The sequence below is a fragment of the Gymnoscopelus microlampas genome (assembly GCF_963454915.1).
Source record: "Gymnoscopelus microlampas genome assembly, chromosome: 19".
NCBI lineage: Eukaryota > Metazoa > Chordata > Actinopteri > Myctophiformes > Myctophidae > Gymnoscopelus > Gymnoscopelus microlampas.
In genome coordinates, this window is record NC_139956.1 from 17,626,452 (window position 1) to 17,770,630 (window position 144,179).

The 144,179-nt window shown below is 42.3% G+C and overlaps 5 protein-coding genes across 5 annotated transcripts in view; 3 read left to right on the plus strand and 2 right to left on the minus strand.

The window, feature by feature from the left end:
- Positions 1-15,430: 15,430 nt before the first annotated feature.
- LOC311034396 (cullin-2-like) lies at positions 15,431-17,662 on the plus strand (the record flags this gene model as incomplete). Its single annotated transcript, XM_084042277.1, has 1 exon — positions 15,431-17,662. The coding sequence occupies one exon, from the start codon at positions 15,431-15,433 to the stop codon at positions 17,660-17,662; it is 2,232 nt and encodes a 743-aa protein (XP_083898403.1).
- A 5,040-nt stretch (positions 17,663-22,702) lies between these two features.
- LOC311034397 (cullin-2-like) lies at positions 22,703-24,928 on the plus strand (the record flags this gene model as incomplete). Its single annotated transcript, XM_084042278.1, has 1 exon — positions 22,703-24,928. One exon carries the CDS (start codon positions 22,703-22,705, stop codon positions 24,926-24,928), a length of 2,226 nt encoding a protein of 741 aa, XP_083898404.1.
- A 6,959-nt stretch (positions 24,929-31,887) lies between these two features.
- rell1 (RELT like 1) lies at positions 31,888-73,100 on the plus strand. Its single transcript, XM_084043816.1, has 8 exons — positions 31,888-32,033; positions 40,137-40,337; positions 53,406-53,480; positions 56,625-56,679; positions 64,874-65,119; positions 67,587-67,725; positions 69,258-69,298; positions 69,386-73,100. Exons 1-7 carry the CDS (start codon positions 32,000-32,002, stop codon positions 69,285-69,287), a joined length of 780 nt encoding a protein of 259 aa, XP_083899942.1. The 5' UTR covers positions 31,888-31,999; the 3' UTR covers positions 69,288-69,298; positions 69,386-73,100.
- Positions 73,101-80,777: 7,677 nt separating this feature from the next.
- On the minus strand, positions 80,778-119,028 carry LOC311035348 (uncharacterized protein). Its single transcript, XM_084043498.1, has 3 exons — positions 118,797-119,028; positions 94,157-94,209; positions 80,778-83,515 (listed from the first exon to the last, which is right to left on the minus strand). Exons 2-3 carry the CDS (start codon positions 94,186-94,188, stop codon positions 82,693-82,695), a joined length of 855 nt encoding a protein of 284 aa, XP_083899624.1. The 5' UTR covers positions 94,189-94,209; positions 118,797-119,028; the 3' UTR covers positions 80,778-82,692.
- An 11,746-nt stretch (positions 119,029-130,774) lies between these two features.
- nwd2 (NACHT and WD repeat domain containing 2) overlaps positions 130,775-144,179 on the minus strand; it is a gene marked incomplete at its 3' end in the record, with an annotated part of 71,542 nt that continues 58,137 nt past the window's right edge. Inside the window, exons 5-8 of the mRNA XM_084043341.1 lie at positions 142,283-142,433; positions 139,602-139,891; positions 138,710-139,009; positions 130,775-134,671 (exon numbers count right to left, since the gene is read on the minus strand). Coding sequence (XP_083899467.1) covers positions 130,775-134,671; positions 138,710-139,009; positions 139,602-139,891; positions 142,283-142,433 — 4,638 coding nt within the window. The remainder of the gene's footprint in view (positions 134,672-138,709; positions 139,010-139,601; positions 139,892-142,282; positions 142,434-144,179) is intronic.

Below are 144,179 nucleotides of genomic sequence, written 5' to 3' on the forward strand. Positions count from 1 at the left end.
TGCAGTGGCAGGACAGTATGTGCCAGTTGACTTTAATATGGTTGGGCCAATAACCTGATTATATTCATTCAACAACATAAAAGAATCTGCAGTGATGAGACCATGGAAACGGATACAGGAGCAACAGGTAGCCTACAGCAAAGTTCAACAAAGGAAGTTAAGGAACCAAACATCCGAAAATAATGCATTACGCATAAGTTATCAGACCAGAACTGGTGTGTTGAACTGAGCTATTTCTTTTAGCTATAAACCTTTATTGCTCCCTGGAGGAAAATGCAGGTATCATATCATAGCAGGAACAGCAGTGAGAATTATGAACACAAGAGAACAGCTAAGAGTGAGAGGAGTCAAGAAACAAACCAAGATAAATACAATTAATAAATACTAATGCTTCGTGAATCGTGATGCAACAAATTGTGAGCTTATAGATTTTTTTAGCTATTCTTGAAAATATGAAATGTTTTGCCTATAATGACATGCCCAAAACAGGAACGCCAGGGTTAAGGTGGCTAAACAGTCTATCAACACTGAATTCGCCTGCACAGAGGAGGCCAGTGTGCCACACTGTTATCATGATAATATTATATCGTGAGTTCTGGTATCGTTACATGCCTAACGGTGAAAATGAGAAGACTCAAGAAAACCAACATTTGTCATGGATATTAATCAAGAGGATTATTGTGTTATTGTGCAATTGTAAAATGTGCATAATATGGAGTACGGACTTACAAGTATCTGCTATCTGTGACCAAAAATTACTAGGGGGTATTTAAAGATTGAATGCAGTGTTTGTAAGAGTTGGCCGGGTGGTCAAGGCTCCAAGAACAGACAGAATCCAGGAATGCAGATTTTGCACATTTATCTATCCTCCAAACATCACCAATCTGTGTATGATAATATGTATTGTACAGTGTAGCCCGGGCAAAATTAATACTTCAAAAAGCACCTGCACTTCAACTTCTTCCCTTCTTAACCCACCTTATTAACACCTCTCTGACATCTGGCTACTTTCCTTCTGCTTTCAAGACTGCCAGAGTCACCCCCCTCCTGAAGAAACCGACACTTGACCCCTCTGAGATCAAGAACTACAGACCGGTTTCCTTTCTATCCTTCCTATCTAAAACTCTCGAACGTGCTGCCTTTAAACAACTGTCCTCTTACCTCCACCAGAACAACCTCCTGGACTCCCACCAGTCTGGGTTCAAAGTGGGTCACTCGACCGAGACTGCCCTCCTGGCAGTGACGGAGTCGCTCCATACCGCTAGAGCGAACTCTCTCTCCTCCGTCCTGATACTCCTGGACCTGTCTGCAGCGTTCGACACAGTGAACCATCAGATCCTCCTCTCCACCCTTAAGGGGATGGGTGTCTCAGGCTCTGCACTCTCCCTGTTTGCATCCTAACTGACGGGTCGCTCCTACCAGGTGATGCTGAGAGGGTCTGTATCAGAACCACACAGACTCACTACTGGGGTTCCCCAAGGCTCGGTTCTGGGTCCTCTTCTTTTCTCTCTCTACACTACATCTCTTGGTGCTGTCATCCTCTCCCATGGCTTTTCCTACCACTGCTATGCCGATGACACCCAGCTGATCCTCTCATTCCCCCCCTCTGACACACAAGTGGAGGCACGCATTGCTGCTTGTCTGGCTGACATCTCGGAGTGGATGTCGACGCACCACCTGAAGCTCAACCTGGACAAGACCGAGCTGATGTTCCTCCCGGGGAAGGGCTGTCCGCACCGAGACATGGCCATCACCATTGATAATGCTGTGGTGACGTCAACTCGGACTGCGAAGAATCTGGGTGTGACCCTGGACGATCAACTGTCGTTCTCGGCAAACGTCGCATCAGTGACACGGTCCTGCAGATTCCTCCTCTACAACATCAGGAGGATTCGCCCCTTCCTCACAGAGAAGGCAGCCCAGGTGCTCATCCAGGCTCTTGTCATCTCCCGCCTAGACTACTGCAACTCCCTCCTGGCTGGTGCTCCGGCATCCGCCATCGGTTCCTATGGTTGATGCCTACACCCCTGCCCGACCACTTCGGTCTGCCACCTCGGGGCGACTGATTGCCTCGTCACTCAAGGGTCCTTCTGGTCGATCGACACGGTCACGACTTTTTTCTGTTCTGGCTCCACAGTGGTGGAATGAACTTCCCACTGAAGTCAGGACAGCAGAGTCACTGCCCATCTTTCGCCGCAGGCTGAAAACCCACCTCTTCAGGAAACACTACCCTTCCTCTTTGTCTGGCCTACTTGTTGTTAACTAGTTGTACGAACTCTTGTTTTATTGCTGTACTGTTTTATTGGATCTTGTTTAGTCGATAAACTTTTTGTATTAGCTCGTGCTCATTTGATTTTGCTATTTTGTCTCATCTGTTTAAGAAAGTAGGTAGCTGATATATAGCACTTTTACCTTAGCGCTAGGTATACTCTTGGTTGCTTGTTTTTGCAGGAAATGCACTTAAGACTTCTGGTGATTAGTAGTTTCGTTCCCTACCTATGCTGAATACACTTATTGTAAGTCGCTTTGGATAAAAGCGTCTGCTAAATGACTGTGATGTAATGTAGGATAGCAGGTACAGTGACTATCCTTTGGAATATTAAATATGACCCACTGGTGAAGGTGGTAAGTCTTAATGTTGACTGGGCCATTGGGTTACATGGGTACAGTTTTAATAACAAGAGTTAATCATTTTAAATATTTACACACCTTGTGAGTCTTATAAGTCTGAGGAAGAATTCTTGCTTTTATTCATTATTTTATTGAGGACAATGGTTCAACTTGTGTCTATGTCATTGGGGACTATAATGCTGACTTGTCTGACAGTATATTTGCAAAACATCTGATAGAGTTTTGTAATGACAACAGTTTAATTGTATCTAGTAAAGCATTACTGCCTGTTAACAGCTTTACTTAAGTCCCTGGATAATGTGGAGATCATGTACGGGCTAGCCACATCTGATCATATTCCAATTGCTATGTTGATTAATGTTGAGAATGAACCCCCGCAGCTGACTGTTACTGGTATAGTGCTGTTAACACAGGGAAGCTGGATTGGACAAAACTGACCAAAGAGGACATTGATAGATGTTCTATCTTGTCAGACAATTTATTGAATAATATACTGCTTAGGGATTCCCTAACGTGCTTAAATATGAACTGTACAGACCCATATACTGAACTGTGTGCCATGTATGATGACATTGTCACAGCTTTAATTGCCTCTAGTGAGCCCTTCTGTATAAGAACACGTTTTTTCTTTTACATCATGAGTATGTGGCTGAGCAACACTCTGAAGCCAGAGAAGCTTTTAAACTCTGGTCTGAGGCAGGAAGGCTTAGACAGGGGGTACGAAATGAGTGTAAAAAAACAAACATATGCTAAATTTAACATGCTCTTCGTTTTATTAACTATGATAAAGGGGAACACAATGAGGGCTGATTTGTTTGCTAGGAAGCTGCAAAAAAACAACAACTATGATGACTTCTGGAAAGACGTCAGGGTTATTAATAACTATAAAACCTCCTTACCATCTGATATTGAGGGTGTCTGGGGCCAAGACAAGATTGCTAAAGTGTGGCGGGAGCATCACTGTAATCTCTTAAACTGTGTTAAAAGCAATGCAGTGGTAATTGATAAGGTTGACCTTTCTGCAAACATGGTAGTCAAGGCAACTGGTGTTTCTGCTGCCATCAAGTTGCTTGACAATAACAAGGCTTGTGGCTTGGACTGTATTACTACAGAGCAGCTAAAGTTTGCCAGCTATAGGCTCTGTCCACTGCTTGCTATGTGTTTCACAGGTCTCATGGTTCATGGTGTCCTTCCTGAATCCATTATGTCTGTTCTTAAAGACAATGCTGGGAAGCTAAATAGCATGGGCAACTATAGACCTATTGCCCTTACCAATATATTGTATCCAAAATATTGGAAATAATCCTCCTAACTAGGCTAGAGATGTGTGTTCTCACTGCTGATAATCAGTTTGGGTTTAAAAGAAAACTTAGCACTGATTTATGAATTTATGCATTAAAGGAGATAGTTGCCAAATACAGAAACCAGAATTCTACTGTACGTTTGTGTTTTATTGATGCTTCTCTAGAGCATTTGATAGAGTTAATCATGCTAAGTCATTTATGTAATTGATTGATAGAGGTGTTCCAAAACACCTTAGTAAGACTAGTCTTTTGGTATGCCCATCAGACGTTTCAGGTCAAAAACAGTCGATTGGGTGCAACACTTGTGGGTGACACTGTTGTCAATCATCTCATGCTTATGATTATGATTTGGTTACAGGTATATGTAGTCCATACAGTGCTGGGCTTCAACAATTATTGAAAATCTGCATAACAGTATGGTAAAGATTTTTGACATAAAATATAATGCCAGTTGGTTGGTTGGTTGGTTTTCAACTCGACTCAACTCAACTCGAATCTAACTCCTGTCATTCTTCGTCCTTAAAAGCTTTAGTATGCAGTAAACTCCCACTGAAACCTAGGCAGCACTCTTCTAATCCTTTTGTTATTTCAACCTTAAAAATTTGGCAACAAATTTGACAACATTTTTGGCTGGACCTCTCTATCTCTAGCTACACCGTTATGCAACAACCAACAATTTCAACCGGGAAAAACTGATGGAAGATTCTCCAGCTGGGCTTTACAAGGGCTGTCTTGCCTAGGAGACTTCTATATGGACGACACATTTGCCAGTTTCACACAGCTACGCTCCACATTTAACCTTAAACACTCTGATCTATTCAGATATTTTCAATTTCGTAACTTTGCTAGACTGACCATATTCTACCAGTTACTCAATTGTCAAAAGGCCACATATCTTTTCTATATGATCTTTTATCGACACTATTATGGCATTATAAGTGCCATAATATCTTATCTCCACAAGGCAGGAAGGTGGAGATTATGTTTTTGTCCCTGTTTGTGTGTGTGTGTGTGTGTGTGTGTGTGTGTGTGTGTGTGTGTGTGTGTGTGTGTGTGTGTGAGAGTGAGTGAGTGAGTGAGTGACTGAGTGACTGAGTGACTGAGTGACTGAGTGACTGAGTGACTGAGTGACTGAGTGACTGAGTGACTGAGTGAGTGAGTGAGTGAGTGAGTGAGAGAGAGAGAGAGAGAGAGAGAGAGAGAGTACTTTAAGCTGTCTTGTTTGCAGGATGCAGAGTAGATGTGGTATGCAGTCCATAAAATGTCCTGTATTCTCAGTTTGAAAAAAGGAAGTTCAAAGTCTAGATGAAAGATTACATCAATAGGTGCATTTAGAGCTGAATTACTATAGATTGATGCAACAGTTGAAGAGCTAAGAAGACAATTTCTTTTCACTTTCAGGGTAAATGATATGGAAATGGTAGCCTACCATTGGAGACATGAGATTTTCTACTTTTGTTTATTTTTCTTTTGGCTTGACCAGTAGCACCATCTGCAGGCTCAAACTAGATATTACATCTACACGCTCCCACTATTGCTAGTTCAAACTTTGATTGATTGATTGATTGATTGATTGATTGATTGATTGATTGATTGGTTGATTGATTGATGTACTTTATTTAGTAAGACATGAGAACATCAGTACATGGAAGTACAAATTCACAATACAAGGTCTACTAAACTGGGAGACTCATTAAGCACTGAGCTTGTTTAAGATGAGATCCCCATGCACACAAATCATGATGACATATAAGAGACCCACAGATATACACACTACTATACAGAATGTCATACAATCAGCTTACAGGTTACTGGTATGAAGAGTGAAAAAAAAGTACAAGCGAAGAAAAAGAAATAGGGGGGGGGGTAGGGGGGGTAGCTTAAGACAGAGTTAGACAGGTAGTCTAGGACCTGGCTAACATATGTATGCACTTAATTTAGGAGAGATTATCTCAACTGTTCTTGGCTAATATGACCTCAAGGAACAATTTAGGAACTATGAGAAATTCTCTATCCGGGGCGAAATACTCGGAAATGACCACGCCCCTTTTAAAATGACCGCTACTTCAAACATGCATGGCTCTATCTGTGTCCACCAAATGTGTCCCAGATATAACCTAGGGCATGCTCTGATGATGTAGCAAGGGTGCCCGAGCCAACAACCTTCGGGATCATCATAGTGGCCAAATCCAATATGGCCGCCACCTGAAAAAGGTTTTGGCTATGTTTGAACCTTGAGCTACAAATGCAAACTGGGTGTCTAAACCTTTTTTTTGACCATTAGAAACATGTTGGAATGCTTATCTTAATGATTTAATCTATCTGGAGGACTCTAATGTGCATATCACAAATATGGCCACTATATGTTATGATATGAATTTTATTGAAACAATAGAATGATTTAGAGTACAACTCATTCCTAATTATACAGCTACTGTAGTACAGTATGTGCAACAATGCAGAGCATAAATGTAATCCTATCATAGGATGTATAGAATTTGAACAATATGTATTATTGTACATTGTACATAATTGTCTTATTGTTACAACAGCAACAGAACTGATACATACATTCAGCATGTCAAAAGGCCATTACATCCCAGATTTTAGTACTTTGGGCTGGTATTGGGACTCCATGACTAAGACTTGGGAACCTTACTGGACCCGTCTTGCAGATGCCAGTAAAGCTTGCGCCATCCTCCTCCACCGTGGCTTCAAAAGTCATGTAGTGGACAAATTATGCGAAGCTGGAGTCCATTGGATATCCTCGATATAGAAATCTGTGATTCTAATTTAAACATAATATTGTTAAAATTCTATACACCTTTGACTAGTATGATATTATTTAATGTATACTGAGCATTGTTCTCCATATACTGTACTGGCTGTTGCTGTATAATTTGTGTTAAACTCATATTCTATTGTTTCAACATCTGTACACAGGTTGTTTCTTTTCTTCAGTTTGATCTTAACTCATTCCATAACTCAACTCTACACTCTGGATGAAACTTTATGTTACATAACATTTTTGATATAGGCCATATTTGTAATAAGCAAATCGGAGTGCTCTAGATGGCTTCAATCAATAATATGAGCATTCTAGTGTGTTTTTAATGTTCAAAAAGTATAAAATAGACACCAAGTTTACAAAAATGAAGAAGATTAAGGGAAGTAAAACTAATTGTCGGATAGTCGCCATCTTTGAAATAGGCAAAATAGAGGTCCAGCCACACCCAGTCATGAAGATAAGCATTCCAACATGTTTCTAATTGTCAAAAAACATGATTAAGACACCAAGTTTGCATTCATAGCTCATCTGGTTCAAAAGTTATAGACAAAACCTTTTTCAGGTGGCGGCCATATTGGATTTGGCCACTATGATGACCTGTAGGGTTGCTGTCTCGGGCACGGGTTTCAAACATGAGTATTCTGAACATTTTGAGCACCTCAGAAAATCTGTAGCTCCAACAGTTTAGAAGATAGTGCCACGTTGGAAGTGTGGTCATTTTAAAAAGGGCGTGGTCATTTTCGGGTGTTTCGCCCCGGATAGAGAATTTCTCATAGTTCCTAAGTTGTTCCCTGGGGTCATATTAGCCTAAAACAGTTGAGATATTCTCTCCTAAATGAAGTGCATACATATCTTAGCCAGGTCCTCTACTAAGGGGCCATTTTCGAATTGCAGCCTCCTGAAGGTGTATCTTTAGGGCAGTTTTGAAAGTGAGTAGGGTTTTACACTCCTTTACTCCTTTTGGTAGGGCATTCCACACTTTTGATGAATAGCATGAGAACGAGTTCATTCCCTTTGTTGAGCCAAATCTGGGTTGCACATGATTTGTGGAGCTGCCTCTGGTGTTATGATCGTGGACATTAACATTTAGGAAGTATTTAGACAAATACAGGGGGATCCCAATGTTGTGGTGTATCTTGAAGACCAGGCCCATAGCAAGTTGCTGTGCTCTGTCCTCAACCCTAAGCCATCCAATCCTAGCAAAATGAGCAGGGGTTAGATGGGTTTTGTGATTGAGGCCAAGAAGTAGCCTTACTAGTTTGTTTTGGGATGTTTGGAGCCTTGTTTTTAAGGCCTTGGAGGTGTTGTGATACCATGAAGTGCATGTATAATCATAATAACTTTGGATGAGGCTGCAAGAATCTTCAGAGTATTCTTACTGACTAGACGTCCAATCCTATTCAAAAGGGTGTTCTTTGGTTAACCTTTTTGATCACTCTTTCGGCGTTTTTGTTACCGGAGAGGTTTGCCTCCAATTCAATTCAATCTTTATTTCAGACTCAGAGTCCATAAAACAATACATATGACAGTTGCTCATTGCTAAAATTCAGATAAAAGCAACGATATAAAACAAAACAAAACATAAAACATATAAAACAATAAGACAGTCCTTCTACATCTGCTCACAGTCTGTAGAGGCTGTTTCGCCAATGTTTCCATATCATGGACGAGAACCTAGTGGAGCTCATGATAGGATTAATTAAAATCTTGATAACATGATTGTCAGACTCTTCAAGACGACATATGAATTTGTACATTACGTTTCTTAGTAGGGCTTGACAGGTAGGCACCCCCAAGTTAACAAACAGCTGACTGGCACTGTGCCATCTTGGTACCCTCACCAGCAACCGTAGAGCATCATTATATGCTACTTTGAGTTTTTGCATGCTGCTAACCTTGTAATTACTCCATAGGTGAGCCGTATACAAAGGTGTACAGAAAGTTTTAAAAAGTGATACCTTGACATGTACAGAACATTTGTGAAATTTCCTCATTAGTATATTTGCCTGAGCATATAATTTGGATCTTTGTCTATTGATGTCTTTGTCATCTGTAAGATCATCAGAGATATAGTGACCAAGGTACTTAATCTCCCTGCACACAGATAGTATGTTGCTACTGAGAATAAAATAAAGATGGAACCCAGGTAGGTAATTTCCTCCTTTCTTGTGATAACATCATCACCCACTTTGATCGTGAAGCTCTCAGCCTTGCTAAGGTTAGGACTGGACCCAAAGAGGATGGATTCAGTTTTACCCAGGTGTAATGATAGTTTGTTGTCGGAGAGCCAGATGCAGATCTTGTTGAGTTCAGAGCTGAGAGTTTTCTCAACCTGCAGCCTGTTCCTGTCCGAGACCAGCAGAGCCGAGTCATCTGCGAACAGGAACAGTTTGCAGTCGCAAGCTGAAGACATATCGTTCACATATATCAGGAACAGTAAAGGTCCTAGTATACTTCCTTGCGGAACACCACAAGTCACTGGGAGGGGAGGGGACTGGGTGCAGTTTACTTCCACCACTTGCTCCCTCCCTTCCAGGTAGGATCTCATCCAGCTCACCGACGTATCATCAAAACCTATTGCTTTGAGCTTATCGATCATAATTGGGTACCTGTCCCTGTATGATGGAGAAGTTTAAAATTATGTGAGTAATGATTGGAGCAATGGAGGCGGCTGAGTCTTTTAGAAATTTGGCGGGGATATTGTCGAGTCCTGTGCCTCTGTGTTGTTGAAGTGCACTCAATTTTTTAAACACCTCATCTGTTGTCACAGGGGAGAGTTTAAAATCATCTTTGCGTACACCTTGTTTTTCGTAAAATTAGTCAACATACTCTTTACCATGGCACCCAGAGTGAGGGGGTAGTTTTTCAACCAGTTCTGAGGCCACGGTTGTAAAGAATATGTTGATGATTTTACTCACTTCCCGATTTGTTGTAGTGAGAGTCTCCTTCACCTTGAGGTTTATGTTTGTAAACCTGGTTTTACATTTTTTTGCTGCAGCCTAGTAGGTTGTTGAATAGCTTTCTGAAACTGGGACTAACATTGGTCAAGCCTCACGTGACACGTGACAATACGGTGAAATAGTGTGATCCGATTGGCTAGTGACGTATAGCGGCCTATAAAATACATGTGTCACTTTGAAAGAGTCTGTGCCTCTTTCAAAGTGAGGTAAGACAGTTCCAACAATCCTGCATGCAAAGCAGATACTTTAATTAAGCTAAAGCCTCTCTAGATGGGAAGGCCTCGATCCTACAAATGCTTAGTTAACAGCTAAGCGCCCAAGCAAGCGAGCATGATTTCGAGTTGACATGGCTGAGAAATGGACAGATAGGACACTTACACAGACAGGAGGGATAGGACACTTACATAGACAGGACGGATAGGACACTTATACAGACAAGACGGATAGGACACTTATACAGACAGGACGGATAGGACACTTATACAGACAGGACGGATCGGAGGTAAGACAGGAACAATCACGAAATGGCTGAGAAATGGCGGATACTGTAACAATTGGATAGGACACTTACACAGACAGGACAGATAGGACACTTACACAGACAGGACGGATAGGACACTTACATAGACAGGACGGATAGGACACTTATACAGACAGGAGGGATAGGACACTTATACAGACAGGACGGATAGGACACTTATACAGACAGGACGGATCGGACACTTTTACAGACAGGACGGATAGGACAGTTAGAACATAAGAATTAGAACATTCCCAACATTCCCAACACAAGTCTTCTGGTGGAGAGTTGTGCTCCGAGGAGCACTTTTTCTAGTTTGTTTTGATTTTCCTCAATTTTGTCATCGAGGTAGTTTTTTTCTGCTAACAGGAGCATGCCATTTACCTTGTTTCTTAGCTTGTTTCTCTCTTTTTCGAGTTTAGCTATGTGGGATTCGAGACCTTTGTTAAAGCATTTGGCGAGTTTGATCCTACCTTTATGAAACTCAGAACACTTTTTGTTTCTGACTTTCATGGCAGTAAGGATGTCCGAATTCATCCATGGTACCAAGCAGGTTTTGACCCTGATGGTTTTCATGGGAGCCACACTGTCCAAAATTTGAATGAATTTGGTTTTGAAGTCAAGCCAAGATTTGTCTACCGGTGTGCTGTTTAGTACGTCGGACCAGTCCTGTTCCTCTAGCCTGTGATCTAAGTCCTCACTCTTGTAGTTTTTTTTAGGTCTCTGATCGTGACTGATTTGTGGTAACTTAAAGTTTTGATCACTTAACAATCTTAGTCAAGAAAAATCAGGAAGTGGAATGCACTCACATGTTATATCTATGCACCAATTGACTTGAATTGAGACAATGACGGGTCAGATGCAATACTTGAATCCAATAACAATCAAAGGCCAAAAACAATATACACACAATTAGTTGTAACAATACTAGTCAGATTCCACTTTGCATTTTCTCCAAAGATCAATAGACACAATACTCACACAATAAATGTATATATATTTCTATATACACAGATTTACAAATAAAAGACACATTTGAGGTCAGTTCCGACTCATTAGTGAATGGCTTCACTAATAAACTCTTAATCTCTCTCTCTTTAATCTCTAGATTACATTTGTGGTTTTCAAACTTTTTCATGTCAAGGGACCCCAAATTAAGTCACATTTGGCCATGTACCCCCATCTGAAAAGATTTGGTGCCAAAACCCCTCCCCCACCCCCGCCTTGTGCAAGATTTGCGTTGTTAAAATGTAAAAAAAAATACACATTCTGATGGGGACCCCTTGGAACCGCCTTAAGCACCCCTGGGGTTCCTCGGACCCCACTTGAAGAACCACTGGACTAAGGGAACGCAGAAAACCAAGTAATGAATATGCTGTGTATGTACAGCATGTTCTCTGTACATGTTTTCTTTAGCTCATTGCTGTTGGTAATTGTGTTCTTTCTCAGGAAGCGAGTCAGTGCACTCTGGTCAGTGTACTGACAAACACAGGTTCCACACTTCATTCAGCAATTTTGTGAGGCAATTCTCAAGGTCACCCATGCTTGCAAGAAAATGCATTCCACATGATTTGTTTAAACCTATACAATGTTAGGCCCTTAAAGATACATTTTCAGAACTATGTCGCTCAACACACACAGACAGCTCTTCATAGGCTACACTTCATCCATTTACTAATTCACATCATATAACACATTTACGCACTCACACACATTAGAGGGGGACACATTGACATGGTTCCAGTGTGTCAACAATTAAAACCTAATAATGGACCTGCAAGGGTCACATTGTGTCAACTGGCTTGGCTGAACGACGGTACCGACTGTCAGACTACTCGGAGCCAGTCAATGTGTGCGTATGTCTATATACAGTACCAGAGTTTCGGGGCGCATAGCGGCCCTCACATCTAGAGTTTGGGCAGCTAATCTGAGTGATCTCTGTATCTGTCAGTCCTTGTCCCTTTTATGCCCACATATGAAGATCCCTGATGTCTCAGTATATGCCCATATATGGGCATGCCCCCTTTTGTACCCATATATGGAGCTGAGTGATTTGCGCCTGATGCCATGACCACACATTGAGGTTAGACAACACACTCCATATGCATATTTGGGCGTGTAGGTGCATTGGGAACTTGCCTATATGGTTATGGCTGAGTAATGGTGACATGTGTGTGACATCAGAGGTCGGCCGGTCGGCCGGCCAGTCCTCCCTCCCCACAAATTTTAATATAGGATATCTATCGCAGTGGTTCTCAAACTTTTTCATGTCAAGGACCCCCAAATTCACACTTATTAGCCCACGGACCCCCATTTGAAAAGATAAGCCAGGGACCCCCATAAAAGAAGATTTTTACGACTAGCAGTGATTCTCAATCATTGTAATTTAAGGACCCCCAGTTTGACATGCATTAGGGCTACGGACCACCATTTAATGGCATTTCTATCTCTGGAACCCCAATTAATATTGTAAAATCAATGTTGATTTAACTCTGAGAGTGTACAAATGGAACCAAATGGACCCGTCAGGGTCCATTTGGTTCCATTTGTACACTCTCAGAGTTACAGACCCATAAGGGTCCATTTGGTTCCTATAAATCATTTAGCTGGGGACCCCCTGGTATCCCCTCAAGTACCCCTGGGGGTCCCCGGACCCCACTTTGAGAACCATGGATCTATCGGGACCTGTTGCCTGGCAATGCTTGAGCACAAAGTACATGGAGGTCAGTACTATGACATCAGTACTATGAGGTCAGTCATCTCCATATTTGGGCAGTTTGTGGTCTTGGCACCACCAGACGGCACCTTCGATGAGGATGGGCACATGATCTCTCTGCGGCCTCTTGAAGTCCACGATCAGCTCCTTGGTCTTGTCGACGTTAAGGGAGAGGTTGTTCTCCCGGCACCAGAATGCCAGTGAGTTGATCTCATCTCTATAGTCAGACTCGTCATTGTTGACGATTCGGCCTGTCACTGTCGTGTCGTCCTTGTACTTTATGATGGTGTTGGAGTCATGTGTGGCTGTGCAGTCATACGTGTACAGGGAGTAGAGGAGAGGGCTCAGCACGCATCCCTGGGGTGCTGCAGTGTTGAGGGTCAGGGGGTCAGATGTGATGCTGCCCATTCTCAACACCTGATGGCCATGGCAATAGCGTCATTGTTTTTTTCGGTATGCAAATTGCCACGGGTCCAGAGAGGCAGGAAGCATGGAGCAAACCAGCTTCTCAAAGCAGTTGATCTGAGAGAGCGGGAGGGGTTGTAGAGTTGGATCAGTCTTTGAAGATATGTGGGTGCCATACCTTTGGTTGCTTTCTAGGCCAACGTCAGTGTTTTGTACTCTGTGGGGGCAGTAACTGGGAGCCAATGGAGGGAGCGGAGAAGGGGGAGACATGTGAAAATGTTGGCTGGTTGAAGACCAAGCGTGCTGCGGCATTCTGGATAATTTGGAGAGGCTTAAGTGCACATGCTGGGAGGCCAGTAAGGAGAGAGTTACAATAGTCAAGTTTTGATATGACTGGATAAGGAGCTGTAGCCTGGTAAACCCTCCCTCCAGAAATCTCATTTCCATTTGATTTCTGGAGTGAGTCTGGCATGAACGCCCATTCTGCAATATTGGCTGTGGGCTGGAGTTGGGCGGGAGTAATACCGTTGACTGACAACCCCTTCAGCCAATGATCGTTTTTCCCCTTCGTTTTTCCCCCCCTAAAAACGAAAGTAAGGAGTGAAGGCACTCGCAGAAACAACAATGGCTGCCGTTCGTCTTTTTTCGGCGTCACTCAGGCTGCACTCGGCTTCATTCGGGCTCACTCGAACTCGCCACCTGATTGGCCAACTGTCAATCACAGAACGATGTGCGACGACGCTGATAGGCTCGTCAGTTTGGCGTACACAGCCAATATTGCAGAATGGGCGTTCATGCCAGACTCACTCCAGAAATCAAATGGAAATGAGATTTCTGGAGGGAGACCAGGCTAAAGGAGCTGGGCTGACTCCTGGGTGAGGAAGGGTCTGATCCTTTGAATGTTATAGAGTGTAAACCTACAGGATCAGGTGACCGCTGTGATGTAGCTCTTGATTGAGAGCTGACTGTCCAGGACAACACCAAGGTTCTTGGCTGTTGGAACCAAAGTCACCAGGGCATTGTCTATGGAAATCGTTAAATCCTGCGTGGGGTATGACTTAGCTGGGAAGAAGATAAGCTCAGTCTTGTCTGGGTTCAGCTTGAGGTGGTGAGAAGACATCCACTGTGAGATGTCAGGCAGACATACAGTGATAAGCTCTTCCACCTGGGTGGCAGAGGAAGGGAAGGATAGAAACAGTTGAGTGTCATCGGCATAGCAATGATAAGATAGATTGTGAGCAGAGATGACAGCGCCAAGAGATGTGTACAGGGAGAAAAGGAGGGGGCCAAGTAGAGATCCCTGGGGGATCTGGTCCAGCAAAATGCTGGACCAATCAGCACCAAATTTGTGCACACTGTCACTAGGCTAGTGGTTCTCAAAGTGGGGTCCGAGGGACTAGGCTAACTAATGGAAGTCAATGGGGCTAGGATCCTCCAAATTTGGGCACGGATGACTTCATTGGCTAGCCTCTTTCAGAGCTAGCCGTCTATAAGAGCCTTGCCCACATATTGAGTCATACATCATATCATATAAGTCATACATCATATATACATCATAGACAACTGGGGTCATAGACTAGCCACACAAAGTCTGAGATACACCTGAAGCCACATCATTATTGGACCTACATCGGCGGTTCTAGAAAACAGCCTATCCGACTGACTCAACTGCCGGGCACAGCACTCCCTCGGGCTGTCAGTGACGTACACGGTGAGTTTGAAGTTGGTCGGTTGGACAGCTCTTGTGATAGAGATACACACACACATGCACAGGTGGACAGACGGTCGGATACTTTGACCATTTATAGTCCAATCTCCCCCCACAACAGGGCGTGGCGTTCATGATGCTGCACTGATGCAAAAGTGACGTATATGGGTCATATGTCACACTTATGTCACAGTGTAGGCCTTTATATATAATCTTGCAACAGGGAGCTCAGTTCCGATCAGCAAGTATCTAATAGTCGCAGCTCAAAGTCTTGGAGGATAGCAGAGTGAAAAGACAATTAAGATAATTTCCCATATAGCAGTAGCCCACATAGCAGGTGTGCTCTGAAAAGATAGCAGATTTCACTTCAATTAAGTAAATTCCCGTCCAGAGTCACAATGTCCGGCTTGAAGCCCCGGGCGGTCAACTTTGAAGATTCATGGAACGGCGTTCTACTACCGACAATCAATGCGGTTCTGAAGTTGGACACATCCGTGACCAAAAGAACATGGAATGACTCCATATATGATATTTATGCTATGTGTTCTGCAACCCCCCAGCCCCTGGGTTCAAAGTTATACACAGAGACCAAGGCGCATCTTGAAGAACATGTCAAGGATTTGTTCAAGGAGGCAAAGGAGGCAAATGATATGCTAGAGATGTACCACAAACACTGGGAAAACTACAGCAAGGGCGTTAAATACTTGAACTATTTATACCACTTTCTCAACACTACGAAGGTAGCGGAGGAGAATAACAACGGCAAGGGGGAAATGAAGGATATTGGAGAGCTGGGGTTAGACATATGGAAGAGTGAGTTGATGGATCCTTTGGTCAACAAAAGCAACCTGATAGAGTGTTTGCTCAATAAAATCAAAAATGACCATTGCGGCGAGGACACCAACCAGAAAGTAATTCACAGCATCGTCAACTCCTTTGTTGATGTTGAACAACACAAGAAGTACCCGCTGAGGTATTATCAGGACGAATTCGAGAAACCATTTCTGAAAACGACAGGGATTGCGACTGGGACTTACAAACAGGAAGCCTCCAATCTACTGCAAGAGTGCAACTGTTCACAGTATATGGAAAAGATTGTACAGCGGTTGAAAGAAGAGCAGGTGCGATGTCGGAAGTACCTGCACATCAGCTCCCACGACAAAGTTATGAAAGAATGCCGGCAGAAGATGGTGACCGACCACGTAGATGTCATCCTTGGGGAATGTCAGAGCATCATCCGGCAAGAAAAGACGGATGACATTGCCAACATGTACATCCTACTGACGGCTATAAATGAAGGTGGTGGTCCACCTTCCTACCTTCCCATGGTCCAGGAGCTGCAGGCCCATATCCGAGATGAAGGCCTCCGTGCCATTAGTAACCTCTCTCAGGAAAATATGCCAACCCACTTTGTCGAGTCTGTGCTGGAGGTTTACGATAAATTTGCCCAGCTCATTAACACAATTCTGGGCGGGGATCGGCTATTCTTCGGAGCACTTGATAAGGCTTTGACGCATGTGGTCAACCACAAGGAAGACAATTCTATCTGCAAAGCTCCTGAACTACTGGCCAAGTACAGTGACATTCTGCTGAAGAAGTCTGCAAAGGGAAGGTCGGAGAGTGAGGTGGATGACAAACTGAACAGCTTAATCATAGTGTTCAAGTACATTGATGACAAGGATGTCTTTCAGAAGTTTTACACCAGAATGCTAGCAAAGCGGTTAATACATGACCACTCATTGTCGATGGACTCAGAAGAATCCATGATCAACAAACTGAAGGTAGCGTGTGGCTTTGAGTTCACTAGCAAGCTCCACAGAATGTACACAGACATGACTGTGAGCGCCGACCACAACACCAGTTTCAATGACTATATGAAAAACAAACGTGCGGCAGAACAACTGGGCATCGGCTTCCAAATCTACGTATTACAGGCCGGAGCCTGGCCCCTCACAAACGTCCCCTCCAAACTCTCCGTCCCTCAAGAACTAGAGAAGAGTGTACGGATGTTTGAGATGTTCTATAATGGGAAATTCAGTGGTAGAAAGTTGACCTATCTCTACAATTTCTGCACCGGTGACGTCAAGATGAACTACCTGTCCAAGCCCTATGTGGCCACAGTGACCACATATCAAATAGCTGTGCTGCTGGCCTTCAACAACAGCAAAACGGTCGCCTACAAGGAGCTTCTGGACAACACCGAGATGAATGAGAAGGAGCTACAGAAGACCATCACGTCCCTGTTGCAAATCAAGCTGCTCAACCATCACTCACAAAAGGAGGAAATAGAGGCAGAGTCCATGTTTTCATTGAATATGGACTTCTCCAGCAAAAGGACAAAGTTCAAGATCACGATATCAATGCAGAAGGACACGCCGCAAGAGGTGGAGCAGACGAGGAGTGCCATAGACGAGGACCGCAAAATGTATTTACAAGCTGCTATAGTGAGGATCATGAAGACCCGCAAGGTGCTGCGACACAACCCCCTCATTACAGAGGTCATCAACCAGGCCAAAGCCAGATTCAACCCCAATGTCAGCATGATCAAGAAGTGCATCGAGGTACTCATCGACAAGGAGTACCTCGAGCGCAGCCAGAACTCAGCAGATGAGTACAGCTACGTAGCGTGAAAATAAGAAGGGCCATGAGCCTCCCATCCCACCCATTAATTGACTGACTGATCGACAGGGTGGCCTGCACAAGGTAAAAAAAAGTCAAAACAACAACAAACAAACATAAAGAAGAACAGGCTCCATCATGTGTTTAGTATTGGCGCGCTGCCATCAACGGACTGACCCTGGACTTGTCTCTTTCATCTCCAGATAGCAGCAAAAGGGGGAAAAGGGTTACAGAGTCACATTTAGACAGCCCAACCATGTCAACCCACCCACACCCATTCTGATGTTATACTGTTTACAACATCACTAGTGTGTCAATGAAAAAAAAAAGTAAAATGCCTATAGTTACAGATAAATGAATTAGTCTAACTTAACCGAAAGAAGACCAAAAAAAGAATAATAGAGGAGAGTGGGATGTGACCGTGATGACATGTTGGTGGACTTGATATAAAACAATATTTTCTCATGTCTTCCTGTCTCTCCAGCTCTTTAGTAAACAGAAAAGATGGCGCAGTCGTTAGCGCTGTCCCCTCACAGCAAGAAGGTCCTGGGTTCGATTCCCGCTGGGGGCGCTGGGGGGCGTGTTCTCTCCTCAGCGTCATCAGTGCCCAGTATTTTCTGTTCAGTGAACAGAAAATACATTTTCAGTTCGGGATGGGATATCATTTTGTTTCCGAGACTCATACAAGATACAGGATAAACAGGTGGAATTGGAAGCGATGAAACAAGCAAAACAAGCAAAATTGGAACCATAAAATTTAAGCTGATAAATGGTCTTTGTGGTTCTTTCTTCTGGTTGAATAAAATTGGTATCCTGACCTGAAAATGTATTTTCTGTTTATTAAAGAGCTGGCAAGACAGGGACAAACTCTGTATTGGATAGAGCTTTAACTTTTTAATAACTTTTTTAGTATATTTTTTACGTACACACACAAAAAATACTTTCATCACTTTTAACATTGATTTCCTGCTAACTAGCAAGCCATTCCATACAGTTAATTTGCATGTACATGCAAATGAAAAAAATGTATAAACACTAACTGCAATTCTGAGTGTAACCACATGAACCCTAGCGTTCCTATTACCTCTTTATTACATCTATTACCTTTTTACTTAAAAAAAACCTGGAGACTTGCATCTGAATAAGTTAAGTAAAAATGTTAGGGAAAGGTTTTGTGCACTATGAACGTTAAGAATTATTGGTTCATATATGGATATAATGTAGATTTGGCCCAGACAGATAGACTGCATGTATTGCTGGAAGAAGTGCTCAGATCTTTTACTTAGGTAAAAGTAGCAATATCACAATGTAGAAATACTCTGTTACAAAGTCCTGTATTCAAAATTGTATTTGAGAAGAATTCAAACATAAAATATAGTTAAAGTACCAAAAGTAAAAGTACTCGAGGTGTTTTGAATAGCTGAGGGCTTAATTGATTATTGTATGTTTTGTAATAATAATCTAAACCTGCAAAGTAACTAGTAACTTAAGTCTTCAAGTCATTTTAGTGTAATAAAAAGTATAATATATGCCTCAGAGATGTGGAGTAGAAGTGTAGAGTATAGAAAAATGCTCAAGTGAAGTAAAAGGACCTCAAAATTGTACTTCTTACTGTACTTAAACAGATCGAAACATAAACAGCTGAGCTGAGTTAGCTTGCAAGTTGCAGTTGTGTTTTTATAGAATTGGTCCCATTCCCCGACAAAATAGCCTACTCATTGACTGACGTGTTTTGACGTATGTCAATCCAATGCCCACACCGCCAATGACGTCTTTTGACGCATGTTGCGTGTTTTCATTTTTCACGCTACATGCCGCTCTTTGCTAACCTATGAGTCACCATCTGACTCCCAGTGAAGCAGTGAAGCAGGAAATCACGTGATCGCCAAAAAAAACCAGCCACATTCACTCCCATTCTAATGGATTTGGAAAAATGCCATTTTCTCTGCTCTCTGTTGCTTTTTGGCAAAAACAACCTACATTCAACTGCCAATAACTATGGAAGAGATTATTGCGACGGCATGCTTTTTTTCCTTTCGATTCTACGAGACTCGGTTACGTCTTTTAAAGCGATCGATGGATGGGTCGTTGTGAAGAATAATATTTTATGATTTTTCAAAGGTTGGTGAAAACGCTCGGAATCGCTGGCAAGGTCGGCTATAGACAATGTTTTACTCTGGCGGTTATTAACAATTCCCCTTTATTTCATTATAGCCAGTCACTGATTATGTAATGGACCTATTACAAACCTGGACATGAGCATTAGAGGACTATGAACAGTGGTGGAAAAAGTACTAAAATATTTGACTTAAGTAAAAGTATCAATACCGCAATGTAGAAGTACTCCGTTACAAGTAAAAGTCCGGAATTAAACATTTACTTGACTAAAAGTACAAAAGTATTGGTATCAAAATGTACTTAAAGTACCAAAAGTAAAAGTACTAACATGTTTGTAGATCTACTATTTTCAAATAGCCTATGTATAAAATAGGGCTGAAGTGGTTATGTATGTTTTATAATGTGATAATTTACATCTGCCTAAAGTAAGTAGCCTAACTAGTAACTAAAGTTTTCAAATAATTGTACTGGAGTAAAAGTACAATATTTGCCTCTGAGATGTAGTGGAGTAGAGGTAAAAGTATAGAATTGGAAATACTCCTGTAAAGTAAAAGTACCTCAAAATTGTACTTAAGTAACAGTACTTGAGTAAATGTACTTAGTTACTTTACACCAGGGGTTCTCAACCTTTTCAGGCCGCGACCCCCAAAATAATGATCTTATTTCCCGCGACCCCCGCGTGCACGCGCGCGGTCCCGTTCGCGCGTGCGAGCGGTCCCGTTCGCGCGCGCGAAGGTTATTTAATTATAATAGGTTATTTGATAATTGTTTATTATCAAAACATTTTTGCAAAAAGTGGGTAAATTGAGTAAATTAACTGATAAAACTGATTTTACTCATGGATATGAAGCATCGGCTGAAGTAGCCCTGAAACATGACTGTCATACCATGACAGTCATGGTGCCATGTCCCCCCTGTTTATAGCGGTGTTCGATTTGTTTACATTGCCAATCTCACATGTACATAAACGTTCAGATTTCAAATATAGAAAATGGCCGGCGATGGAATTAAAATGCTTTTTATTGAACAATACGGGAGATACGGGTACTTATCGCGGGTCGGATCGCCTTGTAACATCCGTGGTTCGGGGGTAAGCACTTTATATTTGAAATCTGAACGTTTATGTACATGTGAGAGTTGGCAATGTAACAAAAATCGAACACCGCTATAAACCGAGGGGACATGGCACCATGACGCTGGTATACAAGCGTCATGTGAACCATGGCTACGACTGAAGGTGTAAATGTACACATTTACCCAAAGAGTAACACAATATAAACACTAGAAACGAGTCAAACAACCCAAAGACTTTTTCCCTTGAACGCGGCTGCTGTAGGGACAGTGATTTCAGACCCGGAAGTAGTAGTTCTTAAGACTTTTAAGGCAGAATTAATTCCGTTTTTGCCAGAAACAGGCTGTATCAAATATGAATGAATATCATAAACGATGCAGAGCCACCCCCTGACAAAAACGCCAGGGTGGTGTGTTTATGTTTGGAACACAGTTCTTATATGACGTGATCTAAGATTCCCAAATGGGGATTTCAACACAAAAAATAAAGCCACGAATCCGTGAAACAGCGCCCTCTAGTGGCAGTGACGTCAGACTTCGGTGCTCTATTGTAGTTATTATTAGATTATTGGTTTACTTATGTATTACTTTATTATTATTAGATTACTATTTCTATGCATTTGATGAATTATTGATGTATTATTATGTATTATCTTGTGTCCTTGCTTACTGTAAATAGCTCTGGATTAAGAGCGTCTGTTAAATGTATTTTGGTTTTGTTCCACTGTTTATGTGACATTCATCCCTTGCAGGGACTGAAAAGTCTGTGGGGGGAGAGGGGTGTCTCGGCCGGAGCTCTTAATCGATCCCTTTGAACTTCAAAAATAATTGGGCCGCGCAACCCAGAAATTACCTTAATGATCGTAAAACTGGGGGAATTATTATTTTTTTTTTTCATTTGCGGACCACCTTAATGGTCCTGTGGGCATACTGTATGCCCGGTATGCCAGATGCCCAGTCCACCCCTGGGTCCTCTCAGAGTTATGGGAGTCCGTGGCCTAATGCATTGTAAAAATGAAATGAAAGACTTTGAGAACCACTGCACAAGGCTAAATCATGGAAGTCAATGGGACTAGGATCCTCCAAATTTGGGCACGGATGACTTCATTGGCTAGCCTCTTTCAGAGCTAGCCGTCACAAGAAGCTAAAGGTGGTCAAATCGGGCAAACGGGTGTTGCCCCAAATATTGAGTCATACGTCATAGATATATCATAGACAACTGGGGTCATAGACTAGCCACATGAAGTCTGAGATACACCTGAAGCCACACCATTATTGGACCCAAATCGGCAGTTCTAGACAACAACCAATCCGACTGACTCAACGCCGGACACAGCACTCCCACGGGCTGTCAGTGACGTGCACGCCGAGTTTGAAGTTGGTCGATGGACAGCTCTCGAGATACAGACACACACACACACACATGCACAGATGGACAGACGGTCAGAAATTTTGCCCATTTAGTCCAATCTCCCCCCACAACAGGGCGTGGTGTTCATGATGCTGCACTGGGGTGCAATACGTTAGTCTGACAGCGCATTCCTCCGACAGCGCATGCCTCCGACGTTTCCAATACTAACCCTATACCAAACCCGAACCCTAACCCTTACCCGCACGCGGATGCCACATAGTCGGAGAAATGGAATGTCGGATTAACGTATGCCTCCCGCTGCACTGATGCAAAAGTGACGTATATGGGTCATATGTCACTGCGTAGGCCTGTATATATAATCTTGCAACAGGAAGCTCGGTTGCGATCAGCAGGTATCTGATAGTCGTAGCTCAAACTCTTGGAGGATAGCAGAGTTCTGAAGAGATAGGAAATTTCACGTCAATTAAGTCAATTATCCCCCAGAGTCACAATGTCCGGCTTGAAGCCCCGGGCGGTCGATTTTGGAGAGGCATGGAACGGCCTACTACCGACAATCAAGGCGGTTCTGAAGTTGGACATACCCGTGACCAAAGAAACATGGAATAACGCCATGCATGACATTTATGCTATGTGTTGTTCATCCCCCAATCCCCTGGGTTCAAAGTTATACACAGAGACGAAGGCGCATCTGGAAAAATATGTCAAGCATTTGTCCAAGGAGGCAAAGGAGGCAAATGACATGCTAGAGATGTACCACAAGCACTGGGAAAACTACGGCAAGGGCGTAGTTTTCTTGAACTCCTTATACAACTTTCTCAACATTACGAAGGTAGCGGAGGAGGATGACCACAAGGGGGAAATGAAGGATATTGGAGAGCTGGGGTTAGACATATGGAAGAGTGAGTTGATGGATCCTTTGGTCAACAAAAACAACCTGATAGAGCATTTGCTCAGTAAAATCAAAAATGACCATTGCGGCGAGGACACCAATCAGAAAGTAATTCACAGCATCGTCAACTCCTTTGTAGATGTTGAAAAGTACAGGAAGTACCCGCTGAAGTATTATCAGGACAAATTCGAGCAACCATTTCTGACAACGACCGGGATTTCAACTGGGACTTACAAACAGGAAGCCTCCAATCTACTGCAAGAGTGCAACTGTTCACAGTATATGGAAAAGATTGTACAGCGGTTGAAAGAAGAGCAGGTGCGATGTCGGAAGTACCTGCACACCAGCTCCCACGACAAAGTTATGAAAGAATGCCGGCAGAAGATGGTGACCGACCACGTAGATGTCATCCTTGGGGAATGTCAGAGCATCATCCGGCAAGAAAAGACGGATGACATTGCCAACATGTACATCCTACTGACGGCTATAAATGAAGGTGGTGGTCCACCTTCATACCTTCCCATGGTCCAGGAGCTGCAGGCCCATATCCGAGATGAAGGCCTCCGTGCCATTAGTAACCTCTCTCAGGAAAATATGCCAACCCACTTTGTCGAGTCTGTGCTGGAGGTTTACGATAAATTTGCCCAGCTCATTAACACAATTCTGGGCGGGGATCGGCTATTCTTCGGAGCACTTGATAAGGCTTTGACGCATGTGGTCAACCACAAGGAAGACAATTCTATCTGCAAAGCTCCTGAACTACTGGCCAAGTACAGTGACATTCTGCTGAAGAAGTCTGCAAAGGGAAGGTCGGAGAGTGAGGTGGATGACAAACTGAACAGCTTAATCACAGTGTTCAAGTACATTGATGACAAGGATGTCTTTCAGAAGTTTTACACCAGAATGCTAGCAAAGCGGTTAATACATGACCTGTCATTGTCGATGGACTCAGAAGAATCCATGATCAACAAACTGAAGGTAGCGTGTGGCTTTGAGTTCACTAGCAAGCTCCACAGAATGTACACGGACATGACTGTGAGCGCCGACCACAACACCAGTTTCAATGACGAAATGAAAAAAAAACATGCGGCAGAACAACTGGGCATCAGCTTCCAAATCTACGTATTACAGGCCGGAGCCTGGCCCCTCACACACGTCCCCTCCAAACTCTCCGTCCCTCAAGAATTAGAGAAGAGTGTACGGATGTTTGAGGCGTTCTATAATGGGAAATTCAGTGGTAGAAAGTTGACCTGGCTGCACAATTTCTGCACAGGTGACGTCAAGATGAACTACTTGTCCAAGCCCTATGTGGCCTCAGTGACCACATACCAGATGGCTGTGCTGCTGGCCTTCAACAACAGCAAAACGGTCGCCTACAAAGAGCTTCTGAACAACACCGAGATGAATGAGAAGGAGCTACAGAAGACGATCACGTCCCTTTTGCAAATCAAGTTGCTCAACCATCACTCACAAAAGGAGGAAATAGAGGCAGAGTCCACGTTTTCATTGAATATGGACTTCTCCAGCAAAAGGACAAAGTTCAAGATCACGATATCAATGCAGAAGGACACGCCGCAAGAGGTGGAGCAGACGAGGAGTGCCATAGACGAGGACCGCAAAATGTATTTACAAGCTGCTATAGTGAGGATCATGAAGACCCGCAAGGTGCTGCGACACAACGCCCTCATTCAAGAGGTCATCAACCAGGCCAAAGCCAGATTCAACCCCAATGTCAGCATGATCAAGAAGTGCATCGAGGTACTCATCGACAAGGAGTACCTCGAGCGCAGCCAGAACTCAGCAGATGAGTACAGCTACGTAGCGTGAAAATATGAAGGGCCATGAGCCTCCAATCCCACCCATTAATTGACTGACTGATCGACAGGGTGGCCTGTACAAGGTAAAAAAGACAACAACAACAAACAAACATAAAGAAGAACAGGCTACATCTTATGTTTAGTATTGGCGTGCTGCCATCAACGGACTGACCCTGGACTTGTCTCTTTCATCTCCGGATAGCAGCAAAAGGGGGAAAGGGTTACAGAGTTGTGTGTTTTGTGTCAATGAAAAAAACGTAAAATGCCTATAGTTACTGAAGGGGGAAGAGCAGATAAATGCATTAGTCTAACTTAACCAAAAGAAGACCAAAAAAAGAATAAAAGAGGAGGGAGGGCTGTGAGAGTGATTTAAAATGATTTATCTTTACGGCATGGAAGCTGTTAGCTGTCCATAACGGCATTCGTCTGGTATGTCCCTTGTATGACTGACAGATGTCATTGATAATGTGAACACCCTCCGCCCAATTTGTACGATGTGGTACAGACGAGCCATCTAGAAGAGCGTTCATATGTCTGTATGGCTGTCCACATCTTTTTTTCCCCCAATATGTTTCACATTTTGTGAATTCAGAAGTCCAGACCCATCGTTTCGCCAATCCATCAATCAGTCTTGCAGTTCCAGACATCAACATAACATCAGAGATCTACAGGTAAGCCAGGCTGTTACAGTCTCTCTGCTTTTAAATATGCTGAGTTTAGACAATCTACTCTAAGCTGAAGTTGTCTCTCTGTCCTTTAATCATGCCCACACCCCAGGTCAGATTGGGCTGACACTTTACATAACAGTATGTAATCTAGGGAAGGTTATGATCAACTTTTTGAAATGTTTTATATTGTAATATTAAAAATATGTGGACTCACTGGAAGACATAATGGACAGGCTTAGCCTTTGCCAAAAATATGGGATGCCTGACATTACTATACTGATGTCACATACTGACCTCCAAGTACTTTGTGCCTTGTTCACCTGAACGAAAAATGGCGGGAACCCAGCCAGTATTCTAATACAACTAGTGTACCCTGACTGCTGTATATATCTATACTTACATTTTTTTTCAATAATTGTCAATAATTTGCTGAGACAGGTGTCTCAGAACAGATAGCAGAAGACGAGGCTAGGGGGCAAAGTGGTGAGGAAGAAGGTAGAGACATCGTAGAGCAGCGTTATGACGGTGGTCTTTTTTTTTTCCAACCAAGATACCACAACCGTGTTCAGATGCCATTGTGGCAGCTCCAGTTACACTGCATTTAGTTTTGTTACATCAAATTCACCGGTTTTATGATATACTATCCAGCTCCTTGCCGTGGCTGGTGGAGATGAGGACAATAACAACAGCGGTGCGCCTCAAGGGAGTGAAAAGGGTAAAACGGGGAGATGGGCAGGAGCCTGTAGTTGGATGATATTGTGGCCATGATTAAATTGAGCACTTGCTTTGACAGAAGAGTCAAAAGAAAACGGACAGGAAGACTGTCTTTTAACAAACAACTGGTGTAATCCACAGGAGAAAACCCTCTCGTGCTGGTGGTCGCCTGACCTGGAACATCTGACGAGCATGTGTCGTCCACTACCTTCCTTGAGAGTTTTCCTCGGATATCTTTACGACTTCCATTACACCACATGCGGCTCTGTCAAGTGTTGCACAACATGCTAAGTGTACAGACCAAGCATCCAGACGCCGCGCTCATGACCTTAAAATATATAAAGATAATAATTCCACTTTAACTTTTACTAACTTTATGTAAGATAAGAAGCGGTTCAAGAGAGTTATGTTGGCGTATAATACTGGAGGTGGTAAAAATAGTAAAAGCGAAGAGAGAGAACCCAAAATTAACTGATTGGTTCAATACCGGTATGGTTCCTTTTGGATCCCCGACTTCATGTGGCCCATCTATGCCAGTCGTCTAAGACATATCTATAATGTATGACTCCCTATTTAGGCTGATCAACATGCACTTCGTGTCTAGCCGATGATGCCATCTGTGCCCAAATATGGACTCTCCGAGCCCCATTGACTTTCATTATAAAAATTATAAAAAAGTTTTAGAACACAATGTGAAAAGAAATGAATGGGCCTTAGTGCCAATATGGTGAAATTTGGCATTGATACAGCGGTCTGCGAAGTTATAAAAATATTATTACTTCTAGACATTGGGGTTACATTTTCTGTCTGTGGTGACAACCAATTTTTTTTTTACCAAGCACATTGCATTGACAGGTCAGGTGGTACACGTTGTCTAATCAACAAGGGACAGGTGAAGGTAATTGAAATGAGTCACACCAAATCTAAAGAATGGGGGCATGCCAAACTTGGAGGCACATTTAAAAGTATATAAAGAGTTGGTACAACGTAAGTTCAGGAGGAAGACTACGCCTTCAAACAATAAGATTCTTTATTGTTATTCACCCCGCTTTCCCCTCACTCTACTCCCATGCTCCATTCTCCATTCCTGGTTAACACACCTTGATCAATCACCATGGTAACCGAAATCAACTCCTCCAACTCGCATGACAACAACTCCCTCAACTTCTCCCCTTTCACCAATAAATCAAATGAGGAGTATATATACCTGCGAGGTCTACCTGTCACTCGTGCATTGTACTTCGTATCCCTCCCCCTTTTTCTTCCCGTCTTCTCCGACCGTTTCTTTCTGTCTCCTCTCTCTCTTTCTCCTGGCACAGTCAAAGACGGCCACTCACCCTTTATTTAGGGCCTGGGTCTGCCTGACGTTGAAGTTTTTCGTCACCACTGTTGCAAAAAAATTGCTTGCTCAGGGTAGTACAATTTCTCTACAAGAGAAAGTGTATTGAGACAACTTGTTGTGTTTGACACCTTAATATAATTTAATTGAAAACTATTCTGATTTCCAGGTTCCAGATCTCGGAGTGATAGAGCACGTCTCAAATGTCACCCAAGATGGACGCCTCTCTCTTCGGACTCCAGGCCAAATACTCAAGGTGCCCTACCGCCTTGGAGCTCACGCGGTCATGCCCTCCCTCTCTTCCTCTCCCTAGGGCTACGCCCTTCTTCCTCCCCCCTCAGGGCTTCGCCCTTCATCCTCCCCCTCGGGGATACGCCCTTCATCCCCCTCACTCCTTTGCGCAATTTAAATTCTGGGAACTGTTTTACTCAATTGTGGAATAACCCCCCCCCCCCTCACCACCACCAGCACCATATCTGAGTTATGATTTTTTGGTGGGGTTGAAATCAGACCTGATGACACGCCAGTCTTACTGCAACTAAAACGTTGTCGTCAAAACATGATTTCAGCTCCACCCCACATCATATCTCTATACTGTAGCGCTGAGCAGCAATATTTGTTTTCAATTACCCACAGCTAAGCCTCATTTTAGGTATCATGCAGCTGACAATGAATGTCCTTTTCACATAGTTTTTTTTACCTCTCACTGACAGAAACAACGGACGCGTTTCAACCTAACAGGTCTTCCATAAGGGCCTTCTGCTTTGCAATCATGTCTCAGAGGTATCATCCAGCAAATTAGCTAAGCTATAGTATAAGCTCTAGACTACATGCATTATGAACTTGTAGATGAACTTCCTTCCCCAAACAAAGCAATAATGAGACATTAATCTTTATTGTGGCAAATGCATATAATCCTAACACAACTACATTCAGAGGGGGATTGTTCATAATAGAATCTAAACATCACACTAATGGTGTTAGACCAAAATACATATCCCAAATCACCAAATTAATGTCATCACACAACACTACACATAAAGTCCCACAACATAATCCCCCAACGCATTCCCATATTAAAATACCATCATAAACAATACAATAAACACACTTCCTGCCGCCAAAGTGCATCATGGGAAATCAACATAGAATGCTTCAGCTAAACTCGGTACCACTGACAACACAGCTGCTGTTACTAATCAATTTATTAAGAGTAGAACATTCTGCCAGATTGAAAATGCTTGTAGGCTTATAAGTCTCATTGTTTCAACCAATGATAAACTATTTTATTATGATCCAGTAGCACAAGTTACATCATTTAAATTCCATTAACAGATTCATGGATTGAGAAATGAGTTATTTTGCTGACTGATTTTGAAGATATTAAATCATTAATACAAAGTAGTATAGCTGTCCCACTTTTATGTCCCATATATAACTTGAAATCACCCTACCACTGGCCGCGAGGTGTAAAAGGCGATAGCCCTTGTCTAGTCTATATCTGAATCTAGACAGGCCCAGGCCCACCCTTAGATCTGCTCCGGCTGGCCCCATTCCAGGATGGACAGGCGTGCATTGGGTGTCAAGTGGGCACCTATTGCACAAAATGAAAAACAAACAACAAAACTACCATTAGGCATAATGAGGGCATTAATACATGTATAAAAAAATGTGTTAGGGTTAGGGCAGTGAGAAATAAAACATTAAGGGGTTTATGTGTTTAATTGGTTTGTGTGTGTGTGTCCATATGTGTGTGTGTACATGCTCTCTGAGCGTGTGGTTGTGTGTGTATGTGTTCCAACCATGTAGTGTGTATGTGGACGGGCAGCGCCCCTAAAGGTCAACTAAGGTCAGGTGGCATCTGGCATGAGTTTACAACCAGACAGCGGTTTGTTTGGTTAAGGTGTCCAATCTCAAGAATGTGCTGTAGACCATGCACTCAATATCGAGTCTTAAGGTTGACCATAGTAATCAATGGAATATCGTCTATAGACCATCATTGGTAATATGCATGGTTGCATTGTAATGAGTGCATTGCAATATGGGTGCTGGTATATTAGTGTGTAATGGTATATGATATTATGTGTGGATGCATGTATATAAGTACAAAGTCTATATGTTGTTCCACCACTATTCATCGTCTGCTATCAGGAAGTCCTGTGTGGCACTGTGGGGGATGGGTGTTTTTAAGTCTGCTCTAGTGAAAAGGCCCAAAAAGCCCTCTAGCTTCAAATGTGTGTTCAAGTCAAGTATATCTAAAACTATATGCTATTTTAAGATACTACAGTTTTCAACGTGGACTCAGGAGCAATCAGCAGGTACAGACATGTGATTGGAAAGACAGTAATCTATAACTGCAAATACAGAAATTATTCTACAATTATCTCCTTTTTTTCTGATTGTGATGCTTTGTTCTGACTGGGATACTCTGTAGCAACACAACGGCACCAGGGGGTATAGGGCACCTTAGATTGGACTTTGTGCCCCATTCAGATTGGCCAGTTACCCCACCAACAGTTTAATGTATTTTACAAATGTTAAATATTTACATTATTCATAAATATTAAATATGCATTTCCAAACGAATTTATTGGTTGAAAATACATGCTAATACAGGTCTACAATTAGAACAGAGTCGGGTTTGTTTTCATGCCATTCTGGTAGAGATAGAGGTTTGGCATAATGTGCTAACATGATTGGAAGGATGCTTTATTCCTTATTTATCCTTATTTTATCCTTTCATCATGCAGGTCAGAATCACCTCAGCTCTAGATTATAATGGTGAGGGAAATCAATCAATACAACATAGCAACACACAAGTCTGTTGTATTTTAGTTGACAATTATGGCCTGGCTAAATTAATTAGCCAAATTTGCTATGCCACAGTTGCCACTGAGGAACTGTCCATGGTCCTGGATTTCGTCACTCACTCATTCCTGCTGTAGTTTGCTTCCCCCCCCCCCCCCCCCCCCTCAGGCTTTGGAGGTGGCGAAAAGTTATATTAGACCCTAATGCATGCCACCACTGAGTTAGTGTGTTTTCTGTATGGATGGCAACTTTCTTTACAATTATGTCTTTAACTTAAGTATCAAGTAAGTAAGCCTACTAAAGGCAGTCCTTTGGGCCTCGACTCTGCCAGTGCTTTAATTCCATGGTTCTCAAAGTGGAGTCCGGGGACCCCCAGGGGTACTTGAGGGGATACCAGGGGGTCCCCAGCTAAATGATTTATAGGAACCAAATGGACCCTTATGGGTCTGTAACTCTGAGAGTGTACAAATGGAACCAAATGGACCCTGACGGGTCCATTTGGTTCCATTTGTACACTCTCAGAGTTAAATCAACATTGATTTTACAATATTAATTGGGGTTCCAGAGATAGAAATGCCATTAAATGGTGGTCCGTAGCCCTAATGCATGTCAAACTGGGGGTCCTTAAATTACAATGATTGAGAATCACTGCTAGAGTCGTAAAAATCTTCTTTTATGGGGGTCCCTGGCTTATCTTTTCAAATGGGGGTCCGCGGGCTAATAAGTGTGAATTTGGGGGTCCTTGACATGAAAAAGTTTGAGAACCACTGCTTTAATTGATAGCCTAATGTGTTTGTTGTGGTGTATAGTTTTACATGTTTTTGTTGCATTATTGTGTAACTTGTGTTCATGGGCTACATGAAATAAGAAATAGAATAGCCTAGCTTGGGGTGTTTAAAAATAAAGCCCCCCCCCCCCAGCCCCCAACAACACCATGAAAAAATGTATTGAACATTTTAACAACAGAAATCTTGTATGGGATTGGGCCATGGTCCATGGCACAAACTATTTTCAAATGGGGGTCCGCTGCCAAATACATATATTAATTTGGGGGGTCCATATTAAGATTATGCAAAAGTTTGAGAACCACTAGGAGGCAACAATGATGAGCAGTTCACCCCCCAAAAATACTTATTTTCTATCAATTATACGCCCCATGAAGCCTTGAATTCATAGAGATGTTTTAGTGTTTGTCGCATTCCTAAACCAATCATTTGATGACTGGTTTAGGAATGCGACAAAAACAAACAAAAAACTCCATGAAGGCTTCTGGCTTCATATGTGGTGTGTAATTGATAAACAAAATATACATGTTGTGGTGAACTACTCCTTTAAGGACAGGGCGTATCCGTTTTAGTGAGAATGAGGAAATGGGTGTGTACTGTGTAGTTTATTTTTTCCCCTTTTTTTCTCTTATTTACTTCAGTCGTAGGTGGTGACTGTACACTACAGTGTGTGTTGCGTGTTCAATGGTTCAAACTGCCACTTGTCAAAACATCAGCAGACATCAGGCAGCAGCAGAAGCAGCAGCAGGCACGTTCTGACCGTGTCAATGGGCGATTCAACGGACACACGCGTTGTAACGTGTAAGTTTAACACTTTTCCTCTTATTTCCGAGCGAAATCAAATGACCCAGATACGTTGTATCTTAGTTATTATTGTATCCACACATTTTCCCATCGGCAAAAGTTAACTGTACGGAGCAGCTGTATGATTTGATTTAAGTAGCCTAGATACAGTGGTTCCCAAAATACTGGGTCGGGACCCATTTGTGGGTCGCGGACACATTTGTATGGGTCGCGAGTAAATATTCCTTAATTTTTTGTTTCCTACATTTTCTTTTTAATTATTTTTTGAAAATCAAATATATATTTTTTTAAATCAAAGAAATTCCATTAATTAGAAAACAAATGTTTAAGAAGTAGTGTAAATAGCCGATCCACAAGCTCACAATGCAGTGAGAGCTTTTAGATCTGCTATTTTCACTAGTTTGGGTCCCCGGTAGGTCTGGTCCATAGCCTTATATTTTAGAAGGAGTTAGGTCCCCGGCATATATCTTATTTCTCTTTTGGGTCTTGAGGTCTTGAGCTAAAAAGTTCGGGAACCCCTGGCCTAGATCTTCACGATCACGCCCTCATGTCCAGAGTTTAGCTCGCCTCTTCTATTGCTATTTAGTCTACTGTATTAAATTATGTATATCAAGAAGACTTGGTCTTTAAGAAGATCTTTAAGTCAACTGTAGTGCATCTTGTCTGATTGGCAAATTAGACCATATAGTCCTCGGAAAAGCATCTTCAGTGATATAATAAATCTTGGGTTGTAACTACTCCTGCATATTAGTTAGAGCTGATTTCCAGGATTTTTTGTGAGCTAAGAATACACTACACGTGTTTGTGTGTGTTGACTGTTTACATTCCATTGTTTGAATGCATGTGCCCAAATAGGATAGACATTGCTGTGGTTCTCAAAGTGGGGCCCGGGGACTTTGAGGGGGTTCCAAGGGTTCCCCATGGCAAAATGAGTTAATAAAAAAAAAAATATATATTATATAGCATCAAAAGTAAGGGGGAATAACATTAATCGTCTATGGAGTAGCTCCAGATTTTATTTGTATACATATATACATATATACATACACACACACACACACAGACATAGCATCAGTTTAACCACTTAAACTTGCTGGTGAGCTTGTGGATCGGCTTGTGGATCGGCTATTTAAAACAAAATTGAAGATTTTTAAAAATAATTTAGAAAAATCTTAACAAGACAAAACTCTTATGGGGTTCCCTGCTGGCACAAAATATTGTCAGGTGGGGCCGGGGTCCACGGCAACACATGCAGTATCAATTTGAGGGTCCTTGATATGAAAAAGTTTGAGAACCACTCCAGGCTGACTGGAGTCGAGATGCAAATTTGTCTCACAGTAACTTTGATTTTGGAAAGGCTGATATTAATTATTATATTAATCAATATCAAGTGGTCAAAAGAAATGCAGTTCAGTACATCCAGTAATATCCATGTGTAAGTAATCTATGCCAAATCTTAACATGGCATATTATAAACTGATCCACCAAGCCAACTCTGTGTTGTGGAGTTGCGTTCAAGACGGGCTCAATCAAGTGCCATGACTGAAGAGTATCTGTTCTTGTAAAATAATAAAGACCTCTAAAATCCTCAGAGTTGATTTAACTCTTTGTGAGTGCATAAATTGACCCAAATGGGACAGAGTTAACCTCTTTAACTCTATTTTATACTTCGTCATGACAGTTTTGTGTGGTGAAATATAGATTATGCATTGTAAGCGGAGCTTGTACAGCAGATCTGCTGTCTCTGACCATTTTTGACAATGTTTGCCGATAATGACACGCCCTAAATCGGGATGCCAAGTTGAAAGTGGTTAAATTAACACTGGGAAAGAATTGCTCTGCCAGGCTGCAGGTTTTGTTTTTTTCTAGTGGTTTGTCTTTGTGGTCAAAGTAATGTTATCTCTGTGGTGAATGTAATGGGTCTAAGCAGGAGATGATTGTACTCTGCAGATTCGATAATTCGGCAGTGTTCTGGATTGTCGAAAGTTTGGTCTATACAGGACATTCGGTTTGCATCTCTGTTGTCCTGTAATGTGACACTGCCAACGTGCACTGCACTGTGAATTAGACAGTCTGCACAGTATTGTTTCAGCATAGACTGCACTACTACAAGGTTTGTATTTTTCATGACTAATCTACGTTACAGTCCATCTGATTGATATGATGACTTGGTTGGTGGTCATACACGTACTGTACATTCTGCATTCACTGGTGTGTCATGCCTGCTGAGTCAACCAGGGTATTGAACAACCTGTCTTATATCCCCCTCTAAAATCACCCTAATCATTGCTAGAATGATGGTAATATGCATTATTTCCAGAAGTTAAGCTACCTACTGTGTATGCAGATCTGCATAGTGAAATTAACTCCTGCTTTTTTATATTGCAATATATTACAAAAACAAAAACATTGCAATGTCAATTTTTCCAATATCGTTCCTACAACTGATTTAATGGTGGCCTTTTATACTGTGGCCCATGTGATGAACTGCAGGGATATACAGTATGCAAACAAAACATGTAGGCTAATTTGATAGTTGTGTTGGAGTTTTGTAGTCATGTACTTACTTAACCACTTAAGCCCTATACACTTTGTGGACCGGGATCCCCCAGGGGTCTGTACTTGGTCCCCTCCTTTTTTTTTTATACCTCTACACCAAATCTCTTCTCCAAATCCGCCATTATACGTGTTTTGAGCTTGTAGATCTGCTATTTTCGCTGAATGTTTGGCAATTTTTCCAAATGTTACATGCCCAGTATAGGGAATTAAGAAGTAGACTCAAGTTGAAGCACGCTTCTTTTTCCCTTTTTTGTTGTTGTTGTACCGTGTAGTTGCACAACAAATTGGCACTCAATACATTTCCAACTTGCCATCCCATGCCACTCCCCTCTGGGAGGGAAAGCTTGGGTTACAGAACAGTCTATGAAAGGGTTTAGTCCCTATAATTGAGTGAAAGCTTGGGCTGCAAATAGTAAGGTGAGTGAGAGGGGTCTTATCTCTGCTTACTAATTAACCAACGGAATGATCACATATCAGATGTTGACTTGGATGACTATAGATAGGTTTCCTCGGCCATGCCACCAGTTTCCGTTCTCAGACCGCCACCAACCTGGGCATAACAACAGTTACAGTTTACCTGCGTTACCTATTCACCAGGATTTCAACCTAGTAGTGTGTGTGTGTGTGTGTGTGTGTGTGTGTGTGTGTGTGTGTGTGTGTGTGTGTGTGTGTGTGTGTGTGTGTGTGTGTGTGTGTGTGTGTGTGTGTGTGTGTGTGTGTGTGTGTGTGTGTGTGTGTGTGTGTGTGTGTGTGTGTGTGTGTGTGTGTGTGTGTGTGTCTGTGTCTGTTCTATAACTATACTGTTTTTAACCAACTACAAAGTGAAATGGGAACATTCAGTAACTTTTCTGGTAAGGGAAGGTTGTGTCTATCCCAACAGCACGTGAAATAGCCCAAAAATATAATTTGGCCAAATCTGTTTGGCAATGGAAAATCTGAAAGGCACAGTGTTGAAAAACTCACTGGTATGGACACTTGGACAGGGTTATATAGGATTTGCCATCTTTCAAGTCAATTCTTGAACAAAAGGTTTGATTCAAAACAAGTTATGTCGTCAACCATATAATCAACAACCATTTAAGGATTTCATTATAAGTTGACTTCTCCTTTTGTCTAATTATTAAGTGGCAGCGTGGCTGGAAAATCCCTAAACAAAAATAAAATCTGAAAAAGAAGCTGAAAGACATAAACAGTCATATGGTTATGTAATGTCTGAAATAAATGTTCCTGCTGATATCAGCACTACAGCAGAGAGGAATGTTAACTTCCTTTTTTGTGACCTTGCAACTGGTAAAAGTGGCATCCTCCTTACGCCAATCAGCCTTAGCTTTTCACACGTTTGCTTTAACATACATTAGGGTACATGACACAAAGTGAAAACCACTGTCATTTATTATTAATCACAGCATTGGGAAGAAGAAGAAGAGAAGAGTAGATCAGAAGAAAAATTGGGGTGAGGAAAGCAAATGAAGCGAGTGGGGAATATATATTTAAGACGCATCTATATAAACCAGTGTGACAGCCAAGTGTTCGTGGTTGTGATTGCATTCGGGTATTTTCCAGTTCCTACCGAATCCTTATCCTTGAGGGGCTTTTGCAGAGATTGATTTTACATCAGCCTGTGGAAGAGGTTGGTTGTGGTAAAACATTGATATCTCGAGAGGACTGCTCTCAGGCGGAATCACAATAAAATATCAGGAAATAAAACTAACGTGCAGTGCTTTATTCAGCTTTCCCTTTGCAACAGAAGATGGCAACGTTCATATTATATACCTCAGAACTGATGCTGTTCACCTGGCTACGGATAGTTTGACACAATCAGTGTTTGTGAACTTGAACAACTGTGGCATAAAGATGTAGAACCCTGATTCACAAAAATAGTTTATATTTATTTGTTCTTTCAGTGGTGTTAAGGAAAATGAGCTGCTAGGAATGTTTCCTGTCTATCTTTCTGTAACTTCCCACTTAACCCGTTATTTGTCTGTCCAATAAATAAAGACACATTGTATGGAGGTACACTGAGGCATTGTATAATTGTGAAAGACCGTATCTGGCTGACATAATGTTTGGCCCCATATATCCTTATACACCCATATATTGCTGATACTGAGTGCTATCTTTATTTCATTAATTGGGATCAATTTATATATGTATATATATATATGTATAAATATAAAATCTGGAGCTACTCCATAGACAGATAATGTTATTTCCCCTCACTGTATAGCCTACAATTTATTTTTCTTAAGTGCCAAAACCATATTCAACTGGTATTCTGCATGTCAGTTTGCTGTTTGCCAGATATCAGTTAATATAGTTCTGATAAGATTTCACAGTTATAAAGTTATACAACCTTTTTTTTTATAAAGCTATAAAAGGCATAACGTTATAAAAGGTTATAAAAGGACAACACTTTGGGAGTATGGGATCGGAAGGTGACAACAAGGATTGTCCATTGGTGTTGTGGTTACTAGAGTAGCTTAACCCTAATAAAGCCGGGAAATGTTTGTGTTGCCTATTCAAAATTAGCAGATATACAAGCTCACAGCGCGCCACTTCGTGCCGCGCTGCGTGCTTGTACATCGGTTACTTTTGTGTGAGAAACTACTGATTTTAGAAGGCATTTGTAGAATCAGCCTCTGGTCTTAATGGGTTAAGGGTCTCTGTCATGGACGTACAGTAGAGTGAGCATGGGGTGATCACTGGACAAACAATGGCCTTTATCACGGTGGTCAATCAGACTTTACGACAATGTGCCTGTGTGCATAGAGACACATGTTAAGCATGAAGGCGCATTTATTCAGACTCTTTATTCAGACTCTTCAATATACAGAGAGACACACAGGCATGTGTTATACGTTCCCTGCACTGTAACTTTCTCTCTCTCACACACACACTCGGTGTCTGCTGACAGGAAAAACCCCACAAAGGCTCTATTGTGTGTGTGTACTGCTGGAATGTATCACGTGATGAACCAACATCAAAAGTTAGGGAAGCTAGGTTTAGCTGACCGTGGGGTCACTGTCACACAGCCTGCATTTTGCCCTTCACAACCCATTCGCTCTGTTCAAAATGTCGATTGAAACTTGAGATCCACAGTAATAATACGCAAGTGTTGAGTGGTGTTCTTCAGTATCGGGGTGGGTCTAAACTCTAAAGTCTGTGCGTGGGGGGATGGGGTCAGGAAGAAATGCATCCAGTGAGGTGGGACGGTTTATGGTCATTGCATTGGGTGTGTACAGTTTGTTGACCGATGTCTATACAGTTTGTGCAAGGTACACTAAATCATGGCATTGATTGATTGAATACTTTATTAGTCAGAAATGTAAACGGCACGAGGTACAGTCAGACATTTAGGCTAAAAGGATAACACAAAAAGTGCTGGGGACTTGTTTCCATTGCGGTCCTATGTATTCAATTCATCAACACGGATAATAATAATAAACTTTATTTATATAGCACCTTTCATGACATAAATGCAGCTCAAAGTGCTTTACAGGGAGAATTACAGAAAATAAAATAAAGCAAAAGTGTTTACAGAAAAAAAAGCAGCACAAATCAACAATAAGGCAGAAATAAAAAAAAACATCAAAGCAGTTTAACAATGGCATTAAAAAAAGATCAACTAAAAGCATGGCATAGGATGGCATGGCATAGTTTGGACCAGATGTAGTTGTGTTTTGCATCAAACCACCCAGATGTAGTTTTTTTAGCATCAAACCACCCAGAGGTACTGGGTAGACTCTATTGATACCAATGACACAACAAAATAGGCTCCACGGTCATTTAATGAATTTCAGTGCTTGCTTAAAAAAAAAGATTTTTAAATCAGGAGATATTGACTTTTTTTTTACCTGAATAGATTTTTCGTCCACGTCTACATTGGCGCCCCTCTGGATCAAGGGTTGCGATGGAAGCTGTCTATTTTGTGTACATGTGATAAGTACATGGACACTGTTAGTGTCTGTTCAACATTTTACAGAGTGTGGACAGCCGTGAGTTGCTATACTGTAAATGTCAGCACTAACAAAAACGCTACATGCATGTTTATCTTTTGTTAAGTGTATGACACAGACAGGGCCGGATTAGCACTATGTGGTGCCTCAGGGCGACCTCAAGTTGAAGTGCCCCTCGCGCGCGCCGAAATCGTGCACTCGCGCGAAAAATTGGCGGATTTAGTTAGTTTCTTTTCGGTTTTTGGTTACTTTATTTCGGTTTTAGGGTTAGCGTTATGTTAAGGTTATGTTATTTAATTCTTATTAAAAAAAACTTTTTTTTTGTGCATTTTTTTTGGTGCCCCCATTGGCTGGTGCCCCAGGGCACTCGCCCCCTACGGCCTATGGGTAATCCGGCCCTGGACACAGACATAACCTGTGTGTGGCATGCTTCTACCACGCTTAACACTCACCAAGGACACACTGCAAACTCCTGAGTGTCAATTTAACTCTCGGAGTGTAAAAATGGACCCTTGAGATTCCAATATCTAATGATAATTAGTAATCCTTCAACTGCCCTAATAAACTCTGCCCGCCCACCCCCCTGCAACACACACAACTTTATCTCTGTTTTTTTCATTCTCTCACTGAAAGCTGAGTGAGAGAAATCAAGGGGTGGCATGAAATTAGCGGGTTGATGAAAGAAAGTGGAGGTGGTAAGTTCCAGGCATTACAGCTCACCCTCTGAATTGGCATGTCTGCTAGGGGACAATGACAGTGGCTGCCCTCCAACTACTCCTTTTAATGTTGACTTTTTCTCACTTTCAGCTGTGAGAAAGTCTGTCCCACTGAGCAGCTCTGTCAAACGTCAGATCCCCCCCCCTCCACCCATTCAAAGCCGTGATGGGAATGGGGGAAATGGTAAAGTCAGCTAACCTTATAGAAGATTATGACAGCTACACTCAGAAGCTTCAAGCACCCAGACAGACAGTCAGACAGTCAGTCAGTCAGTCAGTCAGTCAGGTGGAACTGGAGCTAAGGGAGAGGGACACGCCAGAAGACTTTTCATGCAGTCGGGGGAGGAACATGAAAAACCTGTCATGTTCCATTATTTCACCCCGGTGACAGCTGATGGCCTTTTATTTCCCCTTTCAGCGGCTCAGCCCAGGGCTTAAAGTATGGTGCCGACACACTGGCTATATAGCTATCCTGTTATTATGACTATTATTAGCATTGTTATTAGCCTGCCATTGCTCATTTGTTGCTCTGTTTGATTGTGTGGTATCTTTTCTTCGCTGAAAAACAGAAACAATTTACGTTTTTCCTTGCCACAGTCACCAAGCGCTTGCTCATTTGGGAATTGTTGGGTCTGGTAAATTAAAGAATATGGTCTTGTCTTGACCTATTCTACAGCGTCGTGAGACGACCTGTATTGTGATTTGGCATTATATAAATAAAATTGACTTGACTTGGCTTATATATGGAGCGACTGACTTACCATACTTTCAACATTCGAGTTCGGCAACTTAATTTCTCTAAATTTTCGACCCCCTCCCACTCCCATGTCCCCACCCGTATCCCTACCTCTCCCCCACCCTTCCTCCAGTGGGTCAGCCTGCAGATGCCGATGACGCGGTGGGGGCCAGCCCCGAGTACATCGCCTTCGTCTTGGTGCCCATCTTCTTCCTGCTGGGCCTGCTGGGAGTGCTGATCTGTCACATTCTGAAGAGGAAGGGGTACCGCTGCACCACCGAGACCTGCGATGAAGAGGAGGCGTTGGGGGAGGGTGACGGGGAGCTGAGTCCAGGTGAGGAGAGGGTGAAGAGGGCAGCCTTGTCCGGCTACTGTACACATGGCCCTTGTGGTGCTGATATGATCCTTGTCATAGCCCTTTGTTGCCTTGCTTGGACAGGGCAATGATTAGTACTAGAGATGGTAACAATGAATCTATAGTCGATTAACTGCCATTAAGAATTTACTCTATTACATTTAATTGATTTTCAATTAATTGAATTCTTTTTTTTTTTTGTAAAAGAAGAGTTTGTTTTTTGGAGGGGCTAGTGAAAGTTACAGGTATGGTGTGTGTGATATGAAATGTGAGCTTACCATAATCACAGCAATCCTTAATCATATTCCATCATAATCGAGGGCTTTTGGAGAGAAATGAGACAGACTCCACAGAGCACTGCAGAGGGGAGCTGTGTGTGTCTGTGTCCAGCTGATGCTCGCTCGTTGACGCTCGGTAATGTTATCTACATCAAGGCAATTACGTTTCGGCTCTCATTTTCGGTTTCGGACAAGAATTTTCCTTTTGGTCCTACAAAACACCGCTTATCAATTAATCGGTTCCCTGCCCTGTTTGCTGCATGTAAACTTAATGTGAAAATTCTGTGAAAATAGCCGATCTACAAGCTCGCAACGCGTTGCGACGCGTTGTGAGCACATTGGGTTTAAGTGGTTAATAGGCAGGGAAGTCTCCAGAGCAGAAAATCTGAGATGATCTGGTCTTTTGCTCTGTAGCAATGTCCTGCATACTGTAGTATACACTGCTTTGTGCCACAACAACTGAGGGAGGGATGGTTCCTCCATGAAAGGTTTTGCAGGCATGAGAAGGCTTTTTGTATGTTCAGTCTAGAGTAGACGATCCTTAAGCTCTAAGCGTCTAACTGCCATATTACGTCTAACTGTCTTGTAAAGGACAATTCTTTCCACACTTGGGTCTTGAGAGGTCTAACTGCCATATTAGATGTATTTTATAACAAGCACTCCAGGCCTTTGACAGGAATCGTAACCAGTATCATATATGAGGCTACTTTGTCCGCTGCATTCTCAGCACTTCTTGTGCACTACTGTCTGCTTAGGTGCAAAATGACGTCAAGCACAATACGTGACTCTGCGTCTCTGTGGAGATTCCGTGCAATTCTCCTGTGAAGAATTGTGGAATCGCTGATTTCTGGGGGAACTGATATCTGTATATATAACCATGCTGCATGTGTTAACATATTGTATGATAACAAATACCACCTCCACGCACCTACCCATGTTATAACTACATCATAACGTGTGATTAAAAGCTCCTGTATTGTTGCACTCAACAGTACAACAATAAATCAGCTGCTGTTCAGTACTGTATCACATGCTCTCACCGTCTCAAAGCACAGCTGTGCAATGTAACTAAATCTAGAATATGGTTCTGCAAATCTCTGTTGGGAAGTGGTGCTGATTTCATTTCTGTCAGATGAAAAGGATATATCCTTCTATTCTGGTTCCAGACGAATCTGCCATTGCAAAAGAAAATTGCCCTCACACAGTGATATTGTCTGGCCACGCGAGACCTTCTGCCTTCACTTCCATGTTAGTCACTTATGTGCACATGGTTTTCCGTTGTCCTCATAAACGTGTGTAAGGTCCGCATCATCAAGTAACAAGGTGCTCTTCCACTCGCCCTGCTACTCATAGCCATGTGGTATTTTCCAGTTTGTATTGACTGTGTAGGAATCAGAAAGCTGAAGGCAATCAACTGTATAGAAGTATTCAACCTTTAACAAGAGAAAGCTAATAGATTCATGCTTGAAGCGGTGAGGTTCTCTCTAAAGCCACGTTCAGTATTTGCCCATAAAACAAATTATTCAATGGCATTTACACAATTTACAGTTTTGACATTTAGCAGACGGTGTTATCCAGAGCGACTTACAAAATGCAAGATCAGAGTAAATGGCATGTACCCTAGTCGGCAAACGACAGGGTAAGCGGTCACAAAAGTAGAGTGCAAAGAAAAACAATTGAGTGCTACAAAGTACTGTAACTAGGATAGATAAACCTCTAAACCGGATGCTATATAAATAACATTCTAAGTCACTGGTTCTCAACCTTTTCAGGCCGTGACCCCCCAAAATTATCATATTTGAACTGGGGACCCCCCATCCCGATAAGCGGCATTACATTTAGTTTGACTCAGTTCCACAGATAAATATTATGAAAATAGAAGATCTACAAGCTGACAACGCGAGGCGTTGTGAGCTTGTAGATCTGCTATTTTCGAAAGTATTGCCTCTTTTTTCTTATTATTATTATTATTAGACAATTCGGCACATTTTGAGGTATTAAAAATGTATTAAAAGTCCTTTAATGACACTTCACTGTCATCTGTGGACCCCCCCCAAAATCATGTGGGGACCCCCCTAGGGGTCCTGACCCACAGGTTGAGAACCACTGTTCTAAGTAACCAGCTTATATCTGCATAGTATAACTAGCATCTACCAAAAGGTGACAAGAAGGGATACAAGGAATGAGACGTGCTAGGGCACCACCTAGCACGACTCAGCTAGAGTCTGAAGAGGTGAGTTTTCAGACTGTGGCGTAAAATCGGGAGTGAGTCTCCAGTCCTCACTGATAGTAGAGTCAAAAATGGAGGTTCCGTGACCATCCTTTGGCAAGTAAGGTTTGACGATTGATTTGACCTCTATGGACCCTTTAGAAAAGATTTAGCCCCCAGGTCCCTCCCAAAAATCCTGGCATTTTTTGCTAGACAGCCAAATTCAAAATGGCGCCCGGCGCCATCTCTAAAAATTAACTTTTGATCTGAATGACCTAGAATCATGTATGAAGGCACTTTTCCATACAAGTCAACCATGAGGATTCCAAATCTGACACAATTTTAATTGTAAGACCTTGTTTTGACTCCGAAATTCAAGATGGCCGACATCCAGTAGAGTAAAAACTTATACCCAGGGGGCAAAGGGGGGTATGCTGCATTTGCCCTGCCATAAAAGGTTGGCCACCAGAAATAATATCTATGACCCAGTAGGATCACAACCTATATGGACAACCCGGTCACCTTGCTGCTGGAAATCCAATATGGCCGCCTCAATATTATCAGAAAGTAGCTTTGGCAATAACTTTTGAACCAGATGGGCTAGAAATAAAAACTTGGTGTCTATTTCATGGTTTCAGAGCATGAGAAACTCAATGGAATACTTATCTTTATGATTGGGTGTGTCTGGACCTTTCATTTGCATATTTCCAAGATGGACGCCACGCGAAAATTTGTTTTACTATGACTTTTACAGTGACAGCTGACTGTTATGGCAACAAGTCTGCTTTTTAAGCAATATGAACACATTTGGTCAGTTTGAGCTTTAATTTATATGTTGTCAATATGGCAGACCCACACCATGAGTCTGGTCAGAGTCGTGTAATCCGGGACACAGAGATGGTAGTCAAGGTCATGGCAGCAGTGGAGACTAACCCATGATCAACATATCTACAGGACAGTGTGCTGATTCCACAGTCAAGGACGACTTGATGAGTGTGAAAGAACTGGGAGGCACTGAAGGCACTGTGTGAGTCACTGTCCAGTGAACAGAAGAAGACAAGCATAATGAAGCTTAACACTTTCTACACTCAAAACACATCATCTAAAATATCTAAGGGGAAAACCTCAGCACCTGGCAAGAGCAATGAAATTACTGCCCTCCTGCGCATGACCCAAATCATAGCTAGTGGTGGAGAACTCAACCTTGTCTTTATAGGCAACCACGAGTGCAGTGACTTCCCCCCTTCCCTCTTCCAGGAAGATGGCAGGATGAGAACAGGTACCAAGGCAAGCCTTGTTAAGGTCCTGAAAGAGGAGACCAAAGTTGCATGCATCCCTGACCTGCCTACAGAAGACATAAAAACAGCAGTAGTTATTGATGCCATGTATGCCATGCGCCATTGGTCGTTCCTGAAAGGTGAAGCATTTGGAACAATCGCTGAACGATACCAACGTCTGCTGTTGAATGATGTGCCTGCTGGCACAGAGATCATTCACTTCTGTTTTGACCGGTACAGTGGACCTAGTCTTAAGACGGCTGAGCAAGAACACAGATATGCTTGACCAAAACCTGCCAAAGAATATGAAGTCAGTATGCATTACACAGCTCCAGATCCTCAGGAGTTTTTTGCTGTGTCAGCTAACAAGGCAAACCTATTGAGTTTCCTCTGTGACGAATGGTGTGAAAATGAGAAACTTAAGGCGGCCCTTGGTCCAACACATCTTTACCTGGGTGGGGGGGTCAAAGAAGAGACAAGGAGTGTGGTGATCAATGAGGGGTCTATTGAAGATGTCCCTGCACTAGAATCCACACAACAGGAGGCTGATACAAGAATAATACTCCACACCCTGTACAGCGTCCAGAATGACAAAGTTGACAGAGTTCTCATCCATGCCAATGACACAGACAACATCATCATGTGCCTTTACTATGCAGCAACCCATCTCAGATGCCTTCCAGAGCTGTGGGTGAGAACAGAGCAAAATTCATACCTTCCTCTCCATCAAATGGTATCAGCACTGGGGCTCGCACAGTGTCGTGCCCTGCCCTTTATCCATAGTTTAAGTGGCAGAGATACTGTACCACCAGCTATCCCTTCTTCACTGGGAAGAAGGCATGGTTCAAGGCCATCATGCGTCTGGATCTCTGCACTTGAGGAGTTGGTGAAAACTCTTATGATTCCCTCTCAGATGACGTCCATAAATCCGGCACGAGACCTCACAATTGCTGTATATACATCCAAAGAGGACCACCAGGAGGATTTTGACCTGAGTAAGCTTAGAGTGTACAAGTTCCTCAATAATAGATCAACCCTCTTAAAGCTGCTGCCCCCGACAGAGAATGCCTTTGACCTGCACCTGAGAAGAGCTGTCTCTCAGTGCTAGCAATGCAGTCCCCCTTGCATCTACCGAGCCAGCCTGGCCTGTGTCAATGAACAAGGCAATATCATGCAGCTGTATCAAAGGCTGCCAAAAAAAACTGTTCCCGTGCAAAGAAGGCAATTCCATGCTACTTAGGATGCCGTTGCCAGGGACTGGAGACACGATGCAGCAGGATCAGTGCAACACATGACAACAGTGACAGTGAATAGCATTGTACCATAGTATCATTGGCTTTAGAAGCAGGCAAGACAGCACCATAGAGGTCAAAATGAACCTTTTGTAGGCAACCTCAATTCCGCCTTTACTCTATTTGTCACTAAGTAGTCTATCTTTTGTTATGTTACTTGAATGCATACCACTATGTTAATTTGTATAGCCCTAAAGTTGAAGTTTATGGCAAGTCTTGGAGTGTGCATGTGTCGGTTTATATTGTATTTAGTTTATTAAAATGATACATAAGATACGTTGTGGGCTTTTTCTCCGATTTTCTCTGCAATCATCCCCACAACTATAGATCTATAAATCAATAAATCTGAGGGGAAATGTAATACCATACATTATTTATGACTGCAGCCATATTGACAACATATAAATTAAAGCTCAAACTTACCAAATGTGTTCATATTGCTTAAAAAGCAGACTTTTTGCTGTAAAAGTCATAGTAAAACTCATTTTCGAGTGGCGTCCATCTTGGAAATATGCAAATGAAAGGTCCAGACACACCCAATCATAAAGATAAGTATTCCATTGAGTTTCTCATGCTCTGAAACCATGAAATAGACACCAAGTTTTTATTTCTAGCCCATCTGGTTCAAAAGTTATTGCCAAAGCTATTTTCTGATAATATTGAGGCGGCCATATTGGATTTCCAGCAGCAAGGTGACCGGGTTGTCCATATAGGTTGTGATCCTACTGGGTCATAGATATTATTTCTGGTGGCCAACCTTTTATGGCAGGACAAATGCAGCATACCCCCCTTTGCCCCCTGGGTATAAGTTTTTACTCTACTGGATGTCGGCCATCTTGAATTTCGGAGTCAAAACAAGGTCTTACAATTAAAATTGTGTCAGATTTGGAATCCTCATGGTTGACTTGTATGGAAAAGTGCCTTCATACATGATTCTAGGTCATTCAGATCAAAAGTTAATTTTTAGAGATGGCGCCGGGCGCCATTTTGAATTTTGCTGTCTAGCAAAAAATGCCAGGATTTTTGGGAGGGACCTGGGGGCTAAATCTTTTCTAACGGGTCCATAGAGGTCAAATCAATCGTCAAACCTTACTTGCCAAAGGATGGTCACGGAACCTCCATTTTTGACTCTACTATGAGGGCTGATGTCAGAGGTCATTTCACAACCTTGGGGGCCAGGAGGGTGAAGAGTCTGGCCAGGATGTCGTAGGGAGTACACACTTGCACTGAGTGAGGAATCACCCACAGTGCCCTGTGTAATAGAGACGTATGAGTTGTTATTATTATTATTATTATTATTAGTGCCATTGACATTATCTTCCTCCTTCCTCCTCCCTCCTCTTGTCCTTCCTTCTCCTCCTTCCTTCTCTTGTCCTTCCTTCTCCTCCTTCCTTCTCTTGTCCTACGGGACACTGTGACGTGTTTGATTACATTTCAGTTAATTGTTGATGGTTATCATGGTGTATATGCACAGCGTTATTTTACGTTGTATCTATATTGATACAGAGACACTCGTGTCTGTTTCGGCCTTTCTCTAATTCCCATGATGCATTGCGAGGGCAAGCATCGGCCTGGCCCACACACAGGCTATGGAGAGAGAGAGAGAGAGAGAGAGAGAGAGAGAGAGAGAGAGAGAGAGAGAGAGAGAGAGAGAGAGAGAGAGAGAGAGAGAGAGAGAGAGAGAGAGAGAGAGAGAGAGAGAGAGAGAGAGAGAGAGAGAGAGAGAGAGAGAGAGAGAGAGAGAGAGAGAGAGAGAGAGAGAGAGAGAGAGAGAGAGAGAGAGAGAGAGAGAGAGAGAGAGAGAGAGAGAGAGAGAGAGAGAGAGAGAGAGAGAGAGAGAGAGAGAGAGAGAGAGAGAGAGAGAGAGTGTGCAGGTAGTAACAGTAACAATAGTAGCACATATAATAGTGTAATATATGATAGTATAATATAGTACAGCAATAATGTGTATGTAGTATATAATGGTATAATATAAGAATATTAAGATAATATACAGTATATATAGTATAGTGGTATAGTGCAGTGTAGTAGAATGTAGTAGTTATGTAGTAGTTATGAAGACACTATGCTAATAGAATATTATCCATACAACAAACTCGGAGATGATGTTGGGAATCGTCATAATGTCAACACATACTGTAACATTATTGTAATGAACAGGAGCTTCTGTCTGTCTACGGGTGGCGGCCGACACGCTGTAAAATGTTACTGTGTAGAAATCAGTGAGGCATGTCTAGCGTTGGGATCCGGACCGGATCCAACATTGAGGAACAGATTCCGGAAGCTGGTTTTATCACTGATTTTATCACACTATCAGAGCTGGTATGTGGACTTCACGTCTGCTATACAATTACATTACCGGTGGTTCTCAAACTTTATAATTTCAAGGACTAACCATAACGGGTCCATTTGGTTCCATTTGTACACTCTCAGAGTTACAGACCCTGTAAGGATCCATTTGGAACCCCCTTTAGGAATCGTAAAAGAGAACCGTTGAGGAATAAATAAATAAATAGTGCATTTATATAGTGCTTTTATCCAAAACGCTTTACAGTGATTGTGCATTACATTCACCCATTCACACACACAGTCATACAGTACACCGATGGTGGAGGAAACCATGCAAGGCACCAACCTGCTCTTCGGGAGCAATTAGGGGTTCAGCGTCTTGCTCAAGGACACTTCGACACTAACTCTGGGGGAGCCCGGGATCGAAGTGGGAACCTTGCGGTTTCCATCCGGCCGTTCTACTGGCCACTCTACCCCTGAGCCACTGCTGCCCCAGAATCAGACCGTTAAAATCCTAAAGGATCTCAACCCTAGGCATGTCATATCATCATTTCATATTCTGAGTCACTAATCAGGGGTGGAATCTGGCACATGAAGCCCAGAGTTGGCAGAAGGGAGTGTGCGCAGCAGAGAGTCAATGCAGCGTCCTTTTAGTACAGGAAGATGGACGCAGATCATTTTACGAATATACCATTAACATCTTACAGATTCAAAAAGTGTCTTCCTGGCTTCTCAAACAAAGATTGCATTTGTATTGTTTTCTTCTCTCTCGCTCTTCTCTCTCTCTCTCAGATGAATCAGCTAGCCATGCTAGTCGCCTAATTAGTCTGATCGCTCGGTGCCAATATGCAGTGCCTGCCTGCCAGTTTGGGAGGCTGCCATTTAAATTGTAACAACGGAGTGAGAGAGACGGAGCGGGAGTAGTTGGGTTGTGCCTGCAGCTGTCCGGAGGCATAGCAACTTGTCACCAGGGCTGTCACGATCATGAATTATAGTTGAAGATTAATTGTCATACAAATAATTGCAGTTTGATGATTTTATTGTGTTTTTGGCACTGCACATCGGAACATGAATCCTTGAAAATGTATGAACAATTCTCAGCATTTTCTTTTTTGTTTTGCCCTAAATGCATAAATGCCCATGATATAGATGCCAGGTTGAAAGTTGTTAAAAGAGTTAAAAGAGGTGTGGAAATAATGATCGAAGAAAATATGACATTTATTTCATCCGGCTCTGTTTGTACAGATGACTGGAAACGATTCTAACGATTATGTAACAAATAATTGCCATTAGCTAAAATAAACTTGAGATCAGGCGATTATGTAATATTTATGACAGGCCTGCTCCTTACGTGTGTAGAGAGGTGTATTTCCCTGCGTGGCAAATTCAGGACTGCCCTGGGTTATGTCATAGGCATGAGAAAAAGGGGTGGCGTCACTGCCTACGAAGGGGAAGGAAGAACTGTGTGTACGCTACGCCGTAGAGAGGAGTATGAAAGAATGAGTCTGTTGACCGCCTATTCTCTATTCACTCTCTTCCTCTGTGTTACATAAACACGAAAGTCAAGTCACGACTGGCCATGCTGCTGACGTACAGTCCTGGTTGCCAATGTTGAATTACATTAAACATTGCACTCCTTGTGATATAGATTGAATATGCTGCTGCTGTGATGGCAGATGGCTTAATGCCAATCATTTCTTTCTGCTGGTGGTTTGAATGAGCACTCCTTGCGAGCACTACAGTGGCTGAAGACCCAACAGGGTTTTTCCATTCCGCTAATGTTGCTGTGCTCTCTGTCTCTCTCTCTCTCTGTCTGTCCGTCTCTCTGTCTGTGTGTCTGTCTCTTGTTTGAGCCCAGCCCCATCTGTCTCTCTCCCTGTCTGTCTCTTGTTTGAGCCCAGCCCCTTCAATCTCACTTTGTGTAGACAACAAAAGAGTAGAAATTAGAACGATGTTGGTGTGTTTATAGCGTTCCCTCAGTCAACTTTTTATCAGTCACTCGACTCCACTCTTTCTCGTTTCAGAGTGATCAGGTTTCCACCCCTCTCTCTCTCTGTCTTTCATTGTATACACAAGGCTTAACCCTCATCCCAGTATCGGTACATAAAAGCTACAGTATGTAAGCAAATGGATATATTTGTGACGCCATGTGCTCTCCTTTTATCAAGATACTGCAGTCCGACGTATTCAGGATGTCACTGCTGAAGTACAACTGTCATCTGCTTCTTAGAACACCATGTGTCTCAATCTTGCCTATTTCTGTATCAGCCGTGACTCAAATGTCCTCTGGTGACGCAGTCAAACAGATTCTGAACATTTCACGTGACACCGCCATGCTGATCTTGCTTACAGATGAGTAATTCAATGGAATTACCAGTCACAACCACCGACTAGAGGAGAGCGATCAAGATCACAACAAAGGGAGACTAAATCACAGCACTCTTGCTCTTTGCATCTATGAATTGCTGTACTTCTTTGTACAACAAAGAGGGTAGTTTACTGGAGGAAGTGACCATAAAACTCAGGAAGTAATCCACAGGAAATGCAGGGAAATGAGGGTCATTCTTGGAGCATCTGAAATACCTCTTTCCACTCCCTTGGATTGGAACATGCTAGTGGAAGGAAGTGTGTGTGTGTGTGTGTGTGTGTGTGTGTGTGTGTGTGTGTGTGTGTGTGTGTGTGTGTGTGTGTGTGTGTGTGTGTGTGTGTGTGTGTGTGTGTGTGTGTGTGTGTGTGTGGTGTGTGGTGTGTGTGTGTGTCATGATGTCTGGGAAAGGGATGTAGAACTGTTCCAGAATTTCCCTGGAGATCAGCTCAAACTCCACCTAATGTGACTTTCCAGCTACAGTAACATTAACTTGCGGGTTCACAGCAGGACTAAAGATTTGATCCAATATGGAATCTTATTATAGTCTAATGCTGTTTACATTTTCCAATCAGAAACACATTTTTGCAGTAACTTGCAACTATGTAAAATATCATATTATTGAAATGTTGCATACTATAAACTCTTAACCTGCCTCCTGTATCCCGATAGCCTATACATTATCTGCATTTAACATGCATCTGCTATTAATAAGTAGTCTCATGTGTCTTAAGAAGAATCTAATTGTTTTTTTTTTATTTATTTAACTTTTGCACAATCATTGAGGCTGTATTTTATGGGACATATCCTTTATTATGAAAATGTGAAGGCCCTCTTTGTACACCAAGGCAGTGGTCTCATGTGCACAATGTTGTTCCACAAGTCCAAGAAAAGGATGAATACTAAAAATAAGGCTGCTACTTAGCCAACTGCACAACATCAGTAATTACTTTGCACTGTACTGGCGATCGTCACACTACTGACTACTGCTCATAATTATATCACTCTGTGTGTGGAGCCTCAATGACACTTCCCTGAAGAAGGACAAAAAAGTGAATTATTCCTGAAAATGCCTGTATAACACTTTAGCATGATTGTAACTGTTGATTGGGCATGGCTGACATAATTAGATTTTCCATTGTAAGTGTTTATCTTTGCTTTATTTGCTTATGCTTTGATTTCAGTCCCCTAAAAGATACTGGTGATATGTCAGTCAGTTAAGTATGCGGTTCCCAAAATGTTATACGCATAGGACCCCCACATAGAGGATCCCTCTGGGTTGGACTTGATTGCATCTCCCACATGCCTGTTGAAAGGCAGGAATGTTGTCAGTATTCTGCAAAGCGAGTTTGTTATGCACCTCGTTGAGATTCTGAATAGACTGGGGTTTAACGATTTGAGTCACACACCATGCCTTACAATTAGTTGTTAACTATCGTTATGTCTGTTGTCAAGTGGCCAACTACAACAAAGCAGTACTGAGCCATAGCAGCAAGAGATCGGCTTGAGGGCAGCTGCCATATTACAGACAGATGCATAATGGCCATGAATATTATTATCTAAAATAAAACTCATTTTTGTGCGCACTGGTGTTCGCGGACCACCAGCGAATGGTCCACCGGAGGTCCGTGCACCACAGGTTGGGGAACCCTGAGTTATGTATTAAGCAGATCAGAAAACACTTGACAAAAGATGGCTGCCAGCCACACACGCACACGCGCACGCACACACGTGCATACCCAGTGGTGTGTTCTACCGTCAGATGCTGTGTACGGCGTATACCTTGAGATTTTTTTTCGTCGCTACCGTATACCTTCAAAAACTGTTTCATCCATTGAAAACGCGAGAGCGTATACCCACGACCACGCGCATCGTATCGTAGCGTATACCTTCCGAAAAAAACTAGAACACAACACTGTGCATACCTACATGACAGTGATACAAGTAACAGGTAACTGTGAAAAGTAACAGGCTGTGGTCGCAGGTAACAGGCAAACATGTCTGCCGATTTACCAAAAATCTAGGCTGGTTAAAGATTCACAGTGAGGTCTCACACCGCATGTAAGGACCTCAAACTTCTATTTACAAAATATGACTCATACTGTCACACTGAAACCAGTTTCTTTGAAACCAACCCAGTTTGGATCAAGTCCAAAACGCCTTCATGGGGCATTGTCATCTTGGCCCTTTAGACATTGGAATGAAGAAGTCACTGTCGTCTTGTGATTCACTTCAGTATTTTTCAGTGGTGTAAAGTAACTAAGTACATTTACTCAAGTACTGTACTTAAGTACAATTTTGAGGTACTTTTACTTTACTGGAGTATTTCCAATTGTCCATACTTTTACTACTACACTACATCTCAGGCAAATATTGTACTTTTACTCCACTACAATTATTTGAAAAGTTTAGTTACCAGTTACTTTGCAGATATACATTATGACATTATAAACATACATAAGCCACTTTAGCCCTATTTTATAAATAGGCTATTTGAAAATAGCCGATCTACAAGCTCACAACACGTCGTGATGCGACGCGTTGTGAGCTTGTAGATCTGGTATTTTCAAACATTTTAGTACTTTTACTTTTGGTACTTTTAAGTGCATTTTGATACCAATACTTTTGCACTTTTACTCAAGTACATTTTGAATTCTGTACTTTTACTTGTAACTGAGTACTTCTACATTGCAGTATTTATACTTTTACTTAAGTAAAAAATGGCAGTACTTTTTCCACCACTGGTATTTTGCCTCTATCAGTGTTCTGTTTAGTAACTGATTCCTTCCTTCTTTAGGTTAATCAAAGCGTATGATATTGTAATTATGATTATTATTATTATTTTTTTTAAATAATTTTTATCCCACGATTTTGTAACCCACATTTTTTCACCCAGTGCCAATTGCCTATGTAATCCTGGGCACTACCTACCCTCTGCCAGCCTAGGGAGAGCCCAAGCTGAAGCTCATGCCTCCTTCAATGCATGAGGAGCAAGCAGGCCGCTTCTTATCACCCGACAGGGGGGAGTTTCCCTGGTTGGGCATAGCGCGTGGAAGGAACACGTTATTCCAACCAGTTCCCTTCTCCTCCATCAGGCGCCCCGGCTGACCACGGGGAGGCAGTATAGTGACCAGGATTACTACATGTTTTTGTGAGGGTATTAACTACCCTAGGAGACACGGGGAGAACATGCAAACTCCACACAGAGTAGGCCCTTTCACCAACCCCATCTAGGGTATGGGCGCCGATGACGTGGAGGAGAGAACAGAACACGTAATTATGATTATTGTACATGCTTTGTAATGTGTGGTTGTTTTTTGTGCTTTCTTTCTTCCAGAGTTCAACAACGACACGTTCAGTGACAACAACGACACCATGGATCAGATTGTCCACTATATCATGAAAAATGAAGGTACAGTACGTGCATGATAACAAATGACGTATTTGTGCAATAGGCAAACCATGTGTCAGATACAATTTATATCATTTATGCTTCTTTGTGGTTGTCTTTTTTTCCCCTGTTGCAGTAGGATTTGTGTAGGTTGTTTTCATCACAAGGCAGACCTGCATTTGTTGTTTCTGATGTCCTATGCTGGCAGCCTTGGCCTCATGTGACCCTTATTTACCGTCCTTGGTTCATTACTATACCTTTGGGTTTTCAAAAGCACAATACCACACGCTACTGAGGAAGGAAAGGAGTGTGTGTGTGTGTGTGTATGTGTGCATGACCTTGTTATCCATCTGTCACTTGGAAAGTTCAGTGTAAGGACAGCGAGGCCACAGCAGTCCCTTTTTAAGTTAAATATACTTTTCTGATAGCCATTGTTTATCAGTGTTTTTTCATTGTCTGCCAACAAAACCACATAGAACGACTCTGTACGTCATCATGATTCATCATTCTTGCTAATTCAAACAATAACAGTACTAGAGACTTATTTCCCAGAACTGGACAATGCTGATTACCTAATACAGTACTCCACCTAATTTGTATTAACGACGATGCAACTTTAAAGGTATGATACATGGATTCAAGTTCTCCGTCGCCACGACTGATGCCATTTGGATTCCATAGAAGCCAGCATGTCTTCTATGGAAGCGTGTTGCGCAGTGAAAACAGCCGATCTACAAGCTCTCAATGTGTTATTTAAAAAAAAAATATTACTAAAACATCTTAAAGAGCAAGACCACTTTAGGGGTTTGGGTTGTGTCGCTAACTTGTCGTGATGTAACTCCAAAGGTGGACAAGAAATCAAAAATAATTTCTCCATTGATTAGAAATTGATCATTCAAACTATGTTCCTCATTGTCTTACATTGTATGGTAAAACAGCTCTCAAAGTCACTCTTTTAGCACGTAAACGAACGCAAACAAAGTTGATTCAGACAATATAGAACATCACAAAACCCAGTACTGTTTATTTTTTTAATAAAAATGTTAACTTCCTGTTGATTTTTCTATTTTTATTGATAAGACCCGGACGGGATCCGTGGATCCGGATCTTCAAATAGTAAAATCAGCAGGAAGTTAACATTTTTTATGAAAAAAAAATAAACAGTACTGGTTTTCGTGATGTTCTATATTGTCTGAATCAACTTTGTTTGCGTTCGTTCACATACAGTACAAATGTACGACAAATACTCCCAACAACAACTAAAGGGCAGACAATTATTATTATTTTAATAAATTAAATTAATTTAGTCTTTTGTCTAGACCAGTGGTTCTCAACCTTGTTCATTTAAAATCTCAAGGGTTACAGACCTGTAAGGGTCCATTTAGAACCCCATCAAGTGTGTACCTCACTTTGAGAACCACAGAGTGTGTTTATGGCAGCACGAGTGAGGATCAATACAGGCACAGCGCCTCAGACATCGTCATGTTGTTTAGCATGCACACACACACACACACACACACACACACACACACACACACACACACACACACACACACACACACACACACGCTTCTGCTTCATTTACCTCAAATCCAATGAACTTCCCGTGGCAGCAGATCTCTCTATTAATTTGAACTAACAGGTCAATACATGTAGCTACTGTAGATGCCTTGTGTCAAGAGACAGTAGATAAAGTGTTGAAATGCCACATTCAGGTTGAAAGGACTGCTCCTTTTGGAATGAGTTTGGCACTTACCAAGGAAATTGGCCTTGCTTCATAAGGCAATGTTTTTCTTGTTGTAAGGCCGTGTTGTACATTTGTTGTACAGCACATTTTCAACTTTCAACTTCAAGACATGATGTGACACGTCACCTTTTTTTCTAGATTTGTAGATGACATACAGTAGTTTAGCTTGTGGATGATTTTATGGGGTATTATGAACCCAGCTTGTCAAGGTTCCCCTTTTAGCACATAGCCCAGCAATAGCTTTCACTGATAGGAGGTAAAGTCCTGAACCTGTTTTAATGTGGGGTCCTCCCGACAGAAGTCTTTATCTGTTCATGTTCTCTTCCTCTATTCTAAGGTTGTTCTAAGGCAGGGGTCTTCAACGTTTTCAGGCCAAGGACCCCCTAGCTGAGTGAGAGATGAAGCAGGGACCCCTACTCTATATTGTATAAAATTGTGTTTCAGATTAAAACATTTTTTTTACTTAGTGTGCTATTTTTTCCCTCTACACCTATAGCCTCTTTGCCAAAAATAGCCGATCTACAAGCTCTCAACGCCTCGCAGCGCGAGGCGTTGAGAGCTTGTAGATCTGCTATTTTCGGCTAATGTTCCCCTCCGAAAAGGACTTCTAGGGTTCAAGTGGTTAATGTAAAAAAACGAAATCCTATCACACAAAGATTTGGCGGACCCCCTATTGTACAGTAGCTCTGAGGACCCCCTAGGGGTCCCGGACCCCCTGTTGAAGACCCCTGTTCTAAGGTATGTTCAGACTGGCAGCCCAAATCTCAGTGTTGTCCTATCCAGTTTGGAATCGGGTAGATTTAATCAAGTCTGAACAGCAAAAAAAAAAAAAGGAAAGTGAAAATAGCTGATCTACAAGCTCACGATGCATCACATCGCAATGCGTTGTGAACGTATAGATCGGCTATTTTAGCCATTTGTCGAACAAGAAGTATATAGGGCTTAAGTGGTTGACATGTCTGAAAAACACGTGTGTGTGTGTGTGTGTGTGTGTGTGTGTGTGTGTGCGTGTGCGCGCGTGTGTGTGTATAAGTGAACACAAACTATTGCTTATTGCCGTGCACGAAGAGCAAGCAGAATAATCTATTTTCATACCATTGCACTGTTTATAAAATGTTCACTATCATTCATGCCCCTAATCTCTCTGCATTTCCACAAAACATCCTTTCTGCTTTTGTTGAGGCTTTCTATTCTGGTTAGCTGTTTATCATGGTGAGAAACGGGTTTTGCCGTTGCTCTGAGGTTATATGTTGTGTGACAGTTCCGGTGATGGCATGCAGTGTGCCATTTAATACAATTACAGTAAGGATCAGATCCGGCCATCTTTCAATAAGCACTCTGCTTTGGAAGTCACTGGAGCGCCCCTGTCCCTAATTCCCACAGCATGCTTATCTCTCTCTTTTGCTCCTCTTTTTCAGCAAACAGTGATGCTCTCAAAGCCATGGTTCATGACAACAGCATAGACTCAGATGGGTAAGTTTTCATCTTGTGCTCTTCTCTACTTCCTGTATTGGTCAGAGCAGTGATTCTCAGTCAAGTGGGGTCTGGCTGACCCCCAGGGTTTCCAGGGGGTCCCTAGGATAAAGCATCGAAATCAGTTTAACCGCTTTAAACCTATATACATCAGCTATTTCCCAAAAATCTTGAACACATTTGAAACAACGCATATCTTGTATACACAAAACCTTTTCAGAATACATGCTAATTTAGGGGTCCTTGAAATGATTTTTTAAGAACCTCTGGGCTACAGTACTGTATATATACCATGAACATACTCACTACCTCTCTGAGTTTGTCGTAATATCATTACTGACAGGAGAGTTGAAATGGTTTACCAACTCAAGCCACAGTGTTGGATGCTGTCAGTAGTCTAGCTGTGATGAACCCTGCAACCACCAGATGGCACTATAAGCACATGCTTGTGACCTTCGAGCTTGAAACGACTGAGGCAAGTGTAATAGCCGGAGTGGGAATTGAAGAACCACGGCAGCCAATCAGGTCACATGTCTTCCTCTTGAGTCTCACCACGGTGGCGAGGTTTGATTGAGGCCAAGTCTGCTGGGACGGCTTTGAAAATGTCACCGTGCTCCAAATTACTGCCTTATGTGCTCCACGGCGCTCAGCGTGGCATTGGTTTGACTTTAGATGCAGTGAGAGGGTGAGACCTTTTGCTTTGTCACATTAGAATCGTTCATCGTGTGCCAGGTAGTTCCTGGGGGTGGGGTGGGGTGGGTCGGGGGTGGGGTGGCTCCACATCAAACTGTTTAGTCTCGGGGCTGCAACAAGTCGAGTCCAAGTAAGGTTTCAAGGAATGCCAACGCTCCTAACCTTTTCTCCGCTGCGTTGAAAAGAAAAGAACCGTACAATTGGTTGCTGGTGCCATTCACATGAAGAGCAAAAGGAGGAACAGGAGTGTAATACTGCTTTGCCAGTGAGATGAGAAAGACAGGGAGAGAGAGATAGTAGGTATTTTTTATGTGTTTGGGGGTAAAGTGGTAGTCTGTGCCAAGGATTCGGTATTGAGGCATTCCGCTCTATGGAACGGAGCACTGGCCTGGGAAATTAGCAAGGCAGCAGCGTTGTCGGTTCACCCGACGTCTCCCAGCATCACTCAGTGTTCCCTCACATTCTCTAAATCTCTCTTTGAACATTTTGTTTTACCTCTCCCCCCACCCCTTGTTTTCGCCTCCACTTTCTGGTCCCTGTTCTTTCATTTGAAGTACATGGTCTATTGGTTTCAATCACTCTCTCTTTGTTGCTCTGACAATCTATTTTTCTAGCCCTGTAATGCTTGCTCCGTTTCCCTACCCCTCTCTCTCTCTCTCTCCCTCTCCCTCTCCCTCTCCCTCTCTCTCTTTCCTAGCCAGGTTGGGCAGTCTGCCAGCGGAACACTTAGAGATGGTGGGGACCGAGAGAGTTGGGGGCGGTGGGGGCAGGTGGGCGGGGGCAATTTATGGGACACTGGGGAAGGCGGTGAGGGTGGGGTTCTGAAAGAGAGCGAGAGAGAGAGAGAGACAGACTGACAGAGGGAGAGCGAAGAGAGATTGTGGAAGATGGAGGAAGAGAGAAATGGTTAAAAACATGGGATTGTCAGAGAGACAGAAGAGCTGCTGTTTTGTGGCCAACCGAGCACTCTCTCTCTCTCTCCATCTCTCTCTTCTCTCTTCTCACTTCTCTCTTCTCTCTCAACTCTCTCTGGATGCGGTGCTTAACTTCTTCTCCTCTCAGCACTGCTTTCCCTGTCATTAAACGGCAAACTCCGTTTTTTGCTTGTGCTTTACCTCTCTCTCTCTCTCTGTCTCTTTCTCAGTGGTGGATGTATTCAAAAAGTACAAATTTCAAAGTGCATTTCCTTTTTAATATCAATGCATTGCTGTATTGAAATTCAAAGATGTTCAATGAATTTTGTTTTTGAGAATAGAATAGCTGTTGTGAGCTTGACAATATTTGTCTTTAAAATGTAGTGGAGTGAAAGTCATAAGTATCCAAAATACAAATACTCAAGTAAAGTACAGATACTGTACTTGGGTAAATGTTCTTCATTACTGTCCACCACTGTTCTTTCTCCCTCTCTACGCCTCTCCATCTCTGATCACACCGCTCCAGTGTCCCTCGGTTCCTCTCCTCCTTGCAGGAGTTGTTCACAGTTCAGAATCAGATTGGCTCATTCCCTCTCTTCTCTCTGTGTTCTGCATATCGCGCTCTCTCTCTCTCTCTCTCCATCTTAGATCTTTAGAATCAGCACTTGCAGCATCTTTTTTTTCTCCTTCTCACACGCGCACGCACGCATGCGCCGCGCACACGTATGCACACGCCCATCCACGTTGTCCATCTTCATTCTAGCATGGCTCTTTGGCCTGTCTAATCTCACAGGGCCGTTTATATTGTGCCTCCTTCAAGTTGATTGAGACAAATCAAAGGAAATGCATACACACACACACACACACACACACACACACACACACACACACACACACACACACACACACACACACACACACACACACACACACACACACACACACACACACACACACACACAAGCAGGATGAGAAATGACAAACAAAGGAGAGTGGTGCTGCTGTGAACTGATGCTTGTTCAAACCAACACATCCGTGTGTTCGTACTGTAGAAATGATTTCCTCTAACTTGTATGTACAGTAAACCACTTGAGTATTGCCTCATAACTGTCAATTGGCTCTGACATATATTGGCAGAGATAGGGATGCCGTTTGGACTCTTGGAAGCATAATTGTCAACAATGGACCCATAAGATGTTATTTAGGGTCCATTTTTACGCTCCAGAGTTAGATTGACACTCTCGTTTTTGGCTGTGTTGTCTAATAGCCCCAGAGAGCAGGCTGATGACTGTTTGTTTATTTGGATCCCCATTAGTTGTTACCAAGACTACAGGGGTCCATTGATTATGATTATGATGATTATTGCTGCCATTTAGAAATTAAGAAATGACAATAAAAGATCACTTGTCAGTCGTACACTCAAATACCATGTCAAATGAAGTGCTGTGTTTTGCCAGTGCCTTCTAGGTCTGAGCGAAACTCTTTTGTCTTTTTTTCAAAATATGTTTTGTTGTAGATAGTTAGGGTCTGAATTGGACTGAATGCAGGCCCATTGCCTGGAACATTATTGTTGATATAATCTTTCACTTGTATGTCTTTTCACAATAACCATTCCACATACATGTGTTTTTGACAACTCTAAACAACACTATTAAGTATTGTGTTATAGCCAAAATGACAGAGGCACCAGAAATGTATTTATTCATGTATTTTACAGTTAATAAATACAATTTCTGATGATCCAACATATCCTCGCTGCATTCCTTTTTCAGCGTTTCTTCCGTATACGGAGCTACAAGGGGTGTCGCTAAAACAGACTACTAAAATGAACATTAGGGTAAAACCGGGTCGAACGGTGCGGAGGGACGGTTGCAACTCTGACCTTTTTTCATGCTACACTAAAAATTTGTCACATCCGGCAACGTCACCCTCTTCGTCTTCGGTCGTAAACATCAGACACGTTTTTTCCCCCAGTTCTGATCAAAATTGGCAGAGCTGAAGCCACTTTTGTGTATTTCCACACTGTAGTAAAGAATACCCTATTTGAGTGTTTTCCATTTGTACTGCTGTGTTTATTTGGTGCCGATTGTAAATGGGTTTTGTCTGTTAGGCTAATCTGTGGGCTAACTCTCAGTGAAGGTTCCATTGAAAAATATTCTTTAGCTTTTGTGCTAGCTAGCAAAACATCCAGGGAGGGCAGGGAGGGACGGACGGCGCATTACGCCGCTCGATGCATTACAGACAGGGAGGGGCGAACGGCGCATGTGTTGGCACAAAGTTGAGGAAACAGACAGAGGCGACATTAACATGATACATTTATTTGACTATCAGCATGGTCATTTGCTCGTAGGATTCTACTGAAGCATCAATGAGTTAGATGCCAGAAATGTAACTTATGTGCTTGTTATTGGACATTTCATCCGACCGCGCCGTCCGCCCCCCATGTATGCGCCGTTCGCCCCGACTGGTGGCCGTGTGCGGAGAGAAGCGCAACGTCACTTTACTTACTGATTGCGTTCGACTCGTTTCACTAAAATTAAAACGGACTGCGGGTAATGGGAGAGGACAAGTGTCTCTTATTCACAAAAAAGTATGGTTACATGAAATTAATTCATCTCTGTGCAGGGGGGAAATAGAAAAGAGTGCGCCGTTTGACCCCACCCTCCCCTACACAGTATGATTTAAAGGGGAATGAAACCCAGGGTACATTTTGTGAGTTTGCTGCCCTCTTAAGATTTAAACTTAAACTACAGAGGGGTAAATTGTACTGTAGCAATGACAATACTGCTGTCTATTGTCAATGCTTGCACACTGGTACACATGCATTTAATCTAACACACCCATTCTTAATGTTAGTGTTGCTTATACTGTACGTCACTGTGTGCTAATGTCAGCCTGCAATATCATGTTTTACCTTTCTATAATTCGTAAACTTTAAATGGCAGCATATTGGCGTAGGGTTTCGTTTGTAAGTCGGACAATTCTTATAGTCCAAGCGTTTCGGGCCATATTTTGATGGAATCGTGCACTTTACGATACAAGCATGAAATTTGGCACACAGTTAGAGCATGCCATAAGGAACATTTTTGGCTATAGGGCCATCGCAGATTTGTCCTGTGGTAACCATGGCAGCCATTTTCCAAAATGGCCTCCATCTGCTGTTATTTTACCAATAACTCAGGTGCTAGACCACCTAGGATCTTGATTCTGGTGACTAATCCTACATTTTCAAGGATGAGGAATACAGTGGTACTATTCACAACATGCTAGTAACTACCTAACTAACTACAGTACATGAGGAGGCTGATACTCGTGTCATATTACACCTAGAAGATGCTGTGAAGAAAGGGTATAGCAAGGTGACAATACGCACAGTAGACACGGATGTGCTAGTCCTGGCAGTAACGTCAGCCCAACGCCTCCACTTGACTGAGCTGTGGGTTGCTTTTGGAACTGGGAAAAGTTTCCGTAACTTAGCAGCTCATGAGATGGCAAGGGCATTAGGCCCAGATCGATGCTTAGCCTTACCCATGTTCGATGCCTTTACTGGATGTGACACAGTGTCATCTTTTGGAGGCAGAGGCAAGAAGACGGCATGGGAGACCTGGAAAACCTATGGTGACGTCACACGTGCCTTCAGTTCCTTAGCTGCCATCCCAGACAAAATAGATGACTGGATGGAGCCTCTGGAGCGTTTTGTGGTATTGCTCTATGACCGCACTAGCGGCCAGGCATCAGTGATTCAGGCACGGAAGCAGCTATTCACCCAGAAGGGCAGAACAATTGATGGACTCCCCCCAACACAAGCTGCACTGATTCAACATACAAAGAGGGCAGCCTACCAAGCTGGCCATTGTTGGGGACAGGCGATGGTTGCAGCCCCTGAACTCCCATCCCCAGGTGAATGGGGGTGGAAGAGGAAGGAGACAGGTGAATACAAATAATTTAATCCACTTCTTTACACTTGTAAACCTGTGATCTGACAATAAAGCTGATTCTAATTTTGACAGGAGGATGGGAAGTGCACTGGACCACACAGAAGAGAGCCTGGCCTTTCGGGAACTCCTCCGCTGTGGTTGCAAAAAGGGATGCAGTGGACAATGCAGATGTGTTAAGGCAGCACTTCAGTGTACTGCCCTTTGCTACTGTGGTGGACTGTGCAACTAACATTGTGTAGATTATCTGGCTTTATTGAATAGACCCCTTAACAGACGACGTCACACTGATAAGAACCAGTCTGCGCGGAACCAGTATGCGCGCAATGAAACCCATTCTATCAGGTCTCGCTAGGACGCGCCTCACTAGCCAACACACAAGAGGGGGTTGGGGTGTGCTGAAATCAGCGCACCCCAAAACAACAGGTTGAGAATTGATTGCGTGAAACAATCACCTGTGCATCCAGTCTCAATGTTGGTAAACAAATAATTGGTCTATATGCCATTAGGCTATGACTCATGAGTACTCTGCCTTTGTTGTGTCTTATAGTCCATTGAAAATAATTATGCAATACTACTACTAATAAAAGAAACAGTGAAGTACTGCATTCTTGACTCTCACGTGTCAGTTTGAAAACATCTACTGTACTACATCATTACATATTTTGATGGGTTTATTATTATTTAATTAACTGAATGCCAGATATATGCAGTTAGGTAGTAGAATGTTGTAAATAGTACCGCTGTATTCCTCATCCTTGAAAATGTAGGATTAGTCACCAGAATCAAGATCCTAGGTGGTCTAGCACCTGAGTTATTGGTAAAATAACAGCAGATGGAGGCCATTTGGGAAAATGGCTGCCATGGTTACCACAGGACAAATCTGCGATGGCCCTATAGCCAAAAATGTTCCTTATGGCATGCTCTAACTGTGTGCCAAATTTCATGCTTGTATCGTAAAGTGCACGATTCTGGCCCGAAACGCCTGGACTATTATTGCTACACTTTCGTAGGCAAAGGTACAAGTAATTGGCCTGGTTCCAGACCATAGACCCCGCCCACTCTCTGAGTGGACTGCTCCTCTTGGTCTGGTGTCATAATGTGAGCCTATGGCTTTTCACGGTTGAAGATAAACCTGTCAAATCAGAGTCGGAGGTGGGAGTGGTCTAACGACAAGCCAATCAGCGAATATCTGCTAAAACAAGCTGTGCGATGACGTCAGATGTAGGCGGATCCGTGGATCTCTTGTGATTGGTTTAGGGAAATTTGAATCCCCTCCCCCTGGTAATCGCGGACACTGCAGCCAATGTCAGACTGAAGCTCCACGCAGCTTCAGGCTGATAATCAGGCTAACAAATAATTAGAGGTGTACTTTTCACTGAAAGTGTGTGTGGAACAATGCTGTAAAAAAAAACAGATCCATCTCATCCAAGGACAGGTCACAGTTGATTGGTTTATGCCAGTCAACTAAACTGTGATGAATGGTTTTATCCTATCGATTATAGTCTAAAATATTACTTTCATCATGCAATCACACGCCAACTGACTGTACTGGCAATTTGCTCACGGCTGTAATGAGGAGCTAGCATGTGCACATGCATATCCTTTCATGATTCAGAAGGTGGAATTGAAAATGACGCCCAAAATATCCTCACGGCGCTTCCTTTAGCGTTTTAATCAGTGCAGTGTTGACCCCCACTGGTCTGCGTGTGCCGCATGCACCCGGGCCTGTTATTCCTGACTTAACCCTTTAAGACCTGAGACGATTCTTTAAAAAAATCTAAATCCTAACAGTTTTTAAAAAATTATGTAAAAAATATTTTTTCACGATTTTTCAAAAATAGCAGATCTACAAGCTCGTAGCGCGGCACTCGGTGCCGCGCTATGAGCTTGTATATCTGCTATTTTTTGAATAGCTAAAGAGTTCTAATGTGACACATATGCGTTCCAGGTCTAAATGGGTTAATAACCTCTCCTCCAGACTCACAAGTCCGTCTCTAAAAAAACAATCCATTAAAAAAATCGTTGCGGAACCAATCCAAAGTCTTTAGGCAGTCCTTCGTGTTAGGTTGGTGACATGATTGGTTTCCAAAGCAGTGGGCGTAGGTTTGTTAACCTGCATTCAGAAGCCCTCAGAGATGCATCGCTAGGTGGAGATCTCTGTTCATACTCAGCCTAAGTGTTTTTTTTTTATTGTAATGCCTATTCTGAACTTCTTAGACAAATTCTACTATAGGGTTTGGCACCCAATGTGTTACCAAGACAATATGTGTGTGTGTGTGTGTGTGTGCCCTCTTATGGGACCATATGGAGCTGACTGATTTGTTTGCAAATTGAGGTTAGACAACACACTCCATATTTTGGCGTAGCTGCATTTTGAACTCCTTATATGGTTATGGCTGAGTCATGGTGACATGAGCGTAACGTCAGAGGACCGCCCAGCGGCCGGCCCGCTGGCCGGCCCGCTGGCCGGTCCTCCCTTCAGCCAATTTTAATATAGGATAAAATGAATAAAAACTAAACTGAAACAAGCAAATCCACTCTGGAAACGAACTGAACTCAGCTGAACTGAACCAAACATACAAAACTATAACTCTGCTCCTCTCTCTCTCTCTCTCTCTCTCTCTCGCTCTCCCCCCCCCTTTACTCCAGTCCTCCTGTCACCCCAACTTCCCCGTTCACCCCTACACCCCCACTGACCCCTGTGTCACCTGGGGCACCAGCAGGGGCCGCCAAACACACCTGCAACCACTTGCATACCATCGGGGGCCCTGGGGGCAAGAACATATGCAGCCGCTGCAACCAGAAGAAGTGGCCCCTGATGAGGAGGCCCTCGGCCCGCAAGTCAGAGCAACGACGCAGCCAACTCGGGGAGATCACCGTTCTAGCTGTGGGGAGGTAGGAGTGTGTGTGTGTGTGTGTGTGTGTGTGTGTGTGTGTGTGTGTTTGTCAGAGGTGGGGCAGAGTCACGAAGAGAGGAAAAGGAAACCGACTACAATTTTGCGGTCGTGCACATGTGCTTGACGAACCATATGTTTTGTTCAAGTTGTCAATTTTTCAGGAATGTTCAAATCAAGACTGACCCTCAGGTCAAATTAAATATTTTTGTATATATATATTTTTTAAAATAGCTCTATATTCTGATAGTAATTTAGTGTTTGTTCAGTAACAGAGGTCTCCCTGTCTCTCCAGCTCTTTAATAAACAGAAAATAAATGTTCAGGTCGGGATACCAATTTAATCCAATCAGGATAGAGAACTCTTATGGGATACAGGATAAACGAGTGAAATTGGAAGTGATTTAATCAAATAAATTAACAGACATAATTGGAACTGGAACACAAGCTGATAAATGATGTTTGTGGGGTTCTTACCTGATTGGTGACATTTGTAACCCACCTGAAAATGTACTTTCTGTTTACTAAAGGATGTGGACATGGCCATAAAACAAAAACAAAACTGGAAAAGATAAGACAATAAGTATTAGTATGACACTGTCTCTCTATGCTTGATCATTTGTTCTTGTTTGAGAAATGCTGTTCATGCTATGTATAGAGTATACACGTGACACTTGCATATTTGATTCATCCTGTTGCTTTGTACATCTGCACATATAGTCACTTTGCACATTTGGGTAAACATTGCTGTTTTTGATCAGAAATTGGCCTCACACGGAAATACTGCTAATTATGTATGTATGTATGTATCGTTATGTAGCACAATCTGCGGGGAAAAGTCCCAACAACATTTCACTGCTTGGACCTGTATAACTCAGTGACAAATAAAAACTGGAAAATAGCAATGGTTAGTATCAAAAAATATCAATTGCAGCGCCTTTAAGACAGGGGTGTTTGAAAGTTTTTTTTTATCAAACCGATGAGGATCATGCAATCCCTTTGTCTCAAAACACGAATACCACCAATGTCAGAGTTGTGAGGTTTTCATCTGACAGTGTCTATAATATGCATATACAAGGGCTCATCAAAAAGTTATACAACTCAGCTAATACAAGGATTGTGTACTGCACATACTTTATTATGAGCTGAACCTTTGACAGGGGCGGCTCATGAATATGCTTTTGGAAGCAAGCCTGTGCAATTTTCCTCTGTGATTGATTTCCACTTTCACATTATCAGAGATGGTTGAAACGCAATCAAATTTCCTATTCAATTAGATTTTTCGAACGGAAAGATAATCACACCCGGTGACGTCAGGTGAAAATCTGTTTTGATAATTCTTCTATTCTGTGAGTGAGACGGATGAGCATGTAATGGTGCACAAAGCAGCGACTACTTTTCACACAGCTCGCAGCTGTTTTCGCCTAACCTTATGGTTAGGAAGTTATGATGATTACAGTAAAACATACAACTACCACTACTGTCAGTGGACCCTTGGTACCTGGATGCATGCTGGAGGAATAATTTTGACCTCATAACCGGTGGGATGCAGACAAGTTCCATTTTAGGCTCATTCCAAAAAATGTCATCAGAGATGTTATGAGTGTTCCCAGCTCTCAACAGACAACTGACAACAGTCAGAGTTAACCTCTGACCGGAGTATCTGGATGCACTGACAATAATGTGCCATGAAGCCCATGAGTGTCATCTTCAAGAAGTTCAAGTGTGTTTGCTCTTAACAGAGTCAGTTCTCTGTAAATCCCGTGGTGTGAGCCCAGGGTGTTCTTCCCAGTGCGCTGCACCCATCCTGTGTGCTGTGTGCTGATTAGGATGTGTGGCATGGCTGTTTCTCATTTGCACATCCAGATGAATGGCCCTGAACGCACAGGGTCAGCGTGACCAGGACGAGAATATTAATTTGATCATGTTGTTCAAAGCTTTGAAGTGTGTGTGTTTGTGTGTGTGTGTGTGTGTGTGTGTGTGTGTGTGTGTGTGTGTGTGTGTGTGCGCGCGTGCGCGTGCAAGGCCCATTGAGATGGGAATGGATGCGGGGGAATCAAGCTGAGGTGACCATTGCCCCCAATAACTAAATGTTTATCAACAGGCATTTCAAATAGTCATGTTGATAACATTTTATACACTATATATTAACAAGACAACAAGATATTTACATTGGATATATCTTATTGTAGTGACATGACAAATAGACTCATTTTGGGAGTGAAGTGAAAGGAACGAGTTAGTATTTAATTTGTTGAATTTGTTATTTCATTTCCTAAGAGCTTGCCTTGAAAGACTTCCATATAGTATAATATATTTTTGGCCATTTGGGTGAGTGATGTTTCTTCCAAGTGGGATGAGCCCTAAAATGGCTTATGGTATTTGTCTTGAGTAAGAGACTAATGTCTTTATTTGGGTTCCCAAGTTACAGATGTTTTCTTGAACCCCTGATGTATCTCTCTATCCCAGGTTTCGCGTGACTAAGTGTGACAAGCAGACCAGGGAGAGACGGACCCTGCTGATTACAGACTCCAATGGGAGCGTCCCTGCGTCTCCCACGGAGGCCGAGCCCAGACCCGAGAGTCGGACCCTCTCGGAGTCCAAGCAAGTCAGTCGTGTGTGTGTGTGTGTGTGTGTGTGCGTGTGCGCACGTGCGCGTGTGTGTGTGTGGGTTTGTGTGTGTGTGTGTGCGTGCGCACACGTGCGTGTGTGTGTGTAACTGCAAATTTTTAGTTTGATCCTTTCTGAGCTCTGTCAGTCAATGGACCTACTAGTCGCTGCTAGAGTGAACTGCCATGCTTACAGTAAAATCCACAGTGTTCATTTCAGAGTGTAAGAATCGACAATTATTACACTCGGTGTTTTTTACTGTGCAGTGTTTGCATTTCTGACTAATAACGTATTCAATCAATCAAAAAGCACGAGGTACAGTCAGACATTTAGGCTAAAAGGATAACACAAAAAAGTCCAGGGGACTTTTTTTCCATTGTGGTTCTATGTATTCAATTCATCAACATAGCATAAAAATAACACAAAAATACATATCATCAACAAATATAAAACACTGTACTATGTACAAAGTAGAAAAAAAGATTTTTTTTTGGCAGTGAATGCCACCTCTTTCAATGGGGAAAAAAATGTTTACCTCCCCTTGTGGTCTCCTGATAGATGGATTTTCAGGCCTGTTTTAAAAGAAGCCAGTGATCCACATTTTTTAAGGATGGCGTCAGGGCATTCCACACTTTGGTGGCAGAGTAGTAGAAAGAGAATGTACCCATGTTTGTGTCACCTGCATATCAACAGGTCAACACTGTCTTGCCTTGTGACATTTTGCGTAGCTGCTCTGTAGACAGTACATTGTACTGTACGCCCACTTTGTTGTCTCTGGGCTTCCGCATTCAGTGAACATTTATCCACAGAGGCAGCTGTCTATATGCCATTGAAATAGCCCTGGGTATTGGCACAACATCCACGAAGTCAGCCTCCTATTAATAGAACAGTGACATACTGTAGTGTCACAGATTAGAATCTTTGCTGTCTTTTGTCAAACGCTGGGGAGGGTTTGTTTATGTTGGCTTTAAGTTGAGGTTTGTATGGAACGTCATGGGCACTGATGTGATGTGGCATTGTTCTGCCGTAGCTTCATCAGCTCTCAAGAACGGTAGACATTCTACTTTAATTGAAAACAATAAAGTATGAGCATATAGAAAAATGTAATAAGTGCTACAGTATTAGCACAATAATGACAAAAATTAAATCGCAGATCTACAAGCTCGTAGCGCGGCACTCAGTGCCACGCTATGAGCTTATTTTTTTGTAGCCAAAGTGTGAAATAATGCCTTTTAGGTCAAATCAAAAAATTACACAGATGCGTTCCATGTCTTAATGGGTTAAGTGTCTTGCTCAGGGACGGTTCGACACATAGATCGGGGTCAAGGCGAACCGGGGACCTTCTGCTTACCGGACGGCCTCTCTGACCACTAAGCAACGGCCGCCCACTAAGCTACGGTGCCCTTGGTACCCTATGTGTCCGCTATATTCAGATTCTGGATGTGCAACACTGTGGATGAGTTTAGAATCCGTCTTTCTAATGATTGTTTTTCTCTTTTTAATCAAGATGTTTGTTTTTTTCCCTACCAGGAGGAGGCAGAAAAAACAGATGACAAGTGAGAAAAGCCCAGGTAATTTGTCTTATTTTTTATCATCTTGCAGAATTGAGCCACCATTTCCCCAAACAGATCGATCTAATGCCTGCATTTACTCCACAGGACAAAGGTCTGGCTTTCCAAATGGAGGACTGAAACAATTGGGACATATTTCTAACGTGACATAATGAGAATTATGCAGACGTATCGTCATCACCACCAGAGGGACGGACAATTGCCGGAGTTCTAATCCAGGAGTGTTTGCACCCATGCCTTCAGGGGACAGAGTGATGGTGATGGTGTCAGGGCCGAGAAGCAGAGTCGCTAATGTTGGCACCTCTGAATCTCACCCTTGACATGTCATTATATTGGCCCTTAAAAGTGCAGACAGTAGAAGTAAGTGTGTGTGCGTGTGTGTGTGTGTGTGTGTGTGTGTGTGTGTGTGTGTGTGTGTGTGTGCGTGTGCGTGTGCGTGTTTGAGCAAGAGCTTTTATCAGTTAAATGTATGTTTCGCCAATTCTCCCTCCCAAAACATTACGTGTGTGTTTGTTTTGGTCTTCATGGATCACATTCTGGCTCCCGAACGATGAAGGAGAAACCAAATAAGCCACCTGACCATAGCTAGGTGATCACAACACCGGGAATTGCCAGTCCAAGCCCATTACCATTATGTGATTGTGATGGCAAAAGCTGGTTCTCACAACATAACATCCCGTATTGGTCTGTGTGAGCACCACAGACAGTACTGTATAACCCTCTCACTACTGTATGTGTTCAGGTTGGTTGAGCAACCGCTAGCCAGGGAAACACCCCTGAATTATTATTTTTTCAAACTGCCAACTCTTCTACTAAATGTCTGCAATCTGCCAACATCGGCTTTCAGCACAGCCTTACCTCTAATGGAGAACAGAGTTCTGGGTAGAACAAGGGCTGTGCTTTCTGAATAGGCCTTTCTTGGCAGGAACTCATGGGCTCTAAGAATAGCAAGTGGACTGACTACTGACCAGAACCTGTATCCAAAGTGTCTTAATGCCAAAAGTAGCGAGACCCAAAACCATCATCCGAGGAGATCCAGGGTGTCCATCTTCAAAGCATCTGCTGACCTGCCAATCTGCCTTCCATTTTTACGTTTTCGACATATACCAAAAAGACCTGTGAAGCATTCCGTGATGCTGAATTGTACGATTTTCCTTTTAAAAAGATCCAAAATGATTATGTTGTATGACATCAACACACTTGAACCTGCGGTTTCTTGGAAGACTTGATCGAAGCTTCGAAGACTTGATCGAAGACAATTCTGAAAGGACTAGAAAGTTAACGGTTTGAAGCAAAGAACTGAAGCTACTCAGACTGTTTAAATGCCTTTTTATTAAAGGTGCTAAGTACAGATCAAGGCTAACATTTCGACGTCAACAGCACTTATTTCTGATTCCAATGCAGTTTACAGAGGAATGGAGGATTAGTTTGGGCTCTAGTCCAGCCTCTGGACTAAAAAGTAAATTGTTGCTGTGCCTGACTCTATTGCTTTCCTATTGACCCACTTTTGGAACCTGTAAATAGTTTCATAAGGAGACATGATTTGCCTCCTGTAATCTGAGTTACCCCTAGAGCCTAATTATTGACTGAAAATAGAAAATACATGAGACTAGATGATGCTACCTACTGCACTTTGTTCATTGTCATGAACAAATACTCAGCTGATAAATGAATCTTTTATGGATTATCTATCTAGGGTTACTGGGAACAAGGCCCAGTCAATTTTAATGGAATATGTACTTCATTTCAGTGTGTGTGTGCGCTTGTTTGAGTGTTTGAGACCAACAATGAATGGACAGCTAGATTTTTGTTCGCCACCACCAGAAGTGGTTGACAAACGGTTTTAGGAATGCAATTGTATCATTTATCTTGCCTCCAAATGTACTGTATCTGGTCTTGCTTGTGTGTTTGCACGCATAATATGTGTGTGTCAGTGTCTCTCAGTGAGCCAAAATGATTTCATATTGTACAAATCAAGTAGACTGAATGTCTTTTCAAAGATTGCATTGTCATTCCATTCTATAGCACTTTTTTCCCCTCTCAAATTAAGATTTTATAAGATGAAGTGATTATGTGTTAATGGTTCTGAATTTGAAGTCTTTTGATTGCCACAATGTATTCCTATTACTTTGTGTGCCATACAGGGTCTAATAATGGCATGGCTTCCTTGTGCGATCTGTAGCTATGGATAGCAACAAGTTACTAATTTAGCAGACGTACTCCGTAATGGGGCAAACGTCACAGATGGACAAACTTTCTAGACCAGGGGAGGGGATCACTATCTTCTCTGGATCGCGGCCCACATGAAAATCTCGAAAGCGTTTGCTGCCCAACCATCCATCTGACCGCAACCCGGCCGCTGTGTGAAGTGGTCAGATGGGTGGGCCGTGTGCATTTTTATTCTAAGGCAGGGGTCGTCAAGAGGGTGTCCAGGACCCCTAGGGGGTCCTCAGACGCCAAATCTTTGTGATATGTTTTTTGTTTTTATATTAACCACTTGAACCCTAGCATCCTTTTTCTGAGGAGAACTTAGCCAAAAATAGCAGATCTACAGGCTCACAACGCCTCGCACTGCAAGGCGTTGTGAGCTTGTAGATCTGCTATTTTTTGGCAAAGAGGTATAGGTGTACAGGGAAAAAAGAGCAGACCAAGTAAAAAGTATAAGTTTAATCTGAAACACAATTTTACACAATATGTAGAGGGGGTCCCTGCTTCATCTCACACTCAGCTAGGGGGTCTTTGGCCTGAAAAACGTTGAAGACCCCTGTTTTAAGGGTCAATTAATCAATTGTGGTCTGGCTATCGGTAATCACAAAAAACTCATGTTTGCAAGATTTTAAAGAAAAACTCAATACCATGGCATTTATTTTACATTATACTTTTTTATATTAAAATTATATAATCATTAAAATATTTTTGTTTTGCCAATTATTTTGGAGCCCACTTGCTATATCTTCATGGCCCACCAGTGTGCCCTCGCCCACAGGTTGAGAATCACCGTTCTAGACGGCTGACCCCTTCAATGCCATGCCATAAAAAAAGCGTAAGTAGTCTTAAGTCTATACCTCTCTCTTTCCATCCTGCTTGGAAAAAAGGAGATGATGTCAAGATTGATGTCAAGGTTGAGGCTGTACAGAAACAGGAACTAGGTTTGGCTCCTCCCCCTTTCCCAGTCCACTTCCTCCTGGGTGCTTTTGTGTTTATTCCTTCTAACAACAGCACTACATATTTAGGGCAGTCTTGTTAAGGTTGAGGCAACAAAGTTAAGATGTAGCTCAACCTTTATGCTGAATTGACACCAGCAGCGGACTAGTGCTGCTGGTGGTTCTTAAACCTTTTCCATGTAAAGGACACCCAAATAAATATGTGTTTGGCCGTGAACGCCCATCTGAAATGATTTCATGCCAGGGACTCCATACAAGATTTTGTTTGTTAGAATTAGATTTAAAAGAATATATATATTCCAAAACCCCTGGAGCCCCCTCGAGAGCTCTTATAATGTTGTTTGAGATAACCTGTCTATATTTTGTCCGTTTCTTTATCTATGGTAATCAAAACCCCTTTTTTTAAAATCCATTTTCAGTGTCAAATTTGCCTCCTCGTTTTTAGAGCTTTAACTGGCTATGACCTTGAACCGGTTCATGTTTTGAGAATGTTTTGATATCTGAGTGTACAGTGTATATACTGTATAGGCCTATTATGTTGTGTATTGTACAGTGTGATGAATTTAAGAAACAATGCTACCATGGACGAGCTAATTTGAGATTTGTTGACACTAATAAAATACAATTATGTAAATGAACTGAAGATGATTATTGTGTTTAATTTAACCTGTTTGTATGTCCATCACAGTGATTACAACCTCAGCTCTGCAGCAATGACCATTGACTGGCAAACTCACCCTTTTTTTTTTTTTTGTTAACCATCCATCTATCTTCACATTGTTTCTCATTTCCTTCTCTCCTCTCTGCATCCTTTAACCCCCGGGCATGGTAATGAAAGGGTCATTTATCTCAGTGGTTCTCAAAGTGGGGACCCCCAGGGGTCCTTGAGTCGGTTCCAGGGGAGGAACGAGGAGCAGTTTAACCACTTTAACCCTATTTTATACTTTGAATATTCAAAAAATGCCGATGTATTAATAGCATGCCGATCGGCTATTTTCAATCAATTTGACCCTGGCACAAAATATGTTCAGATGGGGGGTCTGTGGCCAAATGCATAATCACTTTGGGGGATGAAAATGTTTGAGAACCATTGATTTATCTTTTCCTCATCAGTATGTTATAAATGACTTGCGGCTCCTTTGCAACCAATTATGGCGTTAATTTACAAAAAAACTAAAAGTTAAACTATTTAGTTAAGAGGTGGATAAAGTCCAGCTGTAGGGAACGGCAGGGAGATGTCCCTGGCCTGACCGCTGCCCCACCATCCTGGGATGCTCTGGGGCGAAAAACATCATGGAAGGATGGCTCCCAGCTGATAACCCTGCAGCTGGTAAATGCTCAGATCATCCTGCCACCAAGGATTACCAGAAAGAGGAGGAACTTGCAACATCTTTGTAGCCCTTGCAGATTCTGCTTGTAGCAAAGCATATTTGATGTTTATTTCACCAGTATCAAAACAAATTGAAATACTCAAGTAAAGTAAAAGTACAGCATATGACTAAATGTATTTAGTGGCTTTCCTCCATTGGATCTCATAAAATAATGTTACACAATGGTACACACGGACAGACAAGAGTTCCATTCCTCAACAAGGTTGTACAAATAAAGAAGGCGAGAAGAATGACTTATTTGAATAAATATTACTGTCATTGAAAAGAATGCATACTTTTTTTTGCTTTTTGCTTTAGATATAACAGTCTGTAGAGAGTCAGGAAACCAAGGTCAGAGGGATAACGGAAACATTTGAGACGAGATGGGAGACGGATTTGAACCCTGGTCGTCCTCGCAACTCGCAAGGAGCATATGGTCCGTGGACTAACTGGCAGAGTCACCAGGCACCCCACCAGTCGTGTTGCATGCGGCATTATGTCACTTCGTACCGCCGGAGGGAGGGTTGTCTTTCGAGGTGTCGACAAGGATAGGAGCATTTACATGTGGTGAGAAAATGTTAAAAAAAAGTAATGGAAAAAAATGCACACAAGAGTACATGACCCCACCCATGGTTCTAGGCTTTAAGCTTAACCTGCCTATACACACACACACACACACACACACACTTTGGTTTCAGGGTGAAAAACCTGTTAGAAGCTAAATGCAGTTGACGGTGCAGGACGTGAGTAAGCAACAGGAGGATCTGTGGCAAATATTGACTCTTGTCCCATGCGTGTGTTTGTGTGTTTGCCGTAGTGCTTACCTTGGAAAGAACGGCAACACCCGTCTCTTGTCTCTCGCTGCCTGTCATCTCTATTTCTATCACAGAGCAGCCTATTAACAGGATGAGCATGACATATGTATAAGGGAAATTAGCTATGCACATAGAAGCATTATAGATAATAATAACTCTCTCTCTCTCACTCCTTGCATGCCTTCATAAGAGGCAAATTTATCTCAGGCGTTGAATTATTCAGGCCTCCAGGCTTGCAAAGGGGCTCACACCAATGCCAGACTGTGGCTTACCTCTTATCTCCTCTCCTGGCGATCGGCCAAGATGAAGGTGCTTTGTCTCCTGTGGGAGAATTTTTTTAGGGGAACATTTAGGAAAGGGGGGGTGGTCTAGTCAATGTTTAACACTTTTGAACTCATTTCGTATTCAGTGACCTTCTAAAATGGCTCACTGCCCCTTTACTACAACACAAACATGACAGAGCGTTCGATTTCCTGAGGTCTCCCTTCTACGCCTCTCGAATGTGGGAAATTAGAAGGGGTCACCGTCACAGCCCGGAAAGCAATCTTTAACCAAGGTGAAAAGACAAAATTGGTGACTGCTTTTTGAATAATATACATAGTTCTTGCTTTGCCAGCAGTGACTTTAAAGTGTAGATAACATAATTTAATATTTTACTGTGGTTAAACTTTAACCAACATCCTGGGAAGTCAGGTTAAACAGAAAAGGGGAATGTTTTTTTTTAAATGTTTATCTCACCTTAAGATAAAAAAAACTATGAATGGCCTCTTTATGATTGGCTTCTTCTATTTGTATTCAAACGTGTCAATTGTTTCATTCAAAAGACTACTAGAGATAGTAATACGAGATATTTTTGCAAAACAGACCAAATGATTGATGTGATTAACCAAGAAAAGACAACGCCTGAGGTCACGGGTCATGTTAATGCTGTTAAATTGTCCCTGTTCTATACACAAACCCCTCCAGAGGTAGAGGAAGTGTGCTAAACCTTCTGGCAACCCCCAGTCCTGAGAAAATAAACAAAAGACTTACGTTGAAAAAACAAGTGGACCAAGTATAAAGGCATCCTTGGTCACGGTTTCAAAGTATAGAGGGTTTTAAAAAAAGTTGATTCTAATGTTTTTGAGACCCAATCCTGGCATCACCTTTGCGGTCGAATCCCCCACCCCACACACACGCTTGCGGCCACGCACGCACGCACGCACGCACGCACACACACACTTTGTGTCAGCTCTTCATCTCTCTCACTCACATGACTTCAAAATTCACAACAGCCTTTGAATTGGAAATGGTTAAGCTAGAAAAAAAACACATTAACCATTAACCACTGTCCCTTTCCCCAAAGTCAACGGGGCTGTACCAGGAAGTCTCATTTTAATCATTGGTTAGGTTTGGCTCTCAGATTCCTAGCTTTGGCAGGGAGATTTGTTTGTGTTCAAAATAGAGGAATAGTGGTCCAAGGTCATGAGCGTAATACATTTTAACGTTGTTATTCATTTAATAATTTCCTTTAAAGACGTGTCAATTGGGGTGACACGGCTTCATTAACTCCAACTCAAGGCAACTGGGGGTTGCCTTGAGAAAAACAAACATGTTAACAGTTACACTTGCCTCTGGGACTATGCATGATGCACTGCCTAATGGACCAAATGGAAAACAACATGACATAAACTTGTTCACAAACAATTCAACATTTCTTCTCTCCTCTCCACTGTGCACAAACATGTCAGATACACACGCTAGGACAGGGCCAATTTATGTGCACGTGGACGAGCCCAGTGGTTTTCAACCTTTACAGGCCGCGACCCCCCCCCCCCCCCCCCAAACAATCATATTTGAACTGGGGACCCCCCACCCTGACAAGCACTTGGAATGTAGGAGTGGAGGCATTTAATTTAGTTTGATTTAGTTCCACAGAAAAATATTGTGAAAATAGTCTACAAGCTCACAACGCCTATGTGACAAATTGTCTCCGCACAGACACAGTCTAATAAAATGTGTGCCGCAGAGTCTTGCCACTTGCCACTGAAGGTATTTAAACAGACATGGGCAACTGTGTATGACTGGAATTGATGGTTGAAGTGAATGAGCAAAGCTCCGCCTAAAACAAACAACAATGATTAAACAAGATTGAACTCCTTGTCTGCCAGCTTGCCCCAAAACCTAAAATAATGGATTGCCTCATTCTTTAGGTTGAAAACACTTTGTGAACAACTGTGGAAAAACTGCAGTTTGTTACATTTTGATTTGAAATTGCATCATCTCATCTTCCAGGGGGTCCTCAGTAGCATAGAGCCTGGGGTACTCTGCTCAACCATATGGGGGTTAAGTGGTTAACTCATTCAGTGCCACATGACGTCTAAGACGTCCGTTTTTTTGGGAAAAAAAAGTTCTGAACCCAAGATATCATGATATGAAAATTTGCTGCTCCATTCACTTCTTGTTTAACTTCTTACTGAAAAAGGCTGTATCTCGGCTCCTGAGCACTTTTTTTTTTTACAATGAATTTTTGACTCTGGCACTGGGACAACACAACCAGAAATAAGTCTGGCACTGAATGAGATGACAAGATCCCAACATGTATATTCGGGCATCATGGTCCTTATCCTACTGATTTGCAACTTATTCTGCCTTTTTGAGTGCAACAGACATTCTAGTGGAACAGAGACAGTGTCTATCCCATAAATTATTCCAGTCAATTAAACAACTTATTTTCTACTCTTTTTTTGCACAGGCCCTGTCTCTGAAACAGTGCCACGATCAATGCCTGCTGGACAAAGTCGAAATAATCATCCCTGCCTGGAACCTCGTTGCAAATATGGAGTGAGCAACTTATGGCAATGATTGTGTACTGCACCCACACCACCCCCTCCCTACGCACTCTCTTCAGTGTTGTAAAGTAACTAGTACTTTTACCGAAGTACTGCACTTAAGTACAATTTTGAGGTACAGTATAATTTACTGGAGTATTTCCATTTTTCAGTACTTTTACAAAAAGGAAAATATTGTACTTTTACTAGTTACTTTGTAGATTTTGATTAATATTACAAAACATAGCCTACATTAACCACTTCAACCCTACATACATCTACAAGCTCACAATGCGTCGCAATGCGACGCATTGTGAGCTTGTAGATCAGCTATTTTCAAAATATTTTTTATACATTTGAAAACTTGTGAAATGGGACATTCTGCATAATGAGTACTTTCTACTTTTGGTAATTCAAGTACATTTTGATACTAGAACCTTTGTACTTTTAACTCAAGTCAATTTTGAATTCCAGACTTATCCGGAGTATTTCTACATTGCAGTATTGATACTTTTACTTAAGTAAGAAATGTGAGTACATTTTCCACCACTGAATGATTGTATTATTGCCCCACCCACACCATCCCCTCCAGCGCACATGCACACTCACACCCAGACTGGTATGTAGGTCTGATGGCTGGATGGCGGCCTTCCGGCTGCCAGCATTGCCCTTTGTGTGACTTCATGTAATATAAAGCAGCCTTTAGTCTAGTCTAAGCTTGCACGTCTTATTCAAATGACCATGAGGATCATAGAGAAAGCAAAAAAAAAGAACATCTGCAATGTTCATTCTGCATATAAAATATGTGCTAAATACTGTATATATGATATTTTTTGGCAAAGAGATTTGATATGGAGGGAGAAAATGAGCGGGCCAAGGATAAGAGCCCTGGGGGATGCCAGTCAACAAAGTAAATTGGGTTTTTTGTTGTTAACGATATCTGCCCTAGAAACTTGAGCCAATCGTGGCCAAGTGTCTGACAGTCAATTTAGAAAGTAATTTTCTGTCTGATACTGTCTGAAAATGTAATGTGGTAAATGCGACACCACTGGAGAACAAAGCAGCTTACAAATAGGTTGTGGGGTGCCATGGCAGACTAGATAGACACAATATTCAGAGCCTCAAGGGCATGCGTTGCCCTATGAAACTTCTCTCTAAACAATTGCTGTCTCAAGGCAAACAAAATTAATGCCGACCTACAAGCTTGTAGATCTTATATTTTCGAAACTTGTGAAATTGGACATTCTGCATGAGGAGCACACTTACTTTTGGTACTTTAAAGGGATAGTTCATCCCCAAAATGACTTTTTTTCTATCGATTACTCACCCCATGGAGCCTTGAGTTCATGCAGATATTTTTGTTTTTGTCACATTTCTAAGCCAATATTTTGATGACCGGCAGAGTCGCCGGTTATCAAATTTTTGGCCGGTCATCAAATCATCATCAAATTATTGACTTAGAAATGTGACAAAACCAAAAAATAATCAGTGAATTACCCCTTTAAGTATATTTTTTATGCCATTCTGGTGTTGCTACTTTTACTTATGGTAAAACATCGTCGAGTACTTCGTCCACCACTTGCAGCATGTGGCCGAGTCATGCCGGAAGAACATTGCTAAACAAAGCACTAAATTGGGAGAAGCACTAAATTGGGAAAAGCATGGTGTGCAATTAAGAACAAATTTGAGCCTAGAGGGAGGGGTGAAGTTAGGAGCTGGGGGTGGATGAGATGAATAGATAATGTCCAACCAGCATGCTATTCTGGTAACCTTCTGTCCTCCTGCCTCCTGTGCGGCGGAGACATCAAGACAGTTGCACTAATAGCCAGTGGTGGAAAATAACTAGGTACATTTACTCAAGTACTGTATAAGTACAATCTTGAGGCATGTTTTACTTTACTGGAGTATTTCCAGTAAATCCAGCAAATATTTTACTTTTTACTCCACTACAAATATTTGAAAGCTTTAGTTACTAGTTACTTTGCACATTTTGATAATTATTACAAAACATACATTAACCACTTCAACCCTGTACATTTCGGCCATTTGAAAATAGCCGATCTACAAGCTCACAATGCGTCGCATGCGACGCATTGTGAGCTTGAAGAGCTGCTATTTTCAAAAGATTTTTATCCATTTGAAACCTGTGAAATGGGACATTCTTCCTAATGGGTACTTTTACTTTTGGTACTATATTTTGATCCCAATACCTTTGTAGCCTACTTTTACTCAAGTAAATTGAGTGAATTCCGGACTTTTACTTGTGTATAAGTATACATTGCAGTATTGATACTTTTACTTAAGTAAAGAATGTGAATACTTTTTCCACCACTGACTAATAGCCAGTGGTGGGCACATTTATTTAACTAGGCACATTTACTCAAGTTTGAGGTGAAAAGAAAGTACTTCTTCCACCACTGCTAATAGTGAGCCAGCTTTACACGAGCCACCGTGCGAGACACGTTTCCAGGGCTCTGGTGGTGTGTATCTTCTTCCAGGCCTTGTAGGCAAAGCCCTGAGGTGTTCATTAGCAGTAGCTCCGGGGCTTCGCCCCACTGCCTACCGAGGCTCTAACTGTTGTGACAGTCGAGCTTAAACACTCGGTCCCTCGGCGTCCGCGCTCATTTATACAGAGATGAAGGCAGGAATGCATAAACAACACACGTTGTCCTGCACAAATACAATCCCCGTATATCTCTGTCACAGTCAACCCGAGGAAAGTGTGGAGTTTCTCTCATCGATGCTAATCTTTTTAGTGCATTATCGATGGACCGGCGTCAGTGGCGCGGTCCCAGGGGTTGTAAAATATTTTAGGCACGACGCGAGACGATGTCAACATAACACGGGGTGAATTTTAAATGGGACGAATAAATAAAAGAAATACACGATTCCAGAGATACAAAGTTAGTGCCAGACTGGAAACAGGCACTCAAATGAACAAGCTGAGCACTATCATCATCACACACACACACACACACACACACACACACACACACACACACACACACACACACACACACACACACACACACACACACACACACACACACACACACACACACACACACACACACACACACACAAGAGAAGTCAATGCATTGTATTCAAAGTTCCATTTGGACATTTCTTCAATGGAGTAAAAAGAAAAAGTGAAAGAGGAGATGCATTAGTCTCTAGGGGTGAGGAGATGATCCGTATGAAAGCTTTGGGAGGAACCAAAAGAAACTCTTATGTCATGTCATAATAAAAACTAAATTGCTTTGTGAGCTTGTAGATCAGCTGTTTTCGGCAAAGAGATTTAAGTGTAGCGGTGGGAAAAAAGAGGGGACCAAATATAGAGCCCTGGGGAACCCCAGTCAACAAAGTATGCAAAGGTTAGAGCTTTTACCTGGCAGTGCATACACTAGGCTATTGGCACAACGGACATTTTTAAAATACATTTCTTTATTGTACATTAATAAACACATGGAATGAAAGAAATGATTTTGGCAGGCAAACAATGACTGAAAATGGGAGTCACAGTAACAAAAAAAATCTTTCCGGAAGATTATTCATTAAACAAAAGCTTAGTTTTTTTCTCCTTCATATAGTTGTAACTCTTTAAAAGGCCACCAAATGTGTTGTCTTTTAGCGAAAATATATTTTCTTTTGTACAGTCTAGCCTCAGTTAGTTCAAGTTCAGCTAATATGAAACAACTGAGCTAACGTCACAGGCCAGAAAAACAAACAAAAAAGCCCAGTACTTCCTTTCTGGCCTCAGCACGATGTCAGAAATTCATTATAATTCTTAAAAATCAATAATGATTTAGAAAAGAAAAGGAAAATCATTATTTATCGTAATTTGAGGTTGACTTTAGACAGGTCTCCAGTGACCCTAAGATTAAGATTAGGTTTAAAGCATGTGTTAGGTTCTCAAAAAAACATTTCACGTGCAAATACCGTCTTTACTTCAGGGGCGGAAAGTCACGTCAATCAAACCCCCGACCAGCCATATGCTCTTATCTGCTACCGCATGCTAAACGGCCTCATTTATAAAAGGTTCTTGTACACTGATTTTAAGACAAGGAAAATGTGCTAATCATAGAAAGAAATCTTTGTCATTATTAGCAAGTTAATTTGAATCTATACTGGAAGAAAACAGATTGATAGCAGTGTATATATACTGTATATTAATACATTTAGTGTTTACTTACTGTATGTGCTTTGAAACAAGAAACAAGCGCAGTAAAAAACAGTGTATGTTTTATAAATAAGGCCCGTATTTTCATGCACTTTACTCTGCTCCCCCCCCCCCCACACACACACAAACACACACACAAGTCTTTGCATGAATTCATGAGTTCCACAACGCTCAGAGATTCTCTCCGTGGTATTTACTGAGCCAGGTCCTACCTGACTGAACATATCATAAATAAGGGAATACAAAGACAGAGCATTGGTACATACAAAATAAAATAAAAAAAAGGAATAACGTGATGACCTTTCCTCTGATGCTCACTCGGTTAAACCACGACTGAGCTCCCTGAAGAAACAAAAGGCTATGGCAAGCACCGTGTCTTCACTGTGAAAATATTGGCTCTCTTGAATGTGAGCTGGGCGTAGGGCACATGCTAATTGTTGCTGCCTCTGTAGTGTATTACTACTCGCTCCCTGCTATCTATGATATAGAGCAGTAGTCATTATGGCAAAGATGGCAGACGTTAAGTACTGTGGAGTTTCTGGGTCCGAAGGAGGAGTGTATAGCAAAAGCTAGATTCAAATGGGCTTTTTTTAAAAACAGGCTTTGTATGGCTGGCTGGCTGCTGGCAGTATTCACAGTCTATGAAACCAGATCCTCTCTTCATTTTGTAGCTTTATACAAATGTTGTGGTGTTGACTCGTTGTGCCGTTCCTTTCCTTAGCAAAATGGACACGGTAATGTCCGAGCGACTGCAATTATACAACAACAAGAATCCATAATCAATTTTGGAAAATGTTTTTTTTTTGGGGGGGAAGCATGTATTTTGTAAACCGGTTTTCCTTCATTTCTATTCATCTTCATGCATCTATCGTGCCACGTTCTTGTATAAAAATCTAGATTTTTTTTTGTGGCAGTGTTTCCTGTTTTGCAGGCTGTGACATTATTTCCTCGGCTCCAAGTCACCGCTCTAAAAGTGTTTTAAGTTTCTGTGATGGTCAATGAGGAGCCGTAAATCCCCTGGATGTCCCTGAACTCTGCTGCAGAGAGGAGGACACTCAGTCACACTCACAGTCCTCCTCTCCGGCGGTGGCCGCCTCCAGCGCGGCGAGAGCCTCCGCCACCATGGAGTCCGTGACGCTCTCCGCGTCATCGCACTCCGCCTCCTCCTCCTCCTCCGGCTCGTCGTCCTCGCTCTTCATCACGCAGATCCCGCTCTCCATGGTGCCGTCGGGGGTCTTCGCCACCCCCCGTTCGTCCGAGGACACGCTGGTGGTGCTGGTGTGGATGTCGACCGAGCGGACGCTCCCCTCGTCCCCCGTGTCGCACGGGTCCGGCGTCCCCCCGACGCCCTCGTCCACCTCGTCCGCCGACAGGCTCCCGCTCCGCGTCCTGCACCTGTCTCCGATGGACGAGTCCCAGCCGTTGCCTGTCGCCCGGTGCCCTCGGTCCCCGCGATGGCTCTTCCTGCTGTCCGTGTGGTCGTACGGGGAGGGAGTAGAGTAGTCCTGCATGCTGGGGTAGACGGGCACCTGGCTGGGGCCTCGGTCCTGCGTCGCCCATCGCGGCCCCGGGGTCTCCGGCTGGATGATGTACAGGCGGCCGTCGGGGCAGGGCGCCGCGCTCCCCTGCCGGGCGAGCTCCCGCTCGGGCCCGCCGCCGTGCAGCCTGTTGACGTGGTTGTTGTCGGCCTCTAGCTTGAGGGTGCCGTCGTTGGACTTGCTGTAGCCCAGGTTGTGGAAGCCTTGCTTCTGCTTGTTGTGGCCGCTGAGCGGGTCCGGGCCCAGCGTGTCTCCTGAGAGGTGGTGCGGCTGGTAGAGGGAGCTGCCCGCAGAGTCACTCTTCCTCCCATCCACCGCAACGGACGGGTCATAGATGTAGCTGTGGGGTTGTGTGAGAAAGACAGAGACGAAACAAAGAGAGACGTAAATGGTAAGTGGTCTGCATTTATATGGTGCAAAGCACTTTACATTGTATGCATTGGGTTGACCCATTCACACACATTGACACACTGATGGTGCGACGGCCCCTGGCCCTGGGGCCTTTGCCAGGGCTATTCTGTATTAACTGTTCTCTCTTGCAGTGCTGATTGGAGGGTGGAGTTGGAGGTAATCAGGGGAAGGGGAGACACCTGGCCACTGTCTCCCACAGAAAAACCTGCCCTAACCCTCACTTTTTTCCCCACCTGGGAACACCTGATCTTGGCCACACACAGAGGGAGAAATTGTGTTTCATGTTTGCATTATTTGGCAGTATGCTATGTTTGTTAACAAAATCACACATTTTTAGTTAAAACTCTCTCTCATTTTCTCTTTATTTAGAGCCGGGCTATAACAATGCTCAATGACAGGGAATCGAGAACTTTCCCATTTCCAGACAATAACATGTATCACACGGGCAACATGCATCAGTTCATCCATTTCATACACTATGAACAGTGGCTTAAAAATTATATTCCTAGAGATCATAAAAGCATGCAACCCTCCCCATAAACATTGTGAGCTTGTCTTTTGTAAAAAAAAACAGGGGCAGTCCTACTCTACACTACTTACACACCAGGCATGGGCTCCAGGTGTCAGATTTTACCTCTGACATTGCGTGAATCAATGACACGCGCTGTCACACAACAAGGCCACCCGTCGCGCAGTCACCACGCCTCACCAGATGCCATTGTTACACCTCAGAACGCACGCGTCGCAGAGAAAAAGAAAAAAAAAACGGACAAAACTAACAAAACAAAAAAACGGACTGCCTTCTGTGGTGGAGGGATGTTAGCATCACTTGGTGTGACTTTACAGTGCACGGTAGTACATGAGACCATGCATGTCGTGGGAGTGCACTCATTCATGCCGTCTTAATGTGGTCAGATTTAGTTTGTGTGTCTTCAAATCTTTGTAGCTCAGCACAAGACGGACAACTGGGTAGACGGGAGGAATGGAACTGTGACATGACCACACATGTACACACATAGACGCACGTTTTTAGGGATAAGAGATTCCAACCATGACCACGTTATGGCCGAAGGTTACTTTCGTGAGCCCGGTTCTCTGACGATACTATATACTTCTTCATACATTCATCATGTAGCACAGCGAAAATAGATTGGCTATGTTTGAAAATGTTTGCTGTTACAACATGCCCAAAATTGGGATGTCAGAGTTGAAGAGGTTAAACGTAAACTTCTCCAATTTACCTCTCATCTTAGCTCCACACCCTAAGTTCACCCTGAACACTCACCAGAACGCTAAAGAATTGAGGGTTGGCCCGCCCCGGACCCCTGGTCAGTGCGTCGCGGGTTCGAGTCCCGATCCCGACGGCCTTTGGCTTTGCTGTTTGTCTCTCCCCATCTCTCTCTCCCCGTTTCCTGTCTACCTACTGTACTATCAATAAAGGCATAAAAAGCCCCCCAAAAAATTGAGGGCTGGCAAAACAACCTCTCTTTGATGGACCCCCCCCCCCCCCCCTAGCCTGGCATTGGCCAGACTGATAACGTGGATTCACTCTCACGTTCCTCCACGGTATCAGTCTGGACTTCGACCCATAGGGAGCGAGTATGAGAAATCAGAAAATGATCGGGCCAATCAACTGCTGTCCGTACAACAATGAAAAGCATCAAAATCATTTTCTGATTTCTCATACCCTATGGTATGGGCCGAAGTCCAGACTGATACCGGGGAGGAACGTGAGAGTGAATCCATGTTATCAGTCTGGCCAATGCCAGGCAACCCCCACCCCAAGAATCGCTGTACACGTGTACACACATACCCTCACACACACCTAGAGTGTCTGTGTCTATTTTGTGGACAGGGTAACAGGCTGTCAGACGTCTCCCACTGAGAGCCGTATGGTGTGTGATCTGCACTTCCCTCTTGTTTTTCCGTCTGCTACGGGACCCCCCTCCAAGAATCATGACCCCCTCCAGTGCCCCCTCAAAATCACACCTCTCCCCTCTCTTCTCTTCTCCTATTCTAGGAGTATCTCACTCTCTCTCTCGTGCACAAGCATGCGCCATCTTTCTAATGTAGTTTGTGCTCGTTAATCAGATTTATTTGGCTATTCAAAAAAATAGCAGATGTACAAGCTCATGTGCCGCACTATGAGCTTGTAGATCCGATCTCCGAATCCTCATCTCTCATACGCAGTTGAATGTGAAAGTTCTGTATACAGTACATGGACTGTATGCCTGCAGCCTGCTCACAAGTGACTCATAGGTTAGGTATGAGTCACCTATGGGCAATAGTTGACATTTTGCTACATTGATAGAGTTATTGGTACTCATTTTACTCTTTAACCCATTTAGACCTGGAACACCAATACGTTACTATACTGTACCTTTCAATCCAGGAGCCCCTTTTGGTGTAGTTGTTGCTGTATACAAAATATAGCAACATTATTGTTTGTAATTTATTTGAATAAAATGTTAAGTTTTTCAGAAAACTTAAGTCAGGATTTAGATGGCTTTTTAGAATCAGCCTCAGGTCTAAATGTTAAGCCTTGTCCAGACCAAAGATTTGCAGAAACCGCTTCCAATTCATACTTTGTCCTAAACCGTTGTCAGTCACAAGTTGTGAGATTGTAGATCTGCAATTTTTGGCAAGAGACAACGTCACGCGACGGAGCATAAATGAAGCATTATTAATGTTGCAGAGAAAAACCACAGTGACCTGAATTACCCCTTTAAGACGACGCGCAAACATGAACGCTGTCAAGTGCTCTCTGCTTTTACCACCTTTTACTGTCTCTGTCTGTCTCTCACATCACCACCTCCCTTCTCCACCTTCGCAGCACTTAGTTGAGGAAATTAATGCTCTCTGCTCCTCTCCCTCTCTCTCACTACTCTGGGTGCTGAGGTTTGCCTTCATGAAGCCAGACACAAAAATGAACAGTGAGTGCATCAGTCACTTTCTCACTGTAAGTGCTTGTTTACCAAAAAAAAACTGACAGGAAAAAAGATTGTGACAAAACAACACACTATTAATACATACTTGTAGGGCAAGGGAAGGGTGGGGGTATACTGTCTATTGGTGCTTTCAGAAAATATTGCCGCAATGAGATTTCTTATAAATAATCGTCTGTAATGCCTTACAATATCCGAAATCCCAGACGTATGAAGTCTCATGTCACAATATCAATAATATCGATTACCCAGCCCTAATAACACAACAAAACAACATCATGGCAACGTCAATTTGTGTGTCCGCAGCTAATACATTACATGCAGCAAAAAATGACTTAAGTGAATGAGTTGCATTAAACATAAATAAAAGTTTATGTGCAACAATTCCATGTGTTGGGTAACTGAAGCCATTAGCATGGCTTGTGTTATGTCATGGTGACAGAGGCAACGATTAGGGATGCCTCACCGCCACGCCCCCCAGGATGTGATCACGATACCAACCCCTACATCCTCCTATACAGCAGAGACCCAGGCCATCAGATCCATGCTCATGTAGAATGCAGCAGGTAGCCATGCCTATGGATTTTATGCCAACAGTACCATTACACTTGTGTGTTTGGCTAAGTGAATAGGGGCTTCTGCACAAAGCATTTATCATTTTAAGGCAGGAAGGAAAAAGTTTAAAGCTGTGATAAGTAGTCTTGAAGCAAAGTTTTTGTAATGTGGTTTTTGAAGTTTTCCTTTAAGCCAGTGGTTCTAAACCTGCGGGTCGGGATCCCCAGGGGGGTCCCCAGATGACAGTGAAGTGACAATAAAGGACGACTTCACCGATTTTCAACCTATCTTCATATAATTGGTCCTCACTAATACTCATGATAAAATGGTACAATCTTTTTCTACTCGGTCTGTGTCTCAGAGGAGGGCTGTGGACAGTTAAGAGTCCCGTCTACCAGTGACATCATCATGGGGAATCCAAGTTAATAGAAACTGCAGGCTTTCTATTCCTGGAAAGTTGCAATGCAATAAAAGAAGCCATTGTTCTCGTGTTAATAAAAATCTAAATAAAAAATGTGAAATCTTGTTGGAAAAAAAAATCATGCCTAACGATGATGTCACTGGTAGTAGACGGGTTTCTGGACTGTCCACAGCCCTCCTATGAGACACAGACCAAGTAGAAAAAAATGGTACAATTTTATCATGAGTATTAGTGGGACCAATTATATGAAGATTGAAAATCGGTGAAGTCGTCCTTTAAGGACTTTTCAGTCATTTTTGATACCTCAAAAAAGAAAGAAAGAAAGGGGAAAAAAGACCAACACTTCATCAAAAGTAGACTAATCAACAAACTATACTATAAATATAAAGTTGTCAAATAACATAAGAAAGAGGCACAAATTGTGAAAATAGCCGATCTACAAGCTCACCACGCCTCAACGCAACGCGCGGCGTGGTGAGCTTGTAGATCTGATATCTTCAAAATATTTATCTATGGAACTGCAGTCAAACTAAATGTAATGCCTCAACTCCTACAATTCCAAGTGCTTATCAGTGGTCCCCAGTTCAAATCTGATTATTTTGTGGGGTCACGGCCTGAAACCACTGCTTTAAGCGATGGGGGAATGTCTGATTGCCATGCTACTACGTTAGGGTTGGATTTGCTGGGGTGGTTTGCTTTATCAAAAGCAGATTTGCCTCTGCTTTTGATATCTCTATCTCTGTAGGTCATTCATTTATATGGTCGATGGGGATGGATATATGTTTTATCCCTGCTTCTGGTCAGAACTAAATACATGCATTTACTTTTCGGAAATGTTGACTGTCTGATATGTTTGATATTTATGTTTGATACTACCACAATTAAACAATTTTAATACAAAAAAATATGGTAACCGCATAAGCCTGCAAGTTGTCCCCATTTTGGGCACATTTTCAAAATGTGTCAAACTATTCCAACCATAGCATAACTAGAAGATCTACAAGCTCACAATACGTTGCGATGTGATACATTGAGCACTTGTAGAATGGCTGTTCTCATTTGTCATACAAAGAATTACATAGGGCTTGGTGGTTAAGAAAATGTCTCCCCCTTCTTAGGCCTGTCACAATTATTACAAACTCGTCTAATCACAATGTGATTTGAGATAATCGCAATTATTTTGTCATAATCATCATAATCGTTTCCATGTTGAAAAATGTCCATATATTTTCAAACATTTTCAAAAATAGTGGAAAGAGCAGATCTACAAGCTCACAACGCGCGTTGTGAGCTTGTAGATCTGCTAATCGTTATCTGCTGATCTGCTAACTAATGATGTTTTTTTTTAAGTGTAAAGTTAGTAAATATTATGTCATTTCTTTGTATAATTGGGTTATTTGTCATATCTGCCGTGTGTGCAACTTCACAGCCTAAAAGCCAAACAGGAATGTAATCTTCATCCATATGTAACAGTCCTCAACGACAGACACAATTAAATCGTTAATCGCAATTATTTGAGTGACAAATAAAATGTCATAATCGTGACAGCCCTACCCCTTCTGTTTTTGTTTGTTTGTTTGTTTGTTTACAAATGGATTCCCTGGTGGTAGTGGAGCGGCTAAATGCTTTTTTCTGGCAGAATCTTTCAGTTGATGATAAAAGCGTGAAAATTGGCATGAGCAGTCTCCATGGGTCACTTGACAAGAATATTGTCTGAGCCATTTGTAATTTCAAGATGGCGGCCATTTTTCAAGATGGCCGATACCTTAGTGGGCAGTTAAGTGATATGATGGTTTATTTGGTGATAGAAGCATGAAAATTGGCATGAGCAGTCTCTGTGGGTCACTTGACAATAAGCCACCCACAGCTACTTGAAATTTCAAGATGGCGGCCATTTTTCAAGATAGCCGACACTTTAGTGGAGCATTTAAGTTATATAATGGTTCATTTGGTGATACAAGTATGAAAATTGGCATGAGCAGTCTCTGTGGGTCATTTGACAATAAGTCACCCACAGCTACTTGAAATTTCAAAATGGCGGCCATTTTTCAAGATGGCCATCACCTTAGTGGAGCAGTTAAGCTTAAGAAATCATTTAGTTGGTGATACAAGCATGAAAATTGCCATAAGCCGTCTCAAAAGGTCATTTGACAAGAAACCGCCCACAGCCACTTGAAATTTCAAGATGTCTGCCGTCCGCCATGTGGATCCTTAAATGATACCTTTTCTCATAGAAATGTATTGGGTTCCTCAAAAAGCTCTGTCAAGAGAGGTTGTTTGACTGTGTTTTGTCTGACTCCTCGCCCACAAGCTGTCCAGTTTGGTAAAACCTGTCAGGAGTTGCCTCCCACCGGCATAGCTCTCAGGGTTCACTGAGGTAGGCTTACACAAGCTCCCTTACCACGACAAGGTAACAGTCACAAGGGAGGATAATATATATCTTTTTTTTTTTAAAACTAACAGCCATTACATGTGTCAAATAGATACTAAGGGGTGGGGAAACAAAAAAATAAGATGAATAAATTAACACAGTTGTGGTGCTGATAAGCACAGTTGTGGTGCTGAACGGACAGTGCTCCAAAATTATGAGCAATGGCTAACACTGAATGGCAATAGCCACGGAACCATGACAAACTATACTAAGGAACTAAACTGAAAATGTGCTTCACTGTTAGATATGGCAGTGGAAGGTAGTGGAAGCAATGTTACAAAGTAACAACTGCAAATTACACAGTAATAGACTAGATACAAAGTAAAACATGATGCGCCGATGTGGCGAGGGGAAGCCGAGCCATAGGCCTACACTTGAAAACACAGAGGACAACGGGGAATAACTTTGGCAAAATAAACATGCAAATAGGTTCTAGCAGGGGCAATTACATAGGCATGTGAAACTGGGTCCATATCTGAAGCACTTACACCTTCCAGTACATGCCTTGGTGCACCCACATTTGGTCAACTCCCAACAACTCTCCGCAATAGGTGGAAGTGGAGTCCAGAAGACTTTCCACTTCTCGTCCTGTTCCACCCATCCCCAGTCAGATGGGCTCGGCATTTGTGGAGGTCGCTTCAATGCCTGTCCCCACACGTATCCAGCCTCATAAGAAGCACGTTTGGCATGCTCTTTGAGTGCTGCTTGAGTTGGCAGGATCAAGTCATATCATCTTTGCTTTCTGGCAAAGAGATCAAGCCTGGCCTCGTTCACAGTTGTGACATCACTGGACCGGTCATACATTAGATCTTCTTAGTCTCTTGACATGGATATCTTTGGTATCTTCAGTGTCTTCAGCAGATGTAGATGCTCTCTTTTGGGCCCTTTCCAGCTCTGTGTTGTTGAACAGCTTGAATGATATGTTGCTCTGTTTCTTGTCAATGTGCTTTCTATGCCATCACCTTCATCTAGTCGGCACTAGCGTATGGTGGGTTCTAACGTGGACCGGGCCAGATTCTTAAACCGCCCGCCCCCGCCCCCTCGCGGGGGGGGCTCGCGCAACGACGGCTGATAAGTGACAGTCTATTGAGAATTACCATCAGCGTTAATGCAAGAGAGACGTGAATAAAACACAATAAAACTAATAAAACAACTGTTTACCTGGCAAGAGAACCGGTTTGACGGGGAAACCGTTTTTTAATGGCCACCCATTAACTATCCGGCCGAATGCAAATAAGCCCGATTTGAAAACAAAGGCGTGCTAATGTTGTTATGTCGATTTTTTGTTTTTTTTCCCCCTGGGGGCAGTGGGGGAGCAGAGTTTTCCAGACCGGGCCATGGCCCCATTGGCCTCTATGACGATACGCCCTTGCTAGTCGGGTTGGACTAAGTAAGATAGGCAGAGCATTGATCTTATGAAATAATGGAACATTTCTTGCAATGGTATCATGACCAGTACGATCGTGCTCTCTGTTGAATAAACTTGGCTGAATGAGTTTTTCCTTGTTGACCTGCTGACAAATGAAACATCTGTCCCAGTTAGTTTTCACAACTGTTATGATGGCTTCTGCCATGTCTGCAGCATAGGCAGAGGCAGAGGGTTTATGCTTTTACCACCTTTTACCAAGCACTTTGATGTATGGGATACAACTAAGTTTGTGCCTTAACCCAACACTTAGTCCGATCGTTCATCCAATGCCATTTAAATCCCATGCGATCTGTACACCATCCGGTTAATTAAAACCCCATTAACCTTGGCTCGGCTCTCCCGCGCTGGCACAACCTGTCAATTCAGGTGCGGCTATCTAACTGTTTTGGGGTAAATTAGACAGCATTTGGGATACTAACTTTCAATTAGCTGACATTGAACCCCACTCTGAGGTTTAACAGCAGTGATATATCACCAGTGTGCCCTGGTAGTGCAGATATTCACTCTTATCTAATCTATCTATGATCAACAAATCAACACAACTGTTTTAGCATAATAATAATAATAATAATAATAATCGTCCGTAATGAAAAAAAAAACGTACATTTCTATGAGAAAATGTATCTTTTGAGGATCCAGGGGGCGACCATCTTGAAAATAGAAATTTCAAGTGGCTGGGAGTGTTTTCTTGTCAAGCAACCCTTAGAGACTGCTCATGCCAAATGTAATGCTTGTATCACCAAATAAACCATTATATATAACTTAATTGCTCCCCTAAAGTGTTGGCCATCTTGAAAAATGGCCGCCATCTTGAAATTTGAAGTAGCTGTGGGTGGCCTATTGTCAAGTGACCCAGAGAGACTGCTCATGCCAATGTTCATGCTTGTATCACCAAATAAACCATTATATAACTTAATTGCTCCACTAAAGTGTTGGCCATCTTGAAAAATGGCCGCCATCTTGAAATTTCAAATAGCTGTGGGTGGCCTATTGTCAAGTGACCCACAGAGACTGCTCATGCCAATTTTCATGCTTGTATCACCAAATAAACCATCATATCACTTAACTGCCCACTAAGGTGTCGGCCATCTTGAAAAATGGCCGCTATCTTGAAATTACAAATGGCTCAGACAATATTCTTGTCAAGTGACCCATGGAGACTGCTCACGCCAATTTTCACGCTTTTATCATAAATTGAAAGATCGTAGCACTTATCTGCTCCGCTATGGAGGCTTTGGGAGACCTGACATGTAGGTTGGTGTAAGTGGGAGTTGACCCAGTAACCCAGCCTGACCCTCCCTGCCAATCCCCACACACCACTAAGCCAAGAAATGTGACACCACCCCTCCCCGGTCAATTAGGGACGGAGGAATGTGATGTGTGACAGTAGGAACCAGGGGAAGAAGGAAGGAAATGTGCTAAGAGCAGCGATGGAAAAAAAAAACTACAATAAACAGATGTTTTAAAAAAAAAGAGCAGCGATGGAAGAAGTACTCACGTCTTTTACTTGACTAAAAGTATCGATACTGCAATGTAGAAATACTGTGTTACAAGTAGGTATTTCGAATAGCCGATTAACAAGCTTCACATCGCGACGCATTGTGAGCTTGTAGATCTGCTATTTTTAAATGGCCTATATATTTCGGGCTGAAGTGGTTAGTGTGCTTTGTAATAATAATACAAATCCACAAAGTAACTAGGAACTAAAGTTTTCATATTGTAGTGGAGTAAATGTACGTGTGTGTGTGTGTGTGTGTGTGTGTGTGTGTGTGTGTGTGTGTGTGTGTGTGTGTGTGTGTGTGTGTGTGTGTGTGTGTGTGTGTGTGTGTGTGTGTGTGTGTGTGTGTGTGTGTGTGTGTGTGTGTGTGTGTGTGTGTGTGTGTGTGTGTGTGTGTGTGTGAGAGAGAGAGAGAGAGAGAGGGAGGGAGAGCCACTTAAGGAGGAGAGATTATAACTCTGGTATGTGAACTTAAATAAAACTCTCACTCGATCTCCCGCCATACCTCAAAAGAACATTAATAGTGACAAAATGCTTTGTTGGCTTCTAACAAAGGGCCCAGGCCTATAGAGCACTACAGTAGCCAGCGGGTGATGGATATTGGCATATTGACCCGCCGTTTATACAAAGAGCCCAAGTGAGGTCGCTCCGAGTCCAGACACATTATAAATGGACCTCTCACTATCTGCATGAAACAGGACAAAAAATCGTTATGCGGGGGAGTAGATATTTGGCCCGGCGTTCCAAAGGGGAAAATGCTTGTCTAGTTTGCTGCGAACAGACAGATAGCCTACTGGGGCAGAGGGAATTGTAGTGGCGATTGAAGGTCGCGGTTTTGTGATTAACCACTTAAACCATTATATATACGTTGTTGACTGGGGTCCCCCAGGGTTACTAGCCCCCTCCTTTTTTCCCCTCAAAAGTTCTTCGCCGAAAATAGCTTTTTATTATCTAAAAGTTCAATGTGAAAGTGGCTGATCTACAACCTCGACGTGGCACGTTGAGCTTGTAGATCACCTGTTTTTGCTGAATGTTTGTCCCCAGAATAGGGACGCAAGGGCCCACGAGGTAATCTTATGAATAAATATTCTTCCGTGCACCTTAAAGTCATACAATTGTTGGTCTAGTAGTGATATACTGCTGTGCAAATAATTGTATTCACACGCACGCACGCACGCACGCACGCACGCACGCACGCACGCACGCACGCACGCACGCACGCACGCACGCACACACACACACACACACACACACGCACACACACACACACGCATACACACACACTTCTCACCTTTTTATCATTCGGCAGCATCGGCACCCCATTTGGCCAGCCGTGTAAAGGAGCTGTGAGGAGACATAAAAGCAAATTCATTTCAACTTTTTATCTCAACAAACACACCAGAAAGCTGAAAGATTGCAACACAAGGCACAAATCTCCCCAAATTCACAGCGACAGGGCTTTTCAAAACAGGCCAAGTGCCATCATCAGCCTGGAGGTAGGTGACATTTTCGATCAGTGACATTTTCGCAATGATGCCCGGGTCCTCTCCCCTCATCGAGGAAAGGTTACTGCAGAAGCCCCTGTCATCATTTGCTCTTGAGCAGCGATGGAGGAAGTACTCACATGTTTTACTTAAGTAAAAGTATCAATACTGCAATGTAGAAATACTCCATTACAAGCAGAAGTCCCATATAAAAAATGTACTTGAGTAAAAGTACAAAAGTGTCGGCATCAAAATATACTTCGAGTGCCGAAAGTAGAAGTACACATTGTGCAGAATGTCCCATTTCACAAGTTCAAAATGTGTAAAATATCTTTTGAAAATAGACGATCTACAAGCTCGCTAAGCTACTTGGACTTAGTGTGTGACTGCTATTAACTGAGACGTTTACCTTCCTGACATGTAAGCTAGGGCGCCAACTATGGATTATATTCTTAGTGATTATCCTACTGACAAATTTTTCGATTAATCAAATAATCAAAAAAGTTTTGATTTGAACAAATCAACGTGAAAAAGATGAACCACTTTCACCCTATTTTTTACTTCATCATACAACGGTGTCATACAATACTAGTGTTGAAAATAGCTGACAATTTTATTTGATTAAAATCTCTTATTGTTGTGAATCCACTAAATCCATTAGTTTGATTAACTGTCGCACCCCTACGTGCAATCGTTTTGTTGTTTTTTCCCTCCTTTCTCCTTCTTTAAGAGGGCTCTCTGGAGATATCCTGAAGATTTCCGCCCATCCATCAGGCTTTGCTTTGTCCTTGGTCTCTACGGCATTTGTACATCAGGATGAAAACGGTGTCTCCCTGAATCACCGATAAAGATGTTATTGTCATCCATCACTATCTCGTGTGTCCGTGTGTCTCAAGTGTGCGCGCACAAGGCAGTGTGTGTGTGTGTGTGTGTGTGTGTGTGTGTGTGTGTGTGTGTGTGTGTGTGTGTGTGTGTGTGTGTGTGTGTGTGTGTGTGTGTGTGTGTGTGTGTGCGTGTGCGAGGATGGTGCAGTGACCTTTTCTCTCCTGGCGGCGTGTCAGGAGGGCTTTGGCATTTCATTGTCTGGGTAAATAATTAATCACCAAAGTCTCAAATAGGTTGTCTGCCAGGGAGAGAGTCAGAAGAGGGAGCAAGAAAGTGAGGAGAGAGGACACAGCCTCTCTTTGTAGAGTACTAGGGGACCCTATGTACCCACAAGACGGAACGCTTTCCAATCTTAACCAGCCAACACCCCGACCCTGTGGGGCAGTGGACAATATCCGTTACCTCTTGTGTGACTCGCAGCGCCACAGAATCACAAGTGGAATCACAAACTGTGCCAAGAAAGTACGATAAATATACAGGAATTTGTCTGGAGGACTCGGGGAGTCATTGGTGCAGTCAGTGACATTAATAAAGGCTGATTTATACTTGGTTTTGCGTGTCGGTGTAGTAGCGGATCGAAAATAGCAGAGCTGTTAAAGCTCGTTCTGTAGTGGATCTCAAAGGACCCCCCAAATTGATGTGTATTTGACTGTGGCGGACCCCCTATCTGAAAATGTTGTGTGCCAGGGACCCCCCAGAAGACAAGAGAATTGGATTTATGTTCAAATAATTCAAAATGATTCAAATGTTTCCAAACAATTTCAATATTAAAAAATAAATAAAAAAATAGCAGATCTAGAATTTGTGAGTGGTTAAAATGATTTAACTGGGGACCCCCTGGAACACCCCCCCCCAAGGACCCCTAGGGGTCCCCACTTTGAGAACCATTGCTGTAGATCATAGATGAGCTTGTAGATTGGCTACTTTCCAATGCGTGACACCGGCACGAAACTAAGTATAAATCAGGCGTAAGACTTTGACAGCACCTTTTATATTCCAAGGCAGCAAATATTCTGCCACACGCCACCGCTATTCAAATGCCAGCCTTTCATCCTTCACTGTGTTTTCCTATTGTCATATTTTACATGATGGTGGATTCATCTTATCAGAAGCTGTACTGTGTCAGACACACCATCAGATTGGCCAGTGCATTGGTTCTCAAAGTGGGGTCTGGGGACCCCCAGGGGTCCTTTTGGGGGGGGGGGGGGGGTACCAGGGGGTCCCCAGCAAAATGTGTTAATAAAGCGTCACAATCATTTTAACCCCTTTATCCATATTTTATACTTTGGCTATTCAAAAATAGCAGATATACAAGCTCATAATCATTTTTTTTTAAAGGTGAAAATTTTTAACAGATCTTTGCTTCTGGGGGTCCCTGGCACAACCGATTTTCAGGTGGGGGTCCGCGGCCACATACATATCAATTTGGGGGTTCTCACTGGTTTAGTGTGTCCCGAAAGCCAGCTGTTGTAGCTGTTGTGGACGGTAAAACAAAAATGACGCACGTGTATGCACACTGTACCCATCAAGACACAGTGAAGTTTATACAAAAACACTATGATGTATCAGGAGGCTAAAGCTCTTGGAAAGCTCCTGTCCCGTAAATATCCCCCACTTAATCCTCCTCCATTATTGGCAGTGTCGGGCAGAAACCATGTATCACCATACTTCAACATTTTCTCACATTTTATCAGTGTCAAACAAAAACATAGCAAACATTTTTGAAAATGTTTGGAAAGTGATTTTTCCTTTTTTTTTTTTTTTTGTTTCTGTCAGGTGTAAACAAAACTGTTACTTTTCAGGATTCAAATTCAAAATGAGCAAAAGTAGCAGATCCACAAGCTCAAAACGAGCTTGTGGATCTGCTCCTTTTGATGCTTTTGTGTGACGCTGTAGTATGATCAAGTAGGGCGTTAATTTATGAAGAAAAAAAAACACAAAAAGTTATGGAGAAAATATGGAGATACAAGGTTTCTGCCCAACAGCAACCATTTGCTGAAAAGTGACTGTTTTGAACCTACAAGGTTTCCAACCGACAGCAACATAATAGACAGTATGATATAAGAGCTACATTGCAGCCGTGTGAACATGGCCTGTGGCTTTTGTGTGACGGTAAACACGGAGACAAACAAAATCAGCAAGGATCTGCTGAGTTAGGCTAACAAACTGCTGGTTCCAGTGCCCAGCATGCCTTTTGTGAGCTGTCATCAATCAAATCCTGTGTACCAGTGGTTCTCAAAGTGGGGTCCGGGGACCCCCAGGGGTCCTTGGGGGGTTCCAGGGGTTCCCCAGCAAAAGTAGTTAATATAGCATTACAATCATTTTAACCGCTTTATCCATTTATATTTTGGCTATTCAAAACAAGTCTGCTATTTATGAAAGTCTTTTCAGATGGGGGTCCGGAGCCAAATACATATCAATTTGGGGGTCCTTGACTTGAAAAAGACAGGTTAAATATTTTAAAAAGAAATTGCATGAAAATTGCATTCATATGTAACTAGAAGTTTGGGCCGCATCTCAAGAGTATCTTCCACTGGCGATCCTATCTGCCACTGGCGATCATGTGACAGATATGGCCATATATGGAGTGTATGGGTCTGTCAGTCCTTGTCCCTTTAATTCCCATTGGAGATGTGAGTAAATGCCCAATTGCCCATATATGGGCATTCTGATATAACTACTCATAGGGGTCGGCAATATGGCCAAAATATCCACGATTTTTGTGAGGCAGAATCATGATCGTATCACAATTTATTTTTCATGTTGGTTTTTAGGATTATTATTATTTCATTATGATTAGTAATGAAATACATGATGATGCATTATATGTATGATTATTAATACTATTATTATGAGATTATGTATCAACTATTTTGAGCAGACTGATGAAAGCCTAGTTTTCAACCATTGTGTTTACCATACAAAGGCATCAGAGTGAGCTGGACAAGTTTTTTGGTTCCTTCCTACCTGCTGCTGGGGCGGAACTACTTTTTGGCCCTTTAGTGTTTCCGCCCGGACGTTTTTTAACGACACACGCTTACACTTCAACATCATCATCATCACACATTAATAATGTTGTCTTTGGGATGTACATGAACGGAAATATTACTGCGACTCGGGTCGCTATAATGGCGTACGGACATCACCGCAAGTGACTGCAAAGAGAAGATAGTAAGTGCAACATTATGATCACTTCTTTTGGGCTTGTTTGCATAGACCTGGTTGCTTGTTTCTCTTGCAAAATCTGGCAACCCTTCGCACGCTTTACAAATGTTTTTTGGTGGGCTTGTTTCTTAAAGTGCAGTTGCTTATCGCAACGAGTTGTCAGCTTGTGGATGTGCAATGTATGTGTTTAAAGGGCGAAGGGCTTGCTTCTTTTGGTTGTGTTTTCATAGACCTGGTTGCTTGTTTCTCTAGCAAAACCTGGCAACCCTGTAACAAATAATCTCTCCTGTTTTCTTTTGGTCAAGCAGAACTGTTGTTTATAAAGACGATAACGTGGTTAATAATGTTTTCTTTGAGATGTACATGACACGAAAATTACGGAAATATTAACGTGCCTGGGGTGGCTAAGTATATGGAATACGGACATTACCTTGAGTGACTGCAAAGATGTAGTTAGTGGCAAATGTTTAATTACTATTAGCCCTTTACTCTTGCCAACGGCATTCCCTTCCGGTGTGGTTCGTACTGAGCCGAAATATTGCTGAAAGAAAATAAGTATGAATAAATATGCTCCAAAGAGCCAAATGTATAGTGAACAATTAAAAGTAGATGAAACAAAGCCTATATGTATGATGGACGTTGTGGTGAACTTTGTCTGAACATGTTCTTGTGGTAGAACAGTGGTTCTCAACCAGTGGTCCAGGGACCACCAGTGGTCCTTGAGGGGGTTCCAGGTGGTCCCCAGCTAAATGATGGAGAGTTGGTAACCAAATGGACCCTTGTATCCTACTATCCTACTATAATTCTAGTAACCTCTGTCTGTCTGCTTGTAGTGGTAGGTGAAGCTACCCGGTTCTCCTCAGTGGCTGGACCAATTGCTCTGATTTTGCACACAGCCATTGACCATTACCATCTGAACTTAGCTGTGAAGCCCGTTTTCCAATTTCATCAAATCTCAGCTTCTTATTAGCGTTTTTGTGTAAAACACTGTCGCCATGGTTACGGGGCTGCCCAGCTATGGGACGAACTGCCTCCCGGGTTGCCAGATCATGTGCGCATATCCCCCCACGGATGCGTCGACCGGGTATGGTCTAGTATCTTTAACTCTTGATAGTGTAAAATGAAACCAAATGGACCCGTAAGGGTCCATTTGGTTTCATTTTAGGCTCTCAAGAGTTAAATTATTATTACACATCTGCATTACTTACAGTAATTTACAAGAAGTCTACACAATTAGAGAATGTAGAAGAATTGTTATGTTGATGAACGTTTGCCTGTTATCTCTCCTATTGGTACCAACATCAATACAGTGCAACAGTGGACACAATCTCATCAAACAGTGGTCCGTGGCTCAAATGCCGCATAAATAATGAGCCTTGATATGAAAAGGGTTGAAACCCACTGTGGTAGAACATAGCTACAATGAAAAGAGGACAGAGATAACAGGACATGAAAGGAAGCACTGAATTAGCCAAATGTATTAATAGATGGATAGTATTGTTTGCACAAAAAGCAATACTTTTTGAATTTGGCGTTTGCATGCCATAGTCATTTTGGGATGTGTAATGTAATTAGATATCCCTGCAGGTCTAGGAGAGAGAGAGAGGTAGGTGGTGTTATTGAAAACACTGGAGCTGTGTTCACACCACAGGCCAAGTCTCTATACACATGATGAACAGATCCCAGTGCTGTAAAGTGCAGGATAAATTAAGCACCTTCCTTTCCACCTCTCTAAGCTCTCTCAGTTTTTGTCTTATAAAAGTGTAATCCTTTGCAATCAGAGCGGACCTTGATGGGAATAGTACATAATGTCCTCTGTTCACACATTTTGACACGGTTGCTAAAAGCTATTATACCCTATCCCACTGTGCCATTGTACCTGATCTCATCCATTATTATTACTTTTCATGTTATCATTATCTTATTACAAATATTGTATTGTTATTATGTTAGCACAGTCTCTGCGAAACATGTCCCACCAACCATTTCGCTGCTTGTACCTGAATGAATGTGACAAATAAACACTTCTTGACTTTTGACTTGAATCTGGCTACAGCAATGACTAGAGCAGTGGTTCTCAAACTTTTTTTGTGCTAAGGACCCCCAAATTGACATGTATTTGGCCATGGACCCCCACCTGAAAAGGTGTTGTGCCACCGGACCGCCAGAAGCAAAGATTTGTGTTAAAAATGTGTTAAAAAAAAGATTTAAAGTTTTGCACACATTTTCGAAATGTTTCGAATATAGCAGATCTACAAGCTCGAAGCACGGCACTGTGCTATGAGCTTGTAGATCTGCTATTTTTAAATAGCCAAAGTATAAAATATGGATAAAGAGGTTAAAATGATTTGCTGGGGACCCACTGGTACCCCCCAAGGACCCCACTTTGAGAACCAATGGACTATACAGCAGTGGTTGAATGACCCCTGAATTGATATGTATTCGGCTGCGGACCCCCCATCTGAAAAGGTTTTGCGCCAGGGACCCCCAGAAGAGAAGAGGGTATACTGTATGTACTGTAGGATGAATGGGTGATATATCGACAGTGTATCAATATCGTGATATGAGGCTAGATATCGTCTGGTATTTTTGCATATCGTAATATTGGTGATATGGCAAAAGTGTGTAAATGGTCCACCCAGCCAGACCATTATACTGCATGATGCCACTATGTCTCTGTTTCCTGCCTCTCTCCACACGTACCTCCACTGAAATCACTTAACACTTATTAAACCCTACTTAGTTGTCCGGGGGTCTCCCAGGGATCTATCTAAAGTAGGTCCGCTCCTTTTTCCCCCCAACATCAAATCTCTTTGCCGAAAATAGAGAGCGGTGTGCTGCCAAAGGCTGTGGCAGATTTAAGCCCTGTTGTCAAGAATTGTAAAAAGAAATGTAGCGGAAAATAGCTACAAGCTCACAACGTGTTGCGATGTAGATCGGCCACTTTCACTATCTGTCTGAGCTTTTTGAATCTCCCCAATAGCTACTCCATATTACAATAGAAACTACTACTAAAACTTCTTCTTTTTTTTACTAAAAAAAATGTAAATAAAAAAATAGCGGCTGCTTTAAAAACAAATCAAAACTGAAATTGAAGACAAAAAAAGTCAAAATAAAAACTAATGAAAAACGAAAAACTATAATAACCTTGGGTGGTTGTGGCAGACTGGCAGTTGAATATACATGTACGTAATCATGTGGCTAATGAACGGCTTTTGCAGTTGGAAGAAGTCATCTCCAGGTATAGCTATATGTGCCAATATGTTTATGATTCCATGTGTGTATTTTTGACGGTATTGAAAATCATACCATTGTTTCTAAATACCCTGGTATACAATAATACTAATACTGCCCAAGCCTAGCAGATAAGTTTATCAATAGAAAGAGTACGGGCCACCATGCCAAGTGTAATTCTCAAGTTCAACTCCCTGCAGTGCTCTTCAAAACATATTTTATGGCCAGCTCCAATCTTTACACTTGTCTCACTACATTAAGCTCAGTGCTGATCCTACAGTGTGTTCACACATGCCGGTATGAATAGAATTTTCACACAAATACTAAATGTAAATTTCATCACATTTTGTGTCTCACTTATATTTAACAGATCTTCATCTAATCTGCAAGACACCCCCCTCAGTCAGTATTTTATGTATTTCATAAACATTGAAGTTAATTCTGGTCTATTCCTTTTAGAGGGAAACATCCTATAGCAAACCTTATTCCCCACATACTATACATCTCATTGAGCCCCAAAAAAAAAAAATCAAATTAAAAACAAAATGCAAAATGCTTGACGTTTAAGAACCACTTCAGTAGAAAGTCATACAGTGTGTCCTCAACTCCACCCCAATACACTTTGTAGATTTTATTTCGGCCATTTGAAAATAGACGATCTACAAGCTCACAATGCACTGCATCGCGACGCATTGTGAGCTTGTAGATCTGCTATTTTCAAAAGATTTCTTATACATTTTCAACTTCTGAAATGGTACATTCTGCACAATTAACTTTTGGTACTTTAAGTACATTTTGATACCAATACTTTTGTACTTTTACGCAAGTAAATTCAAGTGAATTCCAGACTTTTACTTGTAACAGATTATTTCTACAGTACATTGCAGTATTGATACTTTTACTTAAGTAAAACATGTGAATACTTTAACCACCACTGCATACAGTAGATTTTGAAGAGTCCCCCTCTCTGAACCTCAATGATTCCTAACTTAAGTTTTCAAATCATTGTAGTAAAGTAAAAGAAGTACCTCAAAAGTGCAGTACTTGAGTAAATGTACTTAGTTACTTTACACCACTGACTGTATGTCCCATGACATTCCCTCATGTTCCAAAGCGTTGCTGTCGGGCAGAACCGCGAAACCGTAGATTTTAAGGAAATGTATTCATATATATATATATTCTTTTTTTTACCTGTGTTCAAATGGATTCAATGTAGTTATTATTCAGTGACAAGCTCTTGTTAAAACTTTTCATTGACTGAATATTTTAAAAAGCAAGTCTTTTGCACACCTACAAAGGCGACAGACCAAACCAGGGCCCCAAACGTACTGAGAGAAAAAACTCCCGCACACCTGTCTTGAAAAAGATTTAATGGGATTAACAACAACGTCTGGGTCTGTTAGACCTTCATCAGGTTATCTTAAGGAGGTAGATAACCTACCGATCCAAGCGTTGTTGTATTTCCACTAAATCTCTTTCTCTTGCATTTGAAGACAGTGTGCAGGAGTTTTTTCTTTGACTAAATATGTATTAAAAAAAACACAGGCAGGCTTAAACATGCACTTTCGACCTGGCATCCACATTTTTGGGCATGTCATTAAAGGCAAAAGGTTTCGGAAATCTTCAAAAATAGCAAACATGGCAGATCTACAAGCTTGTGATGCACTGTGAGCTTGTACTGTATGTTGGCTATTTTCACTACTTTTTTTGACACTGTCATGTGACAAAGTATAAAATAGGACTTTAATTTATTGGAAAAAACATCCCAAGATGAAAATGGAGATACAAGGTTTCTGCCTGACAGTGACAAAATGGTAGGGGTGCAGACAGACCTTGGAAGGGCCTGGAACTAAAGATTGTAGTGTCTTGAGACTGGAATCTCTGCATGTCAGCAGTTTTATATTGGAAGGAAAATCCGCTTAAACTCAACATTTTACACTGCTTCCTATTTCACAACAGATAAAACCAAAGTTGTGTTCAAGTAAGGTCTCTACTTAAAAAAAAAGTTCATATAATTCACCACACCAATTCACAATAAAAAGCCTATGAGGCCCATTGTATTCAATAACATAAAACAATATCATTCATTAAATGGTTTTCCTTATATTAGTGGTTCAGACTATATATAGTATGGACTTGAGACATTGCTAGAGGTACTTTATTCTTTTTACTTAAGTAAAAGTATCAATACTGCAGAATGTAGAAATACTCTGTTATGAGTAAAAGTCAGGAATTCTAAATTTAATTAGGTATAAAATTGTACTTAAAGTACCAAAAGTAGAAAGTACTCATTATGCAGGATGTCCCATTTCACAATTTTTCAAATGTATAAAAATCTTTTGAAAATACAAGCTACAAGCTCACAATGTGTCACATCGCGACGCATTGTGAGCTATCGTGGGGCTATTTTCAAATGGCCAAAATATGTATAGGGCTGAAGTGGGTAAGTTTTGTAATAATAATAATAATAATCCAAATCTACAAAGTAACTAGTAACTAAAGTTTTTCAAATTATTGTAGTGGAGTAAAAGTATATTATTTTAGAAGTAAAGAAGTAGAAGTAAAAGTACAGAAATACTCCAGTAAAGTAAAAAATACCTCACAATTGTACTTAAAGGACGACTTCACCCATTTTCAACCTATCTTCATATAATAGGTCCTCACTAATGCTCCTGATAAAATTGTGTCATTTTTTTCTGCTCGGTCTGTGTCTCTGTGTGGAGTGATTGATGTCACTGTACCAGTGACATCATCGTTAGGATTTTCTTTTAAAAAGATCTACATTGGGGGTGGGGGGGGGGTTATTAACGCAAGAACAATGGCTTCCATTATACAGTAGCATGCTTACTTTCCAGGAATAGAAAGCTGTACTTATAGTTACTTTACACCACTGCTTAAAATATAGCAAAAATGTAATCTAAATACAAATCCTTTCCAAATGGCCCCACTGGTGCCAAGTCCACACTTTGAAAACCTGTGAAAACACTGTACAGTAAGTCAGATATGTGCCACTGTAGACCTTCATCAGGACTGTATGTACAGTTTGTCACGATGACACAACGCTAATTTATAACGAGATTTGTTTTGATACCCCCCCAACTAAAAAACATCCTTGGCTATTTGTCCTGAAAGTACACTAGTACACCTAGCAGACAGGTCTACTAATAGCTGGCTGTCTGTGTGGGTCGGAAAAAAAAGTGTTGGGTTGCAAATTTGCAAGGCAAAAGTTTTCCTTGGGTTTGGCTGTGTGCTGACAATGTGATTGTGGTGTGTTACCTGCCTCAGGGAGGCCATTCTGCTGCTGGTCAGCTGAAAGTCACAAAGTCATCAGGGCCACGAGATGACACATGCGCACACGCACATGCACACGCACACGCACACGCGCACGCACACGCACACGCACACGCACACTACACAAACAATATTAGCCGGGCTAGGCCTGGAGCTAAAGAAGCTTAACTCCATAGGACTGCCCTGATAACCAAACAGTGTTGGCTCTAAAAAAAGTCAAGGACCGCTCCCAAGAACTCTGCTCATAGCTGCACGAGGAGGAAGAAACAAGACAAATTGTTCCCTAGTAAAGCCGAGTTAATATTGTTGGTTTGGCTCCAGTGCTGCGTCTACATGCAGGTGACATCATTGTCACGTTGTGTTTAAAAAGCAAATACTTATTAGACACACACGTAGTGAGAAACAGGAAAGTGACCAGGACATGTACACTACGCTAATATGAATATAGATTATGTGTCAACCTCTCTCTCTCTCTCCGCACGCACGCACGCACGCACGCACGCACGCACGCGCACACGCACACAATCTTCTCTTTAACCACTTAAAGGAGTAGTTCACCCAAAAAATGACTTATTTTCTAACAATTGCACACCCCATGAAGCCTTGAATCCATGGATTTATTTTTGTTTTTGTGGCATTCATAAACCAATAATGTGATTCCCGTCTCCTACCGGCTAATGTATCCGGTAGGAGACACAAAGTAGATTATTTGTGTCTCCTACCGGATACACACCCGGTCATCAAATTATTGGCTTAGGAATGCCACAAAAACAAAAATAAATCCATGGATTCAAGGCTTCATGGGGTGTGCAATTGATAGAAAATAAGTTATTTTTTGGGTGAACTCCTCCTTTAAGCCCCACCATCTATATTGTGGGGAAAGCTTTCGCCGAAAAGCTTGTCGATCGGCTATTTCCGGCAAAAATCCTTTAACATGAAAGGTTTGAGAACCACTGAGTCAAAGTGCCCTAGCTGCGCGGATACAACAGAGTATCTTCAGGTGGATACACTGTAGTGTAAATCAACTAGTAATTACAGTATCCACACGTGCAAGAGTCATTTCACACAATGATATCGGGCCTATGTGAATGAGACACAGTCTGGCCGCTGTGTTGATGTTATACAGTCCTCTTGGCCTGTAGGCTACAGTGGTCAATTACACCCGCATGACAGCAGGGAAGTCACCAGCAACTTCTATATTATTAGTTTTTATATCCCCCCCAGCAGCACTACAGCACCATGACAACACCCTTCACTTTGAAACAAACTACAGCCAATAGATTTCCTCCTCCCCAAGCAGTGTTTCTGTGTTATCCCATTGAGACCGGGAACGCGTCGGTGTCATTTCTTTTAAAGATTTCTTTGGCTATTAAAAAATAGCAGATATACAAGCTCATAGCGCGGCACCGAGTGCCGCGCTATGAGCTTGTAGATCTGCTATTCTTTGGAAAAAAACATCTGTAAAAGATTTTGTTCCAGTGTCCTCCAGAAGCAAATATTTGAGTTCAAACTAAATGTTCGCTTTAAAAAATATAATACTCAAAGATGTGCACACATTTTTCAAGATTTTTCAAAAATAGCAGATCTGCAAGCTCGTAGATCTGCTATTTTTGAATAGCCAAAGTATAAAATAATGGCTGTAGCTCAAATCTAAAATGACACAGATGCGTCCCCGGAATGAATGGGTTATTGCAGGCCTTCACGTTGTTAAGAGAGTTTTTGATATATTGTAAGCAAGCTGTAGACTACAGTTAGCTGAGTGCACTGTGTGGAACTGTGTGCGATTGTGGATTTATTTGGACTGGATTTATTTAGACTTATTTAGACTGAAACCAGGCACAGGCCTTTTTTTCTTTCTTTTTTTTTTTACCTGGCTGCACTTTGACCATTACTTTGTGACTATACAGTACACTAAAGTGCTCTGATGATTAAACACTCGGCTGAGTGCTATGGAGCAACTTAATACAGTCATGGTGTAACGTAATGCATTGAACTATAGATAAGGAGAATAAAAGACCTACAAGATTAGTCAGAGATTCACAAACAAATCTGTCAATAAAAGGGCTTCAAAAAAGCCCAGCCACAGTCCTTACGGTAACCAATAACAGCTGACTCATATTTGCGAATATCGGAACAGCCAAATGACCAATCATGCAGTGGCCTTGGAAAATTTCCAATGTCATAATGAGGTTGAGAATTCGATCCGTGTCAAATGGCGATCATTCATTCGGATACTGGCCATTGTTCAAAGGAAATAATAGCACTTTATCTGCCCCTTATGCCAGCCGATTGATTATATTGCCCCTGTATTTATGGCAGGGAAGATAGGTGGTGGATTACTGACAGGGAGAGGAATTTCAGCAGTAGCACCTTGGCCAGGCGGCTCTCTGTATTGTGCTCTCTCTCACTCTCTCTCTCACACACACACACACAGGTTTCTTCAGAGGAAATCGAAACGTTCCATCTTGGAAAAAGAGGTGCAATAAAAGCGAGATTGCTGTAGATTGTTCCCTAAATGTGGATTCGATTGAAGTCCAGGAAAGCCAGCCAGCAGCCATGGCAGTCAAGGCCATTTTGAACAATTGCTGTAGGTGGGAAAGTCTTCTTTGCGGCTACACCTTAAACATATAGGGTTTCCTCTGCAACGTGTCCAATTGAAAAATATTTGGTGTGGGTTTTCTTTAGTTTCTTTTAGTATACTGTACCTACAAAAATAAATCAAAAATAAATAAGGTGGTCATTTTCACATTAACGTCCAATGTTCCACCATTCCACCATATTCTGGTTCCAACAGAATATTTTAACCCATTAAGACCTGAAGCCGATTCTACATGTCTCCTAAATCTCAACAGCTTGCTGAAAAACGTATGTTTCTATATCAGTGGTGCTCAATGTATTTGGCCGCGGACCCCCATCAAAATATTTTGTTCCAGGGACCCCCCCAGAAGCAAAGATTTGAGTTACAAATGTTCACTTTAAAAGAATATACAGTATATTCAAAGATTTGCACACATTTTCACGATTTTTCAAAAATAGCAGATCTACAAGCTCATAGCGCGGCACTCGGTGCCGCGCTATGAGCTTGTATATCTGCTATTTTTGAATAGCATAAGTGTAAAATAATGCTTTTTAGCTCAAATCTAAAAATGACACAGATCCAGGTCTTAATGGGTTAAGGCAACATCTTAACATTATACTATCCACAGTAGATGGATACTGAAGTCCATGAATGCTCAATGTAAGAAAGGTCAAGGCTTTAGCTGGCAGGATATATCGATTCAAAAGGAAGAACTATCTGCAGCACACTGAAAAATAAGCTCTCAATATTAAAGTCCAGTGGTAAAGTCCCTGCACCACGGAGGATGTGGGTTCAAATCCACCGTGGTGCATCCGGCTTTGTCGGGCGTCTTATTGGCCCGTGTTCGGGGGAGGTGAGCCGGTCGGGGAGGGTGATATTGATCACGTATTGCACGTATTCCTAGCGGGCTGGGGCGGCACCTGTCAGCGGGGAGTAGAAGAAGGCCCTATGTCCTCCCGGTGGGGGCTCCTCACTGGCAGGTCAGAGTCAGTAGGATACAACAGCAGTGGATACAACAGCAGTGACACACAGAAATGTGTGTGGGGAGGAATCAATTGGCATAACGACTAAATTCGGGAGAAAAATGGGGTAAAATATTATTGGCTACTCTAAATTAAAAGGAAATAGGTAAAGGGACTGCATTTGTATAGCACCTTTCTGCAAAGCACTTTACGAGGCATTTCACGTCCACTCACTCACATTCACACACCCATGGCAGAGGAAACCATGCTAGGCACCAACCTGCTCGTCCTGGAGCACTTCATTGTCTTGCTCAAGGACACTTTGACAGGCAGCCAGGTGGAGCCGCGGGAACCTGCTGATTCCAAGACGGCTGCTCTATCTCCTGAGCCGCAGCCGCCCTGAATCCAACATCGGAAGCTTATTTTTCATTGTGTGGCTATATTATGTGTTCCTTTGGTAGTTATTTCGGCTGAATTGGGTTGTACAGTATGTGTACAAAAGTTTACCTTCCTTTCAGGATAATGGCTGTATAAATGCTATACTAGCTGGTGTCTTGCCTAATCAACTGTCTCTCTGTCTCAGATCAAAAACGAAATATAAGGTGCTGACAATACTGTACCAACATCTACCATATCTGATATGGGTCGTTGTTGTTGTGCTCCAGTAAGTGAAAACCGTCCACCATATCTGTGCAACTGGTGGTTTGAGTTGCTGGTCTAAACACTGCACATACCGACGGAGTAAAGCCAAATAGAGGCATAGTATACGATGTACCGCACAAGAGAATGGAACATCAGCTTGGGATCATTGCAAAGTGAAACTGGGGCTTCGCTGATAAATCACCGAATCTCCCGTCTCCCTGTCCTTTCTGTCCACGGTAATTGAACACAGGAGACAGGCTGGCGTTGTTAGAGAGTGATGATGCTCGAGGCATAGATATGAATTCTCTTGCTTTCTGTGGCAGGCCTCTGGTGGACTGTGGAACAAAGACACCCGAGCCCATAACCGACAAGAACACTTCTACTGTTGCTCTGTCACAGGTTTTCTCTGCTAGGCCTTTCAGAAAGGCCAGCTTATGCAAGGCATTATTAAGTTATAGAGTCATCGTTCATTTTTGCTGTGTGTGTGTGTGTGTGGGGGGGGGGGGGTTAAGTAGCTAAGTACATTTACTCAAGTACTGTACTTACTGTAACTAAAAGTTTGAGGTACTTGTACTTTACTGGAGTATTTCCAATTGTCAATATTTTTACTTCTACTCCACTACATCTCAGAGGTTTTCAACATATATACTTGTTACTTTGCAGATATAAATTATTACATTATAAACCATACTTTAACCACTTTAGCCCTATTTCATACCAAGGCTATTTGAAAATAGCCGATCTACAAGCTCACAGCGCGTCGCATCGCAATGCGTTGAGCTTGTAGATCTGCTATTTTCAAACGTTTTACTACTTTTACTTTTGGTAAGTACATTTTGACATTTTGATACCAATACTTTTGTACTTTTAATTTTTTATTACGGACTTTTACTTGTAAAAGAGTACTTCTACATCGCAGTATTGATGTGTGTGTGTGTGCGTGTGTGTGTGTGTGTGTGTGTGTGTGTGTGTGTGTGTGTGTGTGTGTGTGTATAGGGACAGTGAGAAGGGAGATCATATTCATGTGGGTGACTTGTGAGGGCGTGGTGATCATAAAGTTGGCTAACTGGTCTGACATCCCTCTCATACTCCTTTCTCTCTGGTTCTTCACCTCAATCTGTCTGCAGCGTGCCTCATCCGTTAAACATCTACTCCTGTGTGCGCATGCCGACCTTTGAAATGCCCTGGCTGAGAACAATGGTGCCAATGTTGTTTGGGAATTCCCTGGGGTATTAATCGTGGGCATGTGTTTGTTTCCCTGCGTGTTTTGGCTTTTAAAGTCCAGGTGAAATGAAATGGGATACCATAACAAACACGTAGAATTAGCCTACACTTAAAAGTTTAAGGTTGGATGATGGGGTGGATGATGTTGTGATGAAATTGGTGGGTTGAACACACACACACACACACACACACACACACACACACACACACACACACACACACACACACACACACACACACACACACACACACACACACACACACACACACACACACACACACACACACACAGTTTCCATTAGATTGTGGGTAGCTTTAGTACTTTCAGAATTACGTAGCTTTCAAGTAGTTAAGCTATTTTTATCTCTGCCAGGCTGAAGGCCAGGATGGAGATTATGTTTTCACCCCTGTGTGCGTGCGTGCGTACGTGCGTGCGTGCGTGTGCATGTGGCAGTAGGCCAAGGAAGACATTCCCTGAATATCTTTCCAATCCGTCATTCACAACTATATTATTTTAAGAACAGCTGACGTAAAAAAGATATACTTTTAACCCTTTCTCTTCTCTGATTTCCCCTGTTCATCTCCCGATTTTGTTGCACAATTTCATGTGCAACAAACAGCCCTGCTTGATGTGTCGTACACACACGGGCAAAAACACACGACACACAGAGACCGTGGTGAACCATGATGTTGTTCACACACGTGTACCTACAGTCGCGCACATAGAGACATGTGACTTATCCCTGTCACTCTGAAAGACCCAAGATGCTCACTGTGAGCGACTTTTCCACGTTTATGCTATGATGTGGACAATGTGTCTGGGACACGGCACGAAGACGGACGATATTGTACAGTGTGGTCACTTTTAGAGCTCCCTTTTACTGAATGCCACCAGCTCAGTCACCTTGTGGTTAGAGTGTTTTCCCCACAGAGATAAGGAGGCTGTGGGTTCAACCCCCGGCCAAGTCATACCAAAGAAGACTTTAAAAATGTCCCTGTGACATACAGTACATATAGCGTCATGTCCAGGGGGTGTACTTGTACTGTACATCAAGCTGCCTCACGCTACAGAAACAGGAGATAGTATCCTCCTGATCTATGGGACACATGGCTCGGTTGGTTCTCAAGGCTACTTATTCATTGAATGCTAGGATAGGATTTAGGATCAATTAATTATACCATCCTGTTGTAAACACATGAACCATAGCATCCCGATTCTGAGCATGTCATATTAGGTGAACATTTGGAGAAAATAGACAAACATTCGGCCCAAAATTGCGTGCGATACGTTCTGAGTTTGTAGATCGGCTATTTTCGGCAAAGAGATCTGGTGCAGAGGACAAAAGGGAGTGGGACACGGATGGACCCCTGAGGGACCCCGGTCAACGAAGATTATAGGGCTTAAGTGCCTAGGAAAACTGGTCTAAAAAAGGATCATTCACAGCCACTGCATTATTATATATATATTTTTTACTTTCCATTCAGCCTACAGCAGTGGTTCTCAAACTTTTTCATATCAAGGACCCCCAAATTGACACTTATTAGCCCGCGGACCCCCGTTTGAATAGGAGGATATGCCAGGGACCCCCATAAGACAAGATTTTTACGGCTCTAGCAGTGATTCTCAACCATTTTAACTTCATTTCAAGGACCCCCAGTTTGACATGCATTAGGCTACGGACCCCCATTTAATGGCATTTCTATCTCTGGGACCCCAATTTATATGTAAAATCAATGTTAATTTAACACTCAGAGTTACAGACCCATGAGGGTCGATTTGGTTCCTAACTATCATTTAGCTGGGGACCCCCTGGACCTCCCTCAAAGACCCCTGGGGGTCCCCGGACTCCACTTTGAGAACCAATGGCCTACAGTATGCGACTGGCAATTGTTCACATCATTGTCAATATTGTTTTCTTAACTATGAAAATAATAGTTAGGCCTATAGTTGACTTTTCTTTTACCGTCTTTCATGGGGAGGTAAAGTGGACCCTGATAGCCGTAGCCTTGGACTAGTGCCATGACTGCTTTACAGTACGTACAGTACAGTACGTACAGTACGTACTTATTACATGGCTTTGGTTAAATACTGCATTCAAAAAATAAATCAGTATTTCCTGTCGACTCATTGATTTAGTTACATACAGTAGTAAGCAGGATAATACAGTACAGTGAGCCAGTCATTATTGGAAAATGAATCCCTTCACTAAGCAGGAACCCCCTGTCAGGGTTTTATTTTTCCAATAATGAGCACTGTGCATTACCCATTATATATACAGTACCACATACACTAGTAGTCTTGCTTCTTGTTTCTCTGGTACACAATAACATTTTGATTGTTAAATTTAACTTTAAAACAGGGCCCCCAACGGGTCACGTTTCACACTCTCAGAGTGAAATTAACACTCCAGACGTGACTGCGTATAGGAGTGGTTCTCGAAGTGGGGTATAAAGCACCTTTCAAAACAATGTCACAAGGTGCTGCTTAATTCAGCATCATAATCATTCTAACCACTTTATCCATTTATACATTGGCTAATCAAAAATAGCAGATATACAAGCTCACAGCGCGTCACTTTGTGGTGTCGTTTTAACTCTGATAGTGTACAAATTGGTTCCATTTGTACACTCTCAGAGTTACAGACCCATAAGGGTCAATTTGGTTCCTAATTTAAAAAACATCTTGAAAGTAATGGAACATCTTTTTTTTTAAACACTGGGGGGTCCCTGGCACAACATATTTTCAGATGGGGGGTCCGCGGCCGAATACATATTAATTTCGGGGTCCTTGACATGAAAAAGTTTTGAGCACCACTAGTACAAACCACACAATAATGGAGCAGGCCAAGTCTCATGCGCAGCCCATTCCATCATGCTAAATACTCCTACTTACATACTTTATTTGGGGGGATTGAGGTTTGGGTTTTGGGTCAACGGCAACAAGTGGAAACAAAGCCATTATTCAAGGAACTCAAGGAAGTTGTTAGCTCTCTGTACAGTATGACCCCATGCATTCAGCTGCTGAGGAGGAAACAGCCACATCTGATAAGGTGTTCAATTTAGGCGCCTTATCAACTTTGTTGCTTTTATAAGTGTATCTGAAAGGTCAATGACATTGTTACAATATCACTCAAGTGGCAAAAGATTTTTTTTTTTCCCGACACGTTTCCTTGTCCTGCTCTTAACAACCTCCATTAGAGATGATAATCTAACCAACCAGATACCACTTATACTGTACTATTAACACCAAAAACTATTCATCGAAACCAACACTTGTAAATGTATCAAAGCTTTGATAAGCCAGCCTTTTTATGTAGTGCTAGCCTAGTAGCCTATGACGTGACACTATAAGCTACCACAAGATATTTAGTGTAGAGGGAAAGAAATGAGGGGGCCTTGTACAGATCCCTGGGGAAATCTGGTCAACTAAGCCAGTGGTTCTCAAACCTTTTCATGTCAAGGACCCCCAAATTGACACTTATTAGCCCGCGGACCCCCATTTCAAAAGATAAGCCAGGGACTCCCCATAAGAGAAGATTTTTACGGCTCTAGCAGTGATTCTCAACTATTTTAATTTCAAGGACCCCCAGTTTGACATGCATTATGCTACGGACCCCTATTTAATGGCATTTCTATCTCTGGGACCCCAATTCATATTGTAAAATCAATGCTAATTTAACTCTGAGAGTGTACAAATGTTACCAAACGGACCCGTTAGGGTCCGTTTGGTAACATTTGTACACTCTCAGAGTTACAGACCCATAAGGGTCCATTTGGTTCCTTTCCATCATTTAGCTGGGGACCCCCTGGAACCCCCTCAAGTACCCCTGGGGGTCCCCGGACCCCACTTTGAGAACCAATGAACTAAGCATATCGTTGTTGTCGGGCAGAAACCTCTTATCTCCATATTTCAACTTGAACGACGTGCACTTGATCATACTAGAGCGTCACACAAAGCTTGTAGATCTGATACTTTTGTTGATTTCTTAATTTGAATCCTGAAAAGTAAATCTGAAAAGTAACAATTTTGGAGATATGAGGTTTCCACCTTGAGAGCAACAATATAGGGTTTTAAGTGGTTAAATTGGTTCCCAAAATGCGTTGTAGAGACAGTGTAAGAACCTCAGCTCTCTGTCTTCATTTTGTATTGAGTTTGCAATTGACCAACGTGCTCCAGGAGTTGCCCTGAGCTCTGGAGCCCATTAACCCATTGAGACCGGGAAAGCGTCTGTCATTTTAGATTTTAACCACTTTAACCATTATTTTATACTTTGGGCTATTCAAAAATAGCGGATATACAAGCTCATGTATGAGCTTGTATATCTGCAATTTTTTTTTTTATCGTGGAAGATTTTGCAAATCTTTGAATATATATTTTTTAACTCAAATCTTTGCTACTGGCGATTCTACAAATGTCTTCTAAATCCTAAAAGTTTTTTGAAAAAAACGTATCTTGCTATAAGTGGTTCTCAGACTTTTTCATGCCCCACGATGAAATGTATTTGGCCACGGACCCCCATTTCAAAATATGTTGTTCCAGGGACCTCCCAGAAGCAAAGATTTGAGTTAAAATTTTAAATACATATATTCAAAGATTTACACAAAATTTCACGATTTTTCTATCGATCTACAAGCTCATAGCGCCGCCCTATGAGCTTGTATATTTGCTATTTAAGTATAAAATAATGGTTAAAGTGGTTACACAGAATGCATTCCTGGATCGAATGGGTTAACAGGATCAATCATTTGAATAAACCAGGTACAAGCCAGGTGGAGCTCTGCCTGCACGGTGGGTGGCCGTATCCATGGAGACCAGGCTGTCATGGTGACCAAAGCATTACAAAAATCCATTCTCATCAAGGGACAGTCTCTGGAGAAATCACATACACATAATAGGAGGAAGGATAAGGCATCTCCAGGTTTGATCTGTTCTCTAATCCTGACCATGGCAGAGGAAGACCTGCTATTTTTGGCAAAGATATATATGATTTACTGTAGTGATTATATGAAGCCAGCCAGTCTTCCATTATGGACGAGTTATAGGCTATACGTGATCTATCGTTCTTATTAGGAATGCTGTCCCCGAAACTCAGAGAGAGAGAGAGAGGGGGGAGAGAGAGAGGGGGAGAGAGAGAGGGAGAGAGAGAATACATGTGTTTGTGAGTGTTGTGTACCATCCAATCATCATTTTTACATAGCCTAGGGCAGTATGTATTTGGATAAAAACAACCTCTCTACCTTAGTCTAGATTACCCAACTCACAGTCACACACACACACACACACACACACACACACACACACACACACACACACACACACAGACACACACACACACACACACACACACACACACACACACACACACACACACACACACACACACACACACACACACACACACACACACACACACACACACACACACTTATCAGAAGTGGTCTCCTCCTCTTCGTGGTTTCGATCAGCAAACAAACGTGCCTTGTGTGTCAGCCGCTGGCTGTGTTCTGACCCAAGAACTCCAAACATAAATTTTATGTAATGGCAAATTAAATATACTGTAGGCCTGCATGTGACAGAGAATAGCCAAGTGCGTTAGTGCTGTAGTAGTTACACAGTACATCTTTGTATTCCGTCTGTCCAAATCTGAACAGGGAGGATTTGAATAAAACGTCATAGTTTTTGTGTCGTTTGTATTAAAGCTACAGCAGTGGTTCTCAACCTTTTCTGGGTCAGGGCCCACTTGAAAATCTCAAAAGCATACGCTGGCCCACCCATAATCAGGTAGGTGGGCCGCATTTATTTTGATGATCAATCAATCGATTGCGTTCTGGCTTGGATCAACGGAACTATCACAGTATATTTATCTGTATCAAAATGAAAACAACATTTTCAAGGTTTTAAAGACATTTCCAAGGTTTTAAAGACATTTTCAACGTTAGTGTCATTCAAATCTTAGTGTTTTGCCAATTATTTGGGGGCCCACTTGCAATACCCTCGCGGCCCACCGGTGGTCCCCGACCCACAGGTTGAGAATCTCTGGGCTACAGTACATGCAAGGAGGAGTGATACTTCTAGACAAAGGCAAATAGTATTGTTAAAACACCTTCAATGATACAAGCTAGGTGGGAACTGTAATATAATAATACAATATCTATTTAGAAGTTAAGATAAGTAGGCCTACAGTAGGACTACAAATATCGATATTTTTCTCTGCGATTATTCCATCCATTACTTTTTCAATTAATGGAATAATCTGGATAATTATTGTATACTTCATCGCACAACGGTGTCGTGCAAAAATAGTTAAAATAGCTGAACTTGTAGATCGGCAATTTTACCAATTTTGAAGCCTATAATGACATCCCCAAGATAAGGATTGATAATGAATCGATTATTTTATTAAATGATTGATCATCAAGCTTTGTTTTGTTTTGTTTTTATAACCGATTATCGATTAGTTTGAGTAACTGATTGTAAAAGTGGAGTTAGTTTTCTATTCTGTGATGAACAACTTGTTTAACACTTTGGCTGAGTCAGCACTGTCTGTATTGTATAGTGGTTCTCAAAGGACCCCCAGGGGTCCTTGGGGGATTCCAGGGGGTCCCAAGCAAAAGTAGTTAACATAGCATCACAATCATAATAACTACTTTATACATGTGCATGTTGGCTATTCATCTACAGTACAAGCTCACAGTGCTGCGAGCTTGTAGATCTGCTAAAATTCAAAAAATGTTTTCGTTTTTTTTAAATATAGGCCGACTGTATATATATTTTTTTTGTACATAAATCTTCTCTTCTGGCCGGGTCCCTGCACAAGACATGTTCAGATGGGGGTCCCCGCGGCCAAATACATATACATTTGGGGGTATTTAAGCCCTAGGTCCAGCAAAAAAAAAAGTTTGAAAAAAGTTTGAGAAACACTGCTGTAGTAGGCTATGCAGCAGTCAAACAGCAACAGAAAAGCATCGACCCAGGACAGTTCCTCTCCTTGGAAATACAAACACAGCCCAAGGCCATGTACACAGGTACAGACTAGCTGTGTACATGTGTGTACACACACACACACACACACACACACACACACACACACACACACACACACACACACACACACACACACACACACACACACACACACACACACACACACACACACACACACACACACACACACACACCTGCAAGCGGCAATGAACTGGCTGGCCAGCCAAGCCAAACCATTCTCTCCCATTAACCGCACCTACCTATTTGCAATCTGTTGGGAGGTATAGGTGATAGAGACATTCTGGACATGGCTGCCATATGCCATATAGAAGAAACCTCTCTCTCTTTCCTAGCTTAAATATCACACACAGAGGGGAACATGCTGCACTTGATGGCCAACAAGTTAGCCTGTATTCTGTATGTTAGTTTGTTAGTTAATAGTTTGTTTGTTTGGTAATTTGTTTTGCTGCTTTTAGCATGTTTATGTGAGTACTAGTAGTAATAGCCTACAATTATTTTTCTGTCTACTTCAGTATTAAGTCATAACAACTCTATTCTCCCATGTGGAACAGAACAGGTGTCCAGAGCCTAGCCTAAACTTTCTACTGTTGCTGTGAATTCAATCCCACTTTATTATTATTATTATTATTATTATTATTATTATTATTATTATCAGGCAGTGGTGTAAAGCAACTAAGTACATTTACTCAAGTACTGTACTTAAGTACAATTTTTTTTTTCTTTTTACTTTACTGGAGTATTTACAATTTTCAGTACTTTTACTTCGACTCCACTACATCTCAGAGGCAAATGTTGTACTTTTACTCCACTACAATTATTAGAAAACTTACTTTGTAGATTTTGATTATTATTACAAAACACATATTAACCACTATGTATATTTCAGCCATTTGAAAATGACAGATCTACAAGCTCACAATGTGTCGCATCGCAACGCATTGTGAGCTTGTAGATCTGCTATTTTAAAAAGATTTTAATACATTTTGTTTTATACATTTGAAAACTTGTGAAATGGGATATTCTGCATAATGAGTATACTTTCTACTTTTGGTACTTTAAGTACATTTTGATACCAATGCTTTTATACTTTTCCTTAATTAAATGTTGAATTCCGGAGTTTTACTTGTTTGTTTTAACAGAGTACTTATATTGCAGTATTGATACTTTTACTTAAGTAAAAAAAAACAATAGCACTTTTCCACCACAACTACTAAAAGCCTACACGTATGTTTCTGTTTACTTCAGTAATAATAATAGCTCTATTCTCCATGATGTGGAACAGGTGTCCAGACTCCAGTCTGTCCACATGTAGCCTAAACGTTCTACTGTTGCTGTGAAACACATGATTATTATCAGGCTATAATACGACTGTAACAACACACTATTACAAATAAACCTGCTTTAAAGAGAAAGCAGAGAGAGAGAGAGAGAGAGAGAGAGATGATGTTGTTTCAACTTACCTGTTGGCTTTAAGCAAAGGTGTGGCACTTTGCCCTAGGTATCAAAAAGTCACGGATAACTTCAGTTGTCATCTATAAAGTTCATTTAGTAGTCCGTTTGAAGTTGTCATTTATAAAGTTCATTAGTAGCCTATAAATAGTCCGTTTGAAGTTAACAGAAACGACAAGAGTCGGTGCTCCTGAACACAGTGAACAGTGGAGCCGTCATGTTGTTGTGGTGTGTGTGTGTGTAGTTCAGTAGTGTAAAGCTACAAGCAGACTGTTCCCCCGTGACTCACTGCGGAGAGAGTCCCATGTCTACCATTTGAATAGCCGTTGGGTGATGTTATAGCTCTACATCCCATAGCCCGTAGAGACGGGGCCGGTGTCGCGCTGACTGTTATGTTTGTTATGGCAAGTGAAGTTTTAGGAACGCACACGCACATGCACGCACACGCACATGCACGCGCGCGCGCGCGCGCACACACACACACACACACACACACACACACACACACACACACACACACACACACACACACACACACACACACACACACACACACACACACACACACACACGCACACACACACACACACACTCTAATTTAATGCAAATGTATACTTAAACAATAGTTTAAAAATGTATTCCAAGTATTTATATAGTATTTTCACCCCCCCCCCATAATTCTTCATATATATATATATATATATATATATATATATATATATATATATATATATATATATATATATATATATACACATACATACATACATACACCGTATAGTTTCAATATTAATGTGTGCAGAGCATTTTGGACACTAGCCAATCACAGTTTGACTGTCCCGCCAGACTATGGGATTGACTCAACCTTTGTAAACATAGTTGGCCTGCCTCTGCTTCCAGTCAGACACAGTGAGTTGAGTCTGATCAAGTTGTTTCCAAATCCCCAACATCTCTACAACCTCCTTGTCCATACAATGCATATTTTTTTATTTTCATATCGTCTCTGTCAGTTGGAAACCCATCCAAAGCTGTTACTTTTCAGGATTCAAATTCAAAAATAGCAAAAAATTGCAGATCTCCAAGCTAGCTTTTCTACCTAACCCTTGTGGATCTGCTATTTTTGATGCTTTTTTGTGATGCTGTAGTATGATCAAGTAGGGCGTTAATTTACAAAAGAAACAACAGTATAGTCATGTCAAGTCTGTATTTATATAGCACATTTGAAATTAACTCATGTGTCTTAACAGATCATGGATGACCAACAATGACATGATGGTCATAATATATCCTCATCCACAAAAGCAAGTTTAAAACACATGATTCATATCAAAACTATGAAATCTAAAAAAAAAGAAGTAGGCTAAAAGTCAAAGGTTAATAAAACAAACAACATTATATCATGTTGTGAATATTATAATAACAGGCTAGAATGCCCCGTCACCTTTGTCTTTTAGACGTGTTAGGGGAACTGAAAGAGGCTGTTGAAAGGATGACCTAAGTGACCTGGGGGCAGAAAGTGGTGTTAGCAGATCAGTGATGTATTGTGGGGCTAATCCATCAAGGGCTTTAAAAACTAAAGGTAAGATTTAAAAATAAATTCTTGCTAAATCTCACTGTTTGCCAATGCAATAGAACCAAAACAGGAGTGATGTGTATGCTGTACAGGCAAAAAAAAACTAAACAAAACAAAAAACACGGTCCCAACATTTACATAGGCAAGAAGTAGAGGGAACTTTTTTTTGTATGGTTGCAGTCATGCATGATCAGATAGACAAATGACTACGGAAGAGATGACAGTCTGTCACAACCTGTTTTACTGTTTACATAACCAGGCAATTTATTTTGTATCCTTAAACTGGAATACACCTATATCAAATTAAGTTCGATCTAGCCCTGTGCTTTCGACTGAAATGAATGGAAGATAAACTTCCAAGCTTGTTTTATTGAATTAGTACGCTGTAAGTAGGACAGTATTAGACACAGTATCAGTTTTCAGTTTAAACATACATTATTCCTTTAGTCAATAATAGTCAGGTTCACTTGCAGACATGTAGCCATGTTCTCTTCTGAAGCAAGAACCAATTGTAAGCAGCATATAAAGGAAAATGAACGAGAAAAGTTGTTCAGTTGACATAAATTCACACAAAATAAATTTAAATCATGCATGCTCACTGACATTTAAAAATCAAATAATCGGTGACAAAAAAAGTAAAAATAATAGTAATAATAATGCAGGTGTCATATATAAGCACTGCATTATAGGCATGAAAACAACATCAACACAGGACAGATACAGGTATGAGCAGATAGAACAACCAAGCTTAAAATAGGAATAAACCAAAAATGTTATAATATAGAATAAATATTCACTGTTTGTCAAGAGACTAGAACATTGTGGTCAACAGACTAGATTGGCAATGTATTGCAGTTATACCTTTTGATGACATCACCACATTTCTTCTGGTTCAAGTTTCATAGTCTTACTTTGACTGGACTGCCCTGGACAGTATTACTTTGTGTGTGTGTGTGTGTGTGTGTGTGTGTGTGTGTGTGTGTGTGTGTGTGTGTGTGTGTGTGCGTGTGCGTGTGTGTGTGCGTGTGCGAGTGTGTGCGAGCAAGCAAGCAAGTCAGCATTATTCTCATACACACAAACGTGTTTTTTTGTGTCTGGAACTGAGCCCATGATGTTACTGTTGGTTTGTCAGTGTGCGCTGTAGTGTGTGTTCAGACAGTGTGTGTGGAAAGACAGAAACAGAATATCAGATTTTCTTCTCATGACACCCGAGATGTTTTTCCACTCACTGCGGTCGACAGGGATGGCGGTCATCAACTTGGCACAGACACCAAGACAACAACAATGAGACACGTGAGATGTTAAACAGGCCCCTTCCAGACACCTTCAAAGAGTCTGCCGCCTGTTGGCACCTCATTATGTGCTGCCTGCCTGCCTCCTGCAATAAGGCTCTTTAACAGGATCAGAATGAAACTCTGAGACGGTGGCAGGAGAAAGGAAAAGATGTAAAGCTCAAACTCTTTCGTGCCAAGGGCCCCCAAATGTATTTGGCCACGGACCCCCGTCTGAAAATGTTTTGTGCCAGGGACACCCAGAAGAGGGGGTTCCTGTCACTTGTACTGCACACTCTCAGGACCCCAATGGAAACACAGTGCAATTAGTTTTTCTCTGTATTTTTCAAAATATTTCCAAAGTGGCAGATGTACAAACTCGCAGCACACACACACACACGCACACGCACGCACGCACGCACGCACGCACGCACGCACGCACGCACGCACGCACGCACGCACGCACGCACGCACGCACACACACACACACACACACACACACACACACACACACACTCATTTCCTCTCAGCATGCTTTAGGGCGATTTGAGCTTGTAGATTGGCTGTTTTAGCCAAAATATAAATGGATGAAGAGGTTAAAATGATTGTGATGTTTTATTAACTACTTTAGCTGGGCACCCCCTGGAACAGAAGAAACATCTTCCATTTTTCCATTTTTGTCACTACACATTACATCCCCCTCCCGTCGCGTGCATGGCTCCATTCGTGTTGCCCATTGGCAGGAGTGCCGCGAGTGCGTAGCCCACGCTGCGTTCCATTTGCGACCTCTGCGTCTCTGCCCAAAGCCCCAGATGTGTCAACGCAGCAGCAGTGCACAGTGGCCGCTGTAATCTCTTTGACCTACCACACGCTTCTACATTTCCTACAGCTCACTCCACATCAAAACAGAGCAAAAGATCCACAGATGGGTTAGACACGCTCGCATGCACGCACACACATACTGTACGCGTTTCCTCCCAGCATGCTTTAGGGTGAATTAGGCCGAGGCATGTAGCAAGCTATGTCTCCCAACAGGCAGTGGTGTAAAGTAACTAAGTACATTTACTCAAGTATTGTACTTAAGTAAAATGTTTAGGTATTTTTACTTTACTGGAGTATTTGCAATTTTCTTTACTTTTACTTCTGCTCCACTACATTTCAGAGGCAAATATTGTACTTTTACTCCACTACAAGTATTTGAAAACTTTAGTTACTAGTTACTTTGCGGATATCAATTATTATATAAAACATACATTAACTAGCCTGGAAAACCCTCCCTCCGGAAATCTCATTTGTAATTTATTTCAGGAGTGAGTCTGGCATGATCGCCCATTCTGCAATTTTGGCTGTGGGCTGGAGTTGGGCGGGAGTAATACCGTTGACTGACACCCCCATCAGCCAATCAGCAGTGTCCCACTTCAGGCAGTGCATTTTTACCACTTCCAGACTAATGTGACGCAACGGGACTTTTGAGACGGCCATGCCCAAAATAGGTTGCCTTATTCGGATACATGCGCGTCACTGCCCGCCCCTACCGGTTCTCTGAATTTCTATTTTTAAATAGGCTCTGTCATGATTAATTGACCACATATATGAAGTTAAACAACTAAATTCTATCGAAACGATATCTTAAAAGTAAATTCCGTGCCTCAAAAAAGAAGTTTGAGAGCGTTTTAAAACCGAAAGTAAAAAGTTTAACTGCCCACAGAAACAATGACAACAATGGCGGCTCGTTCCATTTTTGTCAGCTGCACTCGGTCCCATTCGGGCTCACTCGAACTCGCAAATGTTAATGAGATTTTCCGGAGTGAGGGGCTTTACCAGGCTATACATTAACCACTTTAGCCGCGTTTTATACCTAGGCTATTTGAAAATAGCCGATCTACAAGCTCACAATGCTTGTAGATCTGCTATTTTTACTCAAGTAACATTTTGAACACAGGCCTTTTACTTGTAACAGAGTACTTCTACATTGTGGTATTGATACCTTTACTTAAGTAAAAAATGTCAGTACTTTTTCCACCACTGACACACACACGCACACACACGCACACACACACACACACACACACACACACACACACACACACACACACACACACACACACACACACACACACACACACACACACACACACACACACACACACACACACACACACACACACACAGACACACACACACACACACACACACACACACACACGTTTCCTCCCAGCATGCTTTAGGGCGAATTAGGCAGAGGCCTGTAGCAAGCTATGTCTCCCAACAGGGCCTGTTCTGGGGCAGCTGTGACCTGTGGAGAGGAACGACACTATACGTCCAAATGGCCTGCTAATTATCCCAAATGTTTGTGTTTTACTGGGCCCATGCCTCGACACAGCGCTGTAGATTTGTACGCTTTGTACTAACTGGCAACTTGATGTCTACCCAATTCTTCACAGGCACAGTCGTCACATGGCTGGGAGTAGATCAGCTTGTAAGAATGTCAGCTTTGTCTTGGTGTAGCCCAGAATTGGTGTCAATGCCCTTTGTAAACATTCCATGTTCCGTCAGGGCTTTTACATAATCAAACAAAGGCAAGGTGTGTGTGTGTGTGTGTGTGTGTGTGTGTGTGTGTGTGTGTGTGTGTGTGTGTGTGTGTGTGTGTGTGTGTGTGTGTGTGTGTGTGTGTGTGTGTGTGTGTGTGTGTGTGTGTGTGTGTGTGTGTGTGTGTGTGTGTGTGTGCGCAGGCATACTTGCATGCATACATTTGTGCGTGCATGCAATTGTGCATGTGTGCGTGCGCATTCATACGTGTGTGTGTGTGTGTGTGTGTGTGTGTGTGTGTGTGTGTGTGTGTGTGTGTGTGTGTGTGTGTGCGTGAGCGTGCACGTTGTAAACACAAGGCAGGTGTTTGTGAGACAGTTTCTGGTATCAACAAGGATGTGTGGAGGGGGATTGCTTTTCTTTCTCAGGTGGAGAGATAGGTATAGGGCAGTGCTTCCATTAAAACTTCACCTGCCGGCAAGATTAATGTGTTTAGTCTTGGTTGGCTTAATCTGGCCTGCTAGAGAGAGAGGGAGGGAGGGAGAGAGAGAGAGAGAGAGAGAGAGAGAGAGAGAGAGAGAGAGAGAGAGAGAGAGAGAGAGAGAGAGAGAGAGAGAGAGAGAGAGAGAGAGAGAGAGAGAGAGAGAGAGAGAGAGAGAGAGAGAGAGAGAGAGAGAGAGAGAGAGAGAGAGAGAGAGAGAGAGAGAGAGAGAGAGAGAGAGAGAGAGAGAGAGAGAGAGGGGGGCAGAGGGAGAGGGAGAGGGAGATGGAAATGGAGATAGGGAGGGACAGACAGACAGACAGACAGACAGACAGACAGACAGACAGACACAGAGAGAGATAGAAAGCGAAAGAGAGAGAGAGAACGAGGGAGAGAGAGAGAGAGATTAGGGTGACTCAAAGCCTACCCTGCTGCTGAAAATACAGGTTGTAAAATGCAAGGATGGGATAGAGATAACAATGACGAAAGGAGGGCAGTAAATGCCATCAACAATGGAGTAAGTGGTTATTTTAAGCTATGGGCAAATAAGAGGCAATGTCATACTGTACCTACAGTATTGCAGGCTACACACACACACACGTACACTTTGTTCTCAAGTGAGTCCTACTGTTTAACCACTTGAACCCTACGTACTGTACCAGCTTAGCAGAGACCCCAGGGCTATTATACTAGGCCCCCTCCTGCTTTCACTGTACACTAAATATATTCATGGAAAATAGCCAATCTACAAGCTCACAACGTTCACCCCCCTGTAGGGACGCTAGGATTCATGTGGTGAACAAACACGTGCAGTAATTATATGGCTGTGTGGTGGTGTTGCATATTGCGTATTACTATACTTGTGAGGACATAGGAAATGTAGGACAGCATTGAAAATAGCTGAAAAATGGCTGAGAAATAGACTATTTACAAGCTACGGGCTATTTTTCGATGTTTTACGTCACCTCACGACAAGTATAAAATAAGGAAATCTCTAACCCCAAACCCATAAACCAGTCTAAATGCCTAATCCCTAACACCAACCTGAATGCTTTCCTAATTGACGCGCTATAATGAGTTTGTAGATCTGCTATTCTATTTTAGCGGAACGTTTGCCCCACAGTATAGGGACACCATTCATGTGGTGAACAAACAAGTGTATAATGCGGTAATGACATGGCGGTGTGTGTGCTGGGGTTGCAGGTGGAATGTGTGCTGGGCCGGCCTTGTTGTCATAAGGACCGAGGCAGCGTTACCAGCCAACAGACATGAGCTCACCATCATTACAATGAAGGGCGTGGCCACTGCCTGGCTGCCACCGGCTCTCTGGAGCTGCTGCCGGTTGCCGTGGAGACAGCACACACACACACACACACACACACACACACACACACGCACACGCACACGCACACGCACACACACGCACGCTTGGAGCGAATCCATAGGGAAATTAAAAGGGTTTCCCGAAGCAACAGGCTTTATTGGCCAATCACTGCTGCTTCCCTTCCCAGATGGGTTTACCTTGCGCTTGTGTTGTGGGTGTGTGTATGTGTACTATACGTGTATGTGTGCAGTGCAAGTGACAGTTTGACAATCCAGGTGTTCTGTGCATGCCTTGCCTAATTATAATGACAAAGTCAGCCGGTGTAGGGAAAATATTTGGCACGCTTGTCTGGTTCATCGTGTCAGGCACAGAAAGAGCAATTACTGGCCCGTCAAATCATTTTTACATCTGTGTTTTCAGTAAATGGAGAAAGAGAGGTGTTTGTGTACTGTTGTGGACTTTATGTACTCTGTGTGTGTGTGTGTGTGTGTGTGTGTGTGTGTGTGTGTGTGTGTGTGTGTGTGTGTGTGTGTGTGTGTGTGTGTGTGTGTGTGTGTGTGTGTGTGTGTGTGTGTGTGCGTGTGCGTGTGTGAGATATGTGTCAACCTGAGGTCAACAGAGGCTGTCAACATCTATCATTTTTTTCTCACTGAAGGAAACAGACCCGCTGGTTAACCACTTGAACCCCAGCAGCATCCATATTCTATATACTGTATGCAGTAGGCCCTTATTTTTAACTCTATGAGTAGGCCTTTTTCATGGCAGCCATATTGACGTACATTGATGTTACCATAAGCTGGGTAATTAACCGAAAATATAATAGAATAATGAAGAAGCAAGGGTCTTTTCTTTCTTAACGAATCAACACAAACTAATTTAATAGATTTTTTTTTAATAATCGACTAAATTGATTAGTCTGATTAACCACTTCAAGCCCTGTATTATTGTCAAAAATAGCTAAAATAGACGATCTACAAGCTCACAACCTGTCACATTGTGACATAGATCTGTTATTTTCACGATCTTTTCATTGATGTTTTTGTAATCGCTCATTAATCGCAATCGAGGCAGAAGTTTGAATATTTGTCATATCGCCCAGCCTTAGTTACCAGTGGTACTAATTATGGTTGATCAGGCCAAACAGAGGCATGGCGGGGCTATTGTGTAGATTGTCTCCAAGGCCATGTAAAGAAGAAATTGGGCGTCTTCCTTACTTCCTCCATAGGTGTTAACAATGATACCAATGAAGGTGCTGTTCAGGGTGCTGATATTGTGCATGCTGGCTCACTAGACCAATTGCGGTCCAGGGACCCTCATGGTTCCTTGAGGGAGTTCCAAATGGCCACTTAGGGCTGTGTAACTCTGAGAAATGGAACGGGTGCATTTGTTCCATTTGTGCACTCTCAGAGTTATGGGGGTCCTTGAAATTAAAACGACTGTGCTACACTAAATGGGACAGAGTCTTCATTAGTATCATCGGTAAAACATTTGAAGGAAGTAAGGAAGAGGCCCAATTTATTTCCAATATGGCTGCTATGCATAGAGCTTATTCCTCCTGGCAGACAAAAAGGAGCCAAACGTTTGATGAAATTCATAAGAGCTGGGTGGACAAGTGTATAAGAATAAACACTATTTTTCAATGATCGCGACCTGTGTAAAATAATATTGGTGCAGGAAAACAAAAGAAAACGTATCATACATGGTTTCCTGCTGTCTTGTTTTTTCACTGTGCACCCTATATATTTTTAATGAGGAATCTTAAAAGCATAGCGTACATTTCTGACTGTGCAGTAAGTATACACTGTCATTGTGAGACTGTCAATTATTGACAGCGTGTCAACCAATTCACACGATGACAGCCAATACTCTCTAGTCAGAAACTTGCTCAATTCCTCAATTCGATAGTGTGCACATCGAAAAACACTAGATCAGAAAACAAGTATAATGTCTTCCTTTATTTTCCTCAACTGATAATCTGGCAAAGGTCGCAATCAATCCTTAAAAAAATATTGTTTGTTCATGAGCTGTCAAACACCAAACATCCGACTCCAGTTTGCCTCCCAGGTGGATAATGGCTCACGTCATGGGTAGAACATTTGCGTTTCTTCTTAAAATAGCCTAGTTAGTTGGTTAGCTCACTGGAATGACTGTTACACTAATTTGAGCAATTAATTAAACTCATTTGAGTGTTAATTAGTAACACCCGTAAAGGAAGTAACATTATACAATTATTTATGTTAATATGGCTGCCAAAAAGGTGTAGGCGTACTGTAGGCTACATGTGTTGAACTGCATAAAAAAAGATGACATCAACCTAAATTCCTCCCTACCTGTTGTTGTTCACATGAGTCACTCACTCAGATAGAAGCCAAAAACAGTACGGTAAATACCTTCATGTCTAAAAGCGGAAAACACATTTTCAGTGTCTTGCTGTCAGACTTGTGACTTGCAGACACAAATGACATACCCGAGGCAGTGATGTGGAGGCAAAAAGCGAACCATTTTATTACATTAAAATGTTTCATACAAACGATGCATACACACTACTTCATATTGCTTCAGACATTTTTTTTCCTGTTAGAATTCCAGTTAAACAACTCTGTAACAAAATGTAAGTACAACATTTATGAAAATATAAATCTCTAAACAGGTAAGTAAGTCCTGACGATACAAAGACTACCATAGAAACATTCATTACCAGTATGCCAACTACAAGTTGCAAACATGTAAGTTATTAAAAGTCATTCAAGTTACATAACATATAATAATACCATGTACTGGCTTTCCATAATGACACATTCAAATATACTCTTGAACTGGCATTCCAATATATCATAAGTGGACTCATTTAAATGTCTTGGTAAAGATAGTACATCTTCTCTATCATGTTAAAACATAATCACGGTATAACACTGAAGAAATTTGGTAACAATGTCATTACAGTACAAGCCTAAAAAACCCAAATCAATGTTCAACAAATTAAAACACCAAACTAAGATTGGAACTTTGGCAATTACATGGTAGGGATATTTCTCAATATGGGGAAACGCTTTAAGTTGGGGGACAATGAAACAATTTAAAGCTTAGTACAGCTACTGGTCTGAAATTATCCGAGGGCCATCATCTCAAACAGCTAAAAAAACAAAGTAAACATACAAGTTGACAAGAGTAGCCCTTAAAAAGTATACGTCGAAGAGAATGTGTGTACTGTAAGTGTGTGGGTATTTCTATCATCCCTCACCAATGATCATTGATTTGTCCAATCACAACTTAAAAATCGACAGTTCAACTGGGAGTTGAAGGTTAACCATAGATACACACAGAGAGGCAGGGCTAAGCGCAAATAAACCAAAAGATACAATAGAAAGGTACTGTACAATATTGTCACTCGCACATAAAGTGCCCCAACCAACCCATGTATTTTTTTTAGATTGTCAGTGAACCACAGCTAAGCATCTAATTTGTGTTTTTTGTTGGCCTGTTCATGGTGCTGGCCTGCCATGTCAACCATGCCTCAGCTGCCAATAGACTGTAACTTTGTAATGCTAATAGACAAACGAGACCGTCTGGTTGCAAATTGCCAGTGAATGAGCTGTACCCCAGCATGCACCTGGATTTCCTCTGTGTGTATCCATAGGCGAAAACAACACCCATGTTAAGCGTATGCGTTATAACAATTAAAACAAGTATAGCAATTTGTTTATGCTTTATATGAAGGAATCTTTCACACAAATCACTCATAAAGTGCTTACACTTACAGTTTAAACTGCTATATATACCCACATGGCCAAGTTGTTTCAATGGAACAATGGACTAATCACTCTGTCCTTTTCTATTGTAACATCTAATAGAACAAATTCAACTCCACTGAACCTAAAGCGACAACACTGTTTAAGGCGTGAATGCGTATAATGATAATATGCTACACTGTATGCTCCATAGTGGCACTTCCCAAAATCCCCACAAAACATGACAGAAATTCATGGAACTGCAGATAAATTCACATCAAGTGTATTCAAACAGTTCAATAATATAAATTATTTTTCAACTAAGTGTAAAGTAACAATGAACAATGTCATTTGTCGCTCATGTTTTTTGACTGGCCTTCCATACATTGATCGTTAAGATTTTGACATGAATGCAAGTATTGTGTAACTATACGTATTATTGTGTTTTTACAAATTCCCTGCATCTTCATAAATCTTGTAATCTGCACATTAAAGAACATTTTTAAATTCCAGGCACTCATTTTGATTGCATTAAGCACAACAGAAACATTTTTAAGGAGTTGCACAAATTGCAGCAGCCAAAAAGATATGTACACATATTCATAGTTCTTCCTTTTTGTACAGTACCAGAATTGATGTAACACAAACAAACACAAAAAAAAAAACGTTTTTTCTTTTTAAATAATAACAATATGGCTTGATGCGCACAATGTAAATAAATATAATCTACAAGGAAGAGTGGTTAAGCTCACTGGAATGGCTTTGGAAATGTTCAACATAGACACTTGAATAATAACCGTTCTTCAAATGCAGAAGGACACATAATGGCAAACTAATACAATGTATCTCCCACTTTTTTTTTTGTCTTCAAGGATAAAAAACTAGTCTGTTGTATAACAGTCTCCCTGTGTAATACAGAAACAATATGTTGGAAGTAAGTAACACATGACTTGAGTGCAGCGTTATAGTGGTCGCCCCATAAACGACTCAGACGGGCCGACGTCTGCAGCTGAATCAGGTGGCTGTAAACACGAATCAACTGCCCCTGCTTATCCCCCACTATTCCATCCACGTCACCCAGTTTCATTGCAGCAGTTCGCTCTTTTTTGTCGGGGTGGTGGTCTCTGCTTCTCCAGAATCAGACACGTTGATTGGGCTATCCCTTGAGAAGACTTCGGTCGACTCCCTCCACACGCAGTCGGCGATGGACTTAAAGGAATGGTTTCCGCACTTAGGCCGTACCTTCTGTGAGGCGTTGTTGACAATCTGTCGACTATTTGAGGTGGCAATCTTAATCTTGAGGGCAGCATCCACGCGGTCCACCACAGTGTATGTGCCAATGCTGCCGTCTTCAAAGCCGATGATGATGTTCAGTGCTCGCTGGCAAAGGCAGAGGAAAGTGGGGGTCTTGTAGAGCGAGCATGTGCCGATGCTCTTCCCGTCTGCCAGGCGCATCACAATCAGATTGGACACGACCCCAGCCTCATCATCTTCATCACAGTTCCTGAAGCAGATGTACACCAGGTAACGGCCATCCCTTGACAATTTCTGCCGCCAAATTATACCAGCGGCATGGACAAGCCTTAGCTTCCCACTGTGAAGGTCCAGGACATTAATGTTTTCGTCACCCTTAGAGACGATTCCTAGCTTCCCATTGGGCGAGATCTGGAAGTCATCTAGGTTTTTGAGGAAGTTAGCTGGCAGCTGGACTCGCCTACAGACAGACTCGTCTGCCACACTCCAGATGAAGACCGTCTCCGTGGACGTGATGAACACTGCACAGTCGGGGCAGTCAGGAATGAGTTTAAAGCTGACAATGCTAATGCCATCATCGCAAACAAACTTCTTGGACACGCTGCCTGACCACAGGCTAACAGCGAGGAGTTTGTTTTTGGAGACTCCAACAAGGAAGGTGTTTGCGGTGGTGATCAGGGCATTCTGCAGGGTGACCAGAATGTTGCACACTTTGTGGCCAGTATTAAGCCTCCAGACTCTAGAGGCATTCTGCTCACAGAGGGACACTACAAACTGATCATTGTGTGTCATCAGGAGCTGTGATATTTTCTGGCCGTTGATGCGGAAGATATTTTCCCCAGTGCTTGTCTGCCATATGTACTGACTACACTTGTCATCCGACGTTACCATGAGATCCCCGGAGGAGGTAAGGACACAATTCTCCACCAAGCCCTCATGTTTGAAGATGGTCTCAATAAAGCCAGTGCTGAAGTTCCACTTGTGGATAGACTCTGAACCATCCATTGTGAAGACATAGTCCTCTCGGCCAGACAACAGCAAGGTCTGGATCTTCTTGCCTGTTTTATCGATGTTGGACATGGCAGTGATGATATCAATGTCCCATACAGACAGCACTCCACTGCTGGCCACAGACAGGAGCAGATTGTGGTGGGTGGACTTGATGAGTTTGACAATAGCCCCTGAGATCTCAATCAGGCTGGCCATGCATTGTCCGCTGTCCCTCCTCCAGACAAAAATGGAGGAGGTGTTCTCCATGGACGCCACAATGCTCTGTCCATTCTTGGAGAGGACAGCAGCCACAAATCGCTCGGCGCGTTTGGCTTTAAATTTCTCCACCATCTTCCACACTTTGGTGTCCAGGACCTCAATGCTTGTGGCCTTGCAAATGAGGATGGAGCGTTGGTCTTCGGATAACTCAATACCCACCACTTCGCTGTCATCACCTCGACAATCGTAATCCTCCATCAGCTTTGGGTTGGTGATCTCTTTGGTGTTCCACACTGACAAACTGCCTTCATTATCAACCATCACCATTTGGAGAATGGTGTCAAGGACGAGGATGGACTTGACGAAGCCCCCGGAGAACTCAGATGTCACTGTGGCCAACTTATCCCCATTTCCTAGATGAAAGATGGAAGCAGTGTTGAGGTACTGGCCACAGAATGCGTACATTCCATCAGGAGAGCATTGCACACAAGTCACCTCATACCAGCAGTGGAACTGGTAGAGAGGCCAACCGTAGAGGAGATCGATGACATTGACGTCTTTACTGGCCTCAAGCCAAGCCAAAGCATGGTGACTGGACAAGGTAAAACCATTGATGAACGCCACCCCTCCGGCGATGCTACCATGCTTGGACCCCTTGATTTCAACCTCAGACAGCAAGCAGGACTTGTGGTTATCATAGATGAGCAGTGTGTTTTTGGTCGTGGCTACTACCAGATACTTCTCATCTGTAGTTAGCCTAATGCCCAGCACAACAGACCTGGCTGTGTCAATCTGTCTTAGGAGTTGTCTGCCCTCTACATCCCAGGTGCTGACAGATCCATCTTCCAGGGCTACTATGACGATGTTTGGGGCCAGAGTCGGCAGGATCTCCACAATCTGCATATAGCTTGAGCAGAGAGGAAGCCTTTCTGGACTGTAGGTGACGTCCATGGAGGAGTGGAGAGGCACGATAGAGCAGTACTTTGGGCCGTCCTTGTCACACTCCAGGAGGAGGTGCCTGAGCTTGGGGAGGGAGGTGACAACCGGCAGCAACCTCTGCTGCAGTTCTGCTGACAATGATGCTGGGTTCTTCATCACTTTCATCTTGATGCTACGAAGAGTAGTGGCCAGAAACTTCAGCTCCTTTTCTTGGGAATAGCTGTAGGCTAGGTCAATGTCCGCCAGGGCCTTGTCAAACTGCCCAATCTTGATCATAGTATAGAGCCAGCTAAAGTTCATGATGACCCCGAACATGAGGTCATCGGTGCGGCCACTCCTCGTCAGATGGTATACCAGCTCTGTCATCTTCCTGTGGTTGACAAAGAAAATGTCAGGCTCCAGGAGGTTGCATTGGAACACCCAGGGCTGCTCTGGAGTTTGCCTGTCATAGGAGTACTTGTCAGAGGAGGTTTTTTCATGGGACTGCTGGTGGTGGGGGTTTTTGTGATGGGATATGTTGAGGGAAGTGAAGTGGTTGTTGTCGTAGGTAAAGATCTTCTTCCTGCCTCCTGACCACGCGCCAAGAAAGTACTCGGCTAGGAGGCTGTGCATCTGGTGGACATCCTCCTCATTGCTGAGATACAACTTCTGGGCAATGAGGTGCAGGTGTCTGTTGGCCCAGACCATCAAGGTGATATTATGGACCTGCCGCTCCACAAGATAACCCTCCAGCTCTTCTTTAAGCCTGGCAACCAAGTCATAAGAGATCCTCAACGGGGTTTTAAGGTACGAGGCCACAATGACATCGCCGAGAACAATGTTATCCAGGGACAGAATGTCCTCCAGCTCCACTTCTGTCAAGCCGGCCTTGGCCATGGTGACATAGCCCAGTGCCCTGACGACAAATCTTTGGCCCAGCTTATTTTCCACCGAGTAGAAGAGCTGCTCGATGCTTTCGTGCACGGTGGAGCACAGGGACCTGTCGTCCACGTCCTTGTGGGACCTCCAGTGCACCACCTCTCTGTAGATCAGGTTGATGAACATGGGCAGCGTACATTTGGCCAGTGCCTCGTTGACGTAGATCTGCTGTCCTGACGTGACTTTCCTCTTCACGCTCAGCAGCTGCTGCTTGAGAGTCTGACTGCAGACCTTGCGGTCTCTTTGTATCAGTTCCACGTAGCGTCCCTCGTCGTGGATGAGGTTTCTGAGTTTCTGGAGGATTCCGTGTTTATTGGGCAGGGTCGAGACCACGATGCGCACCGTCCGAGGCAGGTGGCCAGGGAGCCACCACAGCTTGCGGGCTTCGTCCGCCTCCGTGAGCTGCTCCAGGGAGTCGAGGACGATGACGAGGGGCCGGTGGAAAGTCGACTCCCCGAGCAAGTTGATCAGGAGCTCCCTCATCTCCTCGATCTTGTTAGGCAGGAAGTGGATTAGGCAGCGGTAGTTGATGGCGATCTGTTCGCAGATGCTCTGCAAGAGGGTGCGAAGGTCACTGGAGTGCTGGGTGGAGCCGATGAAACGGACAATGACCACCGGATCCGTCTCCGGGCCCGTCTCTTTCTGTAGCCACGAGTAGGCCTGGAAAACACAATGTAGAGAGATGGTTTGGTTACAAATCAGCACAACACAACATGTATCATGACTGTTCTTAGATTATACTTCAAATGATTCTCTATAAATACACTGAATCAAATCCATAGAGAGAAAAAAGAGAGTTTGCTATGCGATAGCCTACTCATCAAACAAGAAGGCCAAAGTCTAAGATTCTTAAGATAAACCCATGACTAATGAATGAAACTTTCTCAGTGGTATTAATATTTATATTTCAATGTTTATATTAATATCTTTCCTCTCATGTAAAATAATTCATGAATGAGGATAAATTCATATTTCTTCTGGCGTCATTACATGTGTAATTTCATTCATGAATTCATGGTGGCCTCCTGCTGAGAGTTTGGGAGGTGTTAAATGCTATTTGACATTTTTAGGGCAGCCTTGATGAATCTTGCTCTCTGTTTGGCTATTTTAACTGCGAGTGTGTTTGTGAGTAAAAGAAGGAGGGGGAGAGAACTAGATAGAGCGAGAGAGAGAGAGAGTGACAGATCATGTTAGAACACATTTTATTTCATTATCTCTGCCAGGCTGAAAGCCGGGACTGGAGATCTTGTTGCATTTGCCGCTGTGTGTGTTTGTCTGTCTGTCTGTGTGTCCGCGGCTAATCTCGAACACTACTATACCCATCATCATTACATTTCTTGTGCACAGAACTGCACACAACTCAATCCCCGAAAATGTTTACAGTCCACTTCACCTTTTGGCCTATATTTCAAAAAATGTAATTAAATAAAAAAAATAATAAAAGAAGAATTCTTGTCATAGGACCTTTAACACAAAATGCCCTTTCATGAGCCAGACCAGTCATCCCCAAAATGTAATCACATGTTGAGGGGCCTCTATAGAACACCCCTCCAATGCCAAAAGTTGAACCGTATATGGTATGAATGTTATTTCTACACGGTAGAAATAATACCTTCCTCAGGTATTGACAGCTGCAACCCACGACTTGCACCGGGGCATCCACATCCACTGCAATTTCACTGGATTTCATAGACTGACTGATCAGCTGGTTGCCACCCTTCGGCTGCCTGCTAACTACTTTATTATTTTTATGTCAATTTGGACAGATATGGGGGCCGCTGTCATTTACATTCCCACCCTAATTTGTCCTTCCTGTCCGCCCCTGTACAAACATTAGTCATTATTATAGCCTTCCCCCCATTGCCCTGTGCCTTTTCATACACGTGCACAACGCCAAAACAATGTCATCACATGCACCACACAGACACAACGATGGAGCGAGGTAGGGCTGTGCCTCCTGGCAGAGATTTGTGCTCCAATGAGCGTGCCTCTCTATTTGCATTTCGTCACTGTGGGGCAGAAACCTTGTATCTCCATATTTCAGCGTTTTATGTTTTTCTTTAAATGAATGCCCTACTTACATCATACTGCAGTGTCACAAAAACAGTAGCTGCGGACTCACAAAGTGTACATCATACTGCAGTGTCACAAAAACAGTAGCTGCGAACTCACAAAGTGTCACGATGCAACGCGCTGTGAGCTTGCAGATCGGCAATTTTGTACACTTTTAAAATGAAAGTGAAAGTGTTAAGTGTGTGTGGGGGATATTGAACCAATGAAATGTATTAGAGCCTGTGACTGAATATAGAATATATGACTGAATAATAACTACCATTAGATCCATTGGAACATAGGTACTTTTTGTTGTTAAATGTATTTTCTGTAACAGTTTTGGACATACAAGGTTTCCACCCGACAGAGACGAGTGGTATTTGCACTGATTGTGCATGACATGCGTTCCTTGTGACACCGGCTCTCAGAACTCATCATGCACTCTTATGAGCTGCTGTGAGAAAGCAAGGTCAACAAAATCTATTCCTTGCCCGTAGCACAAACACTAAACCCTTTCTACTTAATATCAAAACAATGCTCTGCTCCGAAGGGAAACAGGAAGGCAATACAAAATGAGGAACAAAACGTTCTTTGATGAAGTACCTGTATCCCTCTGATTTCAGTGACTAGAGCTAGATCATGTTCTCTAAATTAGTTAACTAATGCATTTGTAATGTATTGGGCCATTTCAAATTATCAGTGTTTTTTCGATGAGCGTGCACTGCGTAGGTTGGCTCTGGCTGTCATGCCGGAATGTGTTTGGTGGGGCCATGAGGTGGTCTCAGGCTCATGGACCCATATACTTGGGATCCGGCCATGATCTTATCCATGTCATGAGACATTTAAACTACTATCCAATTTACAAATCAAATATACTCCCCAGAAGTCATGAATGGTTGCCAATATTCTCTGTGCACTTTATTTAAAATTATGCTTTTGGCTCCTGAAAAGGTCAACAATTTCTACAAGCTCTGAATCGGGGAGTTTGAGGTCACACAATATCATTGGCTTGCTAACCGCACTCCAAGTGAGCCTTGAGTGAATCATTGTGATTCCACTCAAGGCTCGCAGGAAATCAAGAAATCAGGCATATGTGCCTGAACAGCCCGGTAAGACTTTATATTAAGGTTGGGTCTTTAATGCCCTATAACCACATTTATAATGCATTATAATGCACTTACACTTATGCTGTTCCACTCAGCTTATAATGCATTATGCCCAGCACTTACAATACGTTATAAACGTTGTTATAAGTTGTAACACATAAGATTAAACATTTATAACGAGTGTTATAATGCCTTATAAGCGCATTTTAATGCATTATAAATGTGATAATAATGCATTATAGACCCGACCTTTAAGTAAAGTGTTACCAAAAAAGCTCTATCCTGGCTGTCTGTAATTAACCACTTAAATCCTAGTCTAGACTTACTGTAGTAAACTGGACCTGAGTTGTCTCCGTACTAATAGTCGATCTACACAACGTGTCGCAACGCAACAGGTTGTGAGCTTGTAGATCTGCTATTTGTAGGTAATGTTCCCCCCAGGATATGGATGCTGGGGTTCAAGTGCTTAACAGCTGATGAGGATGGCAGCCATCATGAATAGTCTAGCTGTGCAATAAACTAATTACACAGGTTTGTGCATGGAGTGCTAACAGTCGTCACACTCACAACAGCTCTTTTCTCTCCTTCTGTTGGTCTGCCCTGAAGCTATAATCATCATACTTATATTATATTATGTTATTCATGGTAGAATAAAGAATGCTAAGACTTATTGGAAAGTACTACGATGTGAGCAATGATTCCTACAAGGTGCATAATAATACTATTACTTTTTTGATTAATCAAATAATCAATAAGTGTTTTTTTTTTTATATTTCGTAAAATGTAACCACATATTATTTTATGCTTCGTCGCTTAATGGTGTCATGCAAAAATTAAGAAAATCACAAATCTACAAGCTCACAACTTGAGGGCAATCTTTTTTTAAATTTGATTATTGATAATTTTCTTTATAACTAATTAGTTTGATTAAATGTTGCACCCTTAATCCTATGTACAAACACATTTCGAGCTTGTGGATCTGCTACTTTTGATGCTTTTGTGTGACGCTGTAGTATGGGCGTTGATTTACGGAAAAACACAAAAAGTTAAAATATTTAGATAGGAGGTTTCTGCCCGACAACAACGATTATTAGTGGTGTACTTCCATGGCCTAGCAGTGTGCATGCAGAGAGTCTGGTGCTGATCGGTCCAGCAGTTTGCAAGATTACCTACAGACAGACATGCAGACAGACATGCAGATCTACTTTGGTATGCAGACTGCCTTGGGAAACGTGGAGTGGAGGTGGAATAACTTGGCGAACGTACAGATGGACATGTGGGCATTTGATGGGTAGAGAAATGGAGAAAAAGAAAGAGAGACAAAGAACGAGGGAGAGAGAGAGCAAGAGTGTACGCACAAGAGATAAAGAGAGAGAGAGAGAGAGCAGGTGGTGTGGGATCATAAAAGCAAAAAACACACACACGCGCACATGCATAAATGTAAAGTACAAGCTCGGCCTTGTACTCCAACCCGATCAAGGCTCCACCGTGTCCAACTAACACTTGCTACCTGCTATAAAAAGTATATCTGCAAAATCACCTGTTTGGCAACTTCGGCCAGCAGCAGCGTCTTCCCGGTGCAGGGACCCCCGTACACCACCAGGGGGCTCATCCTGCTCCCCTTGGACGGCAGCAGGTACTCCTGGATGTAGTCCAGCGTCTCGCTCTTGTACTCGTAGAAGGCGGCGAACGTCTTGCACAGCGACAGGTGCTGCACGACCTCGTCGTACAGCGGGTCCGTCTCCGTGTCGAAGTTCTGCTGCACGGTGGCCTGGATGATGTCCACCATGTCCTCGTAGAACTGCTTGCACAGGCCCTCCACGTAGTGGCTCTCCACCTCCTGGGAGGAGAGGGATGGGACGACATGAAGATTACATGTCACAATTATTGTGACCAAAATAATTGCGATTTACCATAGTCAAAATACGCTTAACAGTCTTAAAATGCCACTTTTTTCTTTTTTTTGCTTACATTTTTATCCCACGATTTTGTAACCCATTTTTTTCACCCAGTGCCAATGCCTAAGCTGTAATCCTGGGCGCTACTCTCCCTCTGCCAGCCTGGGTTGAGAGCCCCGAACTGAGCTCATGCTTCCTTCAACGCATGAGGAGTGAGCAGGCCGCTTCTTATCATAAAATGCCACTTTTGTTAACCACTTGAACCCCAGCATCCATAGTCTGGGGTGGAACGTTTTGACGCATTGTGAGCTTGTAGATCGGCTATTTTTGGCAAAGAGATTTAGAGGGTGAAAAAAAGACTGCATCAAGTACGTTCTTTACAGGTGTGTTTTACCAATTCTAGAGGGTTTAAGTGGCACTGGATATGCAGCAGGACAATTTCACGATAAATTTAAATCTCTGCGATGCGATGATTGTGAGCGTTTTTTTCATCGCGATAAACGATAACAACCATTATAGTCCCATCATCCCTACCTGGGAGTAGCCCAGCTTCATGTCGCAGTGCGTGACCGAGGAGTAGACGCGCAGGTTGGAGGCGGCCACGATGGTGGGTATGAACTCGTCGCGCACCTTCAGCAGGCGCTCGTAGGCCTCCTGGTTGCGCATGACGCGGTCGGCGGCGACCACGATGTCCATGTAGCGGGCCATCTCGGGGAGCTTGGCGAAGCGGTCGAAGTTGGAGATCTTGCGGATGTAGCACACGCACTTCTTGAGGAAGGCAGGGGTCTGTTTGCCCAGGGCGAAGTCCAGCTCGTCTTCCAAGGCTGAGAAAATGAGGAATGGAAAACCGCATTAAGATTTCACACAAAACCAAGCTTCTCGTTCTGTAAGCCGAGTGGCTCTCAAAAGTGGGGGTCCGGGGACCGCCGGCGAAATGAGTTAATCGAAATCAATTTCACTTTAATCCTAATGTACATCAGCTATTTGAAAATAGCTGATCTGCAAGCTCCCAATGCTCCCAAAGCTTGTAGATCTACAATTTTCAAAACATCTTGAAAGAATTTTTCATTTCATTATTAATTTGGAATATTTTTCAACCATTATAACAACACAAATCTTGTATGGGGGGGGGGGGGGAGTTCCTGGCACAAAGAAATGTTTTCAGATGGGATTTCCGCAGCCAAATACTGTACATATTAATTAGATGGAAAAGTTTGAGAACTACTGCTGTAAGCAGCTTGATAGGGTGATGATGATGCACTGCTTCCAAAGCTATCTCTCACATAGACATAGGATTTAATGTGTCTAGCAAACACATTTGGAGGGTCTCTAGCCTGCAATTAGATAGAGTCCTCTTGAGCCTTATTTAAGCACAAACAAGGTTGATAAAATCACATACGCCGGCATTGCTGAGCTTTCATCACAGCAGTTTCAAGTTCAAGACTCAGTTGAACCCACATGAACCCTGGTGTCCCTATTCTGGGGTCAACATTCAAGCTTGCAATGTGTCACGTTGTGAGCTTTACAGGTTGGCTATTTAAGGTGAAGAGATTTCATGTAGAGGGTGGAAAAGGATGGGATCGAGTATAGAGCCCTGGGGGACCCCATTTTCTCACAGTTTCTTTTCTTTGAAGAATAATAAGACAATGAAATCCTTAGAATTCTTGCATAAATCATAAGCAGGCATGTTTCTTTTGAGATAATTTGTTTTGGAATGTCTGTGCCTTGGGTCTTAATCATGCCTGCTTTGGCCCCAAGCAGCCAAGGTTTAAGAGAAAATGCATAATATGGTGCTTTATTTCTTTTGGTTCACGAAAAGTTTGTAAAAAAAAAAAAAGGCTTAGAATTAATACTTTGACAAGTACTTTTCAACACTTTCTTCATATTTGATGATCGAGTACTAGCGAGGCTCAAATGGACAACTTTGAGGAAAAGTAATTTGCAGTTTTCTGGTGTTCTTTCTTTCTAACCCTGGTAAATATTCTCAAAATACAATAATACACCATGTGGAGGCTCATTAACTGCTTTCATCTGTCAATAGCTCTACCGCATAATGAAGAGTGTGATATGAAACAGAATGAGTGATGATGAATAGGGAGGGGAAAATAGGCCTTCAAATGAAGCTATAATTGCATAATTAATGTCATTGTGATACCATTCTGCCATTTGCACAGCATTTCTGAACAATTCGAATAATAAATAGGCGTGTAAATGATTCATGTAGCAATACATCCTGTGAAATCACAATGGAATAATTGACGAGATTGATCAGTGAAGAATTGTCCACCCAATAGAACAAAGCATGCGTGTGTCTATGACAAAGCAACCAGTGTTATTATAGTTAACCAAAGCTAACAAAATAACTAATACTTATTTTTTTGTGAAAAAACTAACTGAAACGGTAATGTGTGTTTACAAAACTGACTAAAACTAACAACAATCAAATAGAAAACATCTTCAAAAATAGCAGATCTACAAGCTCCCAATGCGCTGCGATGCGACACGTTGTGAGCTTGTAGATCTGGAATTTTTGCTATTTCTCTGATATTGTTGATTCTCACCCCCTGATTAATCTATTACAGGTTGTGGGTTCGAATCCACTGTGGTGCATCTGGCTTTCTCAAGTGTCTATACGAACACAATTGGCCCGTGGCCCGATTGCCCTATGGTACGCCTCCCCCGTACCCTATGGTTCGGGGGAGGGAAGCCGGGCGGGGATGGTGATATCACTGCAAGTAATCCTACGGGCTGGGGGGGCGGCACCTGTCAGCAGGGAGTGTTGGGGCGGGAGGAGTAGGAGGAAGGCACTACGTCCCCCCGGTGGGGGCTCCTCACTGGCACTGACAACACACAAAATGTGTGTGGGGAGGAATGAATTGGCATAATCACTAAATTGGGGAGAAAAAAGGGTAAAAAAGCAAAAGGAAACCCTAATAGCCTAAAACTACAAAAAATATTGCTAGCTTATTTTCATAAAATAAACTAGCAAACCCGCTTTAAAAACGAACAAAAGCTGAACAGAAATTGCAAACAAAAAGTCAAAAGGAAACACAAAATTTAAAATGAATGAAAAATTCAAAAAACGTGACCTTGAAAGCAACTTTGTGAACTGCCCAGAGAGGAACATGGAACGGCAAACAACATAAAAAGGAATGATCTGAGAGGTGGACGAGTAAAAAGAAAACAGCGTGGTGGTGTAGCCCCATGGAACTAACCAGAGCAAAGGAATTTCTTGGCCTGAGGGCTCTGCATGGTCCCTTTCTCTTGGAGCTGCAGCACGGCCGTACGCAGGATCCTCTTGATCTCCTCCGACACGTTCCTCCAGGCCTTGTCGCTCTTGGTCTTGGCCGCGCTGCTTGACTCCATCTGTGGAGTACAAGACACACAGCCTGGCTTTTAACTGCACTGTATCACCAGCTACTGTGCATGACACAAGGCTGTAATATAATGCTGTACAATTTAACTCTGCCACAGTGAAATCTTGTTGTTTTTTCTTAAATGAACGCCCTATAGAGCACCGAAGTCTGACGTAATTTACACATCCTAGGTTTGTCTACCTGGTTCGCGGTTTTCCACCCGCATTCTGAATCCCCATAGACGTATTTAATCGCGTCAAATAAGAATCCAAAAATAAACAAATGACCCTGGCGGTTTTACTCTTATGGATATGAAGCATCAACTGACGGTGAGAAAACGATAATGTTACTTCCGCCGAATCAGTTAAATTTTCGCCAGAAACAGACTGTATCAAATATAAGTGACTGACTATTATCATACAGAACCTCCTCCCTGACAATATCGCCGAGACAGTTTGTTTATTTTTGGACCACAATTCTTATATGAGACGATTCTAAGATGACCCAATGTTATTCTCCATAGCGACATGACTTTACAAACCTGGGGATGAACGAGGGACGTCAGGACTTCTGTACTCTATACTTGATCAAACTACAGCGTTACACAAAAGTATCAAAAGTAGCCGATCCGCAAGCTCGAAACGCATCGCTTTTTTGAGATTGTAGATCTGCTACTTTTGGCGCTTTTCAATTTTAATCCTGAGAAGTTTTGGACATACCTGTATGAGGTTACCACGCAACAGATATTATTTTATTATATTATTATATTACATTACAGTACATTGTTCTTTATATTATTAATATAAATTGTTGCCTTAATCAAACAAGGTAATAATACAGCTTGGTTTTGTTCATTCATTCAACCATCTGTCATACAGTTTGGAGGAGAGAGGCGGAACCTGTCCGTTCTGCAAGCAGCTAGTTCTACTGATTGAATAGACCAGACTGCCTTGTTCTGGCATACTGTGTTAACCTATTTAGACCGGGAACACATCTGTATCACTTTAGATTTCTTTGGCTATTCAAAAATAGCAGATATACAAGCACATAGCACGGCACCGAGTGCCACGCTATGAGCTTGTAGATCTGCTATTTTAAACAATTGTGAAAATGTGTGCAAATCTTTGAATATATATATATATTTTTTAAAGCAAACTTTTGTTTAACTCAAATCTTTGCTTCTGGGGGGGTCCCTGGAACAAAATATTTTTGAGATGGGGGTCTGTGGCCAAATACACGTCATTTTGGGGGTCCTTGACATGGAAAAGTTGGAGTACCACTGATATAGCAATATAAAGTTAGGATTTAGAAAATATTTTTAGATATGTATGGTCGCGGACCCCCATCTCAAAATGTTTTGTTCCAGGGACCCCCCAGAAGCAAAGATTTGAGTTACAAATATATGATATTTGACAAGTACAGCCGCACTATGAGCTTATAGCTGCTATTTTTTAATAGCCAAAGAAATCTAAAAATGACACGAGATGCGTTCCCGGATTGAATGCGTTAAAAGGGCTTGCTGTGTGTGGAGACGTCTCTGACAGCTAATGACATGCTGCCCATGCAACTCAAGTGGAACACACAGCAGGGCTACCATGTTTTTTAGCTTTTAGGACAAAGCAGGGGGGGGGGGGGGGGTTGCTTTTATTTGCTCCATAAACTCTGACAGGAAAAGAAAGCGAAGCTCTCTAGACATAAGGAATTTCATTTGAAAAATAACTGTGCAGACAGACTTGTGGATAAGTGACTTTTACTA

What these genes read in the sequence shown, in the direction of transcription:
- rell1 (XM_084043816.1), top strand. Translation starts at nt 32,000, where the DNA reads ATGGGCGATTCAACGGACACACGCGTTGTAACGT. An exon ending in TGACGGGGAGCTGAGTCCAG is followed by an intron (nt 40,338 to 53,405) that starts GTGAGGAGAGGG and finishes TCTTTCTTCCAG; the next exon opens with AGTTCAACAACGACACGTTC. An exon ending in ACCGTTCTAGCTGTGGGGAG is followed by an intron (nt 65,120 to 67,586) that starts GTAGGAGTGTGT and finishes TCTCTATCCCAG; the next exon opens with GTTTCGCGTGACTAAGTGTG.
- LOC311035348 (XM_084043498.1), bottom strand. Translation starts at nt 94,188, where the DNA reads ATGGGGTGCCGATGCTGCCGAATGATAAAAAG. An exon ending in TGCTGCCGAATGATAAAAAG is followed by an intron (nt 83,516 to 94,156) that starts GTGAGAAGTGTG and finishes ACAACCCCACAG; the next exon opens with CTACATCTATGACCCGTCCG.